This window comes from Hordeum vulgare, chromosome 3H, assembly GCF_904849725.1.
Source record: "Hordeum vulgare subsp. vulgare chromosome 3H, MorexV3_pseudomolecules_assembly, whole genome shotgun sequence".
Classification (NCBI taxonomy): domain Eukaryota; kingdom Viridiplantae; phylum Streptophyta; class Magnoliopsida; order Poales; family Poaceae; genus Hordeum; species Hordeum vulgare.
Window position 1 is genome coordinate 270,806,514 of NC_058520.1, and position 144,179 is coordinate 270,950,692.

The window sequence follows — 144,179 nt, forward strand, 5'->3', positions numbered from 1 at the left end:
CTCTCTAGTCATTCGAGTGGCGCATGATCCAAATCCACTAACTCAAGTCCGATCATCACGTGAGTTGAGTATAGTTTTAGTGTTGAACATCTCCATGTTAATCATATCAACTATATGATTCATGCTCGACCTTTCGGTCTCTTGCGTTCCGAGGCCATGTATGTACATGCTAGGCTCGTCAAGTTTAACCCGAGTGTTCCACGTGTGCAACTGTTTTGCACCTGTTGTATGTGAATGCTGAGTCTATCACACCCGATCATCACGTGCTGTCTCGAAACGACGAACTGTCGCAACGGTGCACAGTCGGGGAGAACACATATTTATCTTGAAATTTTAGTGAGGGATCACCTTATAATGCTACCGTCATTCTAAGCCAAATAAGGTGCATAAAAGGATTAACATCACATGCAAATCATAAGTGACATGATATGGCCATGATCTTGTGCTTCTTGATCTCCATCACCAAAGCACAGGCATGATCTTCATCGCCACCGGCGCCACACCATGATCTCCATCATTGTGCCGCCATCGAGGTTGTCGTGCTATCTATGCTATTACTACTAAATCTATTACCTAGCAATATAGTAAACGCATCTGCTAGCACAAACGTTAGTTTAAAGACAACCCTATGGCTCCTGTCGGTTGCCGTAGCATCGACGTGCAAGTCGATATTGAACTATTACAACATGATCATCTCATACATCCAATATATCATATCATGTCTTTGTCCATATCACATCACATGCATACCCTGCAAAAACAAGTTAGACGTCCTCAAATTTGTTGTTGCATATTTTACGTGGCTGCTATGGGTATCTAGTATGATCGCATCTTACTTACGCAAAGCCACACCAGTGATATGCAATTTGCTATTTAACCTTCTCCAAGGACCGCCTCGGTCAAATCTGATTCAACTAAAGTTGAAGAAACAAACACCCGCCAGTCATCTTTATGCAACAAGTTGCATGTTAGTCGATGAAACCGGTCTCTCGTAAGTATACGAGTAAGGTTGGTCCGGGCCGCTTCAATCCAACAATACCGCCGAATCGAGAAAGGACTAAGGAGGGCAGTAAATCGAACATCAACGCCCACAAACTCTTTTGTGTTCTACTCGAGATATCATCTACGCATGAACCTAGCTCATGATGCCACTGTTGGGGAACGTAGCATGCGAAACAAAAAATTCCTACGCACACGCAATACCTATCCATGGTGATGATCATCTACGAGAGGGGAGAGTGAATCTACATACCCTTGTAGATCGCTAAGCGGAAGCGTATATAACGTGGTTGATGTAGTGGAACATATTCACGATTCAAATCGCAGCCCGTCCCGCGATCTCATAATGATCCGTCCCGCGATCCCATCACGATCCATCCCGATCTAGTGCCGAAATGACGGCACCTCCGCGTTCAGCACACGTATAGCTTGATGACGATCCCTGCCTTCTTGATCCATAAAGAGGGGGCAGAGAGGTAGATGAGTTCTCCAGCACGGCGGCATGGTGGTTGTGGTGGTCCACCTATTCCAGCACGGCTTCGCCTAAGCACCGCCGAAACTAGACTAGAGGAGAAACAGATCTAGAGAGAGAGGGCAGCACGTGGCTGATTTGTTGTCTCTCAAAACCCCTCAATACCTCAAGTATATATAGGAGGGAGGAAGGGGAGGATGCAGCCTCAAACCCTCAAGGTTTGGCCGAAATTGGAGGTGGAGGAGTCCTACTCCAATCCTACTAGGAGTAGGATTCCTCCTCTCCACTTGGAAACCCTTTCCACCATTTCCACCTTTTTTCCTTCTCAAACTCATGGGCCTCAGTGGGAGCTTATGTCAGCCCACTAGGGGCTGGTTTGTATCGTGCCATAGCCCATAAGGCCCGTCGGGTCGTGACACCCCTCCCGATGGTCCCCGGTACCTTCCCGGCACTCCCGGTACACTATCAATGAGCCCGAAACTTTTCCGTTGACCAAAACAGGACTTCCGATATATCAATCTTTACCCTCGGACCATTCTGGAGCTTCTCGTGATGTCCGGGATCTCATCCGGGACTCCGAACAACTTTCGGTTACCAACACATATAACTCAACTATATCGAAACGTCACCGAACCTTAAGAGTGCAGACCCTTCGTGTTCGAGAACTATGCAAACATGACCGAGACACCTCTACGGTCAATAACCAATAGCGGGACCTGGATGCCCATATTGGATCCTACATATTCTATGAAGATCTTTATAGGTTGAACCTCTATGTCAAGGATTCAGTTAATTCCCTATGTTGTTCCCTTTGTCCTTCGGTATGTTACTTGCCCGAGATTCGATCGTCGGTATCTCTATACCTAGTTCAATCTCGTTATCGGCAAGTCTCTTTACTCGTCTGTAATACAAGATATCATGGCTAACTCCTTAGTCAAATTGCTTGCAAGGATTTTTGTGATGTTGTATTACCGAGTGGGCCCCGAGATACCTCTCCGTCATACGGAGTGACAAATTCGAGTCTCGATTCATGCCAACCCAACAGACACCTTCAGAGATACCTGTAGAGCACCTTTATAGTCACCCATTTACGTTGCGACGTTTGATACACACAAGGTATTCCTCCGGTGTCCGGGAGTTGCATGATCTCATGGTCATAGGAACAGATACATTGACATGCAGAAAACAGTAGTAATAAACTAACACGATCATATACTACATTTATAGTTTGGGTCTTGTACATCACATCATTCTCCTAATGATGTGATTCCGTTATCAAGTGACAACATTTGTCCATGGCCAGGAAACCTTGACCATCTTTGATCAACGAGCTAGTCTACTAGAGGCTCACTAGGGACAGTGTGTTGTCCATGTATCCACACATGTATTTGAGTGTCCAATCAATACAATTCTAGCATGCATAATAAACAATTCTTATGAACAAGGAAATATAATAATAACCAATTTATTATTACCTCTAGGGCATATTTCCAACAATCCTCATCCTTATTATATCCGGTGGTTCAACAATAGTAGCAAGGTTAAGGTAACACGTACTGTGTGTGTATTTTAGCATTGCATGCTCCGTTTTACTTGGTAGACCATGGCAATTTGATGAAAATTCTGTACACCATGGTTGGAAAAATCAGTATACTCTATTCATAAGGATCAAAATATAACTTTGCTTCCTATGTGTCCTGAACATATTATGAAAGATGACATTGCTAGAGCTAGTAAAGCAAAACATGACCTACATAAGATTGAAAATCAGATTGTAGCAAAGGAATTTGAGCAACACAATAAGCCTACTAAATCATCATCTAGTGTGGCATCTAAAATAAAAGTGAAGAGTGGTTGTTTACTTGCTACTAAATATGATATTACTGATTTGGATATTACTACATCTGTTTGATATGGTTTCGTATGCAAAGAGGTATTATTTTCTTTCGAGGACATGCCACCCTCTTTGCCTCCTGCTGTCATTAACATTTTGTAGGAGTTCACTAACGTCTTTCCCCAAGACGTGCCGCATGGATTACCACCTATTAGAGGGATTGAGCATCAGATTGACTTAATTCCCGGTGCATCGCTACCCAACCGTGCACCACACCATACCAATCTAGAGGAGACGAAGGAGATTATGCGTTAAGTACAGGAGCTGCTCGACAAAGGTTATATAAGTGAATCTCTTAGCCCTTGTCTTGTTCCTATTATTCTAGTGCCGAAAAAGGATGGTACATCGCGTATGTGTGTTGATTGTAGAGGCATTAATAATATTACTATTTGTTATTGTCACCCTATTCCTAGGCTAGATGATATGCTTTATGAATTAAGTGGCTCTACAATTTTCTCAAAAGTTGATTTGCGTAGTGGATACCATCAAATTCGCATGAAATTGGGAGATGAATGGAAAACAACATTTAAAACTAAGTTTGGATTATATGAGTGGTTAGTTATGCCTTTTGGATTAACTAATGCACCTAGCACTTTCATGAGATTAATGAATGAGGTTTTACATGCTTTCATTGGACGATTTGTGGTAGTCTACTTTGACGATATACTGATTTATAGTAGATCATTGGAGGAACACTTGGATCATTTGCGTGCTGTTTTTATTGCTCTACGTGAGGCATGTTTGTTTGGTAACCTTGGAAAGTTCACCTTTTGCACAGATCGGGTATCTTTTCTTGGCTATGTTGTTACTCCACAGGGAATTGAAGTTGATAAAGCCAAGATTGAAGCTACTGAGAGTTGGCTGCAGCCCAAAACGGTCACACAAGTGAGGAGTTTCCTTGGACTCGCCGGGTTTTATAGGCGTTTTGTGAGAGATTTGAGCACCATTGCTGCACCTCTCAATGAGCTTACAAACAAGGATGTGCCTTACACTTGGGGTACCGCACAGGAAGAAGCTTTCATAGTTTTGAAAGATAAGTTAACACATGCTCCTTTACTCCAACTTCCTGATTTTAATAAGACTTTCGAGCTTGAATGTGATGCTAGTGGAATCAGATTAGGAGGTGTGTTATTATAAGATGGTAAACCTGTTGCATACTTTTCTGAAAAATTAAGTGGGACTAGTCTGAATTATTCTACTTATGATAAGGAATTATATGCTCTTGTTCGTACTTTGGAAACATGACAACATTATTTATGGCCCAAAGAATTTGTCATACATTCTGATCATTAATCTTTGAAACATATTAAAAGTCAAGCAAAACTAAACCGTTGACATGCTAAATGGGTTGAATTCATTGAGACTTTCCCGTACACCATTAAACACAAGAAGGGTAAAGAAAATGTTACTGCCGATGCTTTATCTCGTCGTTATACCATGCTTTCACAACTTGACTTTAAAATATTTGGTTTGGAGACCATCAAAGATCAATATGTGCATGATGCTGATTTCAAATATGTGTTGGAGGATTGTAAAGAAGGGAGAACATGGAACAAGTTCATTATTAATGACGGATTTGTGTTCCGTGCTAACAAGCTATACATTCCAGCTAGCTCAGTTCGTCTTTTGTTCTTACAAGAGGCGCATGGAGGAGGATTGATGAGACACTTTGGCGTAAAGAAGATGGAGGATGCACTTGCTACACATTTCTTTTGGCCAAAGATGCGACGGGATGTTGAGCGTTTAGTTGCTCGCTGCACGACATGTCAAAAAGCTAAGTCACAACTCAATCCTCATGGTTTATATATGCCTTTGCCTGTACCTGGTGTTCCTTGGGAGGATATATCTATGGAATTTGTTTTAGGTTTACCTCGAAGAAAGAAGGGGAGGGATAGCATCTATGTTGTTGTGGACATATTTTGAAAAATGGCACACTTTATACATTGTCATAAAAGTGATGATGCTGCTAATGTGGCTAATTTGTTCTTTCGTGAAATTATTCGCTTGCATGGTGTGCCAAATACGATTGTTTCAGATCGTGATGCTAAATTTCTTAGCCACTTTTGGTGATGTTTATGGGCTAAGTTGGGGACAAAATTATTTTTTAGTACTACATGTCACCCCCAAACTGATGGACAAACTGACGTAGTCAATAGATCTTTGTCTACTATGCTTAGGGTGTTTTGAAGAACAATCGAAAAATGTGGGAAGAATGCTTGCCTCATATTGAATTTTCTTATAATTGTTCGCTGCATTCTACTACTAAGATGTGTCCTTTAGAAGTTGTGTATGGTTTCCTACGTCATGCACCTATTGATTTGTTAGCTCTTCGATCTTCGTAGAAGGTTAATTTTGATGCTAAAGAACATGTTGATTTGATATTAAAGATGCATGGGTTAACAATGGAAAACATTGAGCGCATGAAGGCTAAATATAAACTTGTTGGATTTAAGGGTAGGAAACATGTTGTCTTTGCACTTGGAGATCTTGTTTGGTTGCATTTGCGTAAGGATAAGTTTCCTGATTTGCGCAAGTCATAGCTAATGCCATGTGCTGATGGTCCTTTCAAAGTGTTAGAGAAAATGAATGATAATGCATATAGACTTGAGATGCCTATAGATTTTGGGGTTAATCCCACTTTTAACATTGCGGATCTGAAGCCATATTTGGGTGAGGAAGATGAGCTTCCGTCGAGGATGACTTCTGTTCAAGAAGGGCAGGATGATGAGGACACCCATAGCCCCAGCTGTTATACATACTGGACCAGTTACTAGAGCTCGCGCACACCAATTGAATTATCAGGTACTTTCGTTTTTTGGAAATACGGGCTCGAGACTCTGTATCTTCGATGTCATCGTGGCAGCCGACTCACCGTCTACCTCCATGACGTCCACCCACTAGGTGTCGAGACGACATGATTCGAGGCTTGCAGAGCCGGATTTGTTGTTGTAGCCAGCGTAGTAGTCATAGCCGGCGAAGTGGTTGTAGCCGGTGCCGCAATTGGAGTCGGAGGAGCCAGTGCAGCTGGCGCAGGAGCTGTAGCCGGCGCAGCTGGCGTAGCCGATGACGCTTGCACCTAGGGATCAGTCGGCACGAAAATTGACGCCGACTCTGGAGACGGCTTGATAGATGGCTTGTGCAGCTGCTCAAGGGAGATGCCGGCTGGGATGGCCTGTCGCGTGGAGCCAATCTTGGCCAATGTATCGGCCGCCTCGTTGTCCGCCCTGGGAACATGGTGAAACTCGCAAGCCTCGAAGGGGCCGCTGAGCTGCTGGATGTGGAAGCGGTAGCTTGCCATGTTGGCGTCTCTAGCATCCCATTCGCCAGAAACTTGCTGCACCACAAAGTCCAAGTTGCCAAAGCAGAGGAGCCGCCGGATTCCAATCTCCTTGGCGAGCCGGAGGCCGTGAGCGAGCGCTTCGTACTCGGCGACGTTGTTGGAGGCGGCGAAGTGGATCTGGAGAGCATACTTGAGCTGGTCTCCTTTCGAAGACGTCAAGACGATGCCGGCTCCCTGACCAGTTCGCATCTTCGAGCCGTGGAAGTGCAACCGCCAATGAGTGGAATCTGGAGGCGGCGGCTCAAACTGGGTTTCAGCCCAGTCGACAAGGAAGTCGGCCACCACCTAAGACTTGATGGAAGTGCGAGGCTCGTAACGGATGTCGTGGTCGGCCATGGAGATGGACCACTTGGCAATCCTGCCAGTCGCATCATGGTTGCCCATGATTTCTGAAAGAGGAGCAGTGCTCACCATAGTGATGGCATGCTCTTGTAAGTATTGCTTCAACTTCTTTACGGCAAGGTAAACACCATAACACATTTTTTGGTAGTGGGGGTAGTTTTGCTTGGAGGCGGACAAGACCTCGCCGAGGTAGTAGATAGGGTGTTGCACTAACAGTACCTTGCGCTCCTCCTTGCGTTCAACTACCAGCACTACACTAACCACGCGAGTGGTTGCTGCAATGTATATGAGTATGGGTTCCCTTTCAGCCGGCGCTGCCAAGACTGGCAGGCTCGAGATGACCCGCTTGAGGTCGCGGAAGGCTTCATCCGCCTGGTTGTTCCACTCGAACTTTGTCGTCTTCTTCATGAGCTGGTAGAGTGGAAGGGCCTTCTTGCCGAGCCGGCTGACGAACCGGCTAAGGGACGCCAGGCAGCCGACGAACTTCTGGACGTCTAGGATTCGAGCCGGCTTCACCATCCGCTTGATGGTGCTGATCTTCTCGGGGTTCGCGTCGATGGTGCAGCGGACACAAAGAACCCCAAGAGCTTGCCGCCTGGAACTCCAAAGACGCACTTCTCCGGGTTGAGCCGGATCTTGTACTCGCGCAGGTTGGTGAACGTCTCCCATAGGTCGTCGAGGAGGTTGAAGTGCTGCTTGGTCTTGACGATGATGTCATCCACATAGACGTGGATGTTTCTGCCAATCTGTGGCAGTAAGCACTGCTGCATGTAGCGTTGGAATGTCGCACCAGCGTTCTTTAGACCGAACATCATGGTGGTGTAGCAGTAGGCCCCAAAAGGCGTGATGAAGGAGGTCTTCAGGCAATCAGCTGGATCCAGCTTGATTTGATGGTAGCCGGAATAAGCATCCAGGAATGACAGCAGTTCGCAGTCGGCTGTGGAGTCCATCACTTGATCTATCCGGGGCAACGTGAAAGGGTCTTTCGGGCATGCATTATTCAAGCTTGTGTAGTCGATACACATTCGCTAGGTGTTGTTCTTCTTCAGCACCAGGACTAGATTGGCTAACTAGTCTGGGTGGAAAACCTCCATGATGAAGCTGGCTGCAAGGAGCCGGGCAATCTCTTCTCCGGACGTGCGCCGCTTCCCCTCGGCGAAGCGGCGCAAAGGTTGTTTTACCGGCTTTGCATCCGGTCGCACATGAAGTTTGTGCTTGGCGTACTTCCTCGGAACACCCGACATGTCTTTGGGGGACCATGCAAAGATGTCCCGATTCTCATGGAGGAAGTTGACGAGCTCGCCTTCCTATTTGGGGCTGAGGTCAGCCCCGATGGTGACGCACTGCTTGGGGTTTGCAGGGTCGAGTGGCACCTGCTTGGTTTCTTTAGCCGGCTTGAAGGAGCCTTCGCCGGCCGACTGGGATGAAGGAGTAGGGATCGCCGGCTGCTTGGTAGCCTGAGCCACGAGCCGGTCAATCTGCCTTCTCTCCTCAGCAATCACCATGGCGTCGGCCAGGCGGCTGCTGTCCTGTGCACACTCGAGCGACTTCTTGTAGTCGCCAACAATGGTGATGATGCCCTTTGCACCCGACATCTTCATTTTCAGGTAGGTGTAGTGGGGGATAGCCATGAACTTGGCCAGAGCCGGTCTGCCTAGCAATACGTGATACGGGCTGCTGAGGTCCACCACCTCGAACCATATGGACTCGCGGCGGAAGTGAGCCTTGTCGCCGAAAAGGATGTCCAGCTGGATTTTGCCGATCGGAGAGCAGGACTGTCCCGGCACGATGCCGTGGAAGATAGTTCTAGTCGGCAAGACTTCCGTCTCCTTGAGCCCGAGCTTGAGGAGGGTGTCGAGGTAGAGTATGTTGATGCTTCTGCCGCCGTTGACCTACACCCAGGAGAACCGACAGGTGAGCCTGTGGGAGGCGAAGGTAGGGTCGAGGACGAGTGCGTATGAGCCCGGGTTGGGCATCACCATAGGATGGTCGACCCGGCTCCATGTGATGGGCCTTTCAGACCAGTGCATGTATTGGGGAACCGGGGGGACTATGGCATTCACCTCACGCCGTCATTGGCGCAGGCTATGCTTGTCGTCGCCTTCACTGGTAAAAACGACGAATGCTCCGTCTTAATGGGGGTAATCATTGTAGAGGCGGCCATCATCGCGAGGCGGTGGCAGTGGAGCTGGAGCAGGACCGGGAGCCGGAGCTTGAGGCGCAGCCTGGGGCAGCCGGCAGGCTCTCCCCTTGCGACAGGTGGCGCGCGAAGCTGCACTGTCGAAGGGTGTGGGTAGAAGGATGTGCCCCAGAATGCATTTTGCAGGGTGCGTCAAGCATCTGCTCGATGGTCTGCTTGGGCTGCCAGTTGCCCTTGTTGGGCCATCTTCTTTGGGAGCCCTCCTGAGTAGCCGGCGCCTCTCCCTCCATGTTGGTTACCAACTTGCTGTTGGAGCATGAATCTAGCTGATCCGCCTTGCGCTTGTTGTTGTTCTGGCCGCCTCGATTGTCTCCAGCCGGCTTGGGAGTAGCTGGCGTGGGGACAACCTTGTCCGAGGCGGTCACCTTGACCCGTGATACGTCTCCAACGTATCTATAATTTTTGATTGTTCCATGCTATTATATTATCAACTTGGGATGTCTTTTATGCATTTATATGCCATCTTATATCATTTTTGGGACTAACATATTAACTCAGTGCCTAGTGCCAGTTTCTGTTTTTTCTGTGTTTTTGACCTTTTTCACAAAAGAATATTAAACGGAGTCCAAACGGGAATAAAACCTGCGGGATGATTTTTTCCATAACAGAAGATACCCAGAAGACTTGAGAACCAAGGCAGGAGGTATCGTGGGAGGTCACGAGCCCCCTAGGCGCACCCTAGGGGGGAGCGCCTAGCAGGCTCGTGGGCCCCCTTGCCTCCTCTGCCCTACCTCTTTTGCCTATAAATTCCCAAAAATCCCGAAACCTCCAGAGAGAGCCACGAAAATACTTTTCCGCCGCCGCAAGCTTCTATCTCCGCAAGATCCCATCTCGGGACCGTTCTGGTGCCTTGCCGGAGGGGGATTCAGACACGGAGGGCTTCTTCCTCAACACCATTGCCTCTCCGATAATGCGTGAGTAGTTCACCACCGACCTTCAGGTCCATAGCTAGTAGCTAGATGGCTTCTTCTCTCTCTTGGATCTTCAATACAAGTTCTCCATGATCTTCATGGGGATCTATCCGATGTAACTTTCTTTTGCGCTGTGTTTGTCAAGATCCGATGAATTGTGCATTTATGATCAGATTATCTATGAATATTATTTGAATCTCCTCTGACTTCTTTTATGCATGATTTCATATCCTTGAAATTCTCTTTGAGTTATGGGTTTTGTTTGGCCAACTTTATCTATAATTCTTGCAATGGGAGAAGTGCTTGGTTTTGGGTTCAAACCGTGTGGTGTCCTCACCTAGTGACAGAAGAAGTAGCGAGGCACACACTGTGTTGTTGCCATCAAGGGTAAAAAGATGGGGTTTATATCATATTGCATGAATTTATCCCTCTACATCATGTCATCTTGCTTAAGGCGTTACTCTGTTTGTTATGAACTTAATACACTAGATGCATGCTGGATAGCGGTCGATGTGTGAAGTAATAGTAGTAGATGCAGAAAGTATCGGTCTACTTGTCTAGTGAACACTATGGCCCCCGGGTCTATTTTACACATCATAAATTCAGATCTACATACAAAAATACCAAAAATACTTTGCTGCACTTTTATTTCTTTTTACCTTTTATCACCTTGAGATCTCACCTTGCAAGTAATCGTGAAGGGATTGACAACCCCTTTATCGCGTTGGGTGCACGTTTGTTTGCTTTTGCGTAGGTTCATTGGTGCCTCATCTTGATACTCCTGCTGGATTAATACCTTGGTTCTCAAACTGAGGGAAATACTTATTTCTACTTTGCTGCATCACCCTTTCCTCTTCAAGGGAAAACCAACGGAAGCTCAAGAAGTAGCAGGAAGAATTTCTGGCGCCGTTGCCGGGGAGTATTCAAGTGAAGCATATCTACCAAGTAACTATCGCAAACTCATCTCTTGCATTTACATTATTTGCCATTTGCCTCTCGTTTTCCTCTCCCCCACTTCTAAAACGATTTTTCAAAAATACCAAAAATATTTTCCTTTTTATTCGCTCTTCTTCCGTTCGCCTTTTTGTTGCTATGTTTGCTTGTGTTTCCATGTGCCTTCTATTTGCTTGCATCTTCGCTTGCTAAAAATCTATTGATATGGATCCTCATCCACTCGCTAATCATTTCAAAAGACCAAATTATGATGAACAATTTACTAGTGATTTGAGTGCACTTGACTATCTCTATGGAGTTTTGTTTGAAAATCATGAATCTGAAAATTTTGATGAAGTGTTGAAAGAAGAAAATTATAAAGTGGTTCATGATATCTGCTTGAATGAAAAACATGATTGCCATGTTGTTAGTATGAATTCTCTGAATATCTATGATGCTAATGATATGCAAAACCACAAGCTTGGGGATGCTATGCTTGATGAAGATGATAATTTTTGTTTCCCAAATTTTGGTGATGACCCTTATGCTATAATTGATCTTGAAAAGAATATCCTATGTGATAGTTATATTGTAAGATTCCTTCATGATGTTACTGAAAATTACTATGAGAGAGGAACATATGCTTTTACACATTACAATAATATCAAGCTTCCTCTCTATGTCTTCAACGTTTTGAAGTTATGCTTGTTTTGCATTCCGATGCTAGTTAATTCTTGTTCCCATAAATTGTTTGCTCACAAAATCCCTATGCATAGGAAGTGGGTTAGACTTAAACGTGTTGTTTTGCCATTCATGATGCTCTTTTGCATATCTCAACTACTACTTTTTGTGTGAGCATCATTGAAATTTTTAAGCCTAGCTAGGGGCGTTAAACGATAGCGCTTGTTGGGAGGCAACCCAATGAATAAATCTATTTTTGCTTTTTACTTTCTGTTTTGTTGAGTCCACACCATCATGATTCTGTTATGATTGTGTTTTTTATGTTTTAATTAGTGTTTGTGCCAAGTAGAACCTTTATGATTAGTTTTGGTGATAGTTGTTTAATCATGCTGAAAAATGACAGAAAATTTGAGTTGATTCTTTTTGCTGCTGATTGATATGCAAATTGCCCTAATTGTCATAATTGTTCAGAATTTTTGGGATAGCACAGGTATACGAAATATACAGATTGCCATAGACTGTTCTGTTTTTGACAGATTCTGTTTTTATTGTGTTGATTACTTATTTTGATGAAACTATGGTTAGTATCGGGGGGTACGAGCCATGGAAAAGTGAGAATACAGTAATATAACATCAATCTAAATGGAAATTAAGTTTACTACAGTACCTAAAAAAGTTGGTGGTTTGTTTTCTTATGCTAATGATATCACGAGTTTCTGTTTAAGTTTTGTGTTGTGAAGTTTTCAAGTTTTGGGTGATGTTCTTATGGACACTGGAATAAAGAGTGGAAAGAGCCTAAGCTTGGGGATGCCCAAGTCATCCCAAGCCAAATTAAAGGACACCAAAAAGCCTAAGCTTGGGGATGCCCCGGGAAGGCATCCCCTCTTTCGTCTTCAATCCATCGGTAACATTAATTGGAGCTATATTTTTATTTACCACATGATATGTGTTTTGCTTGGAGCGTCGCGTATTATAGGAGTATTTTTGCTTTATCACAATCATCCTTTCTGCACACCTTTTTGAGAGGGACATGCACTCATCGTGAATTTGTTAGAATTCTCAATGAACCTCACTTATATCTTTTGAGCTAGGTAATTTAGCTCCCATGAGCTTCACTTATATATTTTGAGCTAGATAATTTTGCTCTAGTGCTTCACTTAAATCTTTATAGAGCACGACAGTGTCATATTTTGTAGAAATAAGAACTCTCGATCTTCACTTATATAATTTTGAGAGTGCTCTCTCTAAGCAACTTGGTAATTGGCGTGTGTTATGAAATTAGTCCTAAATATGATAGGCATCCAAAGAGGATATAATAAAAACTTTCATATTCAAGTGCATTGATTAGTAAGAGAAGTTTGATTCCTCACAATTAGTTTTGAGATATGGATATGGTAATATTAGAGTCATATTAGTAGGGTGTTGTGAATCTAGAAATACTTGTGTTGAGGTTAGTGATTCCCGTAGCATGCACGTATGGTGAACCACTATGTTAGGAAGTCGGAGCATAATTGATTTATTGATTGTCATACTTTGTGTGGCGGTCGGGATCGCACGATGGTTAACACCTACCAACCCTTCCCCTAGGAGTATGCGATTTAGCACTTTGTTTCGATTACTAATAAACCTTTCACAATAAGTATATGAGTTCTTCGTGACTAATGTGAGTCTATGGTATAGATGCACTCTCACCTTCCACAATTACTAGCCTCTCTAGTGTCGCGCAACTTTCTTCGGTGCACAAAGCCACCATATACCTTCCCCAAAACAGCCACCATACCTACCTATTATGGCATTTTCATAGCCATTCCGAGATATATTGCCAGGCAACTTCCACCGTTCCGTCTCATGACATGTGCCGTCATTTTCATTTTTCCATTGCATGATCGTAAGATAGCTAGCTAGATGTTTCAACGTCATACGCTAAGCTAGATTGTTGCACATCCGGGTACACTGCCGGAGGCATTTCATATGGAGTCATTATTGTTCTAAGTATTGAGTTGTAAGTAAATAAAAGTGTGATGATCATCATTTTAGAGCATTGTCCCATGTGAGGAAATAAAAAAAAGAGGCCAAAGATGCCCACCAATAAAAAAGAGAGGCCAAAGAGCCAAAAAATGATGAGAGAAAAAAAGAGAGAAGGGACAATGCTACTATCTTTTTCCACACTTGTGTTCCAAAATAGCACCATGTTCTTCATGATAGAGAGTCTCTTGTTTTGTCACTTTCATATACTAGTGGGAATTTTCATTATATAACTTGGCTTGTATATTCCTGCTGGGTAACGTAGCATAAATTCAAAATTTTCCTACGCATATTCAGATCTTCTTATGGAGAGACCAGCAACGAGAGAGGGGTAAGAGCATCTTCATACCTTTGAAGATCGCTAAGCGGAAGCGTTGCTAGAACGCGGTTGATGGAGTCATACTCGCAGCAATTCCGATCTAGTGCCGAACTACGGCACCTCCGCGTTCAACACACGTGCTGCCCGGTGACGTCTCCCGCACCTTGATCCAGCAAGGAGGAGGGAGAGGTTGGGGAAGAACTCCAGCAGCACGACGGCGTGGTGTCGATGGAGAGACGAGGTCTCCCGGCAGGGCTTCGCCAAGCACCGGCAGAGAGGAGGAGGGAGAGGAGCGGGGCTGCGCCGAGAGAGAGGAAAAACCGTGTGCCTCAATGGCCAAAAGTGCCCGATATATATAGGGGAAGGGGAGAGGGGGTGCCACCCCTAGGGTTCCCACCCTAGGGGGTGCGGCAGCCCCCCCAGATGGGAGGTGCGGCGGCCAGAAGGGGGAGGAGGGGGTGGCGCACCATCTGGTGGGCCTTAGGCCCACCTGGCCTAGGGTTTGCCCCCCCTTTTCTCTCCCTTCCGCAATGGGCTGAGTGGGGAGGCGCACCAGCCCACCTAGGGGCTGGTTCCCACCTTACCTCCCGAGGTCGTTGCCCCCCTTCGGTGGTCCCCCGGGGCCACCTCGGATGGTCTCCGTGGTCCCGGTACGTTACCAGTGATGCCCGAAACACTTCCGGTATCCGAAACCATCCGTCCTATATATCAATCTTTACCTCCGGACCATTCCGGAGCTCCTCGTGACATCCGGGATCTCATCCGGGACTCCGAACAACTTTCGGTACCCTCGTATAACAATTCCCTATAACCCTAGCGTCATCGAACCTTAAGTGTGTAGACCCTACGGGTTCGGGAGACATGCAGACATGACCGAGACACCTCTCTGGCCAATAACCATCAGCGGGGTCTGGATACCCATGGTGGCTCCCACTTGCTCCACGATGATCTCATCGGATGAACCACGATGTCAAGGATTCAATCAATCCCGTATACGATTCCCTTTGTCTGTCGGTATAGAACTTGCCCAAGATTCGATCGTCGGTATACATATACCTTGTTCAATCTCGTTACCGGTAAGTGTCTTTACTCGTTCCGTAGCACGTCATCGTGTGACCAGTCCTTAGTCACATTGAGCTCATGATGATGTTCTACCGAGTGGCCCCAGAGATACCTCTCCGTCACACGGAGTGACAAATCCCGATCTCGATTCGTACCAACCCAACAGACACTTTCGGAGGTACCCGTAGTGCACCTTTATAGTCACCCAGTTACGTTGTGACGTTTAATACACCCAAAGCACTCCTACGGTATCCGGGAGTTGCACAATCTCACGGTCGAAGGAAAAGATACTTGACATTAGAAAAGCTTTAGCATACGAACAATACGATCTAGTGCTATGCTTAGGATTGGGTCTTGTCCATCACATCATTCTCCCAATGATGTGATCCCGTTATCAATGACATCTAATGCCCATGATCAGGAAACCATGATCATCTATTGACTAACGAGCTAGCCAACTAGAGGCTTGCTAGGGACACATTTGATCTATTTATTTGCACATGTATTACTGTTTCGTGTTAATACAATTACAGCATGAACAATAGACGATTATCATGAACAAGGAAATATGATAATAACCATTTTATTATTGCCTCTAGGGCATATTTCCAACAGTCTCCCACTTGTACTAGAGTCAATAATCTAGTTACATTGTGATGTATCGAACACCCATAGCATTATGGTGTTGATCATGTTTTGCTCGTGGAAGAGGTTTAGTCAACGGGTCTGCAATATTCAGATCCGTGTGTACTTTACAAATATCTATCACTCCACTCTGGACATGGTCCTGGATGGAGTTGTAGCGGCGCTTGACGTGCTTCGTCTTCCGGTGAAACCTGGGCTCCTTGGCTATGGCAATGGCTTCAGTGTTATCACAGAAGAGTGTCATAGGACCCGACGCGCTTGGAACCACTCCAAGGTCGGTGATGATCTCCTTCATCCAAATTCCTTCATGAGACGCTTCTGAAGCATCTATGTACTCCGCTTCACATGTAGATGCTGCCACGACTTCTTGCTTGCTGCTGCACCAACTCACTGCCCCACCATTCAACACATATACGTATCCGGTCTGTGACTTAGATTCATCCGGATCTGTGTCGAAGCTAGCGTCGACGTAACCCTTTACGACGAGCTCTTCGTCACCTCCATAAACGAGAAACATTTCCTTAGTCCTTTTCAGGTACTTAAGGATATTCTTGACCGCTGTCCAATGTTCCGTACCGGGATCACTTTGGTACCTCCCTACCAAACTTATGGCAAGGTTTATATCAGGTCTGGTACACAGCATGGCACACATTAGAGAGCCCACGGCTGAAGCATAGGGGACAGAACTCATCTTCTCTCTATCTGCTGCCGTGGTCGGCGACTGAGTCTTACTCAATCTCATACCTTGCAAAACTGGCAAGAACCCTTTCTTTGAGTTTTCCATATTGAACTTCTTCAATATCTTGTCAAGGTATGTACTTTGCGAAAGACCTATGAGGCGTCTCGATCTATCTCTATAGATCTTGATGCCTAATATGTATGCAACTTCTCCAAGGTCCTTAATTGAAAAACTCTTGTTCAAATAGGCCTTTATGCTCTCCAACATCTCTATATTATTTCCCATCAATAATATGTCATCCACATATAGTATGAGGAAAGCTACAGAGCTCCCACTCACTTTCTTGTACAGACAGGCTTCTCCGTGAACCTGTATGAACCCAAACGCTTTAATCACCTCATTAAAGCGAATGTTCCAACTCCGAGATGCTTGCACCAGCCCATAGATGGAGCGCTGGAGCTTGCATACTTTGTTAGCACCCTTAGGGTCGACAAAACCTTCGGGTTGCATCATATACAACTCTTCCTTAAGGTTCCCGTTAAGGAACGCTGTTTTGACGTCCATTTGCCAAATTTCATAATCATAAAAGGCGGCAATTGCTAACATGATTCGGACTGATTTCAGCTTCGCTACGGGAGAGAAAGTCTCTTCGTAGTCAACTCCTTGAATTTGTCGAAAACCCTTTGCAACAAGTCGAGCTTTGTAAACGGTTACATTACCATTTGCATCAGTCTTCTTCTTGAAGATCCATTTATTTTCTATAGCTCGCCGGTCATCGGGCAAGTCCACCAAAGTCCATACTTTGTTCTCATACATGGATCCTATCTCGGATTTCATAGCCTCAAGCCATTTGTTGGAATCCGGGCCCGCCATTGCTTCTTCATAGTTCGGAGGTTCACCGTTGTCTAACAACATGATTTCCATCACAGGGTTGCCGTACCACTCTGGTGCGGAGCGTGCCCTTGTGGACCTTCGCGGTTCAGTAGTAACTTGATCCGAAGCTTCATGATCATCATCATTAACTTCCTCTTTAGTTGGTGTAGGCGCCACATGAACAGCTTCCCGCGTTGCGCTACTTTCCTGTTCGAGAGGGGGTGTGATTACCTCATCAAGTTCTACCTTCCTCCCACTTACTTCTTTTGAGAGAAACTCTTTCTCTAGAAAGGATCCGTTCTTGGCAACAAAGGTTTTACCTTCAGATCTAAGATAGAAGGTATACCCAATAGTTTCCTTAGGGTATCCTATGAATACGCATTTCTCCACTTTGGGTTCGAGCTTTTCTGGTTGAAGTTTCTTCACATAAGCATCGCAGCCCCAAACTTTAAGAAACGACAACTTAGGTTTCTTGCCAAACCATAGTTCATACGGTGTCGTCTCAAAGGATTTAGACGGTGCCCTATTTAAAGTGAATGCAGCAGTTTCTAATGCGTATCCCCAAAATGATAGCGGTAAGTCGGTGAGAGACATCATAGATCGTACCATATCTAATAAAGTGCGATTACAACGTTCAGACACTCCGTTGCGTTGCGGTGTGCCAGGCGGCGTCAGTTGTGAAACGATTCCACACTTCCTTAGGTGTGTGCCAAACTCGTGACTCAAATATTCTCCTCCACGATCAGATCGTAGACATTTAATTTTTCTGTCACGTTGATTCTCAACCTCACTCTAAAATTCCTTGAACTTTTCAAACGTCTCAGATTTGTGCTTCATCAAGTAGATATACCCATACCTACTCAAATCATCGGTGAGAGTGAGAACATAACGATAACCACCGCGAGCTTCAATGTTCATTGGACCACACACATCAGTATGTATTATTTCCAATAAGTCGGTTGCTCTCTCCATTATTCCTGAGAATGGAGTCTTAGTCATCTTGCCCATGAGGCACGGTTCGCTTGTGTCAAATGATTCAAAGTCAAGAGACTCTAATAGTCCATCAGTATGGAGCTTCTTCATGCGCTTAATTCCGATATGACCAAGGCGGCAGTGCCACAAGTATGTGGGACTATCATTATCAACTTTGCATCTTTTGGTACTCACACTATGAATATGTGTAACATCACGATCGAGATTCATCAAGAATAAACCATTCACCAGCGGAGCATGACCATAAAACATATCACTCATATAAATAGAACAACCATTATTCTCTGACTTAAATGAGTAGCCGTCTCGCATTAAGCAAGACCCTGATACAATGTTCATGCTTAAAGCTGGTACTAAATAACAATTATTAAGGTTTAAAACTAATCCCGATGGTAGATTTAGAGGTAGCGTGCCGACGGCGATCACATCGACCTTTGAACCATTCCCGACGCGCATCGTCACCTCGTCCTTGGCCAGTCTCCGCTTATTCCGCAGTTCCTGCTTTGAGTTGCAAATGTGAGCAACAGCACCGGTATCAAATACCCAGGAGCTACTACGAGCGCTGGTAAGGTACACATCAATAACATGTATATCACATATACCTTTAACGTTGCCGGCCTTCTTGTCCGCTTAGTATTTGGGGCAGTTCCGCTTCCAGTGACCCTTTCCCTTGCAATAGAAGCACTCAGTCTTAGGCTTGGGTCCGTTCTTTTTCTTCTTCTTCCCGGCATCTGGCTTACCGGGCGCGGCAACAGCTTTGCCGTCTTTCTTGAAGTTCTTCTTACCCTTGCCTTTCTTGAAACTAGTGGTCTTGTTGACCATCAACACTTGATGCTCCTTCTTGATTTCTACTTCTGCAGACTTGAGCATCGAGTATAACTCGGGAATGGTCTTCTCCATCCCTTGCATGTTGTAGTTAAGCACAAAGCCTTTGTAGCTTGGTGGGAGAAACTGGAGGATTCTGTCAATTATAGCATCATCCGGAAGTTCGACTCCAAGTGAAGTCAGACGACCGTGTAACCCAGACATTTTGAGTATGTGCTCACTGACAGAACTGTTCTCCTCCATCTTACAGCTAAAGAACTTGTCGGAGACTTCATATCTCTCGACACGGGCATGAGCTTGAAAAACTAGTTTCAGCTCCTGGAACATCTCATATGCCCCGTGTTGCTCAAAACGCCTTTGGAGCCCCGTTTCTAAACTGTATAACATGCCACACCTGACCAGAGAGTAGTCATCACTCCGCGTTTGCCAGACGTTCAGAATGTCCTGGGCTGCTGCGGGAGCGGGAGGGTCACCTAGCGGCGCATTAAGGACATAAGCCTTTTTAGCTGCTTCAAGGATGAGCTTCAAGTTGCGAACCCAGTCCGCATAGTTGCTACCATCATCTTTCAGCTTGTTTTTCTCTAGGAATGCGTTGAAATTGAGGTTGACGTTGGACATCTACAATATTTATAAAGACAACTTTTAGACTAAGTTCATGACAATTAAGTTCATTTAATCAAATTAAGTATGAACTCCCACTTAAATCGACATCCCTCTAGTCATCTAAGTGATACATGATCCATGTTGACTAACCCGTGTCCGATCATCACGTGAGACAGACTAGTCACCATGGTGAGCAACTTCATGCTGATCGTATTCAACCATACGACTCATGTTCGACCTTTCGGTATCTTGTATTCGAGGTCATGTCTGTACATGCTAAGCTCGTCGAGTCAACCTAGGTGTTTCGCGTGTGTAAATCTGGCTTACACCCGTTGTATGCGAACGTTAGAATCTATCACACCCGATCATCACGTGGTGTTTCGAGACAACGAACCTTTGCAACGGTGCACACTTAGGGGAATACGTTCTCGAAATTTTAAGAGGGATCATCTTATTATGCTACCGTCGTTCTAAGCAATAAGATGTAAAACATGATAAACATCACAATGCAATCATATAGTGACATGATATGGCCATTATCATCTTTGCTCTTTCGATCTCCATCTTCAGGCATCGCATGATCATCATCATCACCGGCGTGACACCATGATCTCCATCATCATGATCTCCATCATCGTGTCTCCGTGAAGTCGTCACGCCAACTACTACTATCACTACTACTATAGCTAACCGTTAGCAATGAAGTAGAAGTAGTAAGCACATGGCGTTGCATCTCATACAATAAATTAAGACAACTCCTATGGCTCCTGCCGGTTGTCATACTCATCGACATGCAAGTCGTGAAACCTATTACAATAACATGATCATCTCATACATCATACATGCAACATCACAACTTTGGCCATATCACATCACATGTCAAACCCTGCAAAAACAAGTTAGACGTCCTCTAATTGTTGTTGCAAGTTTTACGTGGCTGATTTGGGTTTCTAGCAAGAACGCCTTCTTACCTATGTGACAGCCACAACGACGATATGCCAAAGCTATTTACCCTTCATAAGGACCATTTTCATCAAATCCAATCCGACTAGAGTAGGAGAGACATACACCCGCTAGCCACCTTTATGCACGATGTGCATGTCTGTCGGTGGAACCAGTCTCACGTAAGTGTACGTGTAAAGTCGGTCCGGGCCGCTTCATCCCACAATACCGCCGGAAAAGAATAAGACTAGTAGCGGCAAGCAAATTGACAAATCATCGCCCACAACTTTTGTGTTCTACTCGTGCATAGAATCTACGCATAGAAAACCTGGCTCGGATGCCACTGCTGGGTAACGTAGCATAAGTTCAAAATTTTCCTACGCATATTCAGATCTTCCTATGGAGAGACCAGCAACGAGAGAGGGATAAGATCATCTTCATACCTTTGAAGATCACTAAGCAGAAGCGTTGCTAGAACGCGGTTGATGGAGTCGTACTCGCAGCGATTCCGATCTAGTGCCGAACTACGGCACCTCCGCGTTCAACACACGTGCAGCCCGGTGACGTATCCCGCACCTTGATCCAGCAAGGAGGAGGGAGAGGTTGGGGAAGAACTCCAGCAGCACGACGGCGTGTTGTCGATGGAGAGACGAGGTCTCCCGGCAGGGCTTCGCCAAGCACCGGCAGAGAGGAGGAGGGAGAGGAGCGGGGCTGCGCCGAGAGAGAGGAAAAACTGTGTGTCTCAATGGCCAAAAGTGCCCGATATATATAGGGGGAGGGGAGAGGGGGTGCCACCCCTAGGGTTCCCACCCTAGGGGGTGCGGCAGCCCCCCCAGATGGGAGGTGCGGCGGCCAGAAGGGGGAGGAGGGGGTGGCGCACCATCTGGTGGGCCTTAGGCCCTCCTGGCCTAGGGTTTGCCCCCCCTTTTCTCTCCCTTGCGCAATGGGCTGAGTGGGGAGGCGCACCAGCCCACCTAGGGGCTGGTTCCTACCCCCACTTGGCCCACCTTACCTCCCGGGGTCGTTGCCCCCCTTCGGTGGTCCCGGTACGTTACCGGTGATGCCCGAAACACTTCCGGTATCCGAAACCATCCGTCCTATATATCAATCTTTACCTACGGACCATTCCGGAGCTCCTCGTGACGTCCGGGATCTCATCTGGGACTCCGAACAACTTTCGGTAACCTCGTATAACAATTCCCTATAACCCTAGCGTCATTGAACCTTAAGTGTGTAGACCCTACGGGTTCGGGAGACAGGCAGACATGACCGAGACACCTCTGTGGCCAATAACCATCAGCGGGGTCTAGATACCCATGGTGGCTCCCACTTGCTCCATGATGATGTCATCGGATGAACCATGATGTCAAGGATTCAATCAATCCCGTATACGATTCCCTTTGTCTGTCGGTATAGAACTTGCCCGAGATTCGATCGTCGGTATACATATACCTTGTTCAATCTCGTTACCGGTAAGTCTATTTACTCGTTCCGTAGCACGTCATCGTGTGACCAACTCCTTAGTCACATTGAGCTCATGATGATGTTCTACCGAGTGGCCCCAGAGATACCTCTCCGTCACACGGAGTGACAAATCCCGATCTCGATTCGTACCAACCCAACAGACACTTTCGGAGGTACCCGTAGTGCACCTTTATAGTCACCCAGTTACGTTGTGACGTTTGATACACCCAAAGCACTCCTACGGTATCCGGGAGTTGCACAATCTCACGGTCGAAGGAAAAGATACTTGATATTAGAAAAGCTTTAGCATACGAACAATACGATCTAGTGCTATGCTTAGGATTGGGTCTTGTCCATCACATCATTCTCCCAATGATGTGATCCCGTTATCAATGACATCTAATGCCCATGATCAGGAAACCATGATCATCTATTGACTAACGAGCTAGCCAACTAGAGGCTTGCTAGGGACACATTTGATCTATTTATTCACACATGTATTACTGTTTCCTGTTAATACAATTATAGCATGAAAAATAGACAATTATCATGAACAAGGAAATATGATAATAACCATTTTATTATTGCCTCTAGGGTACATTTCCAACAATTCCAATGTTGGGCTTACTCAAAATTGCTCTAGGTCTTCGTGAGCAAGCAAGCTGGATGCACACCCCACTAGTTTTCTTTTTGAGCTTTCATACACTTATAGCTCTAGTGCATCCGTTGCATGGCAATCCCTACTCATTCACATTGATATCTATTGATGGGCATCTCCATAAGCCCATTGATACGCCGAGTGGATGTGACCATCACCTCCTTTTTGCCTCACAACCTCCACCACACTCTATTCCACCCATAGTGCTATGTCCATGGCTCACGCTCATGTATTGCATGAGAGTCGAAAAAGTTTGAGAAAGTAAGAGTGTGAAAACAATTACTTGGCCAATACCGGGGTTTTGCATGATTTAAATTCGTTGTGTGGGGATGATGGAGCATAGCTAGACTATATGATTTTGTAGGGATAACTTTCTTTGGCCTTGTTATTTCAAAAGTTCATGATTACTTTCATAGTATGCTTAAAGTATTATTGTTTTCATGTCAATATTAAACTAATGTTTTGAATCTTATGGATCTCAACATTCATGCCACAATAAAGAAGTTAGAAAGAACAAATATGTTAGGTAGCATTCCACATCAAAAATTCGGTCTTTATCACTTCCCTACTCGAGGACGAACATGAGTTAAGCTTGGGGATGCTTGATATGTCTCCAATGTATCTATAATTTTTGATTGTTCCATGCTATTATATTATCAACTTGGGATGTCTTATATGCATTTAGATGCCATCTTATATCATTTTTGGGACTAACCTATTAACTCAGTGCCTAGTGCCAGTTTCTGTTTTTTTCCGTGTTTTTGACCTTTTTCAGAAAAGAATATTAAACGGAGTCCAAATGGAATAAAACCTCCGAGATGATTTTTTCCATAACAGAAGATACCCAGAAGACTTGAGAACCAAGGCAGGAGGTCTCATGGGAGGTCACGAGCCCCCTAGGCGCGCCCTAAGCTGGAGCGCCTAGAAGGCTCGTGGGCCCCCCTTGCCTCCTCTGCCCTACCTCTTTCGCCTATAAATTCCCAAAAATCCCGAAACCTCAAGAGAGAGCCATGAAAATACTTTTCCGCCGCCGCAAGCTTCTGTATCCGCAAGATCCCATCTGGGGACCGTTTTGGTGCCTTGTCAGAGGGGGATTCGGACACGGAGGGCTTCTTCATCAACACCATTGCCTCTCCGATGATGCGTGAGTAGTTCACCACAGACCTTCAGGTCCATATCTAGTAGCTAGATGGCTTCTTCTCTCTCTTGGATCTTCAATACAAAGTTCTCCATGATCTTCATGGAGATCTATATGATGTAACTTTCTTTTGCGGTGTGTTTGTCGAGATCCGATGAATTGTGGATTTATGATCAGATTATCTATGAATATTATTTGAGTCTCCTCTGATTTCTTATATGCATGACTTCGTATCCTTGTAATTCTCTTCAAGTTATGGGTTTTGTTTGGCCAACTAGATCTATAATTCTTGCAATGTGAGAAGTGCTTGGTTTTGGGTTCATACCATGCGGTGTCCTCACCTAGTGAAGAAAGGGGTAGCGAGGCACACATCGTGTTGTTGCCATCAAGGGTAAAAAGATGGGGTTTATATCATATTGCATGAATTTATCCCTCTACATCATGTCATCTTGCTTAAGGCATTACTCCGTTTGTTATGAACTTAATACACTAGATGCATGCTGGATAGCGGTCGATGTGTGGAGTAATAGTAGTAGATGCAGAAAGTATCGGTCTACTTGTCTCGGACGTGATGCCTATATGTATGATCATTGCCTTAGATATCATCATGACTTTGCGTGATTCTATCAATTGCTCGACAGTAATTCGTTCACCCACCGTAATACTTGCTATCATGAGAGAAGCCTGTAGTGAACACTATGTCCCCGGGTCTATTTTACACATCATATATTCAGATCTACATACAAAAATACCAAAAATACTTTGCTGCACTTTTATTTCTTTTTATGTTTTATCACCTTCAGATCTCACCTTGCAAGTAATCGTGAAGGGATTGACAACCCCTTTATCGTGTTGGGTGCAAGTTTGTTTGCTTTTGTGCAGGTTTATTGGTGCCTCATCTTGATACTCCTACTAGATTGATACCTTGGTTCTCAAACTGAGGGAAATACTTATCTCTACTTTGCTGCATCACCCTTTCCTCTTCAAGGAAAAAACCAATGCAAGCTCAAGAAGTAGGAAACCGCATCGTGGAGTCGGCCGTGGCGTACTTGTCTGCCTTGGCCATGAGCACCGCCAGAGAGGTGGGATCGGAGTAGATGAGCTTGTGCTTGAGGAGAGTGCCATCTCGACAGCCGTCGATGAAGTACTGGATGGCCTGTACCTCATGCACTTCCTTGCAGGAGTAGCAAAGCTCGGTACAGCGTGTGCCGTAGTCGCTAAGGGGTTCGTCGGGCCTCTGGACGCACATGGCCAGCTCACGAGGCCGGCCAGGGCGCTTGTAGGTGCCAGTGAATTTGCGGACAAACGCCTCCTCTAAGTCAACCCATGAGTTGACGCTGCCGGCTGGAAGGCTGTTAAGCCATGTCCGAGCCAAACCGACCAGCATGAGTGGCACATAGCCGACTGCTACGCGTTTGTTGCCCCTGGCAATGCCAATAGCAGTGGTGTAGTCGATCAGCCAGTCCTCTGGCTTGGCGGCGTCATTGTACTTGGGAGTGTCCCGAGGCAGAGTGAAACCTCGGGGAAAGGGCTCCCCTCGGATCCGGGGGCGGAAGCACGCCAGACCGATGGGACCGTCCTCCTCCAGAAGAGCTGACTAAGCCAGCGCGTTGAGACGCCTGCATGCATCATGGTCGCCCTGAGGGACGCGAGCGTCGATTCGAGCCGCGATCGGAAGGGTGCCGTGTGAGCCGGTAGCATGGGTCCTCCACGGACGAGGAACCTCATATACCGAATCACTCTCATCATCTGCCCGACGCCGGCTCAAAGTATGCTCGCTCTGGCGCTGGGAGCGCCTGTCGTGGCTGCCTTCGCCCTTCCGACCGGAAATGCGATGCGAGGAAGATCCTTCGGCTTGTTGATGACCGCTGGGGTTACTTCGCGCTCCAGGGTTGGGTCCCGGACACTCCAATTGAGCTTGACCGGGGTCAAGCCAAGTCTGCTGCTCGTTGGCGGCGTCAAGGAGATCGTTGACCCGCATATCCTAGAAGGCGTGCTCCTCGCCCTCCAAGCTTGGCATTTCTTCCATGGCCGCCTGGGCCGCCCGTAAGTTGGCTGCAGGAGTCTCGTAGATGGGCTGCTTGCCTCCTAGAATCTCGGTGATGACCAGGGCGCGGTCGTGGACTGAGCCAAGCCGGATAGGGGCCTCGGAAACCGTAGTGAGGCCGTATGCGGAGTTATACTCGCGTTGCGTGGCCTCCATCCGACGCTTAGCCGAAGCGATGGCGATGCCCTCCTCCAAGATCTGCCTGCGAGCCTCCTCCAGCAAGGCCCGCGCGTTGTTGGGGTTTGTGGAGGCGGCGATGGGCGTCTTCAGGCCGGTAAGCGTAGCTTGAAGAGTGTTAGGGGTGGCAGCAGCAGGCTCACCAGCGTCTGCTGACGCCTTGCCATGAGCCGTGCTGGTGCCAGCGCCGATGACCATCACCTCCACGATGTTGGAGACGGTGGCAACATGATATGGGGTGAAGAACCCCATGGACGGCGGAGGGCCGTCGAAGACGAGTACATTGCTGGGGTACACGTCGTGTGTAGGCATCTCAGCGATAGAGAGCCTAGTGAAGCTGGCACATAACACCTCGACATCGAGGTCCTCGGCGAAGTAGCGAGGACCATCGTTGAGACGCAGATCGCTAAAGAGAACGCTGAGGTTCTCCATAGCAGCGACGACGACGCTGTGAGGCGCCTCGTCATCAGACTCCCCATCCGAATACGCATGAAAGACGGGGACGTCGATCATTATTGGTGAAGCCTCATCGAAGGCGGGCTCCACGGGGATGCAGATCTGTCCAGACGCGATGCATCCGGTGGTGTAGGTGCGGGGTGATGTCTACTACGCAACCTTCTTCTTGTAGACGTTATTGGGCCTCCAAGTGCAGAGGTTTGTAGGACAATAGCAATTTTCCCTCAAGTGGGAGACCTAAGGTTTATCAATCCGCGGGAGGCCTTGGATGAAGATGGTCTCTCTCAAGCAACCCTGCAACCAAATAACAAAGAGTCTCTTGTGTCCCCAACACACCCAATACAATAGTAAATTGTATAGGTGCACTAGTTCGGCGAAGAGATGGTGATACAAGTGCAATATGTATGGTAGATATAGGTTTTTGTAATCTGAAAATATAAAAAACATCAAGGTAAATAATAGTAAAAGTGAGCACGAACGGTATTGCGATGCGTGGAAACAAGGCCTAGGGTTCATACTTTCACTAGTGGAATATCTCTCAACAATGATAACATAATTGAATCATATAACTAGCCCTCAACATGCAACAAAGAGTCACTCCAATGTCACTAATAGCGGAGTACAAACGAAGAGATTATTGTCGGGTACGAAACCACCACAAAGTTATTCTTTCTCACTGATCTATTCAAGAGTGCGTAGTAAAATAAGACGAAGCTATTCTTTCCGTTCAATCTACCCTAGAGTTCGTACTAGAATAACACCTTAAGACACACATCAACCAAGACCCTAATGTCACCTAGATACTCCATTGTCACCTCAAGTATCCGTGGGCATGATTATACGATATGCATCACACAATCTCAGAATCATCTATTCAACCAACACACAGAACTTCAAAGAGTGCCCGAAAGTTTATACCGGAGAGTCAAAACGTGTGCCAACCCATATGCATAGGTTCCCGATGTCACGAAACCCACAAGTTGATCACCAAAACATACATCAAGTACTCACATGAATATCCCATTGTCACCACAGATAGACACGTGTAAGACATACATCAAGTGTTCTTAAAGACTCAATCCGATAAGATAACTTCAAAGGGGAAACTCAATTCATTACAAGAAGGGAGAGGGGGAAGAACATCATAGGATCCAACTATAGTAGCAAAGCCCGCGGTACATCGAGATCATGGCATATCAAGAACACGAGAGAGAGAGAGAGAGATAGATCAAACACATTTCTACTGGTACATACCCTCAGCCCCGAGGGAGAACTACTCCCTCCTCGTCATGGAGATCGCCGGGATGATGAAGATGGCCACCGGAGATGGATTCCCCCTCTTGCAGGGTGTCGGAACGGGCTCCCGATTGTTTTTTGGTGTCTACAGAGGCTTGCGGCGGCGGAACTCCCAATCTAGGTTTATTTCTGGAGGTTTCTGTATTTATAAGACCAGATGGCATCGAGAACAAGTCAGGGGGACGCACGAGGGAGTCATGAGCCCCCCAGGCGCGCCCAGGGGGGTGGGCGCGCCTCCCTGGCTCGTGGCTTCCTCGGGACTCCTCTCTGGTATCTTTTTCTTCTGGTATTTTTGATATTTTCCATAATAAATCATGGCGGAAGTTTTATTCCGTTTGGACTCCATTTGATATTCCTATCTGAAAAAGGTCAAAAACAAGGAAAAAAATAGAAACTGGCACTGGGTTCTAGGTCAATAGGTTAGTCCCAAAAATAATATAAAATAGCATATTCATGCGTATAAAACATCCAAAGTTGATAATATAATAGCATGGAACGATAAAAAATTATCGATACGTTGGAGACGTATCAAGCATCCCCAAGCTTAATTCCTGCTTGTCCTCGAGTAGGTAAAAGGTAAAAACTGAATTTTTGATGTGGAATGCTACCTAACATATATTGTGGCATGAATATTCAGATCCATATGATTCAAGACAAAAAGTTTAATGTTGACATAAGAACAATAATACTTCAAGCATACCAACAAAGCAATCATGTCTTCTCAAAATAACATGGCCAAAGAGAATTATCCCTACAATATCATATAGTTTGGCTATGCTCCATCTTCCCCACAAAACATATTTAAATCATGCATAACCCGGTAATAGTCAAGCAATTGTTTTCACACTTTTACTTTCTCAAACCTTTTCAACTCTCACGCAATACCTGAGCGTGAGCCATGGACATAGCACTATAGGTGAAATAGAATATGGTGGTGGTTGTGAGGCAAAAAGGAGGAGATGGTCACATCAACTAGGCGTATCAACGGGCTATGGAGATGCCCATCAATAGATATCAATGTGAGTGAGTAGGGATTGCCATGCAACAGATGCACTAGAGCTATAAGTGTATGAAAGCTCAAAAAGAAACTAAGTGGGTGTGCATCCAACTTGCTTGCTCACAAAGACCTAGGGCAATTTGAGGAATCCCATCATTGGAATATACAAGCCAAGTTTTATAATGAAATTCCCACTAGTATATGAAAGTGACAATATATGAGACTCTTTGTCATGAAGATCATGGTGCTACTTTGAAGCACAAGTGTGGTAAAGGATAGTATCATTGTCCCTTCTCTCTTTTTCTCTCATTTTTTTGTTAGGGCTCTTTGGACCCTTTTTTTATTTTTTTTTCATTTTCATTTTTTGTGGGCTCTTTGGCCTCTTTTACTTTATTTTTATAGTCCGGAGTCTCATCCCAACTTGTGAGGGAATCATAGATTCCTTCCTTTCCTCACATGGGACAATGCTCTAATAATGATGATCATCACACTTTTATTTACATACAACTCGATTCTTAGAACAAAAGATGTGACTCTATATGAATGCCTCCGGCGGTGTACCAGGATGTGCAATGACTCATGTGTGACATGTATGAAAGATATGAACGTGGCTTTGCCACAAATACGATGTTAACTACATGATCATGCAAAGCAATATGACAATGATGGTGCGCGTCATAATAAACGGAACGTTTGAAGTTGCGTGTCAATATATCCCGGAATGGCCATGAAAATGCCATGATGGGTAGGTATGGTGGCTGTTTTGAGGAAGGATATATGGTGGGTGCAATGCACCGGCAAAAGTTGTGCGGTACTAGAGAGGCTAGCAATGGTGGAAGGGTGAGAGTGCGTATAATCCATGGACTCAACATTAGTCACAAAGAACTCACATACTTATTGCAAAAAGTTTTATTAGTAATATAAACAAAGTATTAGACGCAGGCTCCTAGGGGACGGGTTGGTAGGAGTTAACCATGGCGCGATCCCGACCTCCACACAAAGGATGACACTCAATAAAAACATCATGCTCCGACTTTCTAACATAGGGGTTCACCATATGTGCATGCTACGAGAATCACAAACTCTAACACAAGTATTTAACTATTCATACCAATCCATTATTACTAACTAGCATGACTCTAATATCACCATCCTTATGTCTCAAAACTATATGAGAAGAATCAAACTTCTCATAGTATTCGATGCACTCTATATGAAAGTTTTCATTATATCCCTCTTGGATTCCCATCATATTAGGACTAGATTCATAACCTAAGCAAATTACCATGCTCTTTAAGACTCTCAAAATGATATAAGTGAAGCATGAGAGTAAAAGAAAAACTACTCCAAAAGATATAAGTGAAGCTCAATGAGTAGTGAATAATTATTTGGCTATGTGAAGACTCTCCCATCTAAGAATTTCAGATCTTAAGTACCTTATTCAAACAAAATAAAATGACACTTCAAGGATAGCACGAATCATGTGAAGAAGCAAAAAACTTAGGTTCAACTGATACTAACCGATAATTGTTTGAAGAAGAAAGGTGGGATGCCATCCGGGGCATCCCCAAGCTTAGGTGCTTGAGACTTCTTGAAATATGAATTGGAGATGCCTTGTGCATCCCCGAGCTTGAGCTTTTGTGTCTCCTTAATTCCTCTCATATGGTGGTTTCCAAAATCTTAAAAACTTTATCCACACAAAACTCAACAAGAAGTCGTGAGATAGGTTAGTGTAAATCAATGCAAAACTTTATCATCCTCTACTGTAGTAAATCACTAAAATTATTATTTGACATTTCATACTAAATACCTCTGCATATTTAAAACTCCTATCCTCAAATAGGATCATTAAACAAGCAAACATATGCAAACAATGCAAACATAACAGCAATCTGCCTAAACAGAATAGTCTGTAAAGAATGCAGAAAGATCATACTTAATTAATTCCACAAATTCTGAAACAATTCCACGCTGTAGAGAATTCATAATATCATACTGTGTCCAAATATCAAGTTATTCTGACATAATTCTAGGGAATTTTTGCACTGCAAGCAAACTTTCTGTTTTGGAACAACAACTCCCATACTTGCAAATTAAGCATGGTAAAGGCTATCCTTGACATTTTTATTGAACTAAATGATGCAAAACATTAATATAAATAACAGCAAGAAATTATGAATAAAATAAAATGACGCTCCAAGCAAAACACATATCATGTGGTATATAAAAATATAGCCCCAAGTAAAGTTACCGATGTATTGAAGACGAAAGAGGGATGCCTTCCCGGGGCATCCCCAAGCTTAGGCTCTTTGGTGTCCTTGAATATGGCTTTGGGATGCCTTGGGCATCCCCAAGCTTAGGATCTTGCCACTACTTGTTCCATAGTCCATCGAAACTCTACCCAAAACTTGAAAACTTCACAACACATAACTTAACGGAACTTTGTGAGATGGGTTAGTATGATAACGAGCAAATCAATCACTTGGGTACTGTCAAAACAAGAGTCATAATTATTTTCACACAATTCCTACTGTATCTTACTATTTACACAATTTATATTACTCAATATAATCTATGGAAACACCAAAACAAGCAAACTATGCATTGAAAACATCATCTGTCAAAAACAGAACAGTCTGTAATGATCTGAATGATAACCATACTTTTGCACTTCCAAAAATTCTGAAACAATTCTAAAAATTAAGGAAATTTGTATATAAATAAGAAGAAAAAAGAATCAACCTAAAATCGCTCTCTGGATAGAAATTAGAAATGATTTCACGAGCGCAAAGTTTCTGTCTTTTTCAGCACGATCAAACAACTATCACCCAAACTAATCTAGAAGGCTTTACTTGGCACTTTATTGAAACTAAGGCAATAAAACATGATTAATACAGTAGCTTAATCATGTGAACACACAAAAAACAGTAAGGATACATATTGGGTTGTCTCCCAACAAGCACTTTTCTTTAATGCCTTTCAAGCTAGGCATGATGATTTCAATGATGCTCACATAAATGATAAGGATTGAAACATAATGGAAGCATCATGGACCATATGACTAGCACATTTAAGTCTAACCCACTTCCTATGAATTGGGATTTTGTGATCAAATAATTTACTGGAGCAAGAATAAACTAGCATAGGAAGATAAAACAAGCATGACTTCAAAAGTTTCAACACATGGAGAGGAAGCTTGATATTACTGCAATATGTAGAAGCATATAATCCTCTCTCATAATAATTTTCAGTAGCATCATGAATGAATTCAACAATATAACCAGCACCTAAAGCATTCTTTTCATGATCTACAAGCATAGGAATTTTACTACTCTCCACATAAGAAAATTTATTCTCATGAATAGTAGTGGGAGTATCGTAAAAGACTTGAACACTATGAATTGTTTCCACATTAAAAGATTAATGTTCAGTAAAAGGGTACTCATAATTGTGACAAGTTTTATCATCTTTCTTCTTTATAGCATAGGTATCGTCACAATAATCATCATAAATAGGGGGCATGCTTTCATCATAATAAAGTTGATCATTCAAACTGGGGGAACTAAAAAGATCATCTTCATCAAACATAGCATCCCCAAACTTGTGGCTTTGCATATCATTAGCATCATGGGTGTTCAAAGAATTCATACTAACAACATTGCAATCATGCTCATCATTCACATATTTTATGCCAAGCATTCTATGTAATTCTTCTTCTAGCACTTGATCACAATTTTCCTTCCCATCATTTTCGCGAAAGACATTAAAAAGATGAAGCATATGAGGCAACCTTAATTCCATTTTTTTGTAGTTTTCTATTAATAAACTAAACTAGTGGTAAAACAAGAAACTAAAAGATTCAATTGCAAGATCTAAAGATAGACCTTCAAGCGCTAACCTCCTCGGCAACGACGCCAGAAAATAGCTTGATGTCTACTACGCAACCTTCTTCTTGTAGACATTGTTGGGCCTCCAAGTGCAGAGGTTTGTAGGACAGTAGCAATTTTCCCTCAAGTGGGTGACCTAGGGTTTATCAATCCGCAGGAGGCGTAGGATGAAGATGGTCTCTGTGAAGCAACCCTGCAACCAAATAACAAAGAGTCTCTTGTGTTCCCAACACACCCAATACAATGGTAAATTGTAAAGGTGCACTAGTTCGGCGAAGAGATGGTGATACAAGTGCAATATGGATGGTAGATATAGGTTTTTGTAATCTGAAAATATAAAACAGCAAAGTAAATAATAGTAAAAGTGAGCACGAACAGTATTGCAATGCGTGGAAACAAGGCCTAGGGTTCATACTTTCACTAGTGGAAGTTCTCTCAACAATGATAACATAATTGGATCATATAACTAGCCCTCAACATGCGACAAAGAGTCACTCCAAAGTCACTAATAGCGGATAACAAGTAAAGAGATTATTGTCGGGTATGAAACCACCACAAAGTTATTCTTCCTGATCGATCTATTCAAGAGTCCGTAGTAAAATAACACGAAGCTATTCTTTCCGTTCAATCTATCCTAGAGTTCAGACTAGAATAACACTTTAAGACAGACATCAACCAAGACCCTAATGTCACCTAGATACTTCGTTGTCACCTCAAGTATCCGTGGGCATGATTATATGATATGCATCACACAATCTCAGAATCATCTATTCAACCAACACATAGAACTTCAAAGAGTGGCCCAAAGTTTCTACCGGAGAGTCAGAACGTGTGCCAACCCATATGCATAGGTTCCCGATGTCACGAAACCCGCAAGTTAATCACCAAAACATACATCAAGTACTAACATGAATATCCCATTGTCACCACAGATAGACACGCGCAAGACATACATCAAGTGTTCTTAAAGACTCAATCCGATAAGATAACTTCAAAGGGGAAACTTAATTCATTACAAGAAGGGAGAGGGGGAAGAACATCATAGGATCCAACTATAGTAGCAAAGCTACTGGTACATCTCAAGAACACGAGAGAGAGAGAGAGAGAGAGATCAAACACATAGCTACTAGTACATACCCTCAGCCCCGAGGGAGAACTACTCCCTCCTCGTCATGGAGATCACCGGGATGATGAAAATGGCCACCGGAGATGGATTCCCCCTCCGGCAGGGTGTCGGAACGGGCTCCCTATTGGTTTTTGGTGGCTATAGAGGCTTGCGGTGGCGGAACTCCCGATCTAGATTTATTTCAGGAGGTTTCTGTATTTATAAGACCAGATGGCATCAAGAACAAGTCAATGGGACCCACGAGGGAGTCGTGAGCCCCCCAGGCGCGCCCAGGGGGGTGGGCGTGCCTCCCTGGCTCGTGGCTTCCTCGAGACTCCTCTCCGGTATCTTTTTATTCTGGTATTTTTGATATTTTCCATAAAAAATCACAGTGAAAGTTTTATTCCGTTTGGACTCCGTTTGATATTCCTATCTGAAAAAGGTCAAAAACAAGGAAAAAACAAAAACTGGCACTGGGCTCTAGGTCAATAGCTTAGTCCCAAAAATAATATAAAATATCATATTCATGCATATAAAATATCCAAAGTTGATAATATAATAGCATGGAATGATCAAAAATTATAGATACGTTGGAGACGTATCACGGGACCCTGCCTAGCCCGTGAAGCCAGCCAATGCCGCAATCGGCCCCACGGTGGGCGCCAAATGTCGGTGAATACTGAGAACATAAGCCATGGGTAGGCTAAATATGGTAGGAACCGAAGTGGCACCGGAGGGCGCCGGGGACGAGGTTGGTACAAGCATAGAATGCACGATGTACCCAGGTTCAGGGCTCTCTATAGAGATAATACCCCTAGTCCTGCTGGAGTGTATGATGTATGGATGGGGTTACAAAGTGTTCCTGGAGTTGTATTGCGGAGGAGGAAGAAGGAGCAACCGACTCGTCTCTGCCTCTCCGATGTGGTTGGTGTGTGTGCTAAGTTGACCGATCCTCTGCATGGAGGGGGGCCGGGGGGTTTATAGACGAACCTACCGACCTACTATATGGATAAAGGGTACAAGAGTGGGACCCGACTGGCAGCCCCGCCGGCTGGCGAGGGGGCCCTCGGGGGTCTTATCTTGTCGCTTGAGGGGCCCGCCGGCTGCAAGGTCCCGTCTGGCCATGGGACCCGCGGCTAGCCAATGAGACTCTCGCGTAAGGTTGACGCACGACACGTATGGTACGTCCGGCGTCGTCCAACGAGATTCGTCATGGGCAGACAGTACGGTTGCCTCCACTGTTCCCACACTGAGTGCAGTAATGGAGTGGGAGTTTGACGGCCGACACTGTGCAGGGTGATGGATCAGAGCCGGGGGAGGTCAGTGGCGTGGCCGCTGACGCTGGTACCCGCCGTGCACTCCGATCCAGTACCTTTGCTGACGCGTAGCCACCTTTAATCGTAGGGTCTTGTCATGACCTACGATCTGATGCGACTTGAGATCCCCAACCGGCTAGACTGCTTGACTAGCCGGCCTGGGCACTACCACCTTGTCCCTAGCCAGCTGGCTTGGCCTAGGCGGCCAGGGAGAGGTAGCCGTCTCGCCTCTAGCCGACAGGTGCTTCCTGGCCGGCCAGAAAATTGACCGTCTCGCCCCTCAACCGGTAGGTACTTCCTAGCCGGCCAAGGGACTTGGGCTTTGTAGAATTGTTTTGGTTGTTCCTTCTGAGCTGAAGGTAAAGGAGCAGGCTCGTTGAGCCTACCCCGGGGTTATCCCCCCGACATACACACACATAATGAACTTAGATTCGAACTTTCTAAAGGTAGCCTTGGAAATCCTTTTATAGTCCAAGGGATTAGCACAATGACTAAGACAATTGTCAAAGGAGAATAGTGCACACGGTAGCTATCAAGACTACTAACAGAAGCTATAGTGGAAAATACTTAACTCTAACAGACAAAGAAAAACCATTAAATGCACCGTGAGGTGACGCGCTAGTGACGTTTCCCGGCAAGGATTGTCTCCCCTTCCGTGTTGTTCGCCCAACTACCTGTTACTTAGCTGGCACCTCGCCCGACGGGTGTCATTAAGCTATTGCATGTCTTTGACTATTGCGAGAGGCCTCTTACCAGGTCCACCTAACTGCCCGTCCGCTTGACACCTCACTGATGTTGACAATAAGCCTAGTGATGTGGAGCGGGCGGAGATGCGGAGGGGTCCTTCCCAGCGTGATGGTTGTTAGGTCTTCTTCCTCCCAGCAGGGTGGCTTGCCGGGGCCTTGTTTCCGGTCTTCGCTCGTTCTTGCTTGAAGGTTGATGTTGCCCGACAGGGTCTTGCTGGCCTAGAGGCCGCGACTGCCCGTGTACAAGTTTGGGTACTAAATCCCACATATTTTAGTAGACCAACATCCTTGATGATGCAATTTGGGATGTCGAAATGGCACACCAAACCCTGGATGAACTTGACTATCGACCCTGCCGGTATGCCCCGGACAGGCTCCACCTTTTCCCACTTGGTGAACTTTTTGATGGTGACATAGAGGAAATGGTAGCCGTCAGCCGCATGAGGGAAGGGACCGAGGATATCCACCCCCAGATCGCGAAGGCCATGAGGGGGATGGTCTGGAGCCCTTGTGCTAACTAATGAATCTAGTTGGTGTGGAATTCGCAAGCCTCGCATGACTGGACCATATCCGTGACATCCTTGAGCATTGTGGGACAATAAAAGCTGTTGCGGAATGCATTGCCTGCGAGAGTCCAAGAGGACGAGTGATAGCCGCAGTCGCTTCCATGGCTGTCGGCAAGCAGCTCGCGCCCTTTCTCCTTGGAGATGCACTGCAGCACGACTCCGTTGGGGCGGTGGCAATACATATCACCTTCTTTCAAGTGGTAGAGCACAGCTTGGCGGCCCATGCGCTCTAATTTTTCTTTGACCTCTGGGAGGACGCCGCCTTCCAGGTAGGCCTTGATCTCCATGGTCTATCTCGGAGGCTGTGACTCGAGCACCAGTAGCAGGCGGGCGCCTAAGGATGGTTTGTAGTCTCGTACGCCTGTGGGTAGCACGGGAGGGAGCTCCTGATGAGGCGCCACGAAGCTGATGGCCGGAGGCGCTGCCGAAGGCTTTAAGAACCACTCCTCAGATACGCGAGGGCTCTAGGGCTCACAGTGAGAAGCGCACTTGGCGATCTCATCTGCCTCGCTGTTCTTGCCACGAGGGATGTGTTGGAGCTCCATGCCCATAAAGGGCTTCTGAAGCTTGCGCGCCTCCTTCATGTGATCCTCCATGTGCTCATGCTTGTAATTTTTGTTGGAGAAGCTTACGAGGAGCTGTGAGTCCCCCTTGGTGATGATGAGCCTGACTCCAAGCGCGATGGAGGCCTTGAGCCTAGTGATGAGTCCCTCGTATTCGGCGATGTTGTTGGAGATCTCGTTGGTGCACTTGAAATAGAGCTGCGCTGCATAGTAAAGCTTGTCATCTATGGTCGTAGTGAGAACCACACCAACCCCCGCACCGTCGCGTGTGAAGGCCCCCCATCAAAGTGCATGCTCCAGCATCCGGAGGTGGTCTCCTCGGGCAAGGGCGACTCCTCCTGAGGATTGTCCTGGCATGGGTCAGTCCACTCAGCTGCGAAGTCCACCAAGGCCACGTCCTTGATGGTCCTGGTGGTGAGGAACTCCAGCTCAAGGTGCTGGAACTTGATGTTACATTCAGTAACATGGCTGATGGCATTCAGGCTCCGCACGACGTGCTCCTGCGGGTGGAGGAGATCACTCTAACTGGGTTCCCCCGAAAGTAGTGGCGCAACTTCCTGGAGGCCATGAGGAGTGCGAGGAGGAGCTTCTACTGCATGGGGTATTGCTCACGCACGTCTTGCAGTACCGTGTGGATGAAGTAGACAGGGTGCTCAGCAAGATGCATGACCGCGATGTCCAAGTCATGGTCACTAGGGAACTCAGGCAACAGCTTTGTAGGTCCTCCGGAGGCGAGACTATGGAAGCCAACTGAGGAGGTACTGAGGCCTCCCGAGGAGGGCCCTTGGCCGGCATCGGCTCGGCCTTGAGGGGTGAGGGCGATGCCTCCAGCGGGGTGGCATCTGCAGGTTTAGGCTTCTTGACGCATGATCGCTCCTCCCTCTCCACCACAAGGGCCGCACTAGCCGTTTGGGGGTGGCCACAAGGTACAACAACGTGCACTCATGAGGGTGCAGTACGACCATGACAGGAGGGCTCGTGAGGTACCTCTTGAGATCATCGAAGACTGCGTCGGCCTCAGAGGTCCATGTGAAGGGGCTAGACCTCTTCATGAGCTTGAAAAACGGCCGAGCCTGCTCACCGAAGTTGGATAGGAAGCGGCCGAGCAAGGCCATCCACCCCTCCAGGCCGTGCTTTTATTTGAGGTCGTGGGGCAGCCGCATTTGCTCGATGGCCTTGATCTTCTCAGGGTTAGTCTCGATGCCACGATGGGAGACCAACAAGCTTAGGAGCTTGCTGGAAGGGACAACGAAGACGCACTTGGCGGGGTTGAGTTTAAGTTTGACCATGCGCAGGTTGGCAAAAGTTTCCCCCAAGTCCTCGATGAGGGTACGTGCCTCACAAGTTTAGTTGATGATGTCATCGATGTATACCTCCCCATTTATCCCCATCTAGCATTCCAGGCAGATGCGCATCAACGTCTGAAAGGTGGATCCCACACTCTCCAGGCCAAGGGACATGCATACGTAGCAAAACAACCCGCAAGGGGTGATGAAGGCAGTTTTCTCCTCATCCTGCTTTGCCATCTTGATTTGATGATATCCGGAGAAGGCATCCAGGAAGCAAAGTAGATTGCATCCCATGGTGGAGTATACTATCTGGTGGATCCTTGGTAGCGGGAAGTGGTCCTTGGGACATGCCTTGTTGAGGTTGGTGAAGTCAGCGCACATACGCCTACCGTTGTGCGGCTTGGCGACGACAACGGGGTTGGCAATCCACTCTAAGTGGAGTACTTCATGGATAACTGTGGTATCTTGGAGTTTCTCGACCTCCGGAATGAGGAAGTATCGCTTCTCGGTCGCCCGACCCTGTACTTTCTTCTTTATGGGTCATGCATTAGGGCACACTGCTAGGTGGTGCTCGATCACTTCCCTTCGTACACCTGGCATGTGTGAGACTGTCCAAGTGAACATGTCAGTGTTTGCCTGGAGGAAGGTGATACGTCCATTTTGCATCATGCTTTCATGTTAATATTTATTGCTTTATGGGCTGTTTTATTACTTTGTGGTACCATATTTATGCCTTTTCTCTCTTATTTTGCAAGGATTGTTTGAAGAGGGAGAATTCAGGCAGCTGGAATTCTGGACTGGAAAAGGAGCAAATCTTAGTCCACTATACTGGGCGAAATAAGTACCGGAGGGGCGCTGCCAGGGCGCCACAAGCCCTGCCACCGCCACCCCCTGGTGGCAGAGTGGGGGCTTGTGGGCTCCCTCATGGCCCACTAGCCCCCTCTTTTTCTATATGAAGGGTTTTGGTCAAGAAAAAATCATACGGGAGCTTTTTCGTGGTTTCACCGCCGCCACGAGGCGGAACTTGAGCAGATCCAATCTATATTATGATTATGTTTTGTGAGTAGTTACTTTTGTTCCTGAGGACATGTGATAAGTCATGTTAATAATAGTCATGTGAATTTGATATTCGTTCGGTATTTTGATATGTTGTATGTTGTATTTTCTTCTAGTGGTGTTATGTCAGCGTCGACAACATAACACTTCACCATATTTGGGCCTAGAGGAAGGCATTCAGGAGTAGTAAGTAGATGATGGGTTGCTGGAGTGACAGAAGCTTAAACCCTAGTCTATGCGTTGCTTCGTAAGGGGCTGATTTGGATCCATTAGTTTAATGCTATGGTTAGACTTTGTCTTAATTCTTCTTTTGTAGTTGCGGATGTTTGCGAGAGAGGTTAATCATAAGTGGGATGCTTGTCCAAGTAAGGGCAGTACACAAGCACTGGTCCACCCACATATCAAACTATCAAAGTAACGAACGCGAATCATATGAACATGATGAAACTAGCATGACAGAAATTCCCGTGTGTCCTCGGGAGTGTTTTTCCTCCTATAAGACTTTGTTCAGGCTTGTCCCTTGCGACAAAAGGGATTGGGCCACTTGCTGCACCGTTGCTATTACTTGTTAGTTGTTACTTTTCAGTTGTTACGTTTCACCTCGCTACACAATCACTTGTTACCGCTACTTTCAGTGCTTGCAGTTATTACCTTGCTGAAATCCGTTTATCAGAGCCTTCTGCTGCTCGTTGGGTTCGACACTCTTACTTATCGAAAGGACTACAATTGATCCCTATACTTGTGGGTCATCAAGACTCTTTTTTGGCGCCGTTGCCGGGGAGTGAAGCGCCTTTGGTAAGTGGAAATTGGTAAGGAAACATTTTTATACTGCGTTGAAATTTATTGTCACTTGTCACTATGGAAACTGTTCCTTTGAGGAGTTTGTTTGGGGTATCTTCACCATGAACGGAAGCACGAGGAGTTGTTCCTCAACCTGAGGTACCTACTGAAAATATCTTTTATGAAATTCCTTCGGGTATGCTTGAGAAACTGCTGGTTAATCCTTTCACACGAGATGGATCTTCAAATCCAGACTTGCATCTAATCTATGTAGATGAAGTTTGTGGTTTATTTAAGCTTGCAGGTTTCCCCGAGGATGAGGTAAAGAAAAAAGTCTTTCCTTTATCTTTGAGGATAAGGCGTTGACATGGTATAGGCTATGTGATGACACTGGATCATGGGGCTACAATTGGTTGAAATTCGAATTTCATCAAAAGTTCTATCCTATGCATTTAGTACATCGTGATCGGAACTTTATTTATAACTTTTGGCCTCGTGACAGGGAAAGCATAGCTCAAGCTTGGGGGAGGCTTAAATTAATGCTATATTCATGCCCCAATCATGAGCTCTCGAGAGAAATCATCACTCAAAACTTTTATGCTCGGCTTTCTCATGAAGATCGTACCATGCTTGACACTTCTTGTACCGGTTCTTTTATCAAGAAGGATATTGATCACAAGTGGAATTTATTGGAGAGAATCAAACGCAAGTCTGAAGATTGGGAGCTAGAGGAAGGTAAGGAGTCAGGTATGAATTTCCAGTTTGATTGCATTAAATCTTTTGTTGAGACAAACAATTTTAGAGATTTTAGCGCTAAGTATGGACTTGACTCTGACATAGTAGCTTCTCTATGTGAATCTTTTGCTGCTCATGTTGATCTTCCCAAAGAGAAGTGGTTTAAATATCATCCTCCTGTAGAAAGCAACATAGCCAAAACCAATCTAGTTGATGAGAAAGTCATTGCTTTTAGTGATCCTGTTGTTCCTTGTGCTTACACTGAGAAACCACCATACCCTGCTAGGATAAAGGATTATTCTAAAGCTCCAACTGTGATACGCAGGGGTTACATTAGACCACTTGCACTCCCTGAGGAAATTAGAGTTGAACCTAGTGTTGCTATCATCAAAGATCTCTTAGCCTAAGACATAGACGGGCATGTTATTAAATTTTATGAGGACTCTACTAGAATTGCTGAATCTCACGCGAAAGACAACACACGGACCTGTAGTTGGCCTGCCCGTTGTTTCTGTCAAGATAGGAGATCACTGTTACCATGGTTTATGTGATATGGGAGCTAGTGTTAGTGCAATACCCCGTTCCTTATATGATGAAATCAAAGATGAGATTGCACCTGCTGAGTTAGAACCCATTGATGTCACTATTATGCTAGCTAATAGAGGCACTATCTGCCCTCTGGGAATTGTGAGAGACAAGAAGTCCTGTGTGGTAAGACGAAGTATCCTACTGATTTCCTCGTCCTTGGTACTGCACAAGATAGATTTTTTCCCATCATATTTGGTAGACCCTTTCTGAACACTGTCAATGCTCACGTTGATTGCATTAAGCATACTGTCACAGTTAGTTTCAAGGGTGTGTCTCATGAATTTAATTTCTCCAAGTTTGGAAGACAACCCCATGAAAGAGAGTCGTCTGGTAGATATGAAATTATTGCTCTTGCCTCTATTGCCGTACCTCCTACGGATCCTTTAGAGCAATATCTTCTTGCGCATGAAAATGATATGCATATGGAGGAGAGAGATGAGATAGATAAAATTGTCTTAGAACAATATCCTATTCTCAAGAACAATCTGCCTGTTGAGCTGCTTGGGGATCCTCCCCCACCAAAGGGTGATCCTGTGTTCGAGCTTAAACAGTTGCCTGATACTCTTAAGTATGCCTATCTGGATGAGAAGGAGATATATCCTATCATTATTAGTGCTCTCCTATCAGAGCACGAAGAGAAGAAGTTACTAAGAACTCTGAGGAAGCACCGTGCTGATATTGGATATACTCTTGATGATCTTAAGGGTATTAGTTCTACTCTATGTCAGCACAAGATTAAAACTGATCCTGACTTCAAACCAGTTGCTGATCATCAACGGAGATTAAATCCTAAGATGAAAGAGGTCGTTAGAAAAGAAATATTAAAGCTTCTGGAAGCAGGAATCGTTTATCCTGTTGCTCATAGTGATTGAGTAAGTCTAGTAAATTGCATACCTAAGAAGGGAGGTATCACCGTCGTTCCTAATGATAAGGATGAACTAATCCCACAAAGGATTATTACCGGCTATAGGATGGTGATAGACTTCCGGGAAATGAACAAGGCAACGAGGAAAGATCATTATCATTTGCCGTTTATCGACCAAATGCTAGGGAGGCTATCAAAGCACACACACTTCTGCTTTCTAGACGGTTATTCAGGTTTCTCGCAAATACCTGTTGCACAATATGATCAAGAGAAAACCACTTTCACCTGCCCTTCGGTACCTTTGCCTATAGACGTATGCCTTTTGGCTTATGCAATGCACCTGCCACCATGCGAAGATGTATGATGGCTATATTCTCTGACTTTTGTGAAAAGATTGTCGAGGTTTTGATGGATGACTTCTCCGTTTACGGGTCTTCCTTTGACGATTGCATCAGCAACCTTGATCGATTCTTACAGAGATGCGAAGATACCAACCTCATCTTGAATTGGGAGAAGTGCCACTTTATGGTTAATGAAGGTATCGTCTTAGGACACAAAATTTCTGAGAAAGGCATTGAAGTTGATAAGGCTAAGGTTGATGCAATTGAGAAAATGCCTTGCCCCACAAATATCAGAGGTATACGAAGTTTCCTAGGTCATGCTGGTTTCTATAGAAGGTTCATTAAAGACTTCTCTAAGATTTCTAGGCCTCTTACCAACCTCTTGCAGAAGGATGTTCCTTTTGTTTTTGATGAGGATTGTGAGGAAGCTTTCGAAATACTTAACAAGGCTTTCATAACCGCACCTATTGTTCAGCCACCTGACTGGAACTTGCCCTTTGAAATCATGTGTGACGCTAGTGATTATGCTGTTGGTGCTGTTCTAGGAGAAAGAGTTGACAAGAAGGTGAATGTTATTCACTACGCTAGTAAAACTCTAGACAATGCGCAAAGAAACTATGCCACTACGGAGACAGAATTTTTAGCAGTCGTGTTTGCATGTGAAAAGTTCAGATCTTATATAGTTGACTCCAAAGTCACTATTCACTCTGATCATGTTGCTATTAAGTACCTTATGGAGAAGAAGGACGCTAAGCCTTGGCTAATCAGATGGGTTCTCCTGCTATAGGAATTTGATTTGCATGTTGTTGACCAAAAGGGTGCTGATATCCTTGTAGCAGATAACTTGTCTAGGCTAGAGAATGTCCTTGATGACCCACTACCTATTGATGACAGCTTTCCTTATGAGCAATTAAATGTCATCCGCACTTCACATAGTGCACCGTGGTATGCCAATTATGCAAACTATATTGTAGCCAAATACATACCACCCAGTTTCACCTCTCAGCAAAAGAAGAAATTCTTCTTTATTTGAGACACTACTTTTGGGATGATCCTCAACTTTATAAGGAAGGAGTAGATGGTGTTATTAGACGTTGTGTGCCTGAACATGAACAGGGAGAGATCTTGCAGAAGTGTCATTCCGAAGCCTACGAAGGACACCACACTCGAGATAGAACTGCCCATAAGGTATTGCAATCAGGTTTCTATTGGCCCACTCTCTTCAAGGATGCCCGTAAGTTTGTCTTGTCTTGTGACGAATGCCAAAGAATAAGGAATATCAGTAAGCGTCAGGAAATGCCTATGAACTATTCACTTGTCATTGAACCATTTGATGTCTGGGGCTTTGATTATATGGGACCCTTTCCGAGTTCCAATGGGTACACTCACATCTTAGTTGCTGTGGATTACGTCACTAAGTGGGTAGAAGCTATCCCCACTAAAAATGCTGATCACCACACCTCTATTAAGATGCTTAAATAAGTCATTTTCCCAAGATTTGGAGTCCCTAGATATTTGATGACTGATGGCGGTTCACACTTCATTCATGGTGTTTTCCGCAAGATGCTCGCTAAGTATGATGTCAACCATAGAGTTGCATCTCCTTATCATCCTCAGTCTAGTAGTCAAGTGGAGTTGAGTAATAGGGAGATCAAATTGATCCTACAAAAGACCGTCAATAGATCTCGAAAGAACTGGTCTAGCAAACTTGACGATGCACTATGGGCTTGTAGGACTGCTTATAAGAATCCCATGGGCATGTCGCCATATAAAATGGTTTACGGTAAGGCCTGTCATTTACCTCTTGAGCTGGAACACAAAGCTTATTGGGCAATCAAAGAGCTCAACTTTGATTTCAAACTTGCCGGTGAGAAGTGGTTGTTTGTTATCAGCTCGTTAGATGAATGGAGGGCCCAGGCATATGAGAATGCCAAGTTGTTCAAGGAAAAGGATAAGAGATAGCACGACAAATGAATACAGAAACAAGAGTTCAATGTAGGTGATTATGTCCTGCTATACAATTCTCGTTTGAGATTCTTTGCAGGCAAGCTTCTCTCTAAATGGGAAGGTCCCTATGTTATCGAGGAAGTATATTGTTCCGGTGCCATCAAAATGAATAACACGGAAGGAAATTTTCCTAGAGTGGTAAATGGGCAAAGAATCAAGCTTTACAATTTGTGGTACTCCCATAAATGTTGAGACCAATATCCTCAATGTCATAACTCCAGAGGAGTACATAAGGGATGTTTATCAGCCTGTTTCAGACCCTCAAAACAAAGAGGTATCTGTTTCGGTAACAAATTGGACTCCGATGCTTTTACAATAGGAAATTTCCTCCGTTTTGGAATTTTTGGAAAATTAGAAAAATAAAAAGCAGTCCGGAGAGCGCATGAGGCAGCCACAAGCCCACCCACCGCCCCTACCCCCTGGTGGCGGAGGGCAAGCTTGTGGGCACCTCGTGTGCCTCCCGGACTCCGTTTTCTTGCGGAGCACTCCTTCTGGTCCAGAAAAATCAATATATACTCGCCCGAGGGTTTTGATCTCCGTATCATGCAGTTTTCCTCTATTTTCGTTTCGAGATTGTTGTCTGCCGGAGATTAAGGTCAAGATGTCTTCTCAAGATTCAGGAGAAGAGATCTATGTGGCCGATGATCGTGCTAACTCTAGGATTAGTGGGGACTTGGAACCATATGGCTGGACCACAAATGAGGAAGAGGACTATTAGCCCAAGGGGAAGGAACAAACGAGTTCCGATGAAGAGGAGGCTCCTCTACCTCAACCTGCAAACACCCATGTGGAGTTCAAGAAGTCAAGCCTCCCCAACTCCAGGAGGAAGCCTATGACCATATTTATCCCCTCTCGTCTCTTGCAAGAGAGTAAGCAGGAACTTTGCCATAGAGTGTTGAAGCTTGAGGGGGAAAATGACGATTTGAGGGAGCAAAACTTTTTGCTCAAGTGGAAATTAGACAAGCTCAAGACTGCTTCATCAAATCCACCACCATCACCACCGAAGGAAGACAACTAAGCATTGGTATGGGCAATCCCCTTGGCTTCTGCCAAGCTTGGGGGAGTTGCCCTGGTATCGTATGACCTTTTTATCTTTTGCTTTTACCTTTTTATTAGTTCTTTCCTTTTCAGTTTTTATTTCTTCTCTTAGAGGAATAAGTCTTTAGTTTTTAGTTTGAGTCTTTTGCTTTTGCCTCTCCCCCGATGTATTCGAGCTCGCGAGCTATATAATAAATAGTATCTCAGTCAAGGGCTTTGCTTTGTGCCATGATCAATGGTATGAAAAGAACGATAGCATGAAAGATCATGAGACGATCTTATGGAAAGTGATAACTTCACTTATGACGTGTATGATGATTGAAACTTGTTGAGAATAAATCAACATAGACCTTAGTCATTGTTGCAATTAATAAGAAGTAATAAGGAAAGAGAGGTTCACATACAAATATATCATCTTAGACACTTTTTACAATTGTGAGCACTCACCAAACTATTACATGCTTAGGAGTAGATGTTGGACAAGGAAGGCAACATAATGAATTGTGTTTGCTTGGTTCCAAACAATGTTATATGCTTAGAGATCCCTTAGCATGTGACGATTGTTTCCACCTCATATCAGCCAAAACTCCCGCACCAAGTAGAGATACTACTTGTGCATCCATAAACCTTCAACCCAGTTTTGCCATGAGAGTCCACCATACCTACCTATGGATTGAATAAGATCCTTCAAGTAAGTTGTCATCGGTGCAAGCAAAAAAATTGCTCTATAATATGTATGATCTATTAGTGTGTGGAAAATAAGCTTTGTACGAACCTGTGATGAGGAAGACATAAAAGCGACAGACTGCATAATAAAGTTCTTTATCACAGGAGGCAATATAAAGTGACGTTCCTCCACACTAAGAGGACACGCATTCAAACCTCAAAAGCGCATGACAACCTCTGCTTCCCTCTGCGAAGGGCCTATCTTGTACATTTACTTTTTGCCCTTGTAAGAGTCATGGTGATCTTCACCAATTCCCTATTTTTGCCTTTGTCTTGGCTACCGTCACATGCTTGGGAAAGATCTATATTCATATATCAACTTGGAGTTGAGTACTTATGCTTTATTATTGTTGACTTTACCCTTGAGGTAGATTGTTGGGAGGCAAAACTATAAGCCCCTATCTTCCTCTGTGTCCAGCTGAAACTTTGACACCATGAGTACCACATGAGTTGTAACAATTGTGGAAAACAAAAGAGATGATTTAGTATGTGGATTTGCCTTACAAGCTCTTATTTGACTCTTTCTGATGTTGTGATAAATTGCAATTGCTTCAATGACTATGGACTATTGTTGGTTACTTCTCGGTAAGGTTTTTCCTTCATGCTTTGCTTTCTGAAGGAATTGTTACTTTCCCATAAGAATCTTTATGATGTATTGATGTTCTATGTGTGATCATGATGCCCTCAAGTCCGTATTATGTTTTATCGACACGTTCATCCCTAAACATGTGGACATGTTTATGGAACTTGGTTTTCGCTTGAGGACAAGCAAGGTCTAAGCTTGGGGGAGTTGATACGTCCATTTTGCATCATGCTTTCATGTTGATATTTATTGCTTTATGGGTTGTTTTATTACTTTCTGGTACCATATTTATGCCTTTTCTCTCTTATTTTGCAAGGATTATTTGAAGAGGGATAATTCAGGCAGCTGGAATTCTGGACTAGAAAAGGAGCAAATCTTAGTCCACTATTCTGCACATCTCCAAATGCCCTGAAAATCTACGTGGATTTTTTTGGGATTATATAAAAAATACTGGGCGAAAGAAGTACCGGAGGGGGCTGCCAGGGCACCACAAGCCCTGCCACCGCCACCCCCTGGTGGTGGAGTGGGGGCTTGTGGGCTCCCTAACGGCCCACTAGCCCCCCTCTTTTGCTATATGAAGGGTTTTGGTCCAAAAAAAATCATACGGGAGATTTTTCGTGGTTTCACCGCCGCCACGAGGCGGAACTTGAGCAGGTCCAATCTAGACCTCCGGCACGACGATCCTGCCGGGGAAACTTCCCTCCCGGAGGGGGAAATCATCGCCATCGTCATCACCAACACTCCTCTCATCGGAGGGGAGGCATCTTCATCAACATCTTCATCAGCACCATCTCCTCTCCAATCCCTAGTTCATCTCTTGTAACCAATCTCCGTCTCACGACTCCGATTGGTACTTGTAAGGTTACTAGTAGTGTTGATTACTCTTTGTAGTTGATGCTAGTTGGATTACTTGGTGGAAGAGTTTATGTCCAGATCCTTGATGCTATTCGTTACACCTCTGATCATGATTATGGTTATGTTTTGTGAGTAGTTACTTTTGTTCCCGAGGACATGAGATAAGTCATGTTAATAAGAGTCATGTGAATTTGATATTCGTTCGGTATTTTGATATGTTGTATGTTGTCTTTTCTAGTGGTGTTATGTTAACGTCAACTACATAACACTTCACCATATTTGGGCCTAGAGGAAGGCATTGGGGAGTAGTAAGTAGATGATGGGTTGCTGGAGTGACAGAAGCTTAAACCCGAGTCTACGCGTTGCTTCGTAAGGGGCTGATTTGGATCCATTAGTTTAATGCTATGGTTAGACTTTGTCTTAATTCTTCTTTTGTAGTTGCGGATGCTTGCGAGAGAGGTTAATCATAAGTGGGATGCTTGTCCAAGTAAGGGCAGTACCCAAGCGCCGGTCCACCCACATATCAAACTATCAAAGTAACAAACGCGAATCATATGAACATGATGAAACTAGCATGACAAAAATTCCCGTGTGTCCTCAGGAGCGTTTTTCCTCCTATAAGACTTTGTTCAGGCTTGTCCCTTGCTACAAAAGGGATTGGGCCACTTGATGCACCGTTTCTATTACTTGTTACTTGTTACTTTTCACTTGTTACGTTTCACCTCGCTACACAATCACTTGTTACCGCAACTTTCAGTGCTTGCAGTTATTACCTTGCTGAAATCCGTTTATCAGAGCCTTCTGCTCCTCGTTGGGTTCGACACTCTTACTTATTGAAATGACTAGGATTTGATCCCCTATACTTGTGGGTCATCAGAAGGCAACGAATGTGCTCTCCTGCTCTAGGGGAAGGCCACTGGCGATGGTGAGGAAGGGGCCCAAACCACTCCCATCCAGTGACACTTTCTAGGTCTTGGCCCGCTCTTGGGAGAATAGGAGCTTCTTCCTCATGGGCACCGGCTCGACAGGCTCAGAGGCATCCTCCTCGGTCGGGGATATGGTGGTGGCCACCTTGTACGTGTGCGCAAGGGCGTGTGTCGTGTTGTTCTCAAAGCAACAAACGATGAGGGTGCGATTGGAGCCAGACATCTTGATGACACCGTAGGCATGCACTGGGTCACGACCATGAACTTGTAGAGCACCAGGTAACCCAAGATGGCATTGTACGACATGTCGATGTGAGCCACATCAAAGTCAGTGATCTATGTGTGGTTTCGGTGGGTGTCAGGCGCTCATAGGGCACCTAGAGCGTCTTGAAAGCCTCCACCGAGAGCACCTTATGGCCGGAGCCGCTGTCGGTGAGCGTTTTGGCGATGGAAACACCATTGATGGTGGGAGTACACAGCAGAGGGACAATGCCAACAAACCTAGTAGACATGGTGTGGTCCTTGGTGTTGAAGGCGACAGGGGACTCAGACCACTTGAGGCAGCCGACGGGTTCGGGCGTCATCAGGGTCGCGTTCGACTCGCACAAGAAATGCTTGAGGAGGTGACTGGACGGAGGGGCCTGGACCCCACAAAGGATGCATTCCACCCTACGGGGCTCTTGGGATCCCCCACAGTTTCAACACCCCTGGTTGGAGACACGGAGCCATTGCTCCCAACCGTGGCAATGCCATGGGGGACACGAAGGGTGACTCAGTGGCAGCCACCGAGGCCACCCGACGCAGACGAACTATGGGTTAGCTCTGAGGCACACGCCGCGTGACACCAACTTGTTGTGTCGCGGCTCACAGGAGGAGGAGAAGTGGTGCATCTGATTCCTCGACACACATCGGTGAAGCGAGCGAGGAGCGAGGGGGCGCTGGGCCATCACGTGCGGCAACGGCGAGCTCAGTGATGTGCTTAAGCCAAACGTCACGACCGTCCATGGAGGGAGACAATGCTCACAACCCCTTTGCCATAAGCAGCGCGACATGCAGAGTGAGTGAACATCAACATGTATGCAAGGAGGCGGTGATGGAGCGGCTAAGCACTTTCCTGTCCACCAACGGGTAGACGAAGGCGGCCACCTACTCCCCAAGAAGCTCGGTGTAGGATTGAAAGTATGTCTAGAGGGGGGGGGGGTGATTAGACTACTTGACAAGATAGTTTTTTTCCCAATTTTAGCTGAGAGGCAGCTATGGGAGTTACAACAAGTCAAGTACACCCTACACATGCGGTTCTAAGAGTATAGCAGTGGAATGTAAACCATGCAAGTGTAAAGTAGAGGAGTAAGGTAGGGAGATCAATCGCATGAGGTTGACATGGCAATTTTTGGCATGGTTCCGATAGGTGGCGCTATCGTACGTCCATGTTAGTGGAAACTTCAACCCTCGGAGGGTAACGACTGCGAGAGTCCACGGAGGGCTCCACCCATGGAGGGTCCACAAAGAAGCGGCCTTGTCTATTCCACCACGGCTTCCGTCCATAGAGGACTAGCCTTACTCACGGTAGATCTTCATGAAGTAGGCAATCTCCTTGCCCTTACAAACATTTTGGTTCAACTCCACAACATGAAGTAGGAGGCTCGAAGCGACACCTAACCAATCTAGGAGGCACCACCCTCTAAAAGGTAATAGATGTGGTAGATCAATGAATTCCTTGCTCTTGTGCTTCCAAAGATAGTCTCCTCAACTATAAATCACTCTCTCATAGAATATGCATGGGTAAGAGAGATTGATTTGGTGGAAAGCTATTTGGGGAGGCTAGAGATCAAGTTTCAAATGATTGGATTGGAATATCTTGGTCTCAACACATGAGTAGGTGGTTCTCTCTCAGAAAATGGATCTAGCAATGAAGTGTGTGTTCTGAGTGCTTCTCCCACGAATGAGAGGTGGGTGAAGGGGTATATATAGGCAACACACAAAATCAAACCGTTACACACAAAGTGGCAAACTCGGTGACACTGAAGTGAAAAACTCGGTGGTATCGATTAGCACAAAGGTAGCAACTTTGGAATCTTGGTGTGTCCGAAATATGAAACTCGGTGCCACCAAAAAGGTGGCTAACGGTCTGATGGACAAACTCGGTGGCACCGATACTCAAACTCAGAAATTCTGATTTTGTGTATCGAGGGACCCGGAAATTGGTCACCCAAACTCGGTAGCACCGATAGGTATTCGGTTGCACTGATTTGGTGGGAATGGCTAGGGTTTCTATGTGAGGTCAAACTCGGTGGGTCCAAAATGTGAAAGTTGGTGACACCGAATTTGTGTATATGGAATTTGACAGAGTGGATATATGCGAAAAATGACTGAGTATTTTGGTGGCTAAGTTTGAGCATTTTGAGCAATTAGTTCATTTAACTACCTCACCCGATTTTAATAGTATTGGCTTTCCTATGGACTCAAAAGTGATTTCTCACAAATATAAAATGAAGAGTCTTCTAGCTTGAAGCCTAAGCCAATATTATTCCTTTCTTGCATCACGGGGCATCTCCACATAAACCTATAGCCATAACAACTTTTGAACTTTTCTGAAATATACTTGGAAACATATTAGTCCAATGAAGCATATGTCATGATGAATTATCAAAACCACCCTAGGGGCAATTGTGCTTTCAATTTCCCCCTTTTTTGTAATTGATGACAACATATAGATCAAGGCTTTTACAAAATATATAATCAATAATTAGCATCGGCGCTTTGAGAAGTATGTGAAAAGCAAGAGCTCCCCCCTAAATTTGTGCATTATTTGAAATTTGCATTTGAATGCAAATGGACAATCGATTAGGATCATGGGTCACTCTTTGATCTCACATACATCTTGGTGGTGTGCATACAAGATATAAATGAATAGCAATGCATGTGACACCAACAAGATAAGTGAATGATCATCACATAGATAGCTAAAAGATAATAGTGTATCATCAATCAAGCAAGGCGTATGATCAAACACATGTAACGGGATAAACTCATCCAAAAGACCAAAGTTTTTGAAACCAAAAGCAAGCAAATAAAATCAAAAGCTCTCTCTCTCTCTCGAAGTCTATGATCTATACATTTCTCCCCCTTTGGCAACAAGTTACCAAAAGTTCAAAAAGTTTAGAACTACTCGTCTCTCTGAGCAGCTGATGACATAGTGGACAGAATAGCGTCCACGAAGGTATCTGCTGAGTGTTTTGGAGGTGGAGGAGTTGATACTCGCGATGTTTGAGCTGGAGCTGGTGCTGAAGGTGCTGATGCTTGAGCTGAAGATGTCTGTCTTGTCTCCTAAGCAGGAACAACAACTAATCTAAGCTGAGTGCTGAACCGTGTAGTAGTGGGAGGAGGAGACTCTTCTTCATCATCTGAGCGTGGGATCTCCACTGAGTCAACTTCATGTTGAAGTTGTTTGATTATAGTGGTCAACTGAGTAACCTTCACATGCATGTCATGAAACTTTGTTTCCATGACTCTCTCAAGGCTTTTCTGACTTTGCAGTATCTCTTGTATGTTCTTCTCCATGCCTTGGATAGAGCTATCTAGAAATGCCATTTGCTCAGCTTGAGTTCTGAGCTATGGAACTGGTGGTGACCTATTTCTAGCAGCCTCAGCTTCTGCTGCCTTTGCTGCTATTCTTGCTGCAACCGAGCTGGGATCATTGTCATCCATTACCACTTCATTGTCTTCAAACTCTGGTTGAAGAGGTAGATGGGGACGATCAAGTAGATATAAATGCTTGCTTATCTTGGCATTGATAAGCATCTGAATGTAAGGGGCATATCCACATGATCTCTTCTCATCGGCAGCAGTTCTCCACTTCTCCAGATAATCTCTATTATCAAGTCCATCACTATGAATCTGGTGTTGGTGTCCAAAAGGTGTAGCAGGTTGATGGAGTGTCCTCTGATCATATTATCATGACCTGATTTAGGCATCAAGGTGTGTCTCACAATAGTGTTAGTTGTGGGTATCCCTGCTTGCAAAAAGTACACTAAGCCCATCTTGTGACTAGCCAAATACTTGTGAGGAATTGGCTTGAACATATTGCCCATAGAGGTGTGGCTCTTCTTTGCTTCAGAATACACATCGACATCTCAATCTTCCTGCTTTGGGGCACCAATGATAGTGGCCCACTCATCAATCGTAGACTCGTACTTGTGACCATCAGTCATACACACCAAAGAACCATCTCCATAGAAATGAATAGTTATGTAAAATTGCATGATCAGCTCATCATTCCATGGGGTCATCTTCTTTGCAACAAAATCTTCAATGCCCACTAACCTGAAATTTTCTTGGACATGGGGAAAGAAGTCCTCATTCTCCTTGATATATTCCCAGTCAACATACCTCATATCATTGATAAAAGTACTCTTGTCGAACAAGACAGTCTCATAAAAATCTTATTGTTCCTTGGTGTGAAACCTTGGATCAACAACAGTTCTTCTTCTGACAGCATATGGGTCAATAGTCTCCACTTTCTTAAACATGCATCCTTTATCTTCCTCATATCCTCTCCTAATAGGTGAGAAGCATTGTGAACTGGCAGGGTTGGTCGGAGATTCTTGAGAATTGGTGCATTCTCATCTTCTTCCTCCTTTGCGGCAAAGGTATTGGAAGTAGGATCTTTCTGCTTGGTAGCTGCACGAATGTCCTTTGTAGTCCTCTTGGGAGCTACAACCTTCTTTGCCTTGGATGGAGGCTTAGGAGCAGATTTCATGGCAACTACTATGAGCTTCTTCTTCTTAGGAGGAACTAGATCTCATCAGGAACTTCTTATTCAGCAGCTTCTTCAGGGTCTTCATACATAAAAGTAGGTCTCCCCACAACACGAACTATTCTTTTCCTTGCTCTCTTCACTCCAACCTTCTTGACAGGTTCATCACTGGAAAGGGTTGTGCTTCTCCTTACATAAGGAGGTGCTCTCAGATCAGCAGGATCAACAATTACCTTCCTGACCGTGTTCCTTGGAGCCTTTGGAGGAGCTGAAGTTTCCTCCGCACAAAGTGTGAGTCCTCTTCATCAGAATTCAGTTTCTTGCTTTTGCCTGGTGGCTGCCTTTGGCAAGCCATGGGAGCTGTAGGATCAAAGGTCAGAGTCAGACTTCTCTGGACTAGTGCCTGAGTTCATCTCAACACTTGGTTCTCTGAAATCATTCTGGCTATCTTCTGAACCAGACATCTCTGACAGACAAGTAAAAACCCAGCAGCAAAGAACAAAAACTGTGAAGTAGATATAGGAAAGACAAAAGGGTTGAGCATCAGAAAATTAAAATATTTTCAGTAAATTTGAAGAAAGAAATCCTTAGTTTTAGCTTTCTGCAGATCACATTTCGGTAGCATCGAGTTTGAACTTTTGGAGTCACCGAGACACATGAACTCCTTTACAGAAACTTGGTCATCATTTCGGTGGAACCAAAATTGACAACTTGGTTTTACCGAGTCCATACTGAGGAACCCTAGGTTCAAAATCGGTGGAACCGACTTTTGCAAATCGGTGTCACCGAGATGAGGTGTGCGGACACCTAAACATAAAAACTTCTCGTCCGCTAATTCTACGGGAACTTCTGGTGGAAGAAGGGTTTGCATGAGGTGGCTTGTAGATAAAACTTCCCAATTCATAAGATTTGGATGGAGGTACACGGAAGGAGATCTAAACCATACCCTAATTCGGTGGCGGTCCGGCTACGTCGGCGACAGCGGTGAGGAATCCGCCGACAGTGGCGGAGACGCATGGGGAGTCAAGGGCGACGACCGAGGGTCTAGGGGATGCAGCTTAGGGCTTGAGGAGAAATGGCTTTGACGATTGGAAATCAAAGTTTTGGTTCGCTGGTGAAAGTACGTGGATGTCTCCTAGAGGGGGGGGGGGTGAATAGGCGCTTTAAAATAATTAAGGTTTAGGCTTGAACAAATGCGGAATAAAACTAACGTTTAATATGTCAAGCACAAAACCTACAAACAACTAGGCTCACCTATGTGCACCAACAACTTATGCTAAGCAAGATAAACAACTAAGTGAAAACAAGATATATTACAATAAACAACATGTCTATCACAAAGTAAAGTGCATAAGTAAAGGGTTCGGGTAAGAGATAACCGAGGCACGGGGAGACGATGATGTATCCCAAAATTCACACCCTTGCAGATGCTAATCTCCCTTGGAGCGGTGTGGAGGCACAAGGCTCCCCAAGATGCCACTAAGGCCACCGTAATCTCCTCACGCCCTCGCAAAATGCAAGATGCCCTGATTCCACTAAGGGACCCTTAAGGGCGGTCACCGAACCTGTACAAATGGCAAACCTTGGGGGCGGTCACCGAACCCGTACACGTGGCAACCCTTGGGGGCGGTTACCGGTACCCGTACAAATTGCTCGGGGCAATCTCCACAACCTAATTGGAGACCCCGACGCCTGCCCGGAGCTTCCCACCACAATGATTGAGCTCCAAGACACCACCAAGCTTCTAGGACGCCAAAGCATCCATGAAGAACAATACCTAGGGTACGAAGTACCAAAGGTAATAAGCTTCTCAAACTTCACTTCCACGTATCACCGTGGAGAACTCAAACCGATGCAACCAATGCAATGGCAAGAACACACGAAGTGGTCAAGTCCCTCACACTCAAATCCCTCCACCACAACGAAAGCTATGGAGAAATATGAGAGGAAGAACAAGGAGCACACAAAGAACTGCAAGATCTAGATCCAAGGGGTTCCCCTCACATAGAGGAGAAAGTGATTGGTGGAGATGTGGATCTAGATCTCCTCTATCTTTTCCCTTAAGAACAAGCAAGAATCATTGGAGGGATTGAGAGTTAGCAAGCTCTAAGAATGTCAACAATGGACGTAGAACAAGAGCTCAACAGATGGGTAAGACCAAGGGGGAAGAAGACCCCCTTTATATAGTGGGGGGAAGGAATCAGACCGTTACCCCCACTTACAGCCCGAGCCCAGCGGTACTACCGCTGGCTGCAGCGGTACTACCGCTGACCCTCCGGCGGTACCACTGCTGGCTGCAGCGGTACTACCGCTGACCCTCCAGCGGTACTACCGTTGGCTGCAGCGGTACTACCGCTGAGCCCATGGTAGCGCAAAGATACTACCGGGCCAACCACCGCCAAGAAAGTCTTCGCAAAAATGTCCAACACAGTACAACCGCAAAGATGACGGTACTAAAATCTTGGAGCGGTACTACAGCTGACCAGGGGCGGTACTACCGCTGGGACAGTGGTACTACCGCCAGCTCTAGCGGTACTACCGCTAGGGCCAGCGGTACTACCCCGCTAGGTCTAGCAGTACTACCGCTCGCCACTGAAACAACCATAACTTTCGCATACGAGCTTCGAATTGAGCAAACCCAAGCTTGTTGGATTCAGGACGACAAGAGCTATCCAAACAGCGACCATACAGATATGAAAATGCCAATGATATATAGATGTGAGTCTTCTATGAATGAAGAACCAGCAAAAACTTCAACATCGAAAACATCATAGTAGATGCATATGGACTCCGTTTTCGATGAACTCGAGCTTGTCACGAAGATGACCATAAGCTCTAAAACTCACAACGAGAAACACCAAACAAGAACCAAGAAGTATGATGCAAGGATGCAAATGGTTTGAGCTCTCAACGAACGATACGATCAAGCTACTCACTGGAGAGCCCCCCTTGATAGTACATCAATCTATCCTAAACAGAAAACCTATCAAGGGTATACCTATACCTTGCACCTCGTCCTCTTGAGCTAGATGATGATGATCTTGGCTTCCTCAAGATGGACCACCTTTCTTGATTGCGTTGGCTTAATGAAGACTAGTTGATTGCTCCCCCATACTTACTATGGGTGAGCCACTCTTCAGCATATCTTCACAAGTCCATTGCCACCACAATGGACGACAAGCTTCAAGCACGATATATTCGTGCTGATCCTCTTGAACTTGCACACCGCAATCTTGATGACGATCACCACTTGACGTCATCCTTCATGGGTTGTATGAGATCTTCCTCTAGACGCAAGCCCATGGAAACACACCTAACCCCCACATAGAACTCTCACAAAGACCAAGGGTTAGTACACAAATACGTACTGGACACTGCTTACCATACCATGGGATCACTTGATCCCTCTCGGTACATCTTGTACGCTTTGTGTGTTGATCATCTTGATTTACTCTTTGTCTGACGATCTTGATCAACCTTGTGTCTCTATGACCATTCTTTGGATAATACCTTGAATACCACCTTGGTCATCATATAAACTCCTTGAACCCAACAGATGGACTTCAAGAAGTGCCTATGGACAAATCCTATAAATATAACTTAAGGCAACCATTAGTCCATAGTAATTGTCATCAATTACCAAAACCACATATGGAGATATATGCTCTAACATCTGGAATATACACCCTCGCGCTATTGGTGTCACCGAGATGACGAAATCGGTGTCACTTAGTTCGTCTACTGTGTGTTGACAGGGAAACTCCGTGTAACTGTGTTTGTGATTTTGGTGGTACCGAGATGGAAAACCAGATCAACTTTGTAAACTCGGTGGAACCAATTTTTTGAAGTTGGTCTCACCTAGATTTTCAAAGAGGTTTTGGAAGTCAGCCATTGATGATACAGAACTCCGAGTCCACCTTCACACAGAGAGATCGACAAGTGCTTGTTCAAGTTTTCCGATGAAGCATGAATAGAACCTGAGATGAGATAGCATAGATAGCTAGAGAAGGGTCCTAGGCACTCTTGTCCATCCAATTGGCAAAAGATAAATCAAGAGCCAAATAACAACAATTGGATGTCCTAGAATGATCAAACACATGCAAACCAATATGCTCACACAATAAGAATGGCATATAAAACATGGTGAACATGCACAAACATCCTAGCAGCTATCAAGCACTTGGGCGGTGAGAAAAGTCATCTATATATGAGTATATTGACATAGGAGCCAAGTAGGAATACTTGATCATAGGTCATACTCATCGTTAAGAACAAGTGGGGTTACCACTTTTACATAAGCATTAATGTGTTCATATCCTTAGGAGATGCTTATACTCAAGTCTTAGAGTAAAGCCCCCCTTGATATGACATCCCCCCTAAGGGGGATCAAATAACCTTGGTTTTGTCGTATAAGACTTCAAGTAAGTGAAGTAGTAGTGGATGCTTGAAGTTGATGAAGATCATCTTGAGTTGGGAGCAATCCTTGTTGTTTTCTTACTCTTCTCTCCTACATGGGTAAGTCCCAAAGCACTAGGAACATATGCAAGAATATCTATGGACATGTTGTGAACACAAATGGGATGATGTCCAAAGATGCATTAATTACTTTGTTCCTTGCTTACCTTGGAGGGACTATGTGAATCTTTGAACTAATGCATATGGTTGAGGTTGATTGCAAATAGTTCTTTCCAAAATGAATAAGAGTGAATTTCCTTGGTGTGGTCACCCCTCAAGAACTTTCTACTTCTTCCTCTTGGGGATCCACATCAAATTGATGGGATTCCTTGGAGTTGTGGTAGCACTAGTTGACGCAGAGCTAGGAGTGTCCTTGGGAACCCAATTGACCTTGGCTTGGGGTTCTTCTCCAAATAGATCAACGTCATCTTGAAGCTTTCCCTTGCCTTTGTAGTCTTGTGGTGGAACGTCATCTTGTGAGCTTGTTCCCTTGGGAGGAGTAGGATCATACTTCTCTTCTTGAGGAACAAATTTAGTAATGGGATATGGACCTTCTTCCCAATCATCTCCGTTGACGTTAAAGTGGCCAACACCTTTCTGCTTCCGATGTCCTCCTTGCTTGCGCACAATTTCCTCGAGTTGCTTACGTCCGACAAGTCTCTTGAAGACACCTCTCTCTATAATCCCTTTCAATAAATAATTTTCTTGCTCAAGTGTAACTTGGCTAAGAGAATCATTAGTGGAATCAATAGAGCTACTAGCAACAACATTATTGGATTTATCTTTAGCATTGTTGTTAATAGATGAAGAAACTTTCTTGCCTTTGTTACTAGTGTTCCTAGGTTTAACTTGTGGAACGAAATTAGACAAAAGTAATTGTTTGACCAGATAAGAAGAACTCTTCTTTCGAAGATCTTCATTGATCGGTTTTAGGAACTCATGCTCTTCCTCAAAATTGAGCTTCTTGAAGCGTAGCTTCTCATGGTTTCTTGCAAGCTCTTTATGATCTTCTAGAGTAGTCGCATGAGCTAACGTAAGAGTGTTCAATTCTTGAGTTAGTCGTTCAATCTCTTTCTTATCATCATCATTCGATTTCTCTTGACTAGCATGATAATTAGCAAGTTCATTTTCAGCGCAATCACTAGTTTTGTCAAAGAGCAAGTCATGTTCTCCTAACAAGTCATCCTCATCACTATTGAAATCAAGATACTCGGGGTGTGATACCTTAGGGCCTTTAGCCATGAAGCAGTTTCCGACTCCCTCATTTGGTGAATCAAATAAGTCGTAGGAGTTGGAGGAAACAACTGAATGCCGACAACACCTTCATCTTGACTATAGTCGGAGTTGGAGTGATAACTTATCTTGGGGTGGTGATCAGACTCAGAGCCACAAACCCATTCACCAACATGAGCTTGATCTCTTCTTCTTGAGATGCTCTTGGTGTATTGTCCTTCTTCTTCGATTCCTTGCCTCTCAGTGAGTGTCTTTGTTCATAGCGATCTTCTCTACTCCTCTCTCTGCGAGGTGACTCATCTCTTGAGCTTCGTCTTCGAGGTGACTCTTCTCTTGTTTTGTAGGGAGCCGAGCACACATTGGAGTAGTGTTCGGGATTCCCACAATTGTACCAGTTTCGGTCACGACTTGAGGACCGCTTCTCATCATATCTTGAGCTTGAGCTTCTCTCTTTGCCTCTACTCTTGTAGAACTTGTGGAATTTTCTGACCATGAGGCTTATCTCTTCATGTGGGGACCCCGACTTACGAGTCGAGATCGCCGAATGAACGTGCTCAGTGATCCCAGAGATCAATGCTCACCGAACACACAGATGCTGAATAATAAGAGTCGTACATCCAACATACCGAAATAATTCCACACATGACCAATAAGGTCAAGTTCACATAGGTAGGGCCTATAAGGCCAAAACACACTGATACAACTAGTAGTGGAAATCTTGGGGCTAAGCAGGTGCCCATGCCATTAGCCTACACCAACAGGCATTCTGACTTGGAAGTGTCCTAGTTCGTTGGTCCGTCTCCGATGACGTACTCTTCTCCAAACTCCGGTCCTTCCTTGTCTGGTCAATAGTATAACCAGTGGCAACCCAGTGAGTACTTTGAATGTACTCGCAAACAACACATGATATGGATAATGCATTTGATAGGATAGCAAGTAATATGCAGTATTGGTGGATAGCAGCTTAAATGTAAATAAACCTGATCATGGATGTGCAACACAAGCTAGATGGTATTTAGAAGAACAGGTTACAAATATCAATATACCTGTTGAGCAGTGAACACACCGGTTCACCCGATATGCCAAGTCACCAAACTTGGTCATATGAACTCTTTCCCATAACACCATTAAACACACACACACTTGGTTTATACGGAAACGACTGGACGTAGTTTAAGCAGCACCACCCAACTATCCTTGACCATGGACACGGCTATTCGAATAGGTTTACACTCTGCAGAGGTTGTACGCTAGACCCACGAGATCCGAGAAACTTCTGTGTCATCCACGACTCGCGGTATATAACATACGCGAGCTAAGTACCCGACGGATGCCTTTCCCCTGATGATACTAGACAAAGAGGTCCACTCAATTGGTACCCAACCCACATGATGCACGTATTACGAGCAACAATTATGGACAGTATCATCCATGCGGGGACCAACCGTGTGCTCGGAACACGTAAAAACGGCATAGTCGCCCTACCTGGCACGACCGTGTCACGAGAGTGACCACACATCACTCCCGCCACTAGTAATGTGGCTCTTTGCTAGCACCGGCCAAAATAATCAACAAAGACCCATCCCATAAAGGGGTAACATGGTCGCACATGTAAGGTTGGGACGGTCGACACATCATAAATCTATTCCCATTTCCAAAACCACTCACTCCAAAATACCCGGTGCACCACTTCACCAAAAGTGGCCACCTAACTCATCATCACCCTTGGGCATTAGTGGCACCCAGCGGGGTTTTCATAAACCTTTTATATATACCATCATCATGCTCATGCTTATGGTTAGCTCTACTTTTCAACATGATATTAGCGTGACCCTCATAGGTGGTAGGATCATGCTCAAAATGCAAGTGCTCCGGAGGAGCTATCAGTAACATCACATCAGTGATTTACCAAATATTCATGATCATATGCAATGGGAAATAATTTCTCTACTAGCATGCAATATAGTATTTGCTCAGACATGGTTAAAGGGGTGCTTGGCTTGATCACCTAAATATCCGGGGTCTTCAATTCCAATTCCTTCGTCAAATGAGGTTTCTATCGTCGTAATAATAAAGAAGTAATAAGTAGCTCACTCAAAAACAGATCACAAACTCATTTTAAAAATATTCCCTTATTCTGATAAATTCATATTGTTATTTAAAAAAATATTTGCCTCTAGTTTTAGTGAAAGGATTATTTTAAAAATCACTTTAACACAAGCAAAACTATTCCAAATAGCCTTTTTAATTATTATAAAACAGAAATGTTGTCTCAAAAGCTTGTGCAAAGGCTGTGTTAAATACTACTCATTTTGAAAAGAATTATGGTGGAAATATAAAAAAAATATATTGGATAACCATTTTTATAAAAATCCTTTAAAACTAGAATAAACATGAAAAAGAAAAAGAGGCTCGGGCTCAGTCCTGGCTCAACCTGTGGCTTGGGCCGGCCCAGCTAGTCAGCCTAGGCGCTTGCGCAGCCAGCCTAGGCGCGTGCGCGGCCAGCGGCAGAGAGGAGAGAGGGGGAGAGAGAAGAGCCACCAACAGGTGTGCCCCACCTGTCGGGCTCGTCTTCCACCTCGGGACAAGAGGAGGGTAGGCACGCCAGCGACGCTACCGACGTCTTCGAGCCCAACCGAAGGCAGAAATGGAACCATCTCACCGTCGCCTACCTGCTGGTGGTCGAGGGGTCGACGGGGAGGCCTTGGTTTACCGACGACGAGGTGGCTGCGGCGGAGCTGTTTCGGAAGGCTGATGAACTAGGTGCTACGGGCGTGGATTAGCTTGGGGAGGTGATGGGGAAGCTCGCTGAGGCTGCTAGGGTCACAGGAAAGGTGAGAGGAGTGTCGGAGCTGGCCCGTAGCCCGAGATCGACGGAGCTCTGAAGCAGCGGAGCCTCGGTCGATCTCGAGCACAGGAGCTCGTTGTGCTCAAATGGAGTGGCTAGGGGTGGATTTAGGCACTGGAGGAGTGGGAAGGGGGTGCTGGAGCGAGGGGAAAGGCCTATTTATAGGCCCCCGACGATGCACCGAGCCGGTGGCGCCGATGGTAGCCCCGATGCTCTCAGGAGGGGTAGTGAGTGCTCGGTGTCGAAACCATGGTATGAAGACGTGGTTTAGGACCTGCGTGACCCACAGAGAGGGAGAGAGAGCGAGGAGGAGTGTGCACGCGTGGCCGTGGTCTTCTAGCTGGATCTGGTGTGCGTGGGCACGTGTCGCTTCGGTCAACAGAGCGAGGGAGGAGGGGCCCTGAGGCTGCCCTGATACAGAGAGGTGGTCGGGGACTCGAATGAGCATCAGGGGGAGGCTCGAACCAGCTGGGGCTGGCCACCTTTGCTTCGGGTGCGCCTAACAGCGTGACGAGTGCGCACTTTTGGCATGCCATGGCATGGTGGTTCGGTCTGGGCGCTTTGGTCGTGTCTGGGGTGTCTTGGGGCTGGGTCTGGAGATGCCTAGCCGTTTGAGAGCCGAGGGACTCTTTGTTGGCCATGGGGTGTGAGGAAAGAAGAGATGCCAGCTTTGAACCAGAACTTAGAATGGGGTTTTTGGGAGCTTCTTCTTGGATTCAAAGAGGGGCCACTCTCCTGCAGTTGGGGAGTGGTGCTTGCTGCTTGGTCAAAGAGTTTGGAGGGAAGAGCTTAGGTGTGGAGTGGGGTAGGAGCTGATTTGCTAATATGCAAAAGGTGTTCGACAGGTGTTTGGGATAGCAACACCTCACCACTGGTGATGAGAGTTAACAGGATTAAGTTTGATGCAAAAATAAGATACTCCACCAAATTTGAGCTTTAGTGGACAAGTTTGGCAATGCAAACTTGAAATCACCCCCAAATGGGCAGATCTGTCCCTTCCAATAGGAATGTGGGTAGATTACCTCGGGCAAATCCCATTTTTGGCAGAGACTCCTCATTTGGGGTGTTGAACACTCCTGCAAAGTTTCAACTTATTTGGATAAACTTTGCAATGTAGAGATGTTTCAACTTGGTTCTGGACAGAGAGGGTTTTAGGATTATTTAGTGAACCAAATCACCTTGGAACGAGGTAAAACTTGGTCTGGCCACCAAATATAGCTTGGGAAGGTTGCTGGAATTTTGTGGGATTTTATTGGAAATATTTCCTTTGGAAATATTCCAAAAGATCAAAAGATACATAATAGGTTTTCAAGGTTTTGCTCAAATATTTTGAATATAAATAGGGGTTGAAAATCTTATGTATGGAAAATATATGTCCTGTGAGTATCTCCAAATTTTCTCTAATTTTTCTAAGGCACAAAAGTAATTTTCCATATAGGATTATCATTTCTGGCGTGAGAAATGGACATGCATATAAAATAGGAAAATAATTTATAAAATAATTATTTTATGGTTTTGGAGAGTTAAAATAGTTTTAAAACCAGATCACCAACTTTGGGTAAGAGCACTCCCTTGTCATCAAGGACTTGTAGTGCAACCCAAAGCAAGGTTTTGAAATAGTCAAAAATAAGAAAGAGAATTTTGGGAATATTTTTGTTATGAAAAATATGGTTTTTGATACTACTCAATTAAGCATACAAGCATACAATGACCACCATGGCACTCACGACATCGGTTTTTTATTTTTTTAATAAACTTGGATTTTGAAACTATAGTGGAAGTGAGGTGAAAACAGGGTGTGACACTTCATTAGTGACAAGATTGTCCTTTGAAGTAGCGGGAGTATCACTTGACGCTTTGTAAGCACCGCTTGACTTGTTGTTTAGCTCATCTTTGTCCTTGAGTGACATCTCATGAGCGACAATCCTACCAATGACTTCAGTTGGCTTGAGATCTTTGTAGTTTGGCATCATTTGGATCAATGTGCACACTGTGTCATACTTGCCATCAAGAGCTCTGAGTTATCTTCTTGATGATGAATTTGTCAGTCATATCTTCGCTTCCCAAGTTGGCAATCTCATTGGTGATGAGAGCTAGCCTAGAGTACATTTCAGTGACACCTTCACCATCCCTCATCTTGAACTTGTCAAGATGACTTTGAAGCACATCCAACTTAGATTCAGTGCCAGAATCAGTACCTTCGTGGATATCGATCAAAGTATCCCAAATTTCTTTTTCATTATCAAGACGATTGATTTCGTTGAATTCTTCGGGGCAGAGACAGTTGAAGATGATGTCGCAGGCCTGAGCATTGAGTTGCAACATATTCATTTCATCAGCTGTCGCATCACGATCAGGTTCTTGTCCTTCTCCAAAGAAGTTACCTTGCACACAAACACGAATAACAGGACAAACATGAGTATTAAACCAAGAATATGCATTTTCATCTTATGCTTCCAACTAGCAAAATTAGTTCCATCAAAATATGGACCTCTATGGTGATAGTTACCCTCCCTAGATACCATACTCTCCTAGGTTGTTAAACCAATGCAATGGAGACCAAAGCTCTGATACCACTTGTAGGATCGAAAGTATATCTAGAGGGGGGGATAATTAGACTACTTGACAAGATTTTTTTTCCTTTTCCCAATTTGAGTTTAGAGGCAGCTATGGGAGTTACAACAAGAAAGTACACCCTACACATGCAGTTCTAAGAGTATAACAACAGAATGTAAAACATGCAAGTGTAAAGTAGAGGAGTAAGGTAGGGAGATCAAACGCATGACGTTGACACGGCGATTTTTGGCATGGTTGTGATAGGTGGCGCTATCGTACGTCCATGTTAGTGGAGACTTCAACCCACGAAGGGTAACGACTCCGAGAGTCTATGGAGGGCTCCACCCACGGAGGGTCCACAAAGAAGCGGCCTTGTACATTCCACCACGACTTCCGTCCACGGAGGACTAGCCTTACTCACGTAGATCTACATGAAGTAGGGGATCTCCTTGCCCTTACAAACATCTTGGTTCAACTCCACAACACGAATTAGGAGGCTCTCAAGAGACACCTAACCAATCTAGGAGGCACCACCCTCCAAAAGCTAATAGATGGTGTAGATCAATGAACTCCTTGCTCTTGTGCTTCTAAAGATAGTCTCCTCAACACAAAATCACTCTCGCATAGAATATGCATGGGTAGGAGAGATTGATTTGGTGGAAAGTTGTTCGGGGACGCTAGAGATCAAGTTTCAAATGATTGGATTGGAATATCTTCGTCTCAACACATGAGTAGGTGGTTCTCTCTCAGAAAATGGATTTCGCAATGAAGTATGTGTTCTGACTGCTTCTCCCACGAATGAGAGGTGAGTGAAGGGCTATATATAGACAACACACAAAATCCAGCCTTTACACACAAAGTGGCAAACTCGATGACACCAAAGTGAAAAACTCGGTCGTACCAATTAGCACAAAGGTAGCAACTTTTTAATCTCAATGAGACCGATATATGACAATCGATGGCACCAAAAAGGTGGCTAATGATGAGATGGACGAACTCGGTGGCACCGATACTCAAACTCGGAAATTCTGATTTTGTGTACCGAGGCACCCGAAAGTTGGTCATCCAAACTCGATAGCACCAATATGGATTCGGTTGCACCAATTTGGTGGGAATGGCTAGGGTTTCTGTCTGAGGTCAAACTCGGTGGGTCCGAAATGTGAAAGTTGGTGACACCGAATATGTGTATATGGAATTTGACACAGTGGATATGTGGGAAAAATGACTGAGTATTTTGGTGGATAACTTTGAGCATTTTGAGCAATCAGTTCATTTAACTACCTCACCCCCTTTTAATAGTATTGGCTTTCCTATGGACTCAAAAGTGATGTCTCACAAATATAAAATGAAGAGTCTTCTAGCTTGAAGCTTGAGCCAATATTATTTGTTTCTTGCATAAAGGGGCATCTCCACATAAACCTTTAGCCATAGCATCTTTTGAAATTTCCTGTAATATACTTGGAAAACATATTAGTCCAATGATGCATATGTTGTGATGAATTATCAAAACGATCCTAGGGAGCAATTGTGCTTTCGCTTGGTGGCGGCACGAGTACGGCATCCCAAGGTACATCGGGTGGCTTGTGTGGACCTTGGTGGCAGTTCAACATGCAACACGCGCCCGGTGAGTGGCGGTGTCGAGCATGTTGAAGTTGCCGTCGAGGTCGAAGGTGCTTAGATGGCAAGTCCGCCTACCCGGGGTGCCAAATGTCGGTATTTGGGATTTGCGTCCAAGAAAATCTTGTCGGAGTATGGGACCCGTGTACTAGAAACCCCTCCAAGAACTAGGGTTTGAACACTGGGGGACTTGGCTTAGCAACCTGCAACACGTTGACGACTACAACGAGCCCAACGATGAGCTCACTTGATCTCACCGGGCACAAAGGGGACGCATGAGCAACCATGTTCGGGCCACCGTGCGGTGTAATTACCTACTCCTGCCTGTGTTGGATTGCTGTGTAATGAAGAGCCATGCTCGAGGTACATGAGGTGTCCAGGGGGAGAGAATGGTTTGACCCCCTTACATAGAAGTGGCCAGTCCCCTCTTGTACTGAATTGGTCCTCTTCCTCGAAAATATGAGCAGGAAAGGGTGTCCACAAGGCGTATAATTAAAGAGGGACACACGCACACGCTAATGCTGACAAAAGACAGAGTCCGCCTAATAAAGAGGTCGTCCTAACGCGTAGGTAAGCTCACAGATGACCTTCTTCTTGGTGAGCCACGTCAGCGTGATCTTCTTTCACTCAAATTTCAATCTTTGTGAGCCTACTTTGGTCGGAGCAGCAAACGCCGCACTTTAATCATCAAAGAGAAAATCCTGCCTCCTGTGCTTGCTGGCACGACTTGCGTCGTCCCCGTCCGCATAGGTGCATCACCAACGTGATGGTGCACACAACCCCGTGGCTGGTGCCGTACGTTGAGCCTCATGGAGCGGCCTCGTGAGGGGTTCCTTGTGAGGAGATCCGGCGCTTGGTGACATAAGCTAGGCCTCACCTGGCAGTGAAGGGCCTCGCGAGGCTAGCCCCCTCACAAGGCGGCCACTTCCAGAATGGCCAAGGCTAAGCTACACCCCGCGGGCCGACCCAACTGTCGCCTCCTGGGCTGAATGCAGACGTGTCGTGGTACCCTAGTTCCCACTTCGCCGACACCACCCTCATTATTTACGCTGAAAGGATCAAGGACAACCTCTCCTCTAGGTGTGTCAACGGTGCCGTCACAGAAATCCCCTTCAGAGATAGATTGGACGATTGTGTCGTCGAGAAGCTGGCTAACTTTAGGTCGATGACCTTGAGGTACCTTGTGGGAGGAGGCCCTTTAGACGTTGATGGCTCGGCGTTAGCCTTGTCGGCCGCCCTCGCCCCAATGAGGAAGCACCTGCCGAGTGCTCTTGGGATAGGACTGTCTTCAGTGTCTTTGGCCAGCTCCGGCACCGTGTCCTTGGAATCCTTTTTGCGGGCGTTCTCCTTAGCGAACTTGTTAGTGGGCTCTCCTTCCGCCGAAGTTCGGCTGGTTTCGGTAGGCGGGTCCTTGGTGTCCTCCTCGGTTTTGTCGTCACCGCCCATGTCATTGGTTGCGGAGGTCTACAACAATAGGAACACAAAGAAATTGGATTCATAAGAATTTCAAGAAGACCAAAGAAAAGGAGAGAAAAGCATTAACAACAAGGAACTCACCCGCGCCACTTGTTGACGATCGGCTCCTTCTCCACCAGCATTAGTTACCATCGCATGGTTTCCGGCAGGGCGCCAGTCAGCACGTCCACAACGCGGACAAACTCATCAGCGAGAGTCTTTGCTGGGAAATCCTTTCCTGAGTGTAGTGCTTTTGAGTGGCCTCGGGGATGTCCACCTCTGGGTGTTCCACCTTTTGGCGCTCTACCTCTGTCTCCAAGGTAATGGAGATCGAGGTGGCATCCAAACTAATAATCTCCAAGTGCAAGGAATCATCATAGAACTTTCCAAAGATGGAAGTGGTAAGTATGGAGTGTCAAACCCATGAGGAGCTAAAGGTCAGATATATATTCTCTCAAGTCCCATGTACCATTGATACGACTTTACATACACCAAGTGTTTGTTTCTATCTGGAAACTATAAATAAACTGCATTGTGGGAATAAAGTTCATAGCTTTGCAAGATATTGAAGAACTAAAACATGAAAATAGTTGCTGCCTATATAAAGCTAGAATATATTACAATATACTACAAATAGCAAGTGTGGAATAATGATGGTCTAGCATGCGGAATTGTCCTAGGAAACTGAGAACGGTAATCATTATTGTAATTCATTGTGAGGGAGAGGCATAAGCTAACATACTTTGCGTGCTTGGATCATATGAACTTATTATTGGACCCCTATCAAGCTTCCACAATTACGATAAATAATTAAGGAAAATCCAACAATAGCATCAACACTTCAAATCCCCTTTACTCCCATAGGCAACAACCCCCTTACTCGGGTTTGTGTTTCAGTTACTCACCAACACACTATAAGCGAATCATGAACGTATTGCAACACCCTATATGGAGAATGCCTCACGTGTGTGCGACACGAAGGACACCATAGGAGTGTACCAAAATAAAATATACAACTCAAACCAATCAAAATCATCAATCTACCAAAAGGACAAAATAGATCTACTCAAACATCATAGGATGACGACACATCATTGAATAATAATATGTGGCATAAAGCACCATATTCAAGTAGGGGATTACAATGTGGTACGGGAGAGTGGACTGCTACAAAGTGATCAGGAAGGTGATCAAGATGGTGATTTTGATGAAGATGATCTCCACGGTGATAGTTCACCCGATGGGACTCAGGTGACACAACGAGAGAGGGGGAGAGAGTCTCCCCCTTAGGCTTCCTCCTCCATGGTCTCTCCCTAGATGGATAGAGGTTCCCCCCACTCGTCCTTGGCCTACATGGCTCCCACAGGGGAGAAAGCACCTCCAAGATTGGATCTCTCTCTCTCTGTTTTCTTCCTGTTTTTGCTCCCGTTTTGTGTCCCTTCACCATTCTCAAATATCCAGAGATTCATAAACCAGATTAGGCTGAAATTTTGAGGGGAATTTTATCTAAAAATTATCTTTCTTCCGGGGAAAGAAGGAGCCCAATCAACTTATGGGGTGGCCACATGCTATCAAGCTGCAGCCAACCCCCTATACGCTCGCTGTTGGCTTGTGGGCCCCTCGGGCACCATGTTGCGTTGATTCTTCTTCCCAAAATTCACATATATTCCAAAAAATATCCATAATTTTTTTTATCGCATTTGGACTTTGTTTGATATGGATTTTCTGCAGAACAAAAAACACACAAAAAACAGGAACTGACACTGGGCACTGGATAAGTAAGTTAGTCCCAAAGATAATATAAAATGTTGCCAAAAGTATATGAAAGTTGTAGAATATTGATATGAATATTTCATGAATTATCGATATGTTGGAGACATATTAGCATCCGCAAGCTTAATTCCTGCTCACCCGCGAGTTGGTAAATGATAATGCTAATAATTTATGAAGTATGAATGCTAGCAATATATATAAGTTTGATCAATGTTACTTCCAATTACTTTTGCGAGCAGCATAAAAAGACAACTCTTTTCTCATAGAACTTCTCATGATCAAGTAAAAAACTATTCAGATGATAAAGTATAGAACATAAACTTTCTTGAAAAGTAGCAAACTATGTTTTCAGTCATCAATCAATTATAATTCATCTTATATTCAGGAAGGGTCTATGTAAGAGCTTTAATTTGGCAAATTCCACATACTCAACTATAATTTAGTCTTTCATAATTGCTGAGACTCAAAGCATATTTTTAGAACAAGCACTTACAATCAAGCACATAGGAAGATAGGGGTTAATATTCCACCTCCCAACTTATTTATCTCAGGGATAATGTCAACAATAATGAATCGTGATCACCTATATCCAACTGGATATATGTGTCTCGATGTGTCCCCACCATACGATGCTTGCTAACTAAAGAACTAATAGATTGGAATAGGGATGAACATTATTGAGTCTTGCATAAAAGTAAGTGTATAAAAGTAAATACATAAATGTAAAAGATAGGCCCTTCGTAGAGGGAAGTAGAGGTCGTCAGGTGCTTTTTATTTTTGGATGTGCGATCTCTTAATGAAAAGGAACGTTAATTTATATTTCCCCTTTTGATGGCAACCTTTATTATGTAGTCCTTAGATTTTATTTCTTAACTATCACAAGTTCGTATAAAAATTATTTTCCCTTACCATGAAAGATCATACGTATTGAGGAGCAATTTTTATTGCTTTTTTGCATCGATGAAAACATACTTGAAGGGTCTTATTCAATACGTAGGTAGATCTGGTGGACTCTTATGGCATGAAATTGGTTTAGGGGTGTTCTTGGATGCAGAAGTAGCATCTATTGTTAGTACAATTTTTTTGCTAGCAAAAGATCCTAATTAAGCAAGCACCAAATGTTAGACGATCCATGACAATATAACTTCTATGTGAATATAAGCCAACCTAACCATTACGTTGTCTTCCTTGTCCAACGTCAACTACTTGATCAAGTTTGAAAATAATTAATGGGGGCTCACAATAATAGAAGATGACCAAGATAGTATATTTATATGTGAAATATATCTTCCTTCAATATTATTTCATGGATTGTTCAAGTGACCAATGCTATGTTTGCCAACCTCCAATAAATTTTATTGCTTATACTCTTAGTATGTGAAGTCACTACTCCCCATGGGACAAGCATATGAAGTATATGTAATTTCATATTTTATGACATTCAATTCATTAAACATTTTCTCTTAGTGTGTAAGTGAAGCACAAGAGTGATCATCAAATGTGGGGACCCCAAATCATAAGTCGTGGTCACCTAATGCATGTGTACACTTATACCTGATATCAATGCTAACTGAACACACAAAAGCTGAATTACAAGAGTCTTACATCCTTACATATTGTCTCATACAAATAAAGACAGTTATGGTAAAGTATTATATAGACAGGGCCTCAAAGGCCAACACACTAAACATAACTAGTAGCAGAAATCTTGGTCGAAAGCGTGAACCCATGCCATCTGCCTTAACCTACATGCATTCTGAGTGGAAAGCGTCCTAGTTAGCATGTTCATCACCAACGAACTCTTCTCCGAGTTACTGCTCTTACAAGCCTGGCCAATTAAATAACAAGTGGAAAGCCAATGAGTACTTTGAATGTACTCGCAAGCAACCCATGATGTGGAACAAGGCAATAATTAAACATGATATAACACTAATAGGTAATTTTTGGAAAGCATATTTTTCCAGGTGTAATGACGTGATCAACATCTCGTGCGGGCATGCATCAAGAGGCAAGTGATAACCATGTTAACAAGTTACAGATATCAATGTCAACTGAGGGCTGAACAAACCATGTTCACCCATCATGCCAAGTCATCAGACTTAGCTCACGTATCATACTTCTCACATAACCACCTTTCTGTCTCTCTAACACACACACACACACACACACACACACACACACACACACACACTATTTGGTAAACATGGACGTAGCCAAAGAGTGATAATGCAACTGTCCTTGACCATGGACATAACTATTCGAGTAGTTTTACACTCTGCAGAAGTTGCACACTTTACCCACAAGACTCAGGACAACTCCGCGTCAAGACACGACTCACGGTATTTCTCACACCCGAGGTAAGTACCCGAACATCACCTTACCCATGACGATACTAGTAATGAGACCACTCGTTGGTGACAATCCCTCGTGATGTACATCACACATATCATCCACGAGGGCACGCAATGGTGTGCCCGGTGTTTGTGAAAACATCCCATGGTCGTCGTTCTCTTGGCATGACCCCGTCTCGAGAATTACCATGTCACTCCTGCCACTAGTAATGCGGGCTCTTTACTAGCACCAACCATAGTAATCAGCAAAGCCCCGTCCCATAAGGGGTATCATGGCCGTGCATGTAAGCTTGGAGTAACAGTCGCAACTTAAGCCAATCCGATTTTGTAAACCACAAGCTCACTAGCCTCGGTACACCACTGCTTTCTCAAGTGGCTTCCTAGCTCTCACATCTCCCTCGGGCATTAGTGGCACCCGATGGGGTTTTCTTAAAACCTTTGAAATCACTTTTCTTTATAATCACCATGCATGTTCCTAATCCCATGCGTAGCACTACTAGAAACCTAACTACATCCCACCCGCACAATCGTCATAGGTAGGTAGGGTTATGCTCTAGTACAAGTGTCAACGAGGAGCTATCGGAAACATCCCATGGAGGTAGTTACCGATTCAACATGATCTTATGCGTCGGAACGAAATGCTAAATATGACATGCATGAAAAAGAATCTCTTAGGCATGGTCAATGGGCTACTTACCTTGATCAACAAAGTCTGTGGGGTCTTCAAAGTCTTCTGGTCCAAGTACCTCCTCAACAACGCAACTTATCGTCGCAATAACAACGGGAAACAAATAATCTACTCAAAAAAATGTCACACCATTTTTGTAAAATACTAGGGTGAGCATAGGTACTGTAAAAATTGTTGGGTTTTATCTTTGGGGTGTAAAAAGTTGTAAAAATCAATTTAACAAAGTGTTAAAATGCCCTAAAGAAGGCTTTAAAATAAAACAATGCATGCAACCTTCTGCAAAAATTACACAAGTGGTATCATAAAATACTTCATAATATTACAAGATTTTACGTGCAAGAATATTTGGATTTGGAAAAATATTTATCTGTGTGGATTTTTTTCAAAACAAAGCTAAAAGGAAAAAAGAAACAAGGTTGCAACACGTGGGCCAAAGTCGGCCAGCAGCTGGGCCGGCCCAGAGGCTAACCAGCCGAGGCGAGCCACACAACCGCGCCGCGCCAGGTTCAAACGTGACGGCTGGGGCCATGGGGCCAACGAGAGAGAGAGGCAGGGAGAGGCGCGGGAGCTTGATGGTTGGATCCCACCTATCGATTCCGTCATCAACCTCTCACCAAAGGGTGGCGAGGTTCACCGGCAGTGACATGGAATACGGTGAGGTGAGCTGATGATGGGAATGGACTCAGAGGCGAGTCTCTGATCCGGTGGAGGTGGAAAAGGCCGCCGGAGCACAGGGAGTCACGAGTGACGAAATCCCATAGTGGAGCAGCTTCGGGAGGTGGTCGCCAGGGCCGTTTCCTGCAGAAAAAGGATGGGGGAGAGGGGGAAACGCATCGGATGTCTCGGGGAGAGACGAAGGGGGGAAGAAGGAGGGACAAAGCGGCTTCCTACCCTAGCGAGATCGACGGAAGGCCGAACCAGCGGAGCTCTGGCTTAATCCCGAGGTCAGGGAGCTTTGGGGGCGAACTAGGGGCACTGGAGCATGATTAGGAGGAGGGGAGAGGGACTAGATGGGAGAGGGGGTCTCGGGGGATCCTTATATAGACGGGGCACAAGACCACCATGGACCCGTGTGCCAGGGCTGGTGATGACGAGTTCATGGATATACTTCCCTCCCCTTGGTTACCCCAAGTGTAAGGTGGAGATGTAGCGAGCAGCAGATTTCCCTTAGATGGGGACTGTAAGTTTTATCGAACCAGGAGGACTCCGAGGATCAACAAGTAGGTGTTCACTGCTCTGGCGCTAGCAGAAGATGTGGACTTGCACACACAACAAATAACTTTGCTCCCAATGAGTTCAGAGAGGTTGTCAATCTCTCCGGCCTTTTAGTTTGGAAAGGATGAAAACACAAGCGGGGATAGTGATAGTGATTGCAACGGAAAAGTAAATAAAAATAGTAAATGATGGAGGTGTAAACAATGGTGGTAATATGGACCAGTCCCATGATGTTCACTAGTGATGTCTCTCTCCCAAAAGACAATAAACAAATATGTTGGGTAAACAAATTACAGGTGGGCAATTGACAGAATTATAAACACACCGCAATGCTAATCATGCTACTAGAAAGTTAGAGGCTCAAAAGTAATGGGCAGTACGCCAAGACTTGTAGACCGTTTATGCATCAACATATACTCTCTAATCATCCGCCTTGAGATATCTATCCAGAACATCTCGCTGGTATTAAGTTGCGAGCCCCACCCAAAGTGTAAACTCAAAGCAACGGAAAACTACATTAACGAACTTTGCGTAAGGTAAACAATCCTTCCAACCGTGGTCACAAGCACCGTTGTTTTCTCCCTGGTGGCAACATCACATCTCCTAGTGTCATGTTTCTGTCACTCAAGCTAGACATCAGGGGGCATGAACCCACAATCATGCATAATGCTCCCTCTTGGAGTTACAATCTACTACTCGGACAAAGCAATAAAAAGCAACGGAGAACATGCATGAATTACTCAAGAACATAATATAAAAGTAGAACCAAATATATAACTCATCATAATCTGAACATAATCTCATAATCCATCGGATACCAGCAAACGCAACATAGCAACAACAGGTAAATTACATAGATGCCTTGATCATGTAGGGCAGCTCACAAGGGCTAAGCATTGTAGCACAAGATTGGACAGAAGACATCACATAGCTACTCGTCATGGACTCATGGTCCAAGGAGGACTACTCACGGCACGTCCGGGAAGCATCCATGGTGGTGGAGAAGCTCCCGGAGGTCAATCCTCCCTCCAGTAGGGTGCCGGGAAGAGGTCTTCTGGCGCTCCCGATCTCGGAAGCGCTACGACAGCGGAACGGTGGAGAAATTCACGATTCTAGATATGATGTTAGGCTTTTCTATCGGAGAAGTAACTATAGGCCGAAGGAAGTCACCAGAGGGGGTGGGCCCCACCCAGGCGGCCTAGTGGCATGGCTAGGAGGTGGCCCGCGCAGGGTGGGTGCCTGGGCAGCCCTGGCTCCCCTCTGGTCCCACTTGATGCTTCGTGAAGCTTCCGTCACGCTAATTCTTATATATTTTTCTCAGGATTTTTTGGGCTCTCTAAATTGGGTTAAAAGTCCCTGGAAAAAAGACATCAGCGGACAAAAACTGGCACTGGTTGCACTGAGTTAGTAGGTTAGTCCAAATATGTGTAAAAGGTACGAAAGTGTAGCAAAACATATAACAATGTCACCCAAAAGAGCATGTAACAAACAAAAAATATAGATATGTTTGGGACATATCAACATCCCGAAGCTTAATTCCTGCTCGTCCTCGAGTAGGTAAATGATAACTCAAGTAATTTCTATGGTGACATGCTAACACACATATAAGAACTTCAAAGTAAAGCAAGTAAGATATGCAATTCAAGTCAAGACAATAACTAGCAAGAGTCTATATCTAGTATTAAAATTAGCAAAGTAAGAACATAAAGCTGCAAGAGCTCTCGCTGTCCGTGACTCGAATGTCTCCAAATGGTGTTTGCGTGCAATAAGTGGGAGATGGGTTTAGAGCATAAATAATATTATATAGTTTAATTGAGAACTCAATCTTCTAAAACTTCACACTTGGTCTCCTTCAGAATCTTATTTTGACTCATCCCCACACCACTAGTCAGGCACAAGTCAAAATGATCCTCTCCCTTTCGACTTTGAGCACTCATGCAATGGATGAGCACAAGCAAGATATGTTGGCACTTAGGATGGCAAAGATAATAAGGATGGGGAAGGAAGACACAAAAGGTGTGAAAGGCTGACATCAATGATGACAACCATAGGCGAGAGAAAGCCAAATGATAGATATGATGTGAGGAGTAGAGATTTCCATGCAACAGATGCACATAAGAGCTAAGGTAAGCTCTCCAATGGAACTAGTGGGGGTGCATCCAACCTTCTTGCTCATGAAGACCTAGAGCTCATTTGTCGAGGCTCATCATCGGAATATAGAAGCCAAGTTCTATAGTGTAAGGATCCCCACTTAGTTATGCATGAATGATAACCTCTGTGGAGTACAAATATAACAATGGAGTAAGAGTGTGGATCTTTCAAAAGGAATAGTAGTGTTGCCCCCTTATCTCTTTTTATTTCTTTTTATTTATTTCTGTGGCCTCTTTGGCTCTTTCTATTTATCTATCATTGTCCTCTATGGAATATTTTCATGTGTCCTCTTTTGGTTTCTTTTAATTTGTCTTCTTTGGGATATTTTCCTCACATAAGGGCAACACTCTATATTCTAGAAGACTAAAAAGAAGATCTTCACACTTCATAGGAATTACTCAACATAACGACAAATGAACACTATCATGATGTATGCAAATGTATGCCTCTGCCACTGTAGAAGGATATGCAATGAAACTAGCGCGTCATGTAGCAATAATAAGGGCAAGGCCCAATGTCACGCCCAAGATGCGACCCTATCCTCAATTTGGCACGAGGGCCTCGTCAGGGATAGAAGCGCATCTCGTCGTGTCGCAAGAATGGATATCGTTACAAGTTCATGTACTGAAAAGAAGAGATATAAAGAATTGTGTTACACTCGCCACAAGCTACATCAGAGTCACATCAGTACATTACATAAACATCAAGAGTAAGAGCAGGGTCCGACTACGGACGAAAACAAACGAGAAAAATAAGAACGACGTCCATCCTTGCTATCCCAGGCTGCCGGCCTGGAACCCGTCCTAGATCGATGAAGAAGAAGAAGAAGCAACTCCAAATGAACAATCAACGCGCTCGCGTCAAGTAACCTTGACCTGTACCTGCAACTGGTGTTGAAGTAATCTGTGAGCCATTGGGACTCAGCAATCTCATTTCCAAAGGTATCAAGACTAGCAAAGCTTAATGGGTGAGGCATGGTTAAGTGGTGAGGTTGCAGCAGCGGCTAAGCATGTATTTGGTGGCTAACTTACGAATACCGGAAATAAGAGGGGGAAGATCTACGCATAGCGGACGTGAACTACTGATGATCAAATGAATGATCCTGAATACCTACCTACGTCAGACATAACCCCACCGTGTCCTCGATCAGAGTAAGAACTCACGAAGGAGACAGTCACGGTTACGCACACAGTTGGCATATTTTAATTAACTTAATTTCAAGTTATCTAGAACCAGTGTTAAACAAAGTTTCCACGTTGCCACATAACCGCGGGCACGGCTTTCCGAAAGATTTAACCCTGCACGAGTGCTCCAACTAGTCCATCACAAATTACCTCAAGCCGCATAGAAATCCTCAATCACGAAGCTCGCGATCTCGTCGGATTCCCTAGTGGAAAACCTCAACTGTGAGATTACTCAAAACATCACCGGAATCCCGATGCACAAGATATCTCGTCAAAGGTAAAACTAATCCAGTAAGGCCGCCCGGCGTGTCGACGATCCCGATAGGAGCCGCGTATCTCGTTCTCAGGACACGACGGATAAGCGAAGCGTACGAGTGTCAAACCTCAAGTTTCCTCGCGGTGGCCCCGCACGGTGCTCTGTTTTGGACCAGCACTGGCCCTCCCTGTATTATGTAGAATTACTCCTCGGGTAGCGCTAACTCCCTATGCATTTCAATATTATCAAATTATTATGTTGGGCAAATGTAGTACCAATGTTGGGCCTTGCCAGACCAGCTTTAATCTAAAACGAATTATCAAGGGGGTCCCCATAACAACCCCGATCGTGTTAGGAGCGCTCAATTATGGAACATAACACCGGTAGCCGAAACTAAGGGGGCAAAGGTGGAACAAAACACCAGGCTAGAAAGGCTGAGCCTTCCACCTTTTACCAAGTATATAGGTGCATTAAATTAAATAGCATTTAATATGGTGATATAACAAGGAACCCATGTTTTCACATGGAAGCAACTGCACCTGCAACTAGCAACGCTAACACAGGGTTAAGAAAGCAGTAACATAGCCAATCAGTGGTTTGCCAGGTCGAACAGGTTGAAGGTTTCATGGCATTGTTGAAAGGCTGATATTTAACATGTGGTAGGCAACGAGACATATTCGATAACAGCGGTAAAACTAGCATGGCAATGATAGTAATGGTATCTGGGGAACTGGTCATCTTGCCTGAGATCCCGCTTGGAAGAAGAATGCCTCCGTGAAGCAGACGAACCGATGTAGTCGAACGGGTCCTCACAATCCGACACGCTGCGGAACTCTATCGAGACGAAGCAAACCGGAAACACAAATCAACACGCGGAATTCACCACACGATGCACAACACATATGATGCATGAGCAGCTTAGTACATGCAAGACACGACATGACAATTCACACAATCAAACACTACACATTAAGTGAAGTTCAATATGCAACGAGTTGCATATTGACGAAACTCCACATTTGATTGTTTAGTTCACTCCCGATTAGATACACGGCAATATTAAATGTGGTTAAACATGACAAGAGGTGAAGCGGTGATTCTACATGTCATCCTAGTCGGTTAACACGTGGAACAAAGAACGGAGCTACATTCAAGAGACATGCACAACAGGAAGCACTAAATAAATGATGCATGGATGCTCAATCCCTAACTATGCTCTTACTCCAACCTACAAAGGTAATCAAGTGCCACCTCATCACAAGTGACACTACTGTGGAACTGTTCAGAACTGGAAACTAGAGTCTCCATTGGATTCCTTGGGTTCTCCTACCCCAAAACCATATATAACACTACTATATATGCGTGCGGAAAAACACCAGAAACAGCAAAGGGAAAACTACACATGATCAAACTACTCTAGTAACAAGAACTGGGGATGTTCTTGATATGCCAGACTTGGCACATTCCTCTTCTGGAATATTCCAGATTCGGAAATACATCACAAAACTAAACAAAACAAAAAAATCATATAAACATCAGGGGGTTCCACTGGTCATACTTACCAGGGCCCCTAATGGGTGTATGCAAGTGGGCCATACCCCCAGAATACACACACACCCCAACTACTGCACCACACACCTAAAAGAAAAAATAAAATGGAGTGCAGGGGGATTTGACCCCTGAACCTAGGGTATCCTATGCACAACTCCAAACCACTAAGCTACTGCAACACAGCTAACCACAGATGAGGACTTAACATAGATAAACTAACTCTACTGCTACTGCAACAGGGGAAAAACAAGATAAACAAAAGGGGGCGCCGACGGGATTTGATCCCTGGACCTTCGGGTTGCTACCGAGCGCCTTGACCACTGGGATACAAGCGAACCAGTGATGCAAAAAGGGGTTTCCGCAAGAAGAACTATATCCTGAGCCGAACCTGACGAAACTGAAATGTGAAACAGAGATATCTGTGTTGCCAGGTCGGGAACGCAGCTCCTGTCCGTGGAGGGCAAGGCCTCCTGCAAGAGAGAGAAATCAGGGGGAGAGGAGGCCGAGAAGAGAGGAGGGAGAAGTGCACGAGGGGGCGGGGAACCTTCCTGGGCATGCGAGCACCATGCTCGCTCGAAGCAGCAGAGTCCTGGCTTTGCTCGTTTTCTGATGAACAGGGGCACAGGAGAGCACCACGGAGGACGACGACGCGCCGTGGATGGGGCAGGGAGGCGAGCTCGATGCAGATCCGAGGGGGTCTTGGCGTCGCGGATCCATCCAGGTGGCAGCGGCGCCTCGTCGAGGTTGGCCACAACAACGACCGCAGGGAGCTTCATTGGGCTGGCCATGGCGGTTCTGCACCTGTGTTCCTAACAAGGAGAAACGAAACAGGGGGGTTGAAGGATTAGAGGAGGAAGGAGAGGGAGAGTGCGGGAAGGAGGAGCAGAGTAGGGCGCGGCTCTGGTCGACCTTCTATTGGGCAGAGGTGACAAGGGTCAATGACTAGAAGTGCTCCCATGGCTGGCTCCATAGCTGCGGCGTCCGGTTCTGAATTCCTGGGAAAAATGCATGAGAGAGATGAGACGAGGGAGAGAGCAGGGAACGAGCGAAGGGAAGCAGGGAGCAGGGTCAATCTGGCTCTCGGGCTGCTCGCCGACTAGCTCCGGTGGTGGTCGCCGGTAGGGAAGAGGAGCTCGCCGGCTCGTGCTAAGGAGGGAAACAAAGGAGGTTGCGAGGCACGCAGGGGCTCAATCTCCTTGTGGTCGTCCATGGAACACAAGGAGATGGTTGCCTCGATCCATTAGGGATCGAGCAGGAGGCCGGAGGCTGCGGGGGATTGGTCGGGCACGGAAAGAAGGAGGTGGGTGGCGGCGCGAGGAGGATCGGATGGGACAGATCGCTAGGTTCTTGGTTGGATGCTATATATATATAGCAAATGGTTAGGTTTAGGGACATCTCGACCCTCCGTTTAGATCGGACGGTCGGGATAATTAGGTTAGGGGTCTAGTTGACAAACCGAAGACGTTTTGCAGTAAAACGGGGTTGATCCGGATCCAACGGTCATAATCTTCGGGTTCGGGTTCCGGGATGTTTTCGGACTGGGTTGTGCGTTGGGTCGGTGCACTGTGCAGAGGCGCTAGGCGGAGATGAGAGGGGAAAACAGGCAACCCGGTGACAGTGTTTGAAATACCGCAACGTCCGATAATTGACCGGCTATAGTGCCGCTATATAATAAACGACACGGGTAACAAACTAGCTCCGATCACGATGAAATTTGACAAACGGCCTACCTACGCTAAACTAAGACCGCACGCCAAGTTTCAGCTCAATCAGAGAAAGTTTTAAACACGTTATAAAAACAAGGTCTTGACGATGCCGCGGGCGCGTGCGTGTGCGGTCGGGCTCAGAACGGACAACGACGAGAACCAGCAACTAACAACGGATGCAAGTTTTGAAAACGGGCGGCAACGGAATGCCGATGCAATGCTGATGATGCGCATGATGCGACAAAAGAAAAATAGACACACGACGAAAACGGAATAAAGGGCGAATCTTCTGGAACATCGGCATTAGGCTGTCACACCCAACTAGCATGCGGCTCCTCGATCAAGCAAAAGCATGTATGACATGAAGATCAAGTCATGAGATGGTGCATGTTGCATGGCAATGTATCTCGGAAAGGCTATGGAAATGCCATAATAGGTAGGTATGGTGGCTGTTTTGAGGAAGGATATAATGAGGCTTATGATGACAGAGCATATCAGGCCAAGGGTTTGGATGCACCGGCGAAGTTCGCACCAACTCTCAAGATGAGAAAGGGAAATGCACGATACCGAAGAGGCTAGCAAATTATGGATGGTGGAAGTGCCAACAATCGAATACTCGCATTAGTCCGAAGAACTCATGCACTTATTATCGGTAACTCTCTATCTAGTCAGGAGATTCACAAAGAGACAAGTACCCCGAGGAGGAGTGTTTGGGGGTTTGGTTATCCTTGCGCATCCTCGACCCATGATAATGTGAGGGTACTCTATATATTCCAACCCTCCAGAGGTTAGCGATCCATCTAGTACCTAGAGTTCTCAACTATTTTTTTAGTTTTTGAAAATATACACGAATTTACCAATATACAACAGCAATCATTAATAGGCTCAAGCTCTTGACACCAATAGTCCAAACATTACTCAAATCAATACCTCAAAACTATTCCAAGTTACTACTATACTTAAATAGCAACCTCAATTACCTACTCATGCAAGACACACAACTCAGTGCAACAAGCCAACTATCTAGACAAGATAAGCATGATAACTCAAGAGAGTTCCAAAAACAACCTAATTAAAAGTTCTTAAAAAGATAAAGCATGAAAACTAAGAGCTAAGCATGACAACAACTATGAAAAGATAAAGAATTAGACAAAAAAAGATAAGCATGAAAACCTATGTGGTGTTCTTGGGTCGAGTGGAGCGTGTTTTTCTCCCGAACAAAGAAGGCTAGGTTCCAACTTGTTATGAAAAGCAAGAAAAACTAAAACAAACTGAAAAGTAAAGAGCGGGACGCTCCAAGCATAGCACATAACATATGAAGTGATAAAAATATAGCATGGAGAAGGACGAACTGATGATTGTTGATGGAGAAGGGGATGCATGGGGGCATCCCCAATCTTATACGCTTGAGTCTCCTTGAATATTTCTTGGGGGTGCATCGGGGCATCCCCAAGATTGAGCGCTTGACACTCCTGGATCTTCTTTCATCATCTTCCATCCCATACTTGAAAACTCCCTTCATACAAAACTCATCATAAGCTGATTAGAGTGGTTAGTGACCATAGTAAAATAATTTATTCTCTACTGGAAATAAATTTTTTATGAAGGGCTACTGTTTCCCAAGATTGCCAAAAATGTTTTGCAAAGAAAAAGCAAGCTTAAGATTTGCAAAACGATGAAGACGCAAAACGTGGCAGAATCTGTGAAAAACAGAACAACTGGTAGTAAATAATTTTTTCGGGGCACTTCTGAAACTCAAATGAAAGAACTCAGAACAGACGCCAGAAAGACAATTATATAGAGCATACTGTCAAAATAATTCAGATAAAAAAGATGATATGGTGATTTTTGGTGAAGTTTTCCGTCAAGCAGACATAATCTATTTCTGGACAGAATGTGACAAGTTTTGAACTTTTTCGCAATCAAATGGTAAAACTTGACACAAAGCTTGAAAATAAAGATACAATGATGTTGCTACAGTAGTAACAAGCATCAGAACCACTAAAACTGAAAGTAAAAACAAATTGGATTGCCTCCCAACAAGCACTTTCTTTTATGCGTTTGAGCTAGGTTTCTATGCAAAAAGATCAAGTATTATCAACTCCAAAAGAATAACTTGCCCGAGTAATGGACTCATAAGGTAACTTAATCTTCTTTTGAGGGAAGTGTTCCATTCCCTTTTTAAGGGGAAATTGGAATCTAATGGTCCCTTCTTTCATGTCAATGATAGCACCAACGGTGCGGAGAAAAGGACGTCCCAAAGTAATTGGACATGAGGGATCACACTCAATGTCCATAATAAGAAAATCAACGGGAACATAATTATCATTGACAAGAATAAGAACATCATCAGTTCTCCCTAAAGGTTTCTTTATGGAAGAACAAGACGAACACCAAAAGAACATTGATCAAAAGGTTTCAAATCAAGCATATCATACATTCTTTTGGGCATAACGGAGGCACTAGCTCCAACATCACATAAAGAAAAGCAAGAGAAATTATTCAATTTAATCTTGACCATAGGATCCCAACCATCTTCTAGTTTTCTAGGAATAGAAGTCTCTAGCTTGAGCTTCTCCTCCCTAGATTTGATAAGAGCATTGGTAATATGCTCCGTGAAGGCAATATTGAGTGTACTAGTGTGGGGGTCTTTAGCCATTCTTTGCAAAAAAGTGATAACTTCGGAATGACTACAATTATCAAAATTAATATCATCGCTATTAAGTAAAATTGTAGTGTCATCCTCTATATTTGGTTTGCTCTCTGTTATAAAAGTTTGGATGTCTTCCCATGTTTGGGGACGTTTAAGAGCAACTTCAAACCAAAGATCCGGTTCCTTCCCGAGGAGACCATGCCAATTGCATAATTCTCCATAATAACTAACATAGTCACAAGGTCTATTATTTTTATAAATACGCAGAGTGGCAACTGGAGCAATAGAAGAGAAGGTAAAATCATTGTTGTTGTGACTAGTGAAGTCACACAACTTGGTGTTCTTAGTGGAACCCATAGCAGCAGCAACAAGCAAGAACAAACCAACTATTTTTTGTGGTTTTTTGGTATAAGACTCTAAAGCAAAAACTACAAAGCAAACTACCAAGACTAAAAGCAAAGGTAAAAGATAGTGTGCAACTCCCCTATCTTGAAGACTCGAGTCCCTGGCAACGGCGCCAAAATTTTGCTTGATGACTAGTTGATGGATATACTTCTCGCCCCTCGTTGGTTACCCCAAGTGGAAGGTGGAGATGTAGTTAGTAGAAGATTTCCCTTACACGGGGACTGTAAGGTTTATTGAACCCGGAGGACTCCGAGGATCAACAAGTAGGTGTCCGCTGCTCTGGCGCTAGCAGAAGGCGTGGACCTGCACACACAACAATTAAGTTTGCTCCGAATGAGTTCAGAGAGGTTGTCAATCTCTCCGGCCTTCTAGTTTACAAAGGATCAAAACACAAGCGGGAATAGTGATAGTGATTGCAACGGAAAAGTAAATAAAAACAGTAAATGATGGAGGTGTAAACAATGGTGGTAATATGGACTAGAGTCCCATGATGTTCACTAGTGATGTCTCTCTCCCGAAAGACGATAAACAACTATGCTGGGTAAACAAATTACAGCTGGGCAATTGACAGAATTATAAACGCACCGCAATGCTAATCATGCTACTAGAAAGTTAGAGGATCAAAAGTAATGGGAAGTACACCAAGGAAAGTAGAGCATCTATGCATCAGCATCTACTCTCTTATCATCCACCTTGAGATATCTATCGAGAACATCTCGCTGGTATTAAGTTGCGAGCCCCACCCAATGTATAAATTCAAAGCAACGGACAACTGCATTAACGAACTTTGCGTAAGGTAAATAATCCTTGCAACCGTGGTCACAAGCACCATTGTTTTCTCCCTTGTGCCAACAACACATCCCCTAGTCTCATGTTTCTGTCACTCAAGCTAGACATCAGGGGGCATGAACCCACAATCATGCATAACGCTCCCTCTTGGAGTTACATTCTACTACTCGACCAAAGCAATAAAAACAACGGATAACATGCATGAATTACTCAAGAACATAATATAAAAGGAGAACCAAATATATAACTCATCACAATCTGAACATAATCTCATAATCCATCGGATCCCAGCAAACGCAGGATAGCAAAAGCAGGTAAATTACATATATGCCTTGATCATGTAGGGCAACTCCCAAGGGCTAAGCATTGAAGCACAAGATTGGAGAGAAGACATTACGTAGCTACTAGTCATGGACTCATGGTCCAAGGAGGACTACTCACGGCACGTCCAGGAAGCGTCCATGGTGGTGGAGAAGTTCTCGAAGGTCAATCCTCCCTCCGACAAGGTGCCTAGAAGAGGTCTTCTGGCGCTCCCGATCTCGAAAGTGTTACTGCAGCGGAACGATGGAGAAATTCATGATTCTGGATATGATGTTAGGGTTTCCTATCGGAGAGGTAAATATAGGCCGAAGGAGGGCACCAGAGGAGGTGGGCCCCACCAAGGCGGCCTGGTGGCGCGGCCAGGAGGTGGCCCGCACAGGGTGGCCGCCTGTGTGAGCCCTGGCTCCCCTCGGGCCCCACTTGATGCTTCGTGAAGCTTCCGTCACGCTGATTTTTATCTATTTTTCTCGGGATTTTTGGGGCTCTGTAAATTGGGGTAAAAGTCCGTGCAAAAAAGACATCAGTAGACAGAAACTGGCATTGGGTGCGCTGATTTAATAGGTTAGTCCAAATATGTATAAAATGGTATTAAAGTGTAGCAAAACTGTAACAATGTCACCCAAAAGAGCATGGAACAAACAGAAATTATAGATATGTTTGGGACGTATCAGCTGGCTGCAGCGGCATTAGGGCCAAGGGAGGAGAGAAGGATGGCTCGAGGGATTTCCTTGGGGTCGTCCATGACCGCGAGGGAAAGAGAGAGGAGGGAGGAGAGAGCGCTCGTGCGAGCGCATGCATTGGCCGGCTTGGGTGGCGTCGGGTGCGGAATGGGAGAGCCACGACAGGAGGAGAGAGGAGAGGCGTGACAGGTTGGCTTGTCGCGGATGCCAAGGCGCCTCGACTGGCGCGAGGGGGAGGCTCGAGGCCGCTTGGGGACACGGGAGGAGCTGACCCGTGCTTATCCGTCATAATAGCACACTCCAAAGCGTGACTTTGGCCAGCCTGATGGCACTTTTGTCGTGCTGTGGCGTGTCCTGCAGTGTCCAACAGATGCGGGGGAGAATAAACAAAGGGGGAGAGGCTTTAGATGCTCTAGAAAAGCTAGGAGTGGAGGAGAGCAGAGAGAGAGAGAGGAAATAAGTCCCCGTCTAGGGGCTTGCAAGCCCTACATTCATGGAGCTGGGTAAGAGGAACCTTAGTGGGGAAGCTTGGGGTCATTATGGAGCTGTGGTAAAAATTTGGGGTAAAGGGGAAATCTTTGGATGCTCTAGGAGAAGATTTGGTAATCTGGTAGAAGGTGTTTGATTGGGTTTTGGGAAAGATTAGTTTGCCCAAATGATGTGAACTTAACAGGATGATATTAGGTATCACCAAATTTGAGCTCATTTTAGGAAAGTTGGCAATCTAAAGTTGCTCAAATTTAATTCTGGGCAGAGTTGGTTTTGCGGTACTTTGGCGAATCAAACCAACTTGGATTGAGATCAAACTTTGCAAATTCACCACATTTATCATGTGTGGCTTACTAGAATTTTCCTGGAATTTATTGAGAACATTTCCTATGGAAACATTTCAAAATCTTGAAATAGGCAGAAAGGGTTTAGAGGTGTTTTGTTAAATATTTTGAACATTACCATGTGTTGAAACTCTTATGTATGGAAAAAATATGTCAAGTGAGTTTCCCTAAATTGAAGTGATAAAAATATTTTTCCCTATGAAATACCAATTCTGGCTCCAGAAAGATGTGTTTGAATAAATAGGAAATAGACCTTTAAAATAAATATCCTATGATTTTGGGAAGCCCTTTTTATAATTGGTTCCAAATAAAACTTTGGGGTAAGGCATCTCTCCTAAATTGGGGACTTGCAGTGAAAAAATAAATATATACCTTTTCTTAAAATAACAATTTAGAAAATAGTTTTCTTATCCTATTCACATGTCCTGATCATTGGCCAAAGATTTGGGGTCAAGGGATGGGTTATATAGAGGAGAATAACTATAGTGATTCAAAACTCAATCAGTCACACAAGCAAGTAGCAACAAAATCAACCATCCCTATATACAAAGGTTTTAATTGGCTCCAATTTTTTTAAAAACATCATGTGGCCAAACTGGTACAAACACAGGGTGTGACAGACCTACCCCCTTACAAGAATCTCGTCCCCGAGATTCCTAGGCTAGGCATTAAAAAGAGAAGGAAACTCTTATCTGAGGTAGTCTTCACGCTCCGATGTTGCTTCTGCTTGAGTGTGGTTACTCCACTGGACCTTGAAGTACTTGATGGTGCGGCTTCTGGTGCAACTCTCGGCTTCATCCAAGATGCAAATTTCTCTCGCACGATAAGTGAGGTCTGGGTGAAGATCGATGGCTGGATGATCGATATCCTTGTAGAGCTCCGTTTGTTGGGAACTTGGAGGCACTTCCGAAGCTGTGACAAGTGCAAGATGCTGTGCACATCCAAGAGCTCGGAAGGTAGTTCTAGGTGATAAGAGACTTCTCCTCACCTGTCGGTAATCTTGAAGGGGACGATGTATCTTGATGTAAGATTTCCCTTGGCGTGGAAGCGCTTGTTCCATTGAGAGGCGTAACTCGAAGATAGACATAGTCCCCAACACGGAAACTCATTTCTCGGTGACGGGAGTCGATGTAGCTCTTCTGTCTTGACTTGGCGGCCTCTAGACATCCCGTGATGATTATAACTATCTCTTCTGATTGATGGAGGACATATGGTCCGAAGACCAGCCCTTCTCCGATTTTTTACCAGTTGAGGGGAGTGCGGCACTTATGCCCATACAACACCTCAAAATGGTGCCATGTGAAGGCTGGGCTTATAGCTGTTGTTGTAGGAGCACTCGGCAAAGTGAAACAATCTTCCCACTTGGATCCATATGCCAAGACATGGGCACGGAGCATCTCCTTGAGTATCTGAATTACTCGTTACGTTTGTCCGTGTGTCTTAGGGTGAAAAGTGGTGTGAAGGATAGCTTGGTACCCAAGGCTTCTTGGAACCTGTTCCACAACCTTGAGGTAAACTTGGTACCTCGATCTCACACGATCTCCTTAGGGACTCCATGGAGGCATACAATTCGGTTGATGTAGAGATTTGCCAACTGGTTCCACGTGTAGGTTGTCTTGACGGGAATGAAGTGGGCCACCTTGGTCAGGTGATCGACAATGACCCAAATGGAATCATGTCCCTTGCTTGATATGGGCAGACCGGTGATGAAATCCATTCCGACCTTGTCCCACTTTCATTCAGGCACCTTGAGGGGTGGTAGCAGTCTAGCGGGTCGCTAATGCTCAACCTTGACCCTTTGGCATATGTCACACTTAGCAACAAAAGAGGCTATCTCTCTCTTCATGCCATGCCACCATAATCTTGGCTTGAGAACTTGGTTCATCTTGGTTCCCCCAATATGGATGGAATTTGGAGTGTCATGTGCTTCTTGCAAGATCAGGTTCTTGAGCTCGACTCTTGAAAGGACGTGGATGTCGCCTAGAGGGGGGGGGGTGAATAGGCGCTTTAAAATAATTACGGTTTAGGCTTGAACAAATGCGGAATAAAACTAACGTTTAATGTGCACCAACAACTTATGCTAAGCAAGATAAAGAACTAAGTGATAACAAGATATATGACAAGAAACAATATGGCTATCACAAAGTAAAGTGCATAAGTAAAGGGTTCGGGTAAGAGATAACAGAGGCACTCGGAGACGATGATGTATCCCGAAGTTCACACCCTTGCGGATGCTAATCTCCGTTGGAGCGGTGTGGAGGCACAATGCTCCCCAAGATGCCACTAAGGCCACCGTAATCTCCTCACGCCCTCGGACAATGCAAGATGTCGTGATTCCACTAAGGGACCCTTGAGGGCGGTCACCGAACCCGTACAAACAAGGTTGGGGAAATCTCCACAACTTAATTGGAGGCTCCCAACGATACCACGAAGCTTCACCACAATGGCATATGGCTTCGATGTTACCACAAATGCTCGGGGCAATCTGCACAACTTAATTGGAGACCCCGACGCGTGCACGAAGCTTTACACCACAATTATTGAGCTCCGAGGCACCACCAAGCTTCCAGGGGTACCAAGTACCCAAGGGTAATAAGCTTATGAACTTCTCACTTCCACGTATCACCGTGGAGAACTCAAACCGATGCACCAAATGCAATGGCAAGGGCAGACGGAATGCTCAAGTCCTTCTCTCCCAAATCCCACCAAAGCAACTAATGCTAGGGAGGAAAATGAGAGGAAGAACGAAGAAGAACACGAATAACTCCAAGATGTAGACCCAAGGAGTTCCCCTCACTTAGAGGAGAAAGTGATTGGTGGAAATGTGGATCTAGATCTCCTCTCTCTTTTCCCTCAAGAACTAGCAAGAATCATTGGAGGGATTGAGAGTTAGCAAGCTCGAAGAAGGTCAACAATGGGGGGAGAATACGAGCTAAAGAGATAAGGTTCAATGGGGAAGAAGACCCCCTTTTATAGGTGAGAAAAATCCAACCGTTATGCTTCACAACCCGCACAGAGCAGTACTACCGCTCGGTAGGTTTACCAGCCATGCCGAGGCAAAAAGGATGCGCAAATAAAGTCCGACGGAGCGGTACTACCGCTCATGGGAGGGGTAATACCACTCATGGGAGCGGTAATACCGCTCGGGAGGTTCACCATCCATATCGAGGCAAAAAGGATGCGCAAATAAAGTCCAACGGAGCGGTACTACCTCTCGTGGGAGCGATATTACCGCTCGGCACAAGTGGTACTACCGCTCGCCATAGAAACTGCCTTAACTTTCGCATACAGACTCTAAATTCAACGAAACCAAGTTCGTTAGAAAGCTAACGACATGGGATAACACAATCTTGATAGAAATATTAATAAGAAGCAAGTGATAAAAGTACCATAAGAAAATGGTGAGAACCCTTCCTAGAATAAGACCGGTAAAAACACCCAACATCGAAAACATTATAGAAGATGCATAAGGACTCCGTTTTCGATGAACTGGAGCTTGTCATGAAGATGACCATAAGCTCTAATACTAACAAAGAGAAAAACCAAACAAGAACAAAGAAGTATAATGCAAGGATGCAAATGGTTTGAGGTCTCAACGAACGATACAATCAAGCTACCCACTTGAGAGCCCCCCTTGATAGTACGGCAATCTATCCTAAAATAGAAAACCTATCAAGGGCAAACCTATACCTTGCACCTAGTCCTCTTGAGCTAGATGGTGGTGATCTTGTCTTCCTCAAGATGGACCACCTTTCTTGATTGCCTTGGTTTGACGAAGACTAGTTGATTGCTCCCCATACTCACTATGGGTGAGCCACTCGTGAGCACATCTTCACAAGTGCATTGCCACCACAATGGACGGAAAGCTTCAAGCATGATATCTTCATGATGCTCCACTTGAACTTGCACACCGCAGTCTTGATGAATATCACCAATTGATGCCATCCTTCATAGGTTGAATGAGATCTTCCTCTTGACGCAAACCCATGGAGACACACCTAACCCCACACAGAACTCTCACAAGGACCATGGGTTAGTACACAAAAGCGTTATGGACAATGCTTACCATACGATGGGATCACTTGATCCCTCTCGGTACATCTTGTACACTTTGTGTGTTGATCATCTTGATTTACTCTTTGCTTAGCCTTGATCAACCTTGTGTCTTTATGACCAATCTTTAGATAATACCTTGAATACCATCTTGGTCATCATATAAACTCCTTGACACCAATAGATGGACTTCAAGAAGTGCCTATGGACAAATCCTTCGAATATAACTTAAGGCAACCATTAGTCCATAAGGATTGTCATCAATTACCAAAACCACATATGGAGAAATATGCTCTAACATCTTTGTTGGGTAGGCAAAGGCGATTCCCAAACCATAGAACTCCTTGTTCACCCATGGAGAATCATGGGGCCTTGCCATTCTTGATCTTCCTCTGGATATCTTTGATGCTCTCATGTCCCTTCTGAGCTTCCTCGATGTCATCCATCAGTGTAGGTCTTTCTTCGAGGTTGTCTAGAAATCTTGGTGCGACTAGCTCCAACTCGGAGCTCTCAAGTTCCTCATACAAGGCAGTTAGCCTTTCCTTGATCATAGCATGCAAGGAACAAGCCTTCCTGATCAAGGCATCAACTACCATATTGGCCTTCCCGGGGTGGTATAGAACACCGAGGTCGTAATGTTTGATGAACTCCAACCATCTTCGCTGCCTCATGTTCAATTCCTTCTGAGTGAAAATGTACTTCAAGATATTCTGGTCCATGTATATCTCACATCGATTTCCTAGATGGTAATGCCACCATCTCTTTGTGACAGCCCGAGACCGACGCCCCAAAAGATTCCCCTTTTATTCCGTTCTCTTCGGGTGATTAGATTTTTTGTCGTCATCATCGCGTCATCCGCATTGCATCAGCACTCCGTTGCCGCTAGTTCTCAAAACATGCATCCGTTATAAGTTGCCGGTTCTCTCCGTGTTCGTCATTGAGCGTTTCGAGACCAACCACACACGTACGCGCCCGCGACATCATTGAAATATTGTTTTTAAAAGTGTGCTTACAATATTCTCGGATTGGGTTGAAACTTGGTGTGCGGTTGTAATATAATGTAGGTAGTACGCCTGCCAATTTTCATCGCAATCGAAGCTTGTTTGATACCCGTATCATTTATTATATAGCGGCACTATAGCCGGTTTAATTGTCGGACGTTTGGTGTTTTAAAACGCGTGTCGTGGTCCACAATCTTCCTCTCTTCTTAGACCACCTAGTCCTAGGGCGCAGCCGAGACCGTACGATTGCGATCCTACGGTCGAAATCGGAGTTAAAACCCTAACCCTAACCCCCTATCTATAAAAAGTCAACCAGATCTGGCCTCTCCTCGTTTTCCGTGCATCCCCAAAACCCAAGACTAGCCTCCCCTACCCTCCATGCACCGCCACTTGTCCCTGCCTCGAAAACCGTGCCGGCCAACCGACCCGTGCCGCCGTGGCCAACCTCTCTGCGGCCTCCAAGTTGACCCCTGTCAGCTTCCACGACCCCGGCCCGCCCAGGCCCGTGCGGGGCATGCGAAGCCCGAACCGCCGCTCCGAGCATCCAGATCGGGAAGAGCCCCAATCCAGAGCGCCTCCAGCACGTGTCTCCGGTCACCATTGTCAACGCCGGCGACCAGTACAGCCTCGACCCCATCACCCCTCACCGAAGGAGCCGGTCTACTCCTCGCCACCCCACGCCGGATCCAACCTGCCTCATCGCCGGAGCCCTCATCGCGAGACGCTGCATTGCCATCGCGCAAGCGATGTCACCCCTGATGCGGGATCTGGATCGCCAGATCCGCTCCTCCCATTGACCCCGAGCACCAGCCAGCGCCTTGGCCCAGCGGCCAGGCTAGGCCAGCCTCTCGCAGTGGCCCAACCAGCACAACCACTTCCCTTCGACTTACCAGGCCCAGCCGCCGACCCATCTCCAGCGTTTCCTCAGCCGACCTGGCCCGAGCCCAAGTCCAGATCCGACCCATGGCTGAGGTGAGCCCCTAATCTGCGCCCTGTGTGCCTTTTAGAACATTCTGCACACCTCTGTTTCATCCCAATAGACACATTCGACCCAAATAGTTTTTTTAGGTTGTGCGATTTGTTTTATTTAAAAAAACATGATTTTCAAAGCCCGTAGTTTTTAAACCGCGCGTCGAATAGCGACAAATTATATATGTAAAACGTGTAGAATTTCGCACAGGAGAATATTTTCTAAGTCTCATGTATATTTCAAGCTGTTAGCCGTGCTGTTTGTGTCGGTTTGCGTGTCAACGTGATAGAAATGCTTTAGTTCGTAGTTAATTAACCGTAGCTCCGTTGGAGATGATCCATATATGTAAGTGGACTAAAACAATGAGTAGAATCACATGAACCACTTTATTTTTCCATTTAAGAAACATAAAATGTGATTAGGACAAATCTGCACAGATTTTAGAATTTAACACATGGGGTTAGTTCGGAGATGCTATATGTTGTTTCCGGCCTCATTTAAAATGCCTGGTTAGGTAGTTTATTTGTGCTTCACCCCTTGCCATGTTGAAAAACATTTAATAATGTCGTGTACCTAAACAGGAGTGAACTAACTAATTAAATGTGGAGTTCCGTTAGTATGCAACTCGTTGTATATTGAGCTTCACTTAATGTGTAGCGTTTGACTGTGTGAATTGCCATGCCCTGCCTTAGATATTTGAGACTGATCATGCATCATATGTGAATTGCATCATGTCGTGCATGTGCTGCGGTGAATATTGTGTGTTGATTCTTGTTTCCGGTTTGCTTCGTCTCGATAGAGTTCCACAAGCGTGTTGGAATGTGAGGATCTTATCGACTATGCCGATTCGTCTGCTTCACGGAGTCATTCTTCTTCCAAGTGGGATTACAGGCAAGATAATCATTTCCCCACATACCATTATTATCATTGCCATGCTAGTTGTGTCATTTCTATCGTTATGTCTCCCTGCCTACCACCTGTTAAATAATAGCCCCCAACATTGGCATGAAAACCTTAAACCTTCTACAACCTAGCAAACCATTAATTGGCTATGTTACCGCTTGCTTAACGATTGGATAGCGTTGCTAGTTGCAGGTGCAGTTTCTTCCATGTGATAACATGGGTTCCTTGTTATATCAACATATTATTGCTAATTAAAACTAATGCACCTATATACTTGGTAAAAGGTGGAAGCCTTGGCCTTTCTAGCCTGGTGTTTTGTTCCACCTTTGCCGCCTTAGTTTCGGCTACCGGTGTTATGTTCCATAAACGAGCGCTCCTAACATTCTTGGGGTTGTTATGGGGACCCCCTAGATTCTCGTTTTGGGATAAAGCTCATCTGGCAAGGCCCAACATTGTTACTATATTTGCCCAACATAATAATTCTGTGAATACTGAAAAAACATAGGGCGTCATGAACCCGAGGAGTATTTCAACATAATACAGGGAGGGCAAGTGCTAATGGTGTTGGTCCTAAACAGAGTCGTGTACACGGCCAACCCGGGGCAACTAGGGTGATTTCTATCATGCCACTGTACACTGCCGTCATTCGATCATGCCCTGAGAACGAGATACACTTCTCCTATCGGGACTGTCGGCACGTCGGGCGGCCTTGTTGGACTTGTTTTACCTTTCTCGAGCGTCATGTGCGAGGGATTCTGAGGATGCTTTTTGCTATCTCGAGGTTGAGGTTTTCCAATAGGAACCCAAGGAGATCACGGGTTATCCCTGATCGAGGTTATTCCGTCGCGGCGTGTGGTAGTTTGTGATAGACTAGCTGGAGCACCCCTACAGGATTAAATCTTTCGGAAAGCCGTGCCCGCGGTTATGTGGCAACGTGGAAACTTTGTTTAACATCCGATTCTAGATAACATGAAGTGAACTTAAATAAAACTTGCCAACTGAGTGCGTAACTGTGACTGTCTCTTTGATGAGCACCTTCTCCAATCAAGGACACGGTGGGGTTATGTATGACGTAAGTAGGTGTTCAGGATCATTCATTTGATCATCAGCAGTTCACGTCCGCTGTGCGTAGATCATCCCCCTCTTATTCTTGTACTCGTAAGTTAGCCACCTCAAATAAATGCCTAGTCGCTTGTTGCACCCTCACCACTTAACCATACCTCACCCATAAAACTTTGCAAGTCTTGATACCTTTGGAAATGAGATTGCTGAGTCCCTGTGGCTCACAGATTACTTCAACACCACTTGCAGGTACAGGTAAAGAGTTACTTTGACGTAAGCGTGCTGATTGTGCTATTTTAAGTTTCTTCTTCTTCTTTGATCTAGGATGTGTTCCAGGCCGGCAGCCTGGGATAGCAAGGATGCATGTCGCTATTTTATCGTTTGTTTTCGTCCGTAGATGGACCCTGCTCTTTTTCATGATGAGTGTATGTATTGTACTGCTGTTATATTGATGTAGCTTGTGGCGAGTGTAAGACAACTCCTTATACTCATCTTTTCAGTATATGTACTTGTAACGATATCCATTCTTGTGAAAGGATAATATGCGTTTCTATCCCTGTCGAGGCCCTCGCGCCAAAATAAGGATAGGACCGCATCTTGGGCATTACAGTCTTCACGGCATGAACCACTACTGCCAGCTCAAGATCATGAGTGGTGTTGTTCTCTTCATGAGGGCGTAGCTCTCTGGTCAGATATGCCACGACTCTACCTTCTTGCCTTAGAACATCACCAAGATCGATCCTCGACACGTCACAACATATCACAAACTCCTTGTGGATAGCAGGGGTGGCCAAAAACTGGGGCCGTTGTCAACCTCTTCTTGAGCTCCTGGAAAATTTCCTCGCACTTTGGCGTCCATTCGAACTTCTTGTCCTTCTTCAAGAGTTGAGTCATAGGTCGGGTGATACTTGAGAATCCTTCGATGAACTTGCGGTAATATCACGTGAGTCCGAGGAAGCTTCTGACTTCCTTCAAATTGGTCGGTGATTTCCACTCCATCACGACTTCAATCTTAGTAGGATCAACGGACAATCCAGTCGCTGTCAACACATAGCCGAAGAATTCGACTTCATGTAGCCATAAATTCACACTTGTTGAACTTGGCATAAAGCTGCTGCTCTGGAAGCTTCTCCAGAACCATCCTCAAATGTTTCTCATGTTCTTCTTTGGACTTGGAGAAGACGAGTATGTCATCGATGAACACAACAACAAACTTGTCCAGATACTCCATGAAGACTTTGTTCATGAGGTACATGAAGTAGGCTGGGGCATTGGTTAACCCAGATGACATGACCGTGTATTCATACATGCCATATTTGGTCACAAACGATGTCTTTGGGATATCCTCGGGTCTGATATTAAACTGGTAGTACGCAAACCTGAGATCGATCTTGGAGAACACCTTAGCACCATTCGGCTGATCGAACAGGTCTACATTCTTGGGGATTGGATACTTGTTCTTTGTTGTCACTTCATTGCGAGAACGGTAATCAATACAGAGTGTGATAGTTCTACCCCTTTTTGATACAAGTAGGACAGGCAATCCCCAAGGAGAGGCACTAGGGTGAATGAATCCTTTTCTGAGTTTCTCAGCAAGCTGCTTCTTCAGTTCAGCCAACTCTTCGGATCCCATTCTATATGGCTTCTTATAGATGTGCCTTGTTGTATACATTAGCTCAATAATGAACTCAATGTCACGATGAGGCGACATTCCGAGAAACTCGTCAAGAAAGACATCTGGGTACTCACATACCACTAGCACTTGATCCAACTCAATTCCGGACAAACAATTAACCCGAGGGACTTGATTTGAGGTAGGGTTGGGAACATACTTGACTTTGACTCCTTGGCTATTGATCATGGTAACAGTCCTCTTGGCATAGTCCAAGCAAGCCTTGATGCTTGGTTAACCAATCCATGCCAAGGATCACATCCAAGCCTTATGACTTGAGGATGATGAGATCTTCTCAGAAGTCTACCCCGTTGATGTCAATCCCAACTCCTTTACACTCTATCTTTGTCCTCATTACTGGATCCGAGGTTTGTACCATCGTATGGCTACCCAAAGGTGTAGGCTCCATGCCACTTTCTAGCGCAAAATTTGGTGTAACAAAAGAATGTGAAGCACCACAATGAAATAGAACTATTGTTGGGGTTGAGTTGACAAGGAATGTACCGAGTATGACATCCGAGTCGTGCTGGGCTTTATAGGCGGAGACGTGATTCAGACGTCCTTTGCCATTGTTGGGCAGTTCGCGGGAGCTTGGTTCCTGGTTGGCGCTCCACAGCCTTGTCACTGGTTTGGCGCACTAGGGCGTTGTGCATCTGGCTTCTTGTTGCGGCACTGCTTCGAGATGTGTCCAGCCTGACCACACCCAACGCATGTGACCTGCCCGAAGTTGTTGTTTTTGCCGCTAGTGTTGTTATTTGGATTGTTGTATGCCAGCCTGGGGTTGGCATACTGCTGAGGCTGGTAGCTTGAACGGGGTGCAGGAGTCCTGGATTATTGAGGCTGATAGTTTGTCTTCGCCGGGGCTGGTTGCCAGGGGCGAGTCTTCTGGTTGCTGGAACCACCGATGTTGATCATCTTGCGTTTGCATGTGTCTTCCATGGCAGGACGCTTATCTTCAAGCATGAGAGCCTTGTTTACCAGTTCAAAGAAGGTTCGGTAGTCACAGACAACAACTTGATACCGCAGTGATTGTAGAAGCCCTTCCATGAAGCGTTCTATCTTTGTTGCCTTGGTGTTGACATCATGACGTGCATATCTTGATAGGAGGTTGAACTTCTGCATGTATTGCTTGACAGATCCACTTCCTTGCTTCAATGCTTGAAATTCCCGCTTCTTCATGGCCATAATCCTAGAAGTGATATGGTCCGTGCGATATCCTTGCTTTAATCATCCTAGGTGATCACACGCTCGCCTTGCATGAACTTGAATCCATCCCACCAAGCTCTAGCGGTACTTCCATGGCAGTGAGAGGAATAGAGAACCTTCTCATGGTCCTCATTGCAGTTGACCAATGCAAGGAGGTCCTCGATGGTGCAGGTCCACTCATCAACATCCAAAGGTTCAACTGTCTCGGTGAAGGTGGGGGGCGAACTCTTCATGAACTGTGACAAAGTGGAACGACCAGTGATGTTCCCGCCCTCCTGCTAGTTGTTCACGAGAACTTGAGCCATGTGCTGGATAGCGGCAGTGTTAGCTTGGTGTTCCTCCCGGAGAACTTGGAGAAACTAAGCCATGGTTATGTTCTCCGGTGGAGGCGGTGGCGGGGGAAGATCACCTTGTGGCTGCTCCTGGTGACCTCTAGCCTAAGCCGACCCACCGGCTCCTGGTTGTTTGCTAGAGTTGTCGGTGCTGTGGTTGCAGAAATACTGGTGCGGGTAGCGACCACCATCCTATTTGGAGCAGCCAAGTCAAACTACTGGAATAGACGAAAGAAATAGCAACAAGAAGAAAACATGCCTAAGGGGGTTGGTACAGTGCAAGTGTGTCAAATAAGGATCGGAAGACTCACACATAACATTAAGATAAGGTAGGCGATGTAGTCGCTCACATACTACCTAAGGCAAAAGTGTGACTGGCATCGAAACACAAACAGTCAAACAAACAACAAGCACACATGGTTTCATATGAACCCTTACACGGACTCGACTTCGCATGAGGGATTCATATCTTATCCTACCCTAGGTTTTCTCAGATACAAGTACTGGAGTGCTTGTTCTCGTACTCACATTCCTCTAGGTCTTCCTCCTGGTCATCATCTGTACGGGAACCATCTCCCGTCGAGGGGTGTTGGAGAACGGGGAGGTCCATCACGGCGACGCTTCGCTGATGACGAGATGATGTATATACTCCTCACACCTCGTTGGTGACCCCAAGTGGAAGGTTAAGATGTAGCCAGCAGCAAGTTTTCCCTTACACGGAGACTGTAAGGTTTATCGAACCAGGAGGACTCCGAGAATCAACAAGTAGGTGTCTCCCACACTGGTGTTAGCAGAAGAGGTGGACCTGCACACACACAAATAACTTTGCTCCCAACGAGTACAGAGAGGTTGTCAATCTCTCTGGCCTTGTAGTTTGCAAAGGATCAAAACACAAGCGGGAATAGAGATAGTGATTGCAACGGAAAAGTAAATGAAAGCAGTAAATGATGGAGGTGTAAGCAATGGTGGTGATATGGACCGGACTCACATGATGTTCTCTAGTCATGTCTCTCTCCCAAAACACGATAAACAACTATGCTTGGGTAAACAAATTACAACTGGGCAATTGACAGAATTATAAACGCACCTCAATACTAGTTATGCTAGTTGAAAGTTAGCAGCTCAATAGTAATGGGCAGTACACCAAGACAAGTGGACCGTTTATTCATCAACATCTACTTCTAATCATCCACCTTGAGATATATATCTAGAACATCTCGCTGGTATTAAGTTGCGAGCCCCACCCAAAGTGTAAACTCAAAGCAACGGCCAAATGCATTAATGAACTATGCGTAAGGTAAACAATCCTTGCAACCATGGTCACAAGCACCATTGTTTTATCCCTGGTGGTAACAACACATCCCCTAGTCTCATGTTTTTGTCACTCAAGCTAAACATTAGGGGGCATGAATCCACAATGATGCATAACGCTCCCTCTTGGAGTTACAATCTACTACTCGGCCAAAGCAATACAAAACAACGGAGAACATGCATGAAGCACTAAAGAACATAATATAAAAGGATAATCAAATATTTAACTCATAACAATCTGAACATAATCTCATAACCCATTGGATCCCAACAAACCGAGCATAGCTACTAGTCATGTAGGGCATCTCACAAGGACTAATCATGGAAGCACAAGATTGGAGAGAAGACATCACATAGATACTAGTCATGGACTCATGATCCAAGGAGGACTACTCACGACACGTCCAGGAAGCTCCCAGAGGTCAGTCCTTCCTCTGGTAGGGTGCCGGGAAGAGGTCTCCTGATGCTCCCGATCTTAGAAGCGCTGCGGCGGCGGAACGATGGAGAAATTCACGATTCTGGATCCCGTATAGGGTTTTCCTCGTCGAGGGGTAAATATAGGCAAAAGGAGGGCACTAGAGGGCGTAGGACCCACCCAGGTGGCCTCCTGGCACGGCCTGTGGGTGGGCCGCGCCCATAGGTCGCCTGGGCGTCCCCTGGCCCCCTCTGCCCCCTTTCGTGCTCCGTGAAGCTTCTGGTGCGCTGATTTTGATATATTTTTCTCGGGAACTTTGGGGCTCCAGAAAATTGGGTAAAAGCCCTTGCTAAAAAGACATCAGCAGACAAAAACTAGCACTGGGTGCACTGAGTTAGTAGGTTAGTCCAAATATGTGTAAAAAGATATAAAAGTGTAGCAAAAAATATAACAACGTCACCCAAAACATCATGGAACAAGCAGAAATTATAGATACGTTTGGGACGTATCATTCGCTAGTGGAGCAGTGAAGAGCTCACGATACTCCTTCGCACTCATGTGATCACGACGTGCTGGTAGATCTCTAGCTGGGGTTACTCCTGCTCTATAAGCGAGAGCAGGTCGTCCGTCGGGTCCTCCATCCTTGTCAATCTTGTCTGGCTTTGCCTTAGCTTGTCGGAGTAACTCACGTGTGTGGTGAACTTCCCGAGGGAGCTTCACAGACTCCTTTATCAGGTTGTGAGCCAGATTGTTGATGGAGAGGCTGAAGTAGATCTGGAACCTTAGCGATGTTCCATCTTCCGGGGATGGGATCATTGTCCAACTCTCTCCATCATCATCCTTCCTGAAAGGGAAGTGGCGACTAGCCGGCTCATCGGCCATCTCTCGAAGGATGTCTCGAAGGTCGATGAGCGCCTTCCACGCAGCTGTCTCGAGTGCTAACACCAAAGTCTCCATCTGTTTTCCTTCAAAGAACCAGCTCGTAGGGGACTCCTTTGCCTCCACGACCAAGTCAACGTGGTACTCCTTCATGGTCGCATCGACCCAGCGCGCATGGTAGAGGAAAACGGGTGGTCAACAGAACTGACACTTCTTCAGGTTGTCCTCAAGGAGTAGGGGAAAGCCGGATGCTAGGAGGTCTTTGCATACGACGTCCATCTATAGGGTTTAAGGGGAGGTGTCAATAAAGCTTTTGAATTAGAGTGGAAGAGGCAAGAAGTGAAGAAACTTCTAAGTATAGATGCTAGGTATAGTTTTTGGAAAGAGGTTCATCCTAACTGATGTACATGCTAACTAAGGCTTCCTATAGTCAGGATGGCTCTGATACCAGCTCTGCGGGGACCCTGACTCAAAAGTCGTGGTCACCGAATGCACGTGTAGAGTGATCCCACAGATCAATGCTCACTGAACACACATAAGCCGAATTACAAGAGTGTTACATCCTTACATACCATATGATACAAATAAAAACCGTCATGGTCAAGTCTTACATAGATAGGGCCTCAAAGTCCGACACACCAAACATAACTTGTAGCAGAAATCTCGGTCAAAATCGTGAACCCATGCCATCTGACTTAACCTACATGCATTCTGAGTGGGAAGCGTCCTAGTTCGCATGTTCGTCATTCACGAACTCTTCTCCGAGTTCCTGTTCTTCCATGCATGGCCAATTAAATAACAAGTGGCAAGCCAATGAGTACTTTGAATGTACTCACAAGCAACCCATGATGTGGAACAAGGCAATAATGAAACATGATATAGCACTAATAGGTAATCTGCGGAAACCAGATTTTTCGTGGTGTAATGACATGATCAACATCTCGTGCTGGCATGCATCAAGAGGTAAGTAATTTCCATGTGAACAGGTTACATATATCAATGTCACCTGAGGGCTGAACAATCCATGTTCACCCATCATGCCATGTCCTCCGACTTAGCTCGGGTATGATATTTGTCACATAACCACCTTTCTCACACACACACACTGTTTGGTAAACATGGACATAGATCAAGAGTGGTCATCCAACCGTCCTTGACCATGAACATGGCTATTGGAATAGTTTCACACTCTGCATAGGTTGCACACTTTACCCACAAGACTCGGGAAACTTCCGCTTGAAGACACGACTCGTGATATTTCTCACACCCGAGGTAAGTACCCAAACATCACCTTTCCCATGACGATACTAGCAAAGAGAACACTCGTTGGTGACAATCCCTTGTGATGTACATCACACGTGTCATCCACGGGGGCATGCAACGGTGTGCCCGGTGTCCGTGAAAACAACCCATGGTCGCCCTTTTCTTGGCACGACCCCGTCTCAAGAATGACCATGTCACACCCGCCACTAGTAATGCGAGATCTTTACTGTCACCAACTATAGTAATCAGAAAAGCACCGTCCCATAAGGGGTATTGTGGTCGTGCATGTAAGGTTGGAGTAACGGTCGCAACTTAAACCAATCCGATTTTGAAAACCACACACTCACTAGCCTCAGCACATCACTCCTTTCTCAAGTAGCTACCTAGCTCACACATCTTCGTCTTGCATTAGTGGCACCCGACGGGGTTTTTGTAAAACCTTTGAAATCACTTTCCTTTATTGTCACCATGCATGTTCCCAATCACATGCGTAGCACTACTAGTAACCTAACTACTTCCCACCCGCACAACCCTCTTTATGCTCGAGTGCAAGTGTCAACAAGGAGCTATCGGAAACATCCCACTGAGGTTGTGTAGGATCGGAAGTATGACTAGAGGGAGTTGATTAGACTACTTGATAGGATAAAATCTTAGCCTTTTCCCAATCTGAAGTGTGAGCCTGTTTTGGCAATTATGACTAGTCTAGTACACCCTACACATGCACATCTAAGAGTATAAAAACGGAAAGTAAAACATGCAAATTTAAAGTAGAGGGTAAGGTAGGGAGATCGAATGCAAAGGTTGACACGGTGATTTTTGGCGTGGTTGTGATAGGTGGCTCTATCGTATGTCCATGTTAGTGGAGACTTCAACCCATGGAGGGTAACGACTACAAGAGTCCACGGAGCGCTCCACCCACAAGGGGTCCATGAAGAAGCGACCTTGTCTATTCCACCACGGCTTCTGACCACACAGGACTAGCCTAAGTCACGGTAGATCTTCACGAAGTAGGCGATCTCCTTGCCCTTACAAACATCTTGCTTCAACTCCACAACACGAAGTAGGAGGCTCCCAAGCGACACCTAACCAATCTAGGAGGCACCATCCTACAAAAGGTAATAGATGTGGTAGAACAATGAACTCCTTGCTCTTGTGCTTAAAAAGATAGTCTCCTCAACACTCAATCACTCTCTCTCAGATTTGGTAGGGGTAGGAGAGATTGATCTTGTGGAAAGCAACTTGGGTTGGCTAGAAATCAAGGTGCAAATGGTTGGAATGGAATCTCTTGATCTCAACACATGAGTACATGGCTCTCTCTCACAGAAATGGATTTGGCAAGTGTAAGTGTGTTCTGAGTGCTTCTTCTATGAATGAGAGGTAGGTGGAGGGGTATATGTAGGCATCCCCCAAAATCCAACCGTTACAACATTATTGCCCAACTCGGTGACACCGAAATGAATCTCGATGGTACCGAGTTGCACCAAATGTGGCAACATTTGAATTCTCGGTGACAACATTATAGGAATCTTGGAGGTACCGATACGATGACTGCTACTTCTCAAACAACAGTGCCAGAAATTGACACATTGACGGAGAGTTGCTTGCGTTGGTTTTTCCCTTGAAGAGGAAAGGGTGATGCAACAAAGGAGCAGTAAGTATTTCCGTCAGTTTGAGAACCAAGGTATCGATCCAGTAGGAGGGTCTCGTCAAGTCGAGAGTCCCTGCGCAAACACAAACAAGCTTGCACCCAACGCTTCAAAGGGGTTGTCTACCCCTTCAAGATTGTTTGCAAAGTGAGATCTGAAGGCGGAAAGTGCAACGAAGTAAAAAGTGTAAGGCTGAAAATATGGTGTAGAGTAGATCCTGGGGCCATAGTGTTCACTAGAGGCTTCTCCCAAAATAGGAAATATCACGGTGGGTGAACAAATTACTGTCGAGCAATTGATAGAACCGCGCAAAGTCATGACGATATCTAAGGCAATGATCATACATATATGCATCACATCCGAGACAAGTAGACCGATACTTTCTGCATCTACTACTATTACTCCACACATCGACCGCTATCCAGCATGCATCTAGTGTATTGATTTCATGACGAACAGAGTAACGCCTTAAGCAAGATGACATGATGTAGAGGGATAATCTCAAACCAATGATGAAAACCCCATCTTTTTACCCTTGATGGCAACAACACGATGCGTGCCTCGCTACCCCTTCTGTCACTGGGTGAGGTCACCGCATGGTATGAACCCAAAACCAAGCACTTCTCCCATTGCAATAATCATAGATCTACTTGGCCAAACAAAACCCACAACTCGAGGAGAATTACAAGGATATGAAATCATGCATAAGAGAGATCAGAAGAAACTCAAATAAGATTCGTAGATAATCTGATCATAAATCCACAGTTCATCGGATCTCGACAAACACACCACAAAAGAATATTACATTGGATAGATCTCCATGAAGATCATGGAGAAATTTGTATTGAAGATCCAAGAGCGAGAAGAAGCCATCTAGGTACTAGCTATGGACCCGTAGGTCTATGGTGAACTACTCACGCATCATCGAAGAGTTCATGGTGTTGATGAAGAAGCCCTCCGTATCCAAATCTCCCCTCTGGTAGGGCACCATAACGTGCCTCAGATGGGATCTTGCGGAGCAGAAGCTTGTGGCGGCGGAAAAGTACATTCGATGATCTCTTGATTTTTTGTGGAATTTTTGGGGATATATAGGCGCAAAACCTAGGGCAAATGGGCCTCACGGAGCCCACAAGCCAGGGGGCTACAGGCCCCCTGGCCGCGCCATGAGGGCTTGTGGGGTCCCTGGTGGCCCCCTGCCCTGATGCTTTGGCTCTCCGATCTTTTCCTGTTCTGGAAAAAATCTTTTTGGCAGTTTCATTCCGTTTGGACTCCGTTCAAAATCCTCCTGTGAAAGGGGTAAAAAACATGGAAAAACCAGGAACTCACACTTGGCATTGAGTTAATAAGTTAGTCCCAAAAAATATATAAAAGGCATGCAAATCATCCAAAGTTTGACAATATAGTAGCATGAAACCATCAAAAATTATAGATACGTTGGAGACGTATCAAGCATCCCCAAGCTTAACTCTTGCTCGTCCTCGAGTAGGGAAGTGATAAAGAATGAATTTTTGATGTGGAATGCTACCTAGCATAGTTGTCCTTTGCAACTTCTTTCACGTGACATGAATGTTCAGATCCGTAAGATTCAAAACAATAGTTTGCTATTGACATGAAAACAATAATACTTCAAGCAAACTAGCAAGGTAATCATGAACTTTCAAAATAACAAGGCCAAGGAAAGTTATCCCTACAAAATCATATAGTCTAGCTATGCTCCATCATCCTCACACAACTAATGTAAATCATGCACAACCCCGGTATTGGCCAAGTAATTGTTTTCGCACTCTTACTTTCTCAAACTTTTTATAACTATCACGCAATACATGAGCGCGAGCCATGTATATAGCACTATAGGTGGAATAGAGTGTGGTGGTGGTTCTGAGACAAAAAATGAGGAGATGGTCATATTGACTCGGCGTATCAAAGGGCTATGGAGATGCCCATTAATAGATATCAATATGAATGAGTAGGGATTGCCATACAAGAGATGCACTAGAGCTATAAGTATGTGAAACCTCAAAAGGAGAACTAGTGGGTGTGCATCCAACTTGCTTGCTCACGAAGACCTAGGGAAATTTTGAGGAAGCCCACCATTGGAATATACAAGCCAAGTTATATAATGAAGATTCCCACTAGCATAAGGTAGTGACAAAGCAAGAAGCTCTCAATCATGAAGAACATGGTGGTATTATGAAGCACAAATGTGGAAAAAGATAGTAGCATTGTCCCTTCTCTCTTTTTCTCTCTTTTTTTATTTGGGCTCTTGGCCTCTTTTTTTTGGGCTCTTTGGCCTCTTTTTTTATTTCCTCACATGGTACAAAGATCTAATAATGATGATCATCACACTTTTATTTACTCACAGCTCAAAGCTCAAAATGATGATGACTCTATAGGAAATGCCTCCGGCAGTGTACCGGGATGTGCAACGATCTAGCATGGCGTATGACGTTGGAACATCTCGCTAGCTATCTTACAATCATGCAATGGAAATATGAGAGTGAAGGCACAAGTCATGAGATGGAACGGTGGGAGTTGCATGGCAATATATCACGGAATGGCTATGAAAATGCCATAGTGGGTAGGGGGTATGGTGGCTCTTTTGAGGAAGGCATATGGTGGGTTTGTGTACCGGCGAGAATTGCGCGACACTAGAGAGGCTAGCAATGGTGGAAGGTGAAAGTGCATCTATACCATGGACTCACATTAGTCATGAAGAACTCACATACTTGTTGCGAAAGTTTTTATTAGTAATCGAAACAAAGTGCTAAACGCATACTCCTAGGGGAAGGGTTGGTAGGTGTTAACCATTGCGCGATCCCAACCTCAACACAAAGGATGACAATCAATAGATCAATTATGCTGCGACTTCCTAACATAGCGGTTCACCATACATGCATGCTACGGGAATCACTAACTTCAACACAAGTATTTCTAGATTCACAAGACCTTACTAAAATAGCTCTTAATATTACCAAATCAACGTCTCAAAACTAATTGAGAGGAATCAAGACTTCTCTTTCTACTCAATGCACATGAAGATGGAGCTTTTTGCATCCTCTTTGGGTACCTATCACCTTTGGGGCTACTTTCATATCATAATCCAACTACCAAGTCACGCACCGCCGTGCTCTAAAAGATAAAAGTGAAGCACATAGAGCAAAAGTATCTAGCTCAAAAGATATAAGTGAAGCACTATGAGCATTCTAGAAAAATCACGATGAGTGCATGTCTCTCTCTCTCAAAAAGGTGTGCAGCAAGGATGATTGTGACACAACAAAAAGAAAATACTCCGAAGATACAAGACGCTCCAATCAAAACACATATCATGTGGTGAATAAAAATATAGCTCCAAGTAATGTTACCGATGGATTGAAGACGAAAGAGGGGATGCCTTCCCGGGGCATCCCCAAGCTTAGGATTTTTGGTGTCATTGAATTTGGCTTGGGATGCCTTGGACATCCCCAAGCTTGAGCTCTTTCCACTCCTTATCTCTTTGTCCATGAGATCATCACCCAAAACTTGAAAACTTCATAACACAAAACATGAACAGAAACTCGTGAAATCATTAGCACCAGAAAACAAACTACCACCTCTTTTGGTATGGTAGAAAACTTGAATTCTATCTATATTGGTGTTGGGCTAATGTACTCTCACTTTTCCATGGCTAGTACCCCCCGATACTAACCATAGTTTCATCAAAACAAGCAACCAACTCAACAAAAACAGAATCTGTCAAAATAGACCAGTTTGTAGCAATCTCTATACTTCGTATACTTCTGGTACCTCAAAAAATATGAACAATTACGACTGCCTGGGCAAAAGGCATATCAACCAGAATAAAAAAGAATCAACACAAAATCTCTTTCTAAATAAAAATTAAAAATCATCTCGTGAGCGAAAAGTTTCTGTCTTCTTCCAGCAGGATCAAACAACCATTACCAAGATTAATCATAAAGGTTTTGCTTGTCTCAAACACAAAAAGAAACACAAAAAACACAATCACAACAGAATTATGATGGTCTGGACGCAAAAAAACAAAAAGAAAAAGATAAATTCATTGGGTTGTCTCCCAACAAGCGCTATTGTTTAGCGCCCTTAGCTAGGCATAAAAGCGATAGAATCACGTATCGTCGTCTTTGGTGCTCAAACCATAAGTAGCATTATCACTTATCATCTTAAGGTTTTCATATTTCTTGCTAGATGATTCACCACTATTTTTGGGAACAAAAACAAATTTGGTGACCTTATTGTGGGCAAAGTTTGGAGTATTCTGCACAACGGCAAAAGCGGAACCCAAGTTGGTCATAATATCCTCTAGTTTGCCAATCCTAGTGGAATCATGACCTAGTTTTTCGTTAACTGTGGGTTCCTTCTCCTTTAAATTTTTCAAAACCATTCCCACCTTGGATCCGTACTGAGTGATTTGATTGTGGACCTTTTTATCCAAATTCTCAATGAGTTCTATCGTAGCAACTCTATTCTTAATGACGTCCATCCTACGCATCACATGTTCCAGAATTAAGGTAGTTCCATTAACCAAGAGTGGGGGTGAGCCTACCGAATTTATTACAGCTCCGTAAGAATCAACGGTATGGCTAGCCAAGAAATTTCCACCTACGACGGTGTCAAGAATATGCCTATTCCAAGGAGAAACACCCACATAAAGGCTGCGAAGCAGGACGGTAGTGGATTGCTTATGAGTAGATCTACTCTGAGCATTGCAAATCCTATACCAAGGGTCCTTTAAGTTTTCTTCCTCAATTTGTTTGAAATTGAGAACTTCGCTCTCGGGAGTATCGTTCGAAGTGGTGGATCTAGCCATGAGGACAGGTAGACAATCCCACACAGACGAATAGAAAACAAGCGAGAGAGAAGGGCGAACGAAAAGGCAAACGAAAAAGGCAAACGAAAGAGGCAAATTTGTGAAGTGGGGGGGGAGGAAAACGAGCGGCAACTAGCAAACAAAGTAAATGCAAGAGATGAGTTTGCGACACCTACTTGGCTGAGTTCTTGACTTGATCTTCCTCCCCGGCAATGGCGCCAGAAATTCTTCTTGATACTTCTCAAACAACAACGCCAGAAATTGACACGTTGATGGAGACTTGCTTGCGTTGGTTTTTCCCTTGAAGGGGAAAGAATGATGCAGCAAAGGAGAAGTAAGTATTTCCCTCAATTTGAGAACCAAGGTATCGATCCAGTAGGAGGGTCTCGTCAAATCCAGAGTACCTGCGCAAACACAAACGAGCTTGCACCCAACGCTTCAAAGGGGTTGTCAATCCCTTCAAGATTGTTTCCAAAGTGAGATCTGAAGGCGGAAAGTGCAATGAAGTAAAAAGTGTAAGGCTGAAAATATGGTGTGAAGTAGACCCGGGGGCCATAGTGTTCACTAGAGGCTTCTCTCAAAATAGCAAATATCACGGTGGGTGAACAAATTACTGTCGAGCAATTGATAGAACCGCGCAAAGTCATGACGATATCTAAGGCAATGATCATACATATAGGCATCACGTCCGAGACAAGTAGACCGATACTTTCTGCATCCACTACTATTACTCCACACATCGACCGCTATCCAACATGCATCTAGTGTATTGAGTTAATGAGGAACAGAGTAACGCCTTAAGCAAGATGACATGATGTAGAGGGATAATCTCAAACCAATGATGAAAACCCCATCTTTTTACCCTTGATGACAACAACACGATGCGTGCCTCGCTACCCCTTCTATCATTGGGTGAGGTCACCGCACAGTATGAACCCAAAACCAAGCACTTCTCCCATTGCAAGAATCATAGATCTAGTTGGCCAAACAAAACCCACAACTCGAAAAGAATTACAAGGATATGAAATCATGCATAAGAGAGATCAGAAGAAACTCAAATAGGATTCATAGATAATCTGATCATAAATCCACAATTCATCGGATCTCGACAAACACACCGCAAAAGAAGATTACATCGGATAGATCTCCATGAAGATCATGGAGAACTTTGTATTGAAGATCCAAGAGAGAGAAGAAGCCATCTCGTACTAGTTATGGACCCGTAGGTCTATGGTGAACTACTCATGCATCATCGGAGAGGTCATGGTGTTGATGAAGAAGCCCTCCGTATCCGAATCCCCCCTCCGGCAGGGCACCAGAACATGCCCCAGATGGGATCTTGCGGAGACAGAAGCTTGCGGCGGCGGAAAAGTACTTTCGATGATCTCTTCATTTTTTGTGGAATTTTTGGGGATATATAGGTGCAAAACCTAGGGAAAAGGGGCCTCAGGGAGCCCACAAGCCAGGGGGCCGCGGGCCCCCCTGGCCGCGCCATGAGGTCTTGTGGGGTCCCTGGTGGCCCCCTGCCCTGATTCTCCGGCTCTTCGATCTTTTTCTGTTCCGAAAAAAATCTTTTTGGTAGTTTCATTCCATTTAGACTCCGTTCAAAATCCTCCTCTGAAAGGGGTCAAAAATATGGAAAAACAGGAACTGACACTTGGCACTGAGTTAATAAGTTAGTCCCATAAAATATATAAAAGACATGCAAAACATCCAAAGTTTGAGAAGATAATAGTATGAAACCATATAAAATTATAGATACGTTGGAGATGTATCAATGACCTAGACTGGTTTCCAAATCTCGGTGCGACTTATTTCAAACTTGGAAAATCCGATTTGTGAAATCCTCTCAACAAAAAGTTGGTCACGCAATCTCGGTGGCACCGATAGGAATGTTGGTTGTACCTAGTTGGTAGGGTTTGGCGTAGGTTCTTTCAAGTGTAAAATTGGTAGGCGTGAATGGAAATTGTTGGTGGCACCAATTTTGCTGGTTTGGGTTTGGACATAGATATTTTGTGGGAGAATGGCTGAGTATTTTTGGGGGCTATCTCTAAGAACTTGAGAAACCAATTCATCATAATACATCATCCCCTCTTAATAGTATTGGCTTTCCTATGGACTCAAAGTGATTTCTCACAAAGTATAAAATGAAGGGTCTTATTCCTTTAAGCATGAGCCAATCCTATTCCTTCCTTGCATCAATGGGCACCTCCTCACAATCCTATAGCCAAAGAATCTTCGGACTTTTTTGAAATATACTTGAGTGAACTCATTAGTCCAATGATGCATATGTTATGATTAATTACCAAAACCACCTTAGAGAGTAATTGTGCTTTCAATCTCCCCCTTTTTGGTAATTGATGACAACATATATATCAAAGCATCAAAAAGATATAATCAATGATTAGCATTGACGCTTTGAGAAGTAGGTGAAAAGCAAGAGCTCTCCCTAAATTTGTGCATTATTTTAAATTTGAGTTTGAATGCAAATGCACAATCGATTAGGATCATGTGTTACTCTTCCATGTCACATACAACTTGGTGGAGCGCATAAATGATATGAATGAATAGCAATGCACATAACACCAAACAAGATGTGAATGATCAACATGTAGATAGCTCAAAAGTAATAACGTGGAAGCATAAAAAACCATAGCGTATGATCAAACACACCTCTAAATGGATAAAGTCATCCAAAAGTCCAAAAGTTTGAAAAACCAAACTAGAGCAGATAAAATGCAAAGCTCTCCCTCTCGAAGCCCTATTTGATCTATACACTTCTCCCCCTTTGGTAACAACATACCAAAAACTTCAAAGGTATAGAACTAGGCGTCTCTCTGGGCACGATCTCCTCTAGTAGCTGAAGATGGAGTGGACAAGAGAGCATCAACGAAGGCTTCTGCAGATGTCGTTGGAGCTGGAGCTGTAGACGCTGGAGTTTTTGGAGCAGGTGCTGAAGCTTGAGCTGATGAAGATGCTCTTGCTTCCGGTACTCGCACATATGCTGACCTAGTCTGGGTCCTGAACTGAGTGGTAGTAGGAAGAGATGAATCATCATCATCATCACTTCTCATGTGTGGAATCTTCACTGAGTCAACTTCACGGTGAAGTTGCCGAATAGTGGTGGTCAACTCCGTCACCTTGACATCCAGATCATGCAGTTTTGTCTCCATGATCCTTTCTAGGCTCTTCTAGTTCAGCAAGATTTCAGAAACTTTCTTCTCCATATCTTGGATGGTGCTGAACAAGAAGGACATCTGCTCATATCTGGTTTTGATTTGTGGGGGGTTGAGTTGGAGCATTCCTTGTGGCCTCTATAGCTGCTTCCTCTGCTGCCTCTCTAGCAGTAGCTGAGCTGGGATGGGTATCATCCATCACGACTTCATTATCTTCAAAATCAGGTTGAAGAGGCATGTGGGGACGATCAAGTTGATATGCATTCTTGCCAATCTTGGCAATGAGCATATGAATGTATGGAGCATATCCACAAGATCTCTTCTGATTAGCTACAGTCCTTTTGTCAGTCTCAACTATCAAGTCCATCACTCGGAACAGGGTGTGGGTGTCTAGATGGTGTTGTATGTTGATGGAATAACCTCTAATCATCTTGTCATCACCTGACTTGGGCAACAGGGCGTGTCTCATGATAGTGTTTTGTAGTGGGTATTCCCGCTTGCAAAAAATAAATATAGCCAAGTTTGTGAGACGACGGATAATCACTCGGCACAACCTTGTACATGTTGCCATGGAGTTGTGATTCATTTCGAGCTCTGAATACACATCCAAGTCCTCTTCACGTGCTTTTGGAGCACCAACGATACTGGCCCACTCATCAACTGTCGACTCATACCGGTGACCCTCACTCATCCAAAAAAAATTCTTCCATCAGAGTAGAAATGAGCGGTGGAATAGAATTGCATGATCATCTCATTATTCCATGCAGTCATTTCTTTGCCAACAAAATCTTCAATGTTAACCATCGTAAATTTTTCTCATACATGAGGAAAATAGTCTTCATTGGCCTGGATGTATTCCCAATCGACATATCTCATATCACTGATTGCAGGATTCTTTTCAGGAAGACCCGGCTCATAGAAACCTTGTTGTTCCCTAGTGTGAAAGCGGGGATCAACAAAAATTCTCCTTCTCACAACATATGGGTCAATAGATCTCCACTTCCTCAAACCTGCATCTCTCCTCTTCTTCATGTCCTCAACAACAAGGTGATATGCATCATGGGTTGGCAGATGAGGTGTCAGCTTCATAAGCACAGGGGCATCCTCATCTTCCTGAGCAGCAAAATCTCTGGATGCAGAGCCTTTGTTTTTCTCGGCTGTAGGAATATCCTTTATAGTCCTATTGGGAGCTACATGCTTCTTATCCTTAGGTGCTAAAGGCTTTGGTGCAGATCTCTTGGGCATGGCATGAGCCATAAGATTTTTCTTCTTGGGAGGAGGGACTTCATGTGGAACTTCTTCCTCCTCATAAGCAACTTCAATAGTTTCTGTTGGATCTTCATACGTATAAGTTTTACTTCCAACAATATGGAAAATCTTCTTCCTGGGTCTCTTCACACCTAGCTTCTTGGCAAGCCTAGCCTGTGATCTCTAGAGTCAAAAGGTTGATCATACTCCTTCCTCACAGTCTTCCTGACTGTGGTATTCTCCTTCTGCTTCTGGGGAGTAGATTCCTCAGGGATGAAATATACATCTCTTCATTAGAATTGAGCTTCTTCCTGGACTTGGTGGCTGTTCTGGGCAAGCTAAGAGAGCTGGGAGTACTGGGTCAGAACGGAACCTCTCAGGACTAGTGCCTGAATTAGATTCAGCATGGGGTTCACTCAAGTTGTTGTGACTATCATCCGATCCTGGCATCTTGCAAGACCAAGCACACAAGCAAAGTGGCAGACTGGCAGACAAGTAGACCATGCGAAAGATATAGAAGAGCTGGAAAAGTTAAGCATCACAAAATTGCAGAAGTTTTGTCAAATTTGAAATCTGAAAAACTTAGTTTTAACTTTCAGTAAAATTGGATTTCTGTTCCACCGAGTCAGAAATTTCGGAACCACCGAGGCACATGTTCTCTTTAACAGAAACTTAGCACCCGTTTCTGTTTCACCGAAACGGAGAACTCGGTTCCACCAAGAACATTCTCAGTAACCCTAAAGCCAAAATTGGTACTATCGATTTTTGCAACTCGGTGACACCGAGATTCAATCCGGCAGACTGTTAAACCTAAATTATTGTTTGCTCACTAATCTAAGGAATTTCCAGCTGAATTGAACTTGCAGCAATTATGGAGAGATAATGGCATAAACTTTTGTGCAAGAATCAGAATGGAGCACAAAGGGAATTCGAATCCATACCCTAACTCGGCGTGGATCCTCTACGACGGCGACGACGGTGAAGATCCGGTCGGCGACGAGGACTCCCGGTGAAGGCTCATGGGAGAAAATGGGTAGATGTCCGGGGACTAGGGCACGACAACTAGGGGTGCGGCATTTAACGTCTTAAGAACTTTCCAACCGTCAGGTTCTGTTGGATATTTATAACCCTGAGCTGTTGGTGACACCGAGTTATGATTTTTGGTGCCACAAAGTTGCACAACTCTCAGATGACAGAGAAACTCAATGAGGCCGAAAAGCCAAACTCACTTACACAGAGATGTTAAAATTGGTCAACCCTAGGCTTTGGTGGTACCGAGATTTTGAGGTTGGTCACACCGAGATGCACTTGGGAGGTTTTGGAATTCATCCTTTGTCGAGACGGGTCTCCGAGTGCTGCTCACACACAGTGTCCCTAAAGTGCTTGCCCAAATTTTGTGATGTAGCATGAATAGAATTTGAGACGTGAAAACATAGATAGCTAGAGGAGGGTACTTAGGCATTCTTGTTTATCTAATTGGCCAAAGGAAATAGAAAGAAAAATAACAATAATTGGATAGCCTCGAATTAGAGAAACATGCATACCAACATGCTCACACAATAAGATGTTAAACAAAACATGGTGAACATACATAATTATTCTAGCATCTATCAAGCACTTTGTCAATGACAAAGTCATCTATATATGAGTATATTGACTTAGGAGCCAAGTAAGAATACTTGATCATAGGTCATACTCATTGATTAAGCACAAGTGGGGTTACCACTTTTACATAGTGCATTAATGTGTTCACATCATTTAGGAGACACTTGTACTCAAGTCATAGATTAAAGGCCCTCCTAGATGTGACATCCCCCACTCAAAGCGATAAACTAACCTTGGATTTTGTCGTAGAAGACTTCAAATAGGTGAGGTAGTGGTGGATGCTCATTATTGATGAAGATCATCTTGAGTTGGGAGCAATCCTTGTTGTTTCTTACTCTTCTCACCTACATAGGTTAGTCCCAAAGAAAAAGGAACAAATGCAAAGGTATCTATGGACATGGAGTGAAATACATGGGAGGTTATGTCCAAAGATGCATTAATTAGCTTGTCCTTTGCTCACCTTTGAGGGAATGTGTGACTCCTTGAACTAATGCATATGGTTGGTGTTGATTTCATATAGTTCTTGGAAAAATGAATAAAACTGAATTTCATTGGCGGAGGGACCCCTCAAGAACTTTCTACTTCTTCCTCTTGGGGACCCACTCGACCTTAGCTTGGGGTTCTTCTTCAAATGAGTCAATCTCCTCTTGAAGCTTTCCCTTACCCTTGTGGTCTTGTGGTAGAAGGACATCTTGAAAGCTTGTTCCCTAGGGAGGAGTAGGATCATACTTCTCCCGAGGAACAAACTTGGGAATGGGATATGGACCTTCTTCCCAAACATCTCCATTTAAGTTGAAGTAGCCACCACCTTGCTTCTTTCGATGTCCTCCTTGCTTGCATACAATTTCCTCGAATTGCTTACTTCCAGCAAGACTCTTGTAGACACCTCTCTCTATAACCCCCTTCAATAAATTGTTTCCTTGCTCAAGTGTAACTTGTCTAAGAGAATCATTAATGGAATCAAGAGAGCTACTAGCAACAATATCATTTGATCTAGCGTTAGCATTGTTGTGACTAGATGAAGAAACTTTCTTGCCTTTGTTACTAGTGTTCTTGGGTTTAATTCGTGAAAGAAAAGTAGTCATTAGTAATCGTTTGGCTAGATAAGAAGAACGCTTCTTTCAAATATAATCATTGATTGCTTTTAGGAACTCATCCTCTTGCTCTAAATTTAGCTTCTCGAAGCGTAGCTTCTCTTGAGTTCTTCCAAGCTCTCTATGCTCTTCTAGAGTACTTTCATGAGCTAACTTAAGAGTGTTTAATTCTTTAGTTAGTCATTCAATCTCTTTCTTATCATCATCAATCGATTCCTATTGACTAGCATGAATATTTTCAAGTTCATTTTCAATGTTGTCACTAGTCTTATCAAGCAGCAAGTCATCATCTCCTAACAAGTCATCTTCATCACAATCAAAGTCAAAGTATTCGGGGTGTGATACCTTGGGGCCTTTTGCCATGAAACGTTTTCCAATTCCTTCATTTGGTGAATCAAATAGGTCGTAGGAGTTGGAGGAAACAAGTGCAATGCCGGCAAGACCTTCATCTTGACCGTAGTCCAAGTTGGAGTGATAACTTCTCTCAGATTGGTTGTTAGACTCGAGGCTAGAAACCCATTCACCGACGTGAGCTTGATGTCTTCTTCTTTCATTGCTCATGGTGTACTTGTCCTTCTTCTCAGATTCTTTGCCTCTCCAGGAGTGTCTTCGTTCATAATGATCTTCTCTACTCCTTCTCTCTCTACGAGGCGACTCATCTCTTGAGCTTCGTCTTCTAGGTGACTCTTCTCGTCGTTTGTGGAGAGCCAAGCACTCATTTGAAAAGTATCCGGGCTTTCCACAGTTGTAGAAGTTTCGGTCACCCCTAGACGAACGCTTCTCATCATATCTTGAGCTTGAAATTCTCTCTTTGCCCATACTCTTGTAGAACTTGTTGAATTTTCTGACCATGAGGCTGATCTCTTCACTCGTAACAAGGTTGTCACTTGAAGTAGTGGGAGCATCGACTGAAGCTTTGTAAGCACCGCTTGACCTGTTGTGCAACTCATCTTCGTCCTTGAGTGACATTTCATGAGCAAAAATTCTTCCAATGACTTTTGTTGGCTTGAGATCATTGTAATTTGGCATCATTTGGATTAATGTGCACACGGTGTCATATCTTCCATCTAAGGCTCTAAGTATGTTCTTGATGATGAATTTGTCAGTCATATCTTCGCTTCCTAAGACAACAATCTCATTTGTGATGAGAGCTAGCCTAGAGTACATATGAGCGACTCCTTCACCATCCTTCATCTTTAACTTGTCAAGCTGACTTTGGAGCGCATCCAACTTAGATTCCCTGACAGAATCAATTCCTTCGTGCATATCAATCAATGTATCCGAAATTTCTTTTGCATTCTCAAGGCGACTGATTTTGTTGAATCCTTTGGGACACGAGCAGTTGAACAGAATATCACATGCTTGAGCATTGAATTGCAACATCTTCACCTCATCCGTTGTGGCATCACGATCCGGTTATTTTCCTTCTCCTAAGAAATAACCTTGCACACCAACATGAACAACAACCCAAATGGCAGGATTATGACCAAGAATATGCATTTTCATCTTATGCTTCCAACTAGCAAAAATAGTGTTGGGGAACGTCGCATGGGAAACAAAAAACTTCCTACGCACACGCAATACCTATCCATGGTGATCATCATCTACGAGAGGGGAGAGTGAATCCACATAAGCTTGTAGATTTCTAAGCGGAAGCATATATAACGCGGTTGATGTAGTGGAACATCTTCACGATCCAAATTGCAGCCCGTCCCGCGATCTCATCACGATCCATCCCGATCTAGTGCCGAACGGACGACACCTCTGCGTTCAACACACGTACAACTCGATGATGTCTCCGCCTCCTCGGTCCATCGAGGGATGGCGGAGTAGTAGATGAGTTATCCAACAACATGACGACGTGGCGGCGGGGCGATGCTGCTATCTCAGCAGGGCTACGCCTAGCGCTACCGAAACCGCGAACGAAGGAGAAAACGGTCTAGGAAGAGAGAGGGGCACCAAGGGCTTCGTGTGTGCTCTTGGGGTGCCCCCTCCTCTCTATATATAGGTGGAGGGGCGTGGAGAACAACCCATCCAAGCCCTAGGGTGCATCCAAGGGGAGAGGAGGTGGAATCCTAGTACCCTTCCTTCCCTTCCATACAAAGGTGGACTTTCCACCTTTCCCAACTGCATGGGCCTTGAGGGAGTTGTGCGCTTGGCCCAATAAGGCCACAACGTCTCCCCTCAGACCATGCAAACCCTTGGGACGTGGTGGAACCCTTGGTGGACTTCCGGACTCCTCCGTAAGTTTCCGGAATATTCTAGAAGCTTCCCGGTACAATACCGGAAAAACCCGAAACTTTCCCGGTAGCCAAAATATGACTTCCCATATATAAATCTTTACCTACACACCATTCTGGAGCTCCTCGTGACGTCCGGGATCTCATCCGGGACTCTAAACAACTTTTGGTTACTACCACACATAACTCAGCTGTACCGAAACGTCACCAAACCTTAAGTGTGCAGACCCTGCGGGTTCGAGAACTATGTAGACATGACCTGAGACATTCTCTAGTCAATAACCAATAGCGGGACCTGGATGCCATATTGGCTCCTGCATATTCTACGAAGATCTCTATTGGTTGAACCTCTATGTCAAGGATTTAGTTAATCCCCTATGTTATTCCCTTTATCCTTCGGTATGTTACTTGCACGTGATTCGATCGTCGGTATATCTATACCTAGTTCAATCTCGTTACCGGCAAGTCTCTTTACTCGTTCCGTAATACAAGACCCCGTAACTAACTCCTTATTCACATTGCTTGCAAGGCTTGTTGTGATGTTGTATTACCGAGTGGGCCCCGAGATACCTCTCCGTCACACGGAGTGACAAATCCCAGTCTTGATCCATGCCAACCAAACATACACCTTTGGAGATACATGTAGAGCACCTTTATAGTCACCCAGTTACGTTGCGATGTTTGATACACACAAGGTATTCCTCCAGTGTCCGGGAGTTGCATGATCTCATGGTCATCGGAACAGATACGTTGACATGCAGAAAACAGTAGCACTAAACTGACACGATCATATGCTACATTCATAGTTTGGGTCTTGTCCATCACATCATTCTCCTAATGATGTGATCCCATTATCAAGTGATAACACTTGTCTATGGCAAGGTAACCTTGACCATCTTTGATCAACGAGCTAGTCAACTAGAGGATCACTAGGGATATTGTGTTGTCTATGTATCCACACATGTATTTAAGTTTCCAATCAATACAATTATAGCATGGATAATAAACGATTATCCTGAATAAGGAAATATAATAATAACTAGTTTATTATTGCCTCTGGGGCATATTTCCAACAAATAGTGCCATCGAAATATGAACCTCTACAGTGATAATTTCCCTCACTAGACGCCATAAACTCCTAGGTTGTGAAACCAATGCAATGAAGACCAAAGCTCTGATACTACTTGTAGGATCGAAAGTATGTCTAGAGGGGGGTGATTAGACTACTTGACAGGATAAAAACTTAGCATCTTCCTAATGTTAAGTGTGGGCCAATTTTAGTAATTATGACTAGTCAAGTACACCCTACACATGCACATCTAAGAGTATAGCAGCAGAAAGTAAAACATGCAAGTGTAAAGTAGAGGGTAAGGTAGGGGATCAAATGCAAAGGATGACACGGCGATTTTTGGTATGGCTTTGACAGGTGGCGCTATCGTATGTCCATGTTAGTGGACACTTCAACCCACAGAGGGTAATGACTGCGAGAGTCCATGGACGGCTCCACCCACAAGGGGTCCACGAAAAAGCGGCCTTGTCTATTCCACCACGGCTTCTGTACACACATGACTAGCCTCAATCACGGTAGATCTTCACGAAGTAGGTGATCTCCTTGACCTTACAAACATCTTGGTTCAAATCCGTAACACGAAGTAGGAGGCTCCCAAGGACACCTAACCGATCTAGGAGAAACCACCCTCCAAAAGGTAATAGATGTGGTAGAATGATGAACTTCTTGATCTTGTGCTTCAAAAGATAGTCTCCTCGACACTCGATCAGTCTCTCTCAGATTTGGCAGTGGTAGGAGAGTTTGATCTTGTGGAAAGCAACTTGGCGAGGCTAGAAATCAAGGTTCAAATGGTTGGAATGGAATCTCTTGATCTCTACACATGAGTAGGTGGCTCTCTCTCTCAAAAATGGATCTCTCAAGTGTAATTGTGTTCGGAGTGCTTTCTCTATGAACGAGAGGTAGGTGGACGGGGTATATATAGACATCCCCCAAAATCCAACTGTTACAAAATTATTGCCCAACTCGGTGACACAGAAATTAATCTCGGTGGTACCGAATTGCACTAAATGTGGGAACTTTTGAATTCTCGATCGGACCGATATAGGAATCTCGATGGTACCGATACGATGACCTAGACTGGTTTCCAAATCTCGATGAGACTGATTTCAAACTCGGAAACTCCGATTTATGAAATCCTCTCAACATAAAGTTGGTCAGGCAATCTCGGTGGCACTGATAAGAATGTTGGTTGTACCACGATGGTAGGGTTTGGCATAGGTTCTATCAAGTGTAAAATCGGTACATTTCAAAAAAGTGTAAAATAGGTAGGGCCCAATGGAAATGGTTGGTGGCATCGATTTTGCTGGTTTGTGTTTGGACAGAGATATTTTGTGGGAGAATGGCTGAGTATTTTTGGTGGCTATCTCTAAGCACTTGAGCAATCAATTCATCATAATACCTCAACCCCTTTTAATAGTATTGGCTTTCCTCTGGACTCAAAGTGATTTCACACAAAGTATAAAATGAAGAGTCTTCTTCCTTTAAGCTTGAGCCCATCCTGATCCTTGCATCAAGGGGCATCTCCTTACAATCCTATAGCAAAAGCATCCTTGATTTTTTTTCTGAAATATACTTGAGTGAACTCATTAGTCCAGTGATGCATATGTTGTGATTAATTACCAAAACCACCTTTGGGAGCAACTGTGCTTTCACGTAGTTACCGTATCAACATGATCTTATGCATCAGAACGAAATGCTAAATATGACATGCATGAAAAATAATCTCCTAAACATGGTCGATGGGCTGCTTGCCTTGCTCAACAAAGTCTCCGGGGTCATCAGTCTTATGGTCCAAGTCCTTGGTCAGCAATGCAATCTATCATCGCAATAACAACGGTAAAAAAGAGGACTCAACTAAAAAATAAAGAAAATAATCTACTAAAAAATGTCACACCATTTTTGTAAAATACTAGGGTGAGCATAGGTACTGTAAAAAAATTTGGGTTTTATTTTTGGGGTGTGAAAAGTTGTAAAAATCATTTTAACACAGTGTTAAAAATGCCCTAAACATGGTTATAAAATAAAACAGTGCATGCAACCTTCTGCAAAAATTGCACAAGTCTCATCATAAAATACTACATAATATTACAAGATTTTAGGTGAAAGAATATTTGAATTTGGACAAATAGTCATGTGTGTGGAAATTTTGCAAAACAGGGCTAAAGTAAGAAAGAAGAAGGGCTACATCACTTGGGCTAGAGTCGGATAGTAGCTGGGCCGGCCTAGAGGCCAAATAGCAGAGGCAAGCGAGGAAACCGCATCACGCCAATTTCAAACCTGACGGGCAGGGACCGAGGACTAGCGAGAGAGAGACAGAGACGCGAGGGAGAGGCGCGCGAGGGTGACTATTGGACCCCACTTGTCGGGTCCATTGTTAACCTCTCACCAAAGGGCGGCATGGCGGTGAAAGGGACGGCGGCAAGGAGAGCTAATGATGGGAACGAAATCACAGGTGATTCGCTGATCTGGTTGAGGTGGAAAGGGCCGACGGAGTGCAGGGAGTCACTGGCGACGAGATCCCACGATGGAGCAGCTTCGGGAGGTGGTCACCAGGGTCGTTTCCTGCAACAAATTGGACGAGGGAGAGGGAAAACGAATCAGACGTGCAGGGGAGAGCGGGAGGGGGGAGAAGGACGGTCGAGGCGGTTCCTACCGCGAGATCGACGGCAGGCCGAAGTGGTAGAGGGCTCGATCTCGAGCTCAGGGAGCTTTGGGGGCGAACTGGGGGCACTAGAGCACGATTAGGAGGAGGGGAGAGGGACGAGAGGGGAGAGGGGGTCTCGGGGGAGCCTTATATAGGTGGGGCACGAGACCACCATGGCACATGCACCAGAGCTGGTTGGAACGGCCACTAGGGCCACGGGAGGAGAGATGGATGGCTCAGGGGCCTTGTGGGGGGTCGACCATGACCGCGGGGGAAAGAGAGAGGAGAGAGGAGAGCACGCGCGATCGAGCGCATGCATTAGCCAGCTTGGGCGGCATCGGGCGCATACTGGGACAGCTGCGATAGGAGGAGAGAGGAGAGGGCCGACAGCTTGGCTTGTCGCGGATGCCAAGGTGCCTCGACGGACGCAATGGGGAAGGCTCGAGGCGGCCCGGTGACACACGCGGAGCTGAACCGTGCTCGTCCGTCACTGTAGCATACTCTAGAGCATGACTTTGGCTAGTATTATGGCGCTTTTGTCATGCTCTAGTGTGTCCTGCAGTGTACAACGGTTGCGGGGGAGGATAAACAAAGGGGGGAGAGAGGCTTGGGATGCTGTGGAAAAGCTAGGGGTCGAGGAGAGCAGAGAGAGAGGAAACAAGTGCCTGTGCAAGGGCTTGCAAGTGGATTTCCCCTGCATTCATGGAGCTGGGCGCCAGGAAGCTTACTGGGGAAGCTTAGGGTCGCTATGGAGCTGTGGTACAAATTTGGGGGAAAGGGGAAAAGCTTTGGATGCTCTAGGAGCAGACTTGGTAATCCTGCACAAGGTGTTTGATGGGGTTCTGGGCAAGATTACCTTGTCCAAATGCTGTGAAACTTAACAGGATGATATTAGGGGTAAAATCAATAGAGATCACCAAGTTTGAGCTAATTTGAGCAAAGTTGGTAATGTAAAGTTGCTCATAGTAAACCCTGGGCACAAAGGGTTTAGGGGTACTTTGGTGAATCAAACCAACTTATGTTGAGATGAAACTTTGCAGAATTATCACATTTATCATGTGTGACTTGCTAGAATTTTCGTGGAATGTTTTGAGAATATTTCATATGGAAACATTATAAAAGCTTGAAATAGGAAGGAAGGGTTTAGAGGGGTTTTGTCCAATATTTTGAACATTGCCATGTGTTGAAACTCTTATGTATGGAAAATATATGTCCACTGAGTTTCCCTAAATTTTCTCAAATATTTTTGAAGTGATAAAAATAAATTTTCCTTACGAAATACCATTTCTGGCTCGAGAAGGATGTGTTCAAACAAAATAGGAAAATAACCTTTAAAATAATTATTATATGATTTTGGGAAGCCCTTTTGATAATAGGTTCTAAATAAAAACTTTCGGGTAAGGCATCTCTCCTAAATTGGGGACTTGGAGTGCAAATATCAAATCAAGGTTTTAGAAAGCTTAGAAATAAATAAACGCATTTTGTTGAATAATATTTTATAAAAATAGTTTTCTGGTCCTATTCACATGGCCTATCATTGGGCAAAGGTTTGTGGTCAAGGAGATGGGTTATGTAGAGGAGAATAACTATAGTGGTTCAAAACTCAATCACTCACACAAGAAAGTAGCAACAAAATCATCCATCACAATATACAAAAGTTTAACTAGCTCCAATTTTTCGAAAAACATCATGTGGAAAAAGTGGTACAAACACACGGTGTGACATCAAACTACTTTCAAAAAGATATAAATGAATATATAGAGACCATTATCCAAGCTCAAAATATATAAGTGAAGCACATGAAGCATTCTATAAAGCCATACTCATGAGATTTAAGTGAAGCGCATGAAGCATTCTATAAATCAACCAAGGATTATGTCATACCATCATGGTGCATAAAACAAAATGTAAGAATAAACATAGAGATGCTCCAAGAATAGCACAAGTGAACGAATAAAAACTTATGATCATCATAGACCAACCGATAATTGTTGACAAAGAGAAGTGGAATGTGTAGCTTCCCCAAGCTTAGATGCTTGAGTCTTACTATAATATTTATTTGGGGATCCTTGGTCATCCCCAAGCTTGAACTTCTGTGTCTTGTTTTATCCTCTCACATCCCAGTTTCACCTTAGTCTCAAAAACTTCATCCCCATAAAACTTTGAAAGAACTCGTGAGATAGGTTAGTACATATAAGAATAAATCAACACTTCATGTACCGCAAAGACAAGTTGAATAATAATTTATAAACATTAGGTACCGTATACCATCATTTCCATAACTTATATCTACCAGTATAAACCATCAAAACTCTAGGATAAGTAGATAATAAAACTATGACAACAATATGTCCAAACAGAATAGTGTGTAGCAATTCATTTAAAAATTGTACTTCTGTAACTCCAAACATTATGAAAATTTAGTAGTTGCTAAATAATTTGTATTAAAGTACTATGTAAAAATTGTATAAAGTTTCCATGTTCTAGTAAAATAGGAAAATTCAAATACTACAACAAATGTTTCTGTTTTTACACAGCCACACATCAAACCTGCAATTGAGACATCTTCGGGAAATTCTTGGAATCTTCTATTGAAAAACATGATTATGAATAACATGTGAAATAGAATAAAAAAATAAAATGACACTCCAAGCAAAACACGTACTATGTAAGGAATAAAAATACATCTCCATGTAAGGTATACCGATAGTGTTGAGCACGAAAGAGGGGATGCCTTTGGGGCATCCCTAAGCTTAGACGCTTGAGTATTCCTTGGATATTACCTTGAGGGTGCTTCGAGCATCCACAGTCTTAGGGTTTCATGATTCTTATTCTCCTCATATCGGTATCTCACCCAAAACATGAAAATGTCAATGACACAAAACTTAGCAGAAATCTCGGGAGATCCGTTAGTATAATAGGAAAATCATAAACTTCAATTTCTGTTATAAATTGATTCATATTTAATTATTACATAGGTTTCTCTATTGTAACCAGCCATGGCTTATACCCCCTGATATAATCCATAACATGATCAAAACAAGCAAACAATGCAAGAATGTAAACCGAACAGTCTATAATGTTAGCACAAACACCATACTTATTTAACTCCAACAATTCTAAACAATTAGGACAACCCGGGAAAGTTTTATAAACATATTGTGTAAAACATTTAGATCAAAAAGACATTCTAGTAAAATCAGATTTTTTTTGCATTGGACGCAAACATTTCTAGACTTGCACAGAATCAAATCTACTATATCCAAATCATCACAATGTCTTTACTTGGGACATTATTTATATAAAAGAGACAAAATATGATTACTATGGTATCTTAATAATGTGACCACAAAAAAGGAAAGGATAAGTGTTGGGTTGTCTCACAACAAGCGCTTTTGTTTAGAGCCTTTTAGCTAGGCATGATGATTTCAATGATGCTCACATAAGAATAGTAGATACAACATGCAAAAGAGCATCATGAATATTATGACAAGCACATTATGTTTATGGTACAATGGTAAATATAAGGGAATAATTATTTTTATTAGAAACTTCCATGAAAATTTGTACATTGTTTCCATGAGCATGAACACAAGTGTTCAATTTCGACTCTCACTTCTTCAATGCATAACTTTCCAATCGCTTCTCTTTTAAGAGGCAAGTGATTTTTTTGTGTGTTTAATTTTTCAATTTTTTGTTTGTTTCACCCAAACTAAAGAAATAAAACAAGAAAACAGAAACAAAAGAAAAACCCAATAAACTTAGTGAGAATAGCAAACAAGCAAACACGAGAATATTAACCACACGCTATTGCTCCCTGACAACGACACCAAAAAAGAGCTTGATAATCCCGAAGTTTAAGGAATGATCGCAACACTTTCCAAAGATGGAAGTGGTAAGTATGGAGTGTCAAACCCACAAGGAGCTAAAGGTAAGATCAATATTCTCTCAAGTTCCATCTGCCACGATACGACTCTATGTACACCAAGTGTTTGCTTCTATGTGGAAATGAAAAATTAAACTGTGATGTGGGTATAAAGAGGATTGCTTTGCATGATATTTGAGAATTAAAATATGAAAATAGTTGTTGTCTAAATTGACACTTCAATTCCCCTTCACTCCCATGAAAATAGTTGCTGTCCCACATTGTTTATCTATTAGGCAACAACCCCCTTACTCGGGTTTGTGTTTCAGTCACTCACCAAACCACTATAAGCGAATCTTGAATGTATTGCGACAGCCTATGGCAGGAATCCCTCACGTGTGCATGGCATGAAGGACACCATAGGGCAACACCACAATAAAACATACAACTCAAATAAATCAAGATCATCAATCAACCCAAAGGACAAAGCAGATCTACTCAAACATCATAGGATGGCGACACATCATTGAATAATAATATGTGGCATAAAGCACCATATTCAAGTAGGAGATTACAGTGGGGTGCAGGAGAGTGGACCGCTGAAAATATATGAGGAAGGTGATGAATATGGTGATGTTGATGAAGACGATCACTATGACGATTATGTCCCTGGTGTCCCTCCAGCGCCATCAGGGGAGAGGGGAGAGATCTCTCCCTTAGGCTTCCTCCTACATGGCCTCTCCCTAGATGAGGAGAGGTTCTCCCCTCTGGTCCTTGGCCACCATAGCTCCCGGAGGGGCGATAGCCCCTCTGAGATTGGGTGTCTCTCTCTCTCTTTTCGTCCTGCTTTTGCCGCTATTTTTTGGACCATGACCATTTCTGAAATATTCGGAGATCCATAACTCCGATTGGGCTGCAATTTCGAGGGGATTTTCATCGGAGCATTATCTTTATTGCAGATAAAGAACGGACCCAACCAACTTAAGGGGTGTCCACAAGCTATGAGGGTGCAACCACCCCCCTAGTCGCGCCCTATTGTCTTGTGGGCCCCTCAGGCATCGTGTTGCATTAGTTCTTCTTCCCAAAATTCACATATATTCCAGAAAAAATCTCCATATGTTTTTATCGCATTTGGACTTCGTTTGATATGGATTTTTTGTGAAACAAAACACAAAAATAGGAATTAGCAGTAGACACTGGATAAGTAAGTTAGTCCCACAGATAATATAAAATGTTGCCAAAATTATAAGAAAGTTGTAGAATATTGGCATGAATACTTCATAAATTATTTATATGTTGGGTACATATCACACACCAGTACTCGCCATTGGATACTGGAAGGGGGGCTCCTGTTAGGGGCTGATGATGACGATCTCCTTCTTTGGAAAGGAGCTTGTTGTCCCCTCCGTGGGAGGCACTAGGTTCACTTTCTTGGCCATGCGTTGAACCAAGATCTCTTCATCCCTGCAAAATGTTAGCAACAATATCAGATACATTCAAGCAAAAAATTCAAGGCAAATGAAGAACAAGTTTTAATACTTGCTCCTCCTTTAATGACGACTAGCTAAGACCCATCACATCCCATAGATCAAAGCGGCTGGTGGCACCAGCAGGCGATAAAGTAGTCGACCGTGAACGCATCGCTAGCGCGGTGGAGCTTGAAGACCCTGCCCTCCCTTGGAAGAAGCGCATTTCAGGCACTTCACGAAAGTTTTCCTCGTCCGCCCTGGACGAGAAACATTGGTGGTGAGTGACGGAGTCTTGGACTAAGGGGTCCTCGGGGCGCCGGCCCACAGACCGGACCATCAGAGTTTGGATGGTCGATGACTTGGTACGAAGGAAGGCACCAAGGATTGACATGGACTCAAATCTTAGAAGGCCTATGTCGGCTCATCTATTCCTGATTATAGTTGGTATATTGTAAAATCCTAGGGACCCTGGTGTCTATATAAATCAGGGACCCGTGTCCGTAGAGAGGAGGTTGAATCATCTAGGGTTTTGCATATACGATCTCGAGGTAGATCAACTCTGTAATCATCTTCATCAATACAATCAAGCAAGATGTAGGGTATTACCTTCATAGGAGGGCCCGAACCTGGGTAAACTGCTGCCTCCCCTGTCTTCCTACAACCCATCAATCCAAGGTCCACAGTTTGGGACCCCCTACCCGAGATCTACCAGTTCTAACACCGACATTGGTGCTTTCATTGATAGTTCCACTGCAGGATCGCCAAAAGGTTTGTTGGCACATCTGTTGATCGGCGAGAAGGTCCCTAACAGAGACTTGTTCGTCCTCGTACAAATCTTCGCGTTAGGAAGCATCACTAGTGGAAAAAGGCTATTAGTGGCGCACCTATATTGGCTATTAGTGGCGCACTATAGGTGTGCCACTATTATCACGCCACTAGTAACAAATACTAATGGCGCACCATTGGTGCGCCATTACTAACCAAGGCTACTAGTGGCGCACCACATGGTGTGCCATTACTAAGCCCACAGGTGCGCCACTAGTAGCCTTGGTTACTACTGGCGCACTGCTGTTCGATGCGCCACAAGAGGCGAGCGGTACTATCACTGGCAGCAGCGGTACTACCGCTGGTCCTCCAGTGGTAGTACCGCTGGGGCCATTCAATAATGAATGTTAGTAATGGCGCACCTTCTAGTGGTGCGCCATTAGTAGCCTTGGTTACTAATGGCATACTGTTGCCCAATGCGCCACAAGAGTCCAGCGGTACTACCGCTGGTAGCAGCAGTACTACCGCTAGTCCCCAAGCGGTACTACCACCAGCGGCAGCGGTACTACCGCCAGCTCCAGCGGTACTACCGCTGGGGCCATTTTTGTTTTTTGTTTTGTGATATTTGCACAGGTTACAAAATACATTAGCACACAGAATATAAATAGCAGATTTATCGAATACAATAGAAGATTAGTCTCCGAATACAATTCATCATATTAGTCTGTGAATTCAAAATACCGAATAAAGTTAGAACATTACAAGTGTCGAGACCGCGAGTAGCGAGTTTCTCTTCACATTACTAGTCAATATCTAAACTACCATCACAAAGAAGAGGATTGCGGTCACGATGAGCATCATCACAATGAAACTGATCTTCATCCGGTTCCTCCTCCACTCCCTCCTCTCTCTCGCTAGATAGCGCGTGTATCTATCTTCCGCCTCCGCCCTAGTGGTGTACCCTTTGTAACTGTTACCGCTGAAACGGTGAACCTGTCTCCGACACTCCTCCCAGTCGTCGTAGACTCCAGGAACCTCACCCTTATACACGACATACGACGGCATCTCGATGCGCTAGACAAACAAAATGTTAGTAGCAATTCACTGATAATATATAAGCATCGAGTACATATAAGTTGAACGACTGTCCAAACTAAAGAGACATACAAGTTCATTAAAGTTTAATTACAACATGAGCTGATTGATATTTCAGAACTACATAGCATCAATACTTTCGACTCGACTCAGGGACCGGAGCATGGATGAAGCCGCCGTCTTTCGTGATGGTCATGAATGTGCGATCGTTGTCAGCCTGCATTCGTAGCGTTGTATCTATTTCACTGTTGGACAGTTGACAGTTGAGGTAGAACTGCGCTGATCTGGGAAGGACATCTACATAGATTATTTCCGCAAACTCCGACTGGATGCGAAAGAATTCTTGTCTGATGTCCTGGTCCTGGATTACCGACAAGCGTGCAGCCCATTCTTTCAGATCATTTGGTAGCATACGGTGATGCTGGTCCCATACGATCGCCCGCATGTGATGGAGGACCTAGTAGGCACCCTTTTGACTGCGAGGCGACTGCTTGATGCAGGGGAACGTCATTACGTGGGTGAACACGTGCTTGCCGTACCTACAAATTGGCCTCCTGAAGGTGCCTCCAGATTTGGCGTAGCCAGGGAGAGCATCATCAAGAACTTTCTTGATATTTGTGTAGTCTTTCTTCGACTCACGGTCCAAGTCGAAATACGTGGCCATGGAATATTTCGGGCTTAAGTTGATGAGTTTGCAATGTGTGTCACTGCAAAAAACACGGAATTTTAGGAAAAAAGAAAGATCGAAATCTAAGAAATCATATGTTACGGGGCGATGAGGGGATGACTTACTCGGAAAAATAAGGCACGAGGAAGTTATCCTTATCTGCTTTCGCCAGAATGACGCCTTCGAGGTATGAACTCGCTACTTGCCGGTCCCCAGCACTGCCCAAGATCTTGACACACATGAAGAAGGGGTCGACTAACACGATGTCCGGGGTCTTGTCTCTAATGATCCACATCTCCATTCTGAGTGAAAATAGCCGAATGAAGGTGTAGTGGAGCGGATAAATGTTAAGCATAGCAAAGATGTCATCAAACCACAGGACGATCATACGCCCGATGTTGCTATCGACAAAGCCCTTGCCCTGTGGCACCTTGGCCACGAAAACCGGGTATGCGACATCATTCTCGGAGAGACACCGCTTCTCCATATAAAGAACACCGTCATGCAAACTCCGCATAGCACTCATTGCCACATTGAGCAGATTAGTCGGTAGCATCAGCCTACCCGCCACATGCACCCTCCTCTCAATATCCTTAGATATTGGTGGACCGTCCTGAGCACGATCGTACTCGGTGCCGGCTGGCTCGCACCCTTGTTATTCTTTCTTTTCTGCCCCTTCTGCTTCTTCTGCTATAATGGGATCGAGTTCTGCTCAGAGATCACCTTCTTGAGTGTGTTGGGGCTGATAATATTTCGCACCTTGGATATTTGAGTCTCGGTGAAGGCGGCAGCTGGAGGCGTCTGCTGAGAACTGAACAGACGACGCATGTTGAAATTGGGTTTCTCCGAGGTACCAGCTAGATCGCAATCGTCTCTTGCAGGGTTGGGTTCTTGAGAAGGAGGCCCAAACAATTCATCATCGTACCCATGTTCGTTGATGTATATATCGACGTTGGAAAATGTATCGTCGTCGTCGTTCGGATCCAGTGCCATATCCATGTTCGGATCAGCTGACGGCGGTAGCGTTGCGGCGGTCTTGCCATGGCTTGGCGCCGGCACGACTGGCGGTGTTGTTTGTGGGGTGGTGTCCCCCGTCCCCAAACGAATCTGGCTCTTTGGCCAAAGCATGGACCAATTTAAGCAGGTGTTAAGGGTCATCACATCATCTTCGTCGGCCCCAATGGGTCGATACGTAGGTAACAAGTCGTCGCAGCCCCGCAGCTCCCGAACCAGTTGAAACCTGTACACGGTGGGTGGCATCGGATTACCGTGGAACACGCGGTTGCCCGGTTCAACGATTTTGGCCTTGGCGACATCGATCAACTCGCCGTCCACGAAGTGCAGGAGAGTGCATGGAACATTGGCGGCGCCCTGCGAAAACATGTAGGGCGTCAGGGCTGCCCCGTCAAAGGCAAGGAGATGAAGTCATCGGCCAAGGCTTAGTTACCGTGATGGCGTCGAGCTCGGCTAATGTCGAGGCACCGCCAACAGCGGGCGTGCAAGTGACGGAGGGGCCGCTTGCTGCCGAGGTGCCGGGTGGCGTATTCTTCCCACACCCGGGTGCATTAAGCTCCACTACCGGGGCCGACGCCAGAGACACAAATAATGCCTCCTCCGGAGGCACCGATGCCCGTGCGTTGTGCGAGTTGCTGCACGTGAAGCTGGGAACCAGTGGCGGCCCTTGTTGGCCGCCCACAAACCACCTCACCAGACCCTCAAGCAAGGAAGGCATGATGGCGGTGATCGTCGGTCCCAGTTGGTCTCGCACTTGCTCTTGGACTATCTCCGGAATCTGCGCCACTTGTGCCTTGAGTTCTTTAACCTGTCTTTCCAAGTTGTTCCTTTTGTCCTTTCGCCCAGCCTTATAGTATTCCAACCATTTCGTGGACAAGCCTTCGCCGGCCACACGACCAGCTGACGACGGCTTACTGAGCTTATCCTTGTGTTTCATTATGTTCAACGCCCTATTTAAAGTGTTGTCCCAAGGGGCAGACGGGGAGCTCGGAAACCCCGCGCTACTGCTTTCAGTTTCCTGCAGAAGGAACGTGAACCATTTAAATATTTGGCTTCATTAATTAGAATGCAACCATATGGAGCAAATTACGTGGGGGTTTATTCCTTACCAGAACACGCTCAAGCTCCTTAACCTTCGGATCCGTTGTAAGCTCCTTTGTTACCGGGTCCACCTTGTACCGGGCCCTGATATAGTTCCTGGCCTGCTTTTCATGGTATTTATTGAAGAGGGCCGGTAGGCCTTGCTCGGCACGCTTCGTGTCCTCCTTGTCCCATTTAGGTTGCGCCACTCTGTAACCGTCGGGACCGAGTTTGTGGACCCCTAAGTTCAAGTCCCGCATATCTTTCCCCCACTGACTTGATTCCACGGATGCGTTGCTCTCGCACTTGATTTTGAACTCCAGGTAGTCAGCTTCGCTGATCGAAGGATTTGTCTCCTTGATCTTCTCATAAATATCACCATTTACAATCCTTCTCTTCACCGGGCTTTCCAAGTAGCTAGGGTCGTGCTCATCTTCGTGAGGGCGGTACTGTTCACTTTATTCCCTGAGAGGCGTGTGTTTGCGAAGTCACTGGGGAACTTGTATCGTTCGTGCAGCTTCGTGAAGAGGAGGTTCCGCAAATTGCCTCGGTCTTTTTGCCTTAGGTTCTCGGTGTTGATCGAGACGGTGCTCCGGAGAATGCACCCGAGTTGTCCCGCGTATCCACCGACTAATTCTTTGGGCGCAGTTGGATGCCCACTAGAGGACACTTCGGTAAATTCCACCTTGACGGTGCCGAGCACGTTCGGGCGCCGGTCCTTCCGTTGCCTCTTCGGTTGGCTGTCATCTGTGCGTTCACCGCCATCATCAATGGTAGCATTCCCGACGGCACCATCAGTGGTGTCATCCCCGACGCCACTAGGGGTTGTGTAGTCGGGATCAGTGTCTTCCGCGGCGTCCTCATAGCGGTGAGGTTCTTCCTCCATCTCCTGGAACAACTCCCAAAATGGCTTGCCCAAACCGTCGGCCTCATCGTTGTTGGCCAGGTTTGCTCTAAATAGGAAAATATGTGTTGGTCTTAGTGGTTAAATTTAATCAATATGGTGTGTTGATGTTAATTCTTAGGTAACTTATCAGGCCAACTAATAGATTAAGTTTTTGTTTCGGTTGACAATCGGGCAGCTCCTAGGTCAAGAAAATTGGGCATGACCTTTGCTAAATTTTTTGACCTAGGAGTGCCCCATTCTCAACCGAAACGGAAATTAATCAACATTTCAGGAGAATGGGGTAACCTTTTCTCATCTCACTATTTGCTTGAGTTCGGAACATATAGAATTAGGCAAACAATTATAATGATGAGTCCAACCAACAGCAATTTTGTGTGTCTCACAGATTGATCTCCAATTTCAACTATCACATGGTTGATCCGATAATAATCATGAAGGAAGTATTATGCAGAACTTCTGGGGAGGCAAGGACCAAAATTGTGAAGCGTCAAATGGTACACATCAAGATGCACCATCGCCATCACAAAGAAGAATGTAAGCGACCTATTCATTCACTATGAACCTAACTCAATGTAAGCGGCCTATTCACTGTGAACCTAACACATCAGCTCAACAAAAGACTTTTTAGAACGGTTTTCAAGAATTTGGAGAAGAAGAAGAAAGCGAGTCAGTGAGTGGGAAAGGCTGCTTGGATCCGTGCCCATCTTTAGCAAAGTTCTTGCCCAGCCTAAGCTTACTTATTACTACTAGTTAACTTGATAGGAAAAGATTTCCCGACCTGTTCATCATCAAGAGCAAGACAAGTTTTCTGGCTCAAATTCTATGGCTCAAATTCAATTCGGAAATCAAAAGTTGGAAAACAGAGCTTGGAATGCAGTGCGCTCATGAGTCGCTACCGGTCACCGTCATCTCAGGGGAAGCATAATATCACCAGTAAATCAGTGCAGCGCAACGCGGTTCCTAGGTAGTAAAATGAAACCACTGGATCCGTCACCCAACCACGCGCCAGAAGGCATATTTATTCAGTTCAGTGGGTAGCAGCGGTTTTTGAGAGAAAATTTTGGCTGCAAACCTAAACGGGAGTAAGCAACAACAATAACGATCGACTACTCGAAGAAAGTAGTTCATCTTCCTCGCAGATCTCACGGTATCGTATCTACCATGGATTGTTCGTCTACAACCTACAGGCAACTAAGGGAGGAGACCTACGCGGATTTTGGCAAGAGGAACGAGCAAAGCAACCCGGGCACTGACCTGACTCCAGTAACCCACCGCAGATTGACGACAGCGACCACGGAAGTGGCGGTCTCTGCGCGAGGATTAATCGCCGGAGTTGGCGGACGGCTGGCGGTCTGCTCCGGTCAGGTCTGCAGGCAGCAGAGCAACACAGCCTGACGCGGCGGCGTTGGGGACGAAGAGAAGATCCGGCCATGGCAGATGATGATGATGATGCGAGGGGCCGTCGGAGCTCCACGGGGAGGGCGGCGTCGGGGGTCCTCTAGGCGGAGCCGAAGAGCGAAGGAGAGGGAGCGAGCGAGCGAGAGGGAGAGGCAGTGAGGGTGGAGGAGTGGAGGGGGGCCAGTGGGAGGGAGGGAAGAAAGCCCCCGCGGCCTGGGGGAAGTTAGGAATGGCGCACCATTTAGGGGTGCGCCATTAGTACATAGAGGTACTACCGCTGTATCTGGTGGTAGTACCGCTAGAGCTGGCGGTACTACCGCTGGGCGCAGCGATACTACCGCCAACACACAGCGGTAGTACCGCTGGAGCTGGCGGTAGTACCGCTGGAGGGCCATTCACTAATGGAAAATTAGTAATGGCGCACCCTCTAGTGGTGCGCCAGAAGTAAGGTGATAGCAATGGCGCACCTTCTTCTAGTGCGCCATTACTAACTTTGTTTTTATTTTTTTGGATTTTTAGTTGCATGTAATTAATAATGGGTTCTTGCAAGTGGCATGTTATGAGGTGATATCACATTATGCGCCAACACTTACAAAAAATCATGTTATGAGGTGATATCACATTGTGCAAAGATTTAGAATAACATGACATTGTTGAAATCAAGTGGCATGAAATAACAGTCATTAAAGATTGAGCTTGCCACTGACACACACACGCGGCCGACACGTCGTGATCCGATCTTAGCTATCTTTTCACAATGATCTTTTTGCCCTTTTTTCTCGCTTTTGAATAATTTAGCCCCGGAACCCCTTTAATTCTTCTCTTGAACGGACATCCTTTAGGTAGGGTGGTCCTGCTTCTTCTTGTGGTGTGTGCTACTTCATCGTCGTCGTCGTCATCTTCCATCTTGGGGTCACCGTACTTGTCGAAGTCCTGCTCATTGGCGACTCCATCCATTCCGATGATGTTCCTTTTGCCTCTCTTCACGACAACACGACGGGTCGGTAATGAAGAAGCATTGGTCCACTAGGCAAGCCAGTAGCCATGGCTCATTTTTCGCGGTGACGTTTGCGCCCGCGGTCTTGGATTTAGCTTCGTGTATAACCATGGTGGTGAAATACCGGTCTTCTTTTAGGAGGCCCTTCGCCCATCTGACACGGAACATCATGACCTTCTCTCCAGCGTAGCATAGCTCCCAGATCTCCTCGATCCTTCCGTAGTATCTGTCCTTGTCGTTACCGGTGTAGGATTCCATCGTTACTCCGGATTCTGATAATCGCTCTTCATGTCCTTTTCCTCGGTGTAGAATGTGTAACCATTGATATCGTACGCCTCATAGGTCATCAGGTTGTGCTCGGCGCCCTGTGACAAGGAGAATATGAGTTTTTCTTCCTCGGAAGAATGCTCATGTAAAGGGTACGACAGAAGCTTGTCCTTGAACCAACTCGTGAAACACGAGTTGTGCTCTTTGATTATATCTCCGTCCGTCCTCTGTTGGCCTCGGTCATTGTACGTCTTCTCAATAAAGGTTTTGTGCTCTACCACCCAAGGATCGACCACGTCTATGTGTTGTAGCGCGACTAGGTTTGCTCTTTTAAAGTCAGCGAGTCGACCCTTGAAGTTGACATGCATTTCACGGCGGCCCTCGCGGTGATCCCATCCAACGAGCCTGTCGAGGTGCCTATTGACGGGCAGACCAACGGGGTTCTTGATGCCTAGATAATTCGTGCAGAAGGAGATGCACTCTTCTGTCAGAAAGCCCTGGGCTATGCTTCCATCTGGACATGCCCTGTTGCGAACGTATCCTTTGATGACACCATTCATCCTTTCGAACGGCATCATGCTGTGCAGGAATGTCGGACCGAGTTGGATGATATCGTCCATGATATGGACCAACAGATGCACCATAATGTCGAAGAATGCGGGCAAGAAGTAGATCTCAAGCTCGCATAGTATCACCATGATCTCTTCCGCCAACCGACTTCCGAGAGATGACGTCGAAAAAGTTGCATAGACCAAATAGCGTTTCACGGACGTGCGTGTCCATGATCGCTCAGATTGCAACTGGAAGTATCTGCGTCATCAGCATGTGACAGTCATGATAATTCATCCCGCTGAACTTCTGCTTCGCTGAGTCTAGGTATCTGCTTATCTTCCCCGCGTAACCGTAAGGAAGTTTTACTCCTACGAGGCACGTGAAAAACTGCTCGATCTCCTTCGGACTTAGAGTGAAGCACGCGGGAGGGCAGTCATATTCGATCTTCTTGGCCTTTTTGCCTTTGCGTAGACTTTCCGTGTCCTTCGCCTCATCATCATCATTAGGGCATTTTGCGTGAAGCTCCTTCCTGATGCCCATTGATTGCAAGTCTGCCCTTGCTTTCGGCCCATCTTTGGTCCTCTCTGGCATGTTGAGCAGGGTACCAAGCAGACTCTCGCACACGTTCTTCGTGATATGCATGACATCAAGGCTGTGAGGCACACGGAGGATCTTCCAGTACGGCAAGTCCCAGAAAATAGACCTCCTTTTCCATACCTTCAGCAGCGACTCTGGCGCCTTTCGCTTCTTTCCCGGCGGTGGGCACTCTTTCCAATTTTTCAACAGCTCGTCTATTTCCTCGCCGCTCCTCGTACGTGGGGGTCTTCGGTGTTCCGTTTCACCATTGAACAGATCCTTGCGTTTTCTCCATGCATCATCGTCGCGAAGCCACCTTCGATGTCCCATGAACACGGTTTTCGAAGACCCGGGATCTCTATCTAGCTGGCGATACGTTGTGTCATCCAAGCACCTCACGCATGCACAAAATCCATGGACCACCTGCCCCGGGACATATCCGTAACCGAGATAGTCGTGCACCATCATGAGCACTGCGGCTCTCATAGGGAAATATTGTTCCGCTACGGCATCCCACATATTGGCTCGCGTTTTCCAGATACAAATTGATGTCGTTCCCTGGTTGTTTCGGCCCTTCAATTAGCATACTCATGTGAATGTACTACCTCTTCATGCACATCCAGGGGGGAAGGTTGTACATCCACACAAACACAGGCTAGGTGCTATGTGTGCTGCTCTGGCTGCCAAACGGATTGACTCCATCAGTGCTCGTGCCCAGCATGATATTCCTTGGATCGTCCCCAAATTCTGGGTGTTCGAAGTTCAACGCTTGCCACTGGCTCACATCCTTAGGGTGACTCAACATCTTGTCTTTTTTATTTATCTTCGGATCATTTCCGTCATCTTCTCGCTTCTTCTCCTTCCTATCCGTGTGCCAACACAGGAGCTCTTCTTGCTTCGGGTCCACGAAATACCGCTGTAAACGAGGAGTGATCAAAGTACCACACCACTTTTCGAGGAGCTTTCTTCCTCTTCTTGTATCGAGTGACGCCGCACACCGGACATATGGTAGACTCCGCGTGCTCGTCCCGATAAATGATGCAATCGTTCATGCACACATGGTATTTCACGTGCGGTAAATCCAGAGGACACACGATTTTCTTTGCCTCATCGAAACTGGTCGGGCACTTGTTCCAGTGGGGAAGACGTTCGTGCCAGAATGACATGTTCTCGTCGAAGCATTTGTCGGTCATTTTGTGTTTTAGCTTCATCTCCACAGCCATGAGCGTTACTTCCAGGCGGGTATCCTCTGGCCTGCATCCTTCATACAATGGAGTAACCACGTCTATCTCAAGTTGATCCAGCTTGCCTTTCTCTCGGGCGGCAGCTCTTGCATTACCCGTCTGCTTGAGAAGCAGCTCTTGAATATGAGGGTCCTGCACCCAGCCCATCGATGGTCCATCGTCCTCTGCTCCGGCATCTTCATCTTCATAATCATGACCTTCGTCTTCCTCATCATCATGTCCGGCATCTTCTAGAAGATGATTGTGTCCTGCATCTCTAGAAGATGATTGGGTCCTGCATCAACTTCATGATCATGTCGCCCGCCCTCGCTGTCTTGCTGCCCTTCATTATTTCTTGCCCGACCCCCATGGACGACTTCATAATCATCTTCATCACCTTGCCACCGATAGCCATCCATGAAACCACGCACGAGAAGGTGCTCCATCATAAGGCTCTTCAGCTTGCGTCTTCGACACGGGCATCTTATCTCCGTCTCGTTCTTTTGAAGCATCTCGGCCTTCGTGGATCTCAAAAACCTATTCACGATGCCTTTGGTCATCGTGCGGACCATGGTCGCATGCGGGGTAGACCAAAACGATATTTTAGAACCAAAAAAAAATTGGCATGACTTTGCCTAAAAATAGGACCAAAAAGATATGCATAGTGCCAAATTCTAGCCAAAATGGAAATGAATCAACATTCCGGCAAAATATTGGCAACTATTGCATTTCACATACCGGTACCTGCAAACACAAACATATGCAACACCACAAACATATGCTACACCACAAACATACGTAGATCTAGGCCAAAGTGTGTTCATTGGAGAGGGAGAAAAAGTAGATCTAGAACATAAAGAAAGCTTTCCCCTTACTTACCAATCAAAAAAAGGAAATTTAACCACTTAATTTGGGTGAATCTATGGTGCAAATGAGGTGAGGAGGTGGAGGTAGCCGAGAGAATTGCTTAATTGGTAGAGGTGGAGAGAATGAAGTGGGGAAAGTGAGTGTGTGGAAAAATATCTAGTGCTCTCAGGTTACCAATGGCGCATCACCCGGGCATGCGCCATTGGTAACTAGGGTTACTAATGGCGTACCAGGCATTGGTGCGCCATTACTAGTTTAAAAAAAATAGCGGTACTACCGCTCGCCCTGGCGGTAGTACCGCTGGGATCATAGCGGTAGTACCGCTCCACCTGGCGGTAGTACCGCTCCCCTGGAGTCAGCACTAAAAACCCTAGCAAAGCCACGTTAGATGGGCTCCCGGCGGTAGTACCGCTCCACCTGGCGGTAGTACCGCTCCCCTGGAGTCAGCCCTAAAAACCCTAGCAAAGCCACGTTAGATGGGCTCTCGGTGGTAGTACCGCTCCACCTTGCGGTAGTACCGCTCCACCTGGCGGTAGTACCGCTCCCCTGGAGTCAGCCCTAAAACCCCTAGGAAATCCACGTTAGATGGGCTCCTGGCGGTAGTATCGCTCCACGTAGCGGTAGTACCGCTGGGTCAGCTTACCAATGGCGCACCTATTAGAACTGCGCTATTGATAAAAATGTTTACTAATGGCGCACCTTTGTGTGGTGCGCCATTACTAGTTTTGAAAAAAATATGAAAAAAATATATTAGTAGTGGCGCACCCTGGGTATGGTGCGCCATTACTAGTTAAAACTAGTAATTGCGCACTTTGTTGTGGTGCGCCACTACTAAGTTTGTCAAGGGGATAGGGGCCAGGCCTAACTTACTAATGGCGCAACAGAGATTAGGTGCGCCATTAGTAATATTGTTACTAGTGGAGCACCACTATCTGGTGCGCCACTTCTATATAGCAGTGGAGCACCACATGCACGGTGCTCCACTAGTAGCCATATTAGCTATAGGTATTTTTGTAGTAGTGCATAGTTTTGCATGCCGATCCGGCCGGCCACCTCGGTCATATTGGAAACTCTCCCTCCCCCGGTCAAGAAGTCAAGTTTGGGAGCCTAGAGTTCATCGCCGACCCCCGGGGAGTCCTTGTGTTAATAGGTATTTCCGCTCCATTAAAGCACCATGCGGACCTCGATGTTTTGTCCTCCAATTATCAAGACAAAGCTCGTCCCTGATCCGACCTTAAAGCCTGATAGGGTCGGGGTGTCCGAACTAGATTTAGCCGAGCTCTCCCCGAAGGTGACCTCGTGCACCACCGAGGGATTCGGGACACTACTAGCCCCCAAGCATATAGGCGGCACAACTCCAACTGAAACCTCAACATTGTATAAATTCCTCGACCCAATCCAATCCTTGGGCATGACTAACGATCACGGCACGATCTATGATCAGATTGGCATCAAACCCGACGACATGGAAATCCTCATCCGGCCCATCACACATCTGATCATTACGGTCAAACTCCTAGTTGAGGGATCCTCACACCGACCATCGGAGCTGAGAAAGGTACTTGTCCCAGTCGATGATCACCATCTCGACAACCCGGAACCCCCATCCGGATCTAGGAACAACTCCAGGCAGGTGGCTGGTTCGGAACGCATCTCTGTCAAGGACACGGTGACCAAACCCTCAAGGGCACAGTCAATGGGAATCCAAAATTCAAGCCCACCCGCCACCCAGCCTCAACATCCTCCGAAAAGAGGCCCCGACTTCAACCCGTCCACGATCATTCAAAGACCGGGCGAGTCAGTACTCCACTTTTGGGCAAGATTCCTCGTCCTTCAAAAGAGGGAAGGAAGACGCGACCACGAGATATTAAGTACCTTCCGAAAACATTGTCGGGACGAAGGCATTCTTAACGCCCTAGCCCATCATCGGGTTCAAACCTTCACGGAGCTATTGAACCTAGTGCTCAAATATGGCACCATGGAAAGCACCTGGCAAATGCAAAATTTGCACGTCGAGCCCAATTACACCGAGCATGGTCGGTAAATTCGCATGAGGTAGTCACCACCATTTTTGGGACAATCTACCTCCGTGCACGCAGAAAACAAAAATAAGTCTAGACCAAGGGGCAAGTCGATACTTGACACACTACTAGACAAGCCATGCCCCATACACTTCGTCCCGCCGGACACCCTTTCCACACACAATCTTCGATCTTGTTGGGTTGTCCGGCAAGCCGCTAAAAGAGGAGAAGAAATCATGCACACATCAAGTGAAAAATTAGTTGGGCACTATCGAGTACCAGTGCAGAGATCCTAACGATCTACAAAACATTCTCCTCGGCAAATCGGCGAAAGAGAGCCTTCCGAGAGCTCAATCAAATGAACCACGAACTAGAAGCACACCCCTCATCGAACACACCTATCAACTTCGACCAAGATGACGAGCTGGCAACAAACACTGGCCAAGCACCTGCCGCCCTAGTCCTAAGCCCCATTGTAGATGGTTTCAGATTGAGAAAGTACTCATGGACGGGGGAGTGGCCTTAACCTCATTTATGAGGACACGCTAGACAAAATGTTGTTCGATCAATCTCGGATCAGCCAAAGCTCAACCACCTTCGGAGGCATAGTCCCCAATACGGAAGCACGCTGCAAAGGATACATTTCACTCGACTTCGTATTCGGTATCCCCGATAACTACCGATCCTCGGAGCATCTGTTCCGCATCGTGCCATTCCGCAGTGGCAACCACGCCCTGCTGGGATGGGAGGCCTTCACAAGATTCCAGGCAATACCACACTACAAGTATATGAAGCTAAAAATGCCAGGGCCAAATGGTATAATCACGATAGAAAGTGATCCTCACACGACGCTCTAGGCCGAAAACAAGACGACATCCCTAGCCTTGGAGGTATTGGCCAACACCCTGGCTGCACAAGAGCAAACATCCCTACGGGCCGCGGTGGACAAAGACGACATAATCCTCGACAAACGACCAAAAATCTACATCTTTCAAGCCTGCGTACGAAACTATAAAATTCCAGGTACACCCAACGGATACCAATAAAACAGTGTTCATTGGAGCCCACCTGGAACCACTACGCGCCTTCTTACGCGAGAACTGGGACATATTTGCCTGGCACCCTTCAGACATGCCAAGGATCCCAAGGGGGCTGGCAAAACATAGCCTGAACATAATATCAGGCTTCAAGCCAGTCAAGCGAACCCCGTGATGATTTTTTGAACCTAAGCGTCAAGCCATGGGGGAAGAACTGGCCAAACTATTGGAGGCCGGATTCATCAGGGACATTAAATACCCCGACTGGCTCGCAAATTTGGTCATGGTACCATAGAAGGATAAGTCCTGGCGGCTATGCGTCGATTTGAAAGACCTTAATAAAGCTTGCCCAAAGGACCCCTTCCCGTTATCTCAAATAGATCAGACCATCAATGCAACAGTCAGACACGACTCCCTATGTTTTCTCGACGCCCTACTCCGGATACCACAAATCAAAATGAACGAATCTGACCAGGCGACAACTGCCTTCAAACCCCATACGGGTCATTCTGCTTCGACACAATGCTCTTCGGGTTAAAAATGCAGGCGCTACTTACCAGCTCATGATCTAGACATGTCTGGAGAAACAAATTAGAAAAATATGGAGGCATACATGGACGATATAGTTGTCAAGACTCGCCATGTTAGCCAACTGGTAGACGACCTACGAGAAACATTTGCCATCCTACGGGCATACGACATAAGTCTTAATCCGGAGAAATGCATCTTTGGAGTCCCAACCGACAAACTCCTTTAGTTTATTGTGGCACAACGCATGATCGAGGCCAATCCAGCGAAAATCCGAGCACTATCTGAAGTAGCTATCCCGACAGAGCTACTACATGTCCAAAAATTGGCAGGCTGCATGGCCGCTTTAAGACGGTTCATCTGTCGCCTCAGCGAGAAGGCCCTCCCCCTCTATAGGTTGCTAAACAAGACTAAAAACTTCCAATGGACCAAGGAGTCCACGACTGCCTTGGAGGAAATCAAAACATTGCGGGCTAGAAGCCCCATGCTCGCTGCACCTTACCCAACGAAACCCATGTTGCTATATATCGCAGCCACTAACCAGGTGGTCAGCGCGGTCCTCCTTGTAGAATAAGAGTGTGAATGTTAGCAGTTATGGGTACAAAGACCCGTCTACTATGTATCCAAGGTTCTTACCCATGCAAGACCACATACCCACACTACCAAAAAATAGCCTACATAGTGTTCATGGCGTCGTGCAAACTCAGACATTACTTTCAGGAATGTATAGTCACGGTGACATCAGAAGTACCCTGAATGATATAATCAACAACAAGGATGCCACGAGACGGATTGCTAAGTGGGCCATCGAACTCTTGCCGTTCGAGATCACCTATAAGCCATGGACATTATTCAAATCACAAGTGTTGGCCGACTTCGTCGCGGAATTTAAGAAGGCCAAACTACCCAAAGAATACAACAGCTACGCTCGTTGGATCATGTACTTCAATGGATACAAAACCCTGGCCGGTCTAGGAGACAGAATAATCCTCACATCTCCCACCTGAAAGAATGTGCGATACGTGCTGCAGATTATGTACACCGACTCCGATAATGCAGCCGAATACGAATCCCCGTTGCACGGTCTTCGGATGGCGGGTCTCAATGGGAATACAACGGCTTGAGGTACGGGGCGACTCCAACCTTGCTATGTCACAAATTAACGGCGAATTTGGCACCAAAAACCACAAGATGGCAGCATATAGAGACACCGTCCTCAAAATCCAGCACGATTCGACGGGCTAGAATTCCATCGCATCTCAAGGGATAATAACCAAGACACCGACGTCCTCGCCCGTTTAGGCACAACATGCAACCCGTCCCCAATAACATATACCTGGAAAGGCTCTTTAAGCCATCTGTGGTATGGAAGGACGATTCGGGAGGCAAAACAGCCAACAGGCGGAGCAAATCACCCCCCGCCACAGCATATCCACACTGAGAAGTCATCGGTGGACCTTCCATTGAGAAAACACCCTTGTCACATGAAGTCATAGAAGTAATCGCTGCATGGACTAAATCGTTCCTTGCCTACCTATTATGCAAGGAGCTCCCCCAGGACCAAACTGAGGCACGACGCATTATCCCCCGATTTACAACCTATAAGGTCCATGAGGGCGAGCTATATAAAAAGAGCACCACTGGAATACTTCAACTGTGCATATCCTTAGAAGGTAAGCAACTATTGGCCGAGGTACACTTCGGCATGGGAGGCCATCACGCAGCAGCCCGGGCCTTCGTCAACAAGGCCTTCTGAGCTGGTTTCTTCGGGCCTACAGCTCGAGAAGACGCCCATGCACTCGTTCAACGATGCACGGGATGCCAACTATTCACGAATCAAAGCCATATGCCTCCTATAGCCCTTCGGACGATTCTGATCACCCGGCCCTTGGCGGTCCGGGGTTTGGACATGGTCGGCCCACTTAAAGGGGGGACCAAGAAAAATAAATATCTCATGGTAGTGGTCGATAAATTCAGCAATTGGATCGAGGCAAAGCGGGTCAGTTCCGCCAAGGCCAAACCCGTCATCCATTTTATATCTAGCATCGTGCACCGTTATGGTGTCCCGCACAGCATAATAACTGAAATTGGATCCAATTTCACCGCCCAGGAGGTGAAGGATTGGTGTCGAAATCTGGGCATAAAGCTCGATTACGCCTCAGTATAACACCCACAAACCAATGGCCAAGTCGAACGATCCAACGGACTCATCATGAGTGGTATTAAACCACGCCTGGTACGCTCTCTTACAGAATCAGACTACTATTGGGTGGAGGAACTCGATTCCGTGCTATGGGTCATGCGTACCACCCCAAACCGTTCCATAGGATACACACCTTTTTTATGGTATACAGGGCTGAAGCGGTCCTTCCGTGTGATATCATCTACGACACACCTCATGTGTGTATTTACTGTTGGAAATATGCCCTAGAGGCAATAATAAATTAGTTATTATTATATTTCTTAGTTCATGATAATCGTTTATTATCAATGCTATAATTGTATTGAATGAAGACTTATATACATGTGTGTATACATAGACAAAACACTGTCCCTAGCAAGCCTCTAGTTGGCTAGCTAGTTGATCAAAGATAGTCAGGGTCTTTCGATTATGAACAAGGTGTTGTTGCTTGATAACTGGATCACGTCATTAGGAGAATCACGTGATGAACTAGACCCAAACTAATAGACGTAGCATGTTGATCGTGTCATTTTGTTGCTACTGTTTTCTGCGTGTCAAGTATTTGTTCCTATGACCATGGGATCATATAACTCACAGGCACCGGAGGAATGCTTTGTGTGTATCAAACGTTGCAACGTA